The sequence below is a fragment of the Lutjanus erythropterus genome, chromosome 7, assembly GCF_056507025.1.
Source record: "Lutjanus erythropterus isolate fLutEry1 chromosome 7, fLutEry1.hap2, whole genome shotgun sequence".
In the NCBI taxonomy this organism is placed as follows: domain Eukaryota; kingdom Metazoa; phylum Chordata; class Actinopteri; order Lutjaniformes; family Lutjanidae; genus Lutjanus; species Lutjanus erythropterus.
In genome coordinates, this window is record NC_139323.1 from 9,763,867 (window position 1) to 9,867,485 (window position 103,619).

Below are 103,619 nucleotides of genomic sequence, written 5' to 3' on the forward strand. Positions count from 1 at the left end.
TGTCCTCCACCAATACCAACTCTTTTAATTTTGAGTCAGATGCAATCAGACTGGAAATCCACATTGAGCGTTGTTACTTTTGCCCCTTGATAAATCAAGCACTAAACAATCACCATAGTAATGACTGTTTTTGGCATATAATGCTCATGAATGCTCCATTTAGTCCTCCAAGCAGATCAAGTCACTCTCTAGCCAATTTATCATGTTAAATTGTATGAAATTGGTCAAATGCCCTAAATTCACCTCAGTGCATAATCACCTCTTTCAGACTGTCCTTCAGATAAAACAGTCTGGCAAGCTCTGACATGGGCTACACATCTGGACCGATGAAACCTCTGTTGGACTTCCTCACCCTAATCCTGGGCATTTCCAGCAAATATAATGATCAAAAAAATACATCTTTATCAAGAGCAGGACAAAAGTAACACCATGTTACCATATCATCCCTCCCATGTCAATGGCAACTTGACTTTGGCCACACACAGGCTAGCATGATAAACTGAACCATGATACTTAGGCAACTAATAGATCTAACTCATTATATACATTTACAGCCTTCAACAAATAAAGATAAAAAAACAGAAAACATTTGTATTTTTCATACTTTCCAAATGGAAAATCAGTTTTTCTACTTATTTTCAGCTGATTATTGTGTGTACTTCTTGGTATGTTCTTGACTTCCATGTTACAAGAGAACATATCTTTATCAGGGTCTGTACAGGATATCCATTATGTAAACTATTTTTGATGATACAGACCACATGAAAGTGTGTTCATAGTTCAAATATTTATTTAAAATTCAGTCAAGTTTTTCCTAATTTTCTCCTTAATGAAAACCAGTAACAGAGACCTGAACTGAGCTCCACATTTTTCTGTTTCAATCTGTTTCCCCACAAACTACCTGAAACTTTTAGTACCAGAAACAACTTTTCAAGGAACTAAAAGGTTCCTTCAACTCTGCATTTCCACCGCAGTGAAAAGACGCATGAAGATTTTTGTCCGCTGACATTTGAAAAAGCAACAGCAGTTTTCATACGTCATTTTTAACTATACAACAACAATGCCATATAAAGCGACAGTCAGGTATCATTAATCACTTTTTTGTCAGCCCATCTATAGTTTGGTTCTACAAAGGTTAGGAAATGTATTCTGCTGACATATGAAAAAGTAATGGTTGTTTTTACATTCTATTTTTGTGCACAACTATACAACGACAATAACTACTGGTACATGTGTTGTATGTTGTCTACTGTAACTCTCTGTCCATGTGTCAAACCACAATGATCAAAAAACAAACTAGTCTGCAGCTGCAGATTTTTAAAAATGATGACTCACTTACATTACTGCCAGTATGTAACCAATCAGAGAAGTTCAGCGCTCCAAACCCCACCCACAAAGTTTCTGTACTTTTGGAAAGTGCTACCCCTTGAGCAGGGACTTTTTGGAGTATAAAATAATGTATCCAGAACTCAATTTAGACCCCGGTCTCTGCAGTGGAAACACACTGAGTTCTTCTAAGGTTCCTTGATCCTGGGGAGAGTTCCTGTGGTGGAAACGTGGCTCATTGATGTGTCTAACTGCAATCAACAACTGTTTTGCAGTTGCACATTTTTTGAAAATAGCAACTGAAATAAAATGTTGTGAGTAATCAACCAATCAGAAATGTAAAATAACGGCCCCAGAACTTACTTTAGATTAGATTTAAACTGATTCCTGCAGTGGAAACACACTGAGTTCGTCCAGAGGTTCCTAATTACTGGGGAAAGTTTCTGCAATGGAAACGCTGCTTTTGTTTGGACCATGAAGAACTAATGTTAACATTATTTTTCTTATATTACGTAATTTCATACAAAAGCTATGTGGTAGAAAATTACAGGTGAAGACACAACAACTTCTCACTTTGTCTGACATTTGAAGTTACACAAAGACCGGTAAACAAGGGTCTCTTTTAAAAAATGGCATTACATTTGGTGAAGAGCAAATTATGACTTGTTTAGGACTTGAAACTCAAAGCCTAAGACTTGTAAATTGTCTTGGGACTTGCGTACAAAAACAATGACTTGCTTCAAGCTCTGGTAATGTGTATGTGGGGTCCCTTTGGAAAGTGATTCAAGTCTGTAGTATGCGACGGACACACGGCAGCCCAGCAGTCCTGATCCAGGAGCGCTGGGCTAATCCTCTCCAGGTTTTACCGCCGCCTCTTTTTTTAAAAACCACCTCTACTTTGGAGCAGGGAAAAACACACCAGCATTAGGGGCAGCAGATGACCCGGCGCAGCAGCCAGGAGCACAACAGTCCTCTCTAACAGATGAAAGGATGGGGGGCATCAGCAGCAGCAGCAGCTGAATTCAAACTGGATCAGGGGCCGAGGGGAGAGAACCGCTTTCTGCTCACTCTTGGGTCACTTTTGTTGGATTTATTCCCCGGTGGTCCACACCAACATGCCATTTGCCAAACGAGTCGTGGAACCCCAGTTGCTGTGCAGGTATCAAGTCCCAAACGAGGAGGGTCTGCTTTTCGAGGACCTGGTCTCCATCAGTAATGTGGCTCTGTCTCGGAGCTTGCGGCAGCTGTCGGACCTGGCCCGACATGCCTGCTCCATATTCCAGGAGCTGGAAAACGACCTTACATCCACCAACCAGCGGGTCAGGGGGCTGCAGAGTAAGATTAACATACTCCAGCAGACCTGCTCCGAGCTGGACCCCAAACAGGAGGCAGTGCGTGAGTAACCTTAACTTTACTCTCACTTATTATAGGTGTTAAACAGGCTGGTATCTGTTACTTCACTCTCAGTTTTATATCGGTTTTATTCTGGAGGCGCACACGTCCCGCGCTACCCTCAGAGAAAGCACACGAGGAGGAGGAGGCATCCTTTCCGCTGTTCATCTTTGACTGCGGGCTAAATTTATACGAAAATATTAATGGCGTAGATAAAAATAATGTTGGCTAAGATGGAGGCTAAGTTTGTCATGTTAAGTCGTCGCAAAAATGAGACCAAACTCGCATAAAAACTGTCTGAAAGTGCGATAAAGTCGCAGTAAAAGTCATAGTTGTGCGCCACCGGCGAGTTTATAAAGTCGGACATCTATTTCTGGACAATTTCAAGTTAATTTTAGTGAGATATTTCCTGTGTCGTTTTGTGGACTTGAGTCTGTCGGTTCGTATTAGCAGGCTGCTGTTTTCATCTCTTCCCACGCTGAGGGGTGTGTGTGTGTGTGTGTGTGTGTGTGTGTGTGTGTGACAGGCTTCATGCTAGCAGTCACTGAGTTATTACATTAGTAAAAAACAGGCTGTAGACTAACAGACTGGTATGCTGGTTAAAGTTATGACTTCATGTATTTACAATTAAGTCAGAGATAACTTTGTTTATGACGCACATTGGCTGCGGTGAGAAGCAGTTTACCTGCGTGTCTGTTTCCCTCTACTTTCGTCAAAATGTTGATTTTTTTTTTTTTTTTAGCTTTAGTGTCAGTGTCCTGTGTTCATAGTTGACAAAGTATTATCAGTTATAATCTTCGAGGTCTGCTAGACTCTGACATGTATTGAGCTAAATTCTTGGTGCCACTGTGGTGTTTTAAAAGTTAAAGGTACAGTTCACACCAAAACCAAAATGACATATTTTTCTTCTTCCCTGTAGTACTGTTTATCCATCTAGATAATTTTGGTGTGAGTTGCCTAGTTTTAGAGATATCGGCTCTCTAGTATAATGGGACTAAATGGCAGAAGTCCTGTGCAGCATCTCTTTCCAAAGATCATGACCCAGTTACTCAGATAATTCTAATAGTTCTGGAAGATCCTTCTGCAGAAAGACTGTAGTTGCTACAAGAAACTGCTCACAAAAATCTGGATTGTTTTGAGAAAATGGATCATGATTTTTGGAAAGAGATACTTGTTTAGAGTTTTTCAAATGTATGTTATTTGTGCTCGGAGCAGCGGCCAATGCCTCCAAAAGTAGGCAACTTACACCAAAACAGTATAGATGAATAGCTAGCACAACAGACCAGAGGAAAAATATGTATTTTTGGTTTTGGTACGAACTGTCCCTTTAATGTCAGGGCTTGTCTCCCCACGTTCAAAAGTTCCACCAAAACAAGTTCCTGCTGTCACTATTCTGCATGAGCACCATTGCTGCATCCTGGGCTTGGCACTGCCCAAGACGACTGTGATTGGTTTATTGAAATACAAACAAGCAAGAGTGTTTTTTCCCCCACCTTTAGAAAAAGTGATAATGTGTGCAGCCAGCGCTATTTACCTTCTACTGAACTACACCTGCCAACTACATCACAGTGCTTGCTAGCTCGGTGGTGGTTATACTACAGCTCAGCCGGGGAATTGGCCACGTCATGTCACAAACAGAAGTCTCTCTTCCATGAGTAGATGCACTGGGTCATGATTTCTGGAAAGAGACATTGATGTTTGAGTTTTTTGGCCTAGTGACAATGTATTTGAGAGAACAGTTAATATCTCCAAAACTCTGCAACTCACAGCAAAATATTCTAGATATATAACACCACATATGAGAGGCAAAATATGTTATTTTGGGCTGAGCTGTCCCTTTAAATTAAACATGATGCCCTGCTGTCCTCATGGTTGTCCTGCTGTGTGTGTTGAACTTTGCCAGTAAGAATTCATTACCCTGATAACACAGCATGTGGCCATCGCCCGGCCCTTTAGTGTGCCCCCCGCCCCCCCTGCGTTAAGGGGGGGGGGGGGGTGATGTGATATTGGTATGTGTGTGTTTGTGTATAAACCTACTCTCTAGGAAGCACTTAAGAAACCTGTGCACCCCCGTCTCTACCCTCAGAATTGTTCAGCCCGGAACAGTTCCTTCAGCGTGGACATACCCCAGTGGATTTACCCTGCTTTAGTTTAGGTTCAGCAAGTCCTTGCATGTTCCCCAGACCTTGCTTCCTGTGGTCTGTGAATGGGTTAGTTTGCCTAAAGGTATTTCTCCGCTGTCTGCCACCAGACCCCTCTTAAACCCGATGTCTGCAGAGATTTTTTTTTTTTTCACCAGCGATTGTAACTCTTGGGTCAAAATTTGCTCATTGTTTTTGCTGGCATCTTAAACGTCATGCTAAGTGCAGTCACAATAAGCTGACCACTTGCAATAAAGCTCCCGAGTCATCTCGTTCATATAGATGCTGTAAACCAACTAGATCTGCTGCTTGGCCAGTTTGAGCCTAATCTAAAGAGGCTCCATCAGTTCATATTTGCAACAGCGCTCCTATCTGAGCTGGAATGTAACACACAGTATTAATGGATGCTTATAATTAACACAGGGTCTTGTTTCTTTTGAGTTTATCATGGTTTTTCTGTGACATTAGCTCTCCATATCTAACCAGAGTCCGTATAAATTAATTTGGGAAGCTACTTTAACAAAGCTAACTCTTAAAATCAGTTATTACAGCAGTGTTGGGATTAGAGTCATATTTTATGAATAAAGTGCTCGTAGCTCAGTTTGTGTTTAAAGTGCTGTAGAAAGTCGACACTAATCTGCAACATTAAAGCCAAATGATTTACTGTGATGATTCCTCCCACGTCTACAGCGCAGAGTAAATATATGGGAATGGAGTGATCTACATGTTGTTGTACAGGAGGTCTTGCCTGCTAGGTTACCAGATAACCCCCCCTCCCCATTTTTTTTTTTTGCCTGGAAAAGCCTAATTACTCTTAATTGTGCCTTTCATATTAATGGTGTCAGGGGCAGCCTTAAACAACAGAGCCCCCTCCTCATCTGAATGACAATTAGTGTAAATGGAGCAGTTGTGGCTCAGTAGGCGGGGGTGGGCTTTTATGATGTGGCTGCGACTTGTCCTCAGAAGAACACAGAAACAAACACTGACCCACTGGTAAGGTAACTCAGCTGCTGTCCCACGAAAGACCCTTTGCTCTTTGGAAAAAGCTTGATTGTTGGTCATCAGACACGCACCATTGTTGTGTATTATTGTAGCTGTTTTCCATTTCCCTCCGTGGTAATATTTGCATGCGGGCATATTTTTAAATGCTTGCTGGGATGCTGACACATTTAGGTCAAATGACTTGGTTTGCTGGAAGTGCAGTGTCTGTCTTTCACTTTTGCTTCGACTCATATCGAGCCTTTTACCGTCTATCAGCAACACCAGCTACAAGAGCCGTCCATATATGGACACTTAGGTGATGCTCCTACTGTCCATTAAGAGATACATTGCTATTTATAGTCACTTTTAGTGCCAACGTCATGACTACTAACTAGTTGTAGCTAAAGTAGGGAATTGGGGAATTAGGAAATTGTTTTGCTTCCACCCAAAAAATGTTTACCAATAGAAAAGTGGTCTAAACAGGAATCCAACTTAATAATACCAGAGGTCCTTTTTAACAAACAGCACAAACGTTTCTGTAAAGATGAAAAATGAGAAGAAGTTGTTTTTGTTTTGTAATCTATTTATCCAAATCCACGCAAAATACTCTTCCTTTTCCTCTCCTTCTTATCTTCTGTCTCACACACACTTAAACACACTCACACACTTCAACAACAACACACAATACACACCAGGAGCCTGGCATGCATCCCTCAGCCCTGTGTTTGGACAGCTCTCCTGTGACACCCCATCAATGTCTGCGTTTCAGAGCTCCTCAGCCAGACCGGGCTCTGTAGTGCAGTCCCGTGTCAGAGCACTCTGCTGGGTTTTAAGTTACACTCGGCTCAATGTGGAGGGGGAGCTGTAATACTTGTGGCGGCAAGTGGCCCTCTGGCTTTTCTGGTCTGAGAGCACATGGCTGGCAGTTCCCCACATTCCTCGTACAGACTGCAGCTGAGAGCGTCTTGCAATACCAAATAGAGGAAAGCACAGATCCACTGTGAGAAACAGAGGAAAACTTTAAACACTGTAGCACACAAGATAGCAATAATGCCATACATTTCTGATGCTGTGTCATGCTTTTTCTGCTCATTATGGACACAAGACCAGGATCTCGTTAAATCTATCATGTGCCAATGTTGCAAACTGTGTGCATAGTCTTACATGATAATCCGATGACTTTAAAGTAGTTGAAAGTGATAAGACATGTTATCGGTTGTAGTATTACAACATAAACTTTAAGTACAACTGTAATTCACTGACAAAATTCACTGAACAAAATGAAGCAAAGGCTGTATTTCACACCTGTACATTAGGATAATTGTGTGCAGAAAAATCTGAAGTGAACATAATGTACATGAGAAAAAGGGTTTTGCAAATGACCTCAAATGAAACAACAACCAGGATCTACATCTTATCTTTTAGATAAGCATGCTGCTTGTATATATTGCCACTAGTCGAGATTACTTTGACCAGGTGTGCAGAATTCACAGTCCCCTCATAAGTTTAGAGATTTTATTCTCCAAGTATTAATTATTTTACCAGCTGATTAAGTTTGTTTTAAGATTGTAGTAGTACATTTGTATCTGTGAAGTGCAGTCAGTTGAATTCAAAGACATCAGATTATACAACAGCTTGTTTGACACATACTACATGTGACATAACATTTATGATAAGACAGTGGCCTGCAGCAGTTACAATTTCTCACTTGCTTAAAGGTGCTTTGCTTTCCACTGTGCTACTTTTCTGCTTGCTTTAACAACAGCCCCTTCAGTAATATGGAGCGCCATGCATTTTTGCTCTGCAGTTACCATCCTTTCTGTCTCTGGATTTCACTCCGGAGCCGCTCCAGCACTGTGACGTTTGTGCAGCTCTGTGGAATGAAGGTTTCTGTGGACGGCAGTAGCAGCACATCATCTATGCTACTATGAACTCCACCAGAGCAGCTTAGACCAGGAAAACACATTAGCCTGCTGACAGTCCTACCCTTCTGCATTTCATTGACCCAGTCCAGCCATTACTGGGACTTTGATTTACTAAGTGAGGCCGCGACAACGAGTCAATGCACACTCCGTCCGAGGTCAATAGCAATCCATGTTGAGAGCACGATAGAGCTTCAGATAATGCAGGAATGAAAATATTTTATCAGTGAGTGAAATCAGATTTTATCAGTAGTGCTCTCTCTAGTGATTCTGTTTCTATTTACCAAATAAGTATAAATTGATCACTATAAGATCACTGTAAATAAAATACAGCTATTTCAAATGCTTTTCAAATTGCTGTGCAAATTACTGTACTGTTTATAATTTAAATATACCATAATACAGTATAGCAGTAGTGGTTTCAAACACACTACACTGCCATACAACCCTCAAGCTAATCTCTGCAACACCTGATTCTGTCTGAATGTGTTTCTACTGCACGGTAAAACAGGCTATGGGCAACAGTATCATCAGATAGGGAAGGCTGTGTTAAGTTGCATTAAGTTTCCTTTTAATGTTTTTATGTAAGTTTATGTCCGAGCCACGATAAATGTATTTTGGCCACCAAATTTAGGGGCATTGTGGCCTGTGAGGCCAGTGCAGGTTTAGATCATACTCCTCAGACCCAGCAGTTCCCACCACGAGCAAGCACTAAGGTGACGGTGGTGACTGAAAGCTTTCTTTTAACGTGCAGAAATCTTGAGTGGATCCAGACTGGCGTGATGGTGGGAAGCCGTCCGCAGTAGTTTTAAAAATTTTCTCCATGTGTTGTCATGCGTGGAAAGACCCAAAATGAACACTATAGCAGCCTACTTATTTACTATAAGCAAATTATTTAAACAGTATTTATGATTCTCCCGCTGTGTATGTAGTGGGAACAGATGTGGAAAGAAATGAATGCCGCCAGCCTCGATCTCTTTCCATAAAGTAAACACAGACTTTAAATCATTTGCACAAAGAAAAGAAGCACATCAATGAATCTTGGATCACTTTTTAGAAGATGGCCGAGAGCCTCTACATGTCTTTCTCTTTCATTATCAGAACGTCAGCATATTTCTACAGGTCCAGGCAACCTGCCGTTGATATGGTACCCCTACTAATTATAGAGCAGATTTCAAAGACTTGCTCATTTATTCCTGCACCTTCCCCCCTCTTCCCAGACAGACACTGAGAAGGCCTAGACAGCCATGATACTGGTCCCTGTTGTTTTCATTCAACTTTATTTCAATAATTCTGCTTCCTCTCTGCTTATATTCAGCGCTCTGACTTGGCATTTTTGGGACCAGAGTATGAAAAACTATGAACAAACTGATGGCTTTGTTCAGTATTCTACAGAGAAACTTGATAACCTGGTATAAACACTTCATTGTCAGCAAATTATTTTTATACCAGAGTCATTTGACATTGAAATGAGAAGTGCGGTCTTTGGACCAAGTTGAACTTAAGGTTTCACCAGGATCCATTAACAATGTGTGTATCAACGCAGCACCTCAGCCCCCAGTGGACCGCTCGGTCTGCCATTGAAGTGGTTTCTGCTGAACCGTTCTGTCAAGTCAAGCATTCCAAAAAGCCAATGACCAGGAAACCACAGCGCTCGCCTGCATTTCTGGGACCTTGCACCCCACACGTGCTCCCGAAATTGGTCTGGATGGCTGGTGCGATTAGGACAGATGTGTGTGTGTTGGGGGGTGGGCTCGAGTTAAGGGTTGAGGCTGTGTTTGTTTATGAAAGGAGACGTTTTGTTAAAATTAAAGTGAAGGTTTTTCATCACTTTGCTTGAGGGAAATGTGTGAGTGATTACACTTTACATTCCTGCGGTGGGACCCTCCACGAGAGCAAGTGCTTCTGAGCGTTGGCGTCTACACACTCACCTCAAATCCCTCTGCTGGTCTTCTGTATATTTTCAGGTATATAGACCAACATTAGTGTTAAGTGTGTTTAGGGCCTCTGCACTGGAATGTATGTGTGTGAAAGAGTCCTGTTTTTGTTCCTTCAGAGGAAGTTAAGCTCCAGTTTGTTGTTGGTGACTGGATTGTTTTTTCTGCGGCAGGATTTGGGGACCACGATAAGCTATCTCTTCGCCCCGAGGTGTGTGTGTGCATGTCTCATATACACTTATTAAATAACATTCCCCAGCAGTCATTACTCTTTATGGAGTTGTGAGTGTGAGGCTGAGGGGCCGGCACAACAATTCAAGCTTGTCCTTCAGAGGAGGTGGTGGGGGGCCAAAGCCACCTACCCCGTGACCTCAAAAGCCTGCTGACCTCGAAGCCCTCCCCTCTACATACCCCCTTAAAAAACACAAAAGAACAAACACAGCCGCCCCCATCTTGCTTATCACTCAGCCTCTAAAGACTTGACCAGCCAATTAGAGTGGATTTAATGTTTGACATGATACTGAATAGCCACAGGTCAGCGGAGCGGCAAAACACAGTCCAGGGCCGGGGATTATTAAACTGTCAAAGTCAACTCAATAACTTAACCAAAGTCTTCCTTCCAGGTTGTCACTCATGGCTAAAGAAGAACTGAGCCATGAGCAGCTGCTTGGATTCTTCTGGATATTTTTATCCTTTACTTCCTCCAATTGCCAAAAAAAGCTCCCTTGGCTTTAAATTATGCGTTGAGTTATTCTTTTACTTTTAAGCACTGAACAGCAACTACACAACTTTAGCTGCATTTCCACCGCCAGAACTTTCCCCAAGGACAAAGAACCTTTGGAGGAACTCTGCAGGGCCCAGGTCTAAATTAAGTGGGGATGTTATCTTACTCCCAAAAAAGTCCTGGTTCAGGTGGTAGCACTTTCCAAAATTTTGGGATTTTGGGGGTGGGGCTGCAGTGCTTAACATTTCAGATTGGCTGAGGACTCGCTGCATATTATTTCAGCTATCATCTTTAAAACTGTAGCAGACATGAACATCAACATGGAGCAAAGCATACAACAAATGGACTGACAACAAAGTCCATGTATGTAGACTGTGGTGAAAACACAGAGAACAATGGGCTGAAGGAACCTTTTAGTTCTTTGAAAAGTAGTCTCTAGGGCTGAAACCTCTGGGTCCTTTGGGTGCAAACACAGCTTTTGCGTCACAATCAGTTCAGGTTGTCAAACATGTTGATGATTCAATACTTTGTCAATACTACATTTAAAACAATACAGTATCCATCATACTGTTTTAAGCAGCCATTGTTATAAGTGCTCATTGCAGACCTCAGTTCAGTTCAGTCTTTATTTACTGGACTTGAAATGTGGATTGTAGCAAAAGCAGACAGTGTATAGGTTTTTTTTTCTTTACCAGCACTGTGTGCAGGTTGTGGATTTTACAAAAGAAGAAATTGTATCCTATTTTGTGTGCTCAGCCATCTGTCCCAACCCACATGTAGTTGTTTTATTACTGTAGCTGACATGACAAGATTTTTCCCAAAGATTAAATAAATTCACGTCTGACTTCAAGTTAAACTAACTTTACTATAGCATGCAGTTTACAACACCACCCACATTCTTTTCCGTGGCAACTTGGAGAAATATTGACAGCTCAGAGGGCTATAAAACTATTGTCAGCTGGTCTTTGTCCTGCCACCACTAGCCAGAAGCATTTGAGGCCACCTGCGTGGGTTTCCTCTCCCAACTCAGACTGTCTTTAAATGATACGATCTCCCGCCCTGCTTTTGTGCTCCTCCACAGTCCCTCCGCCTAGGCCACCACCACCACCACCCTCAACAAAGACGGACTTAAATATTACGCAATGGAATTATTTTTACAGAAATGTTAAGACAAATCTCAGGATCTTTTCAGGAAGAGAAGATAAAAAATCTAGTAAAATTCTCATGAACTTGCTCCACATAAAGAGCTGGCTCGTTATCTGGTGAGAGAGATTAGTAGGAAGTGAAAGATAAAAGATCTGAGAGACATAGAGTGAGTCACAGGTGTATAAAAAGAACTTTATATTAGGTAAATCCTCCTCTGCTCCTTGAAAGACACTTCTTTTGCCAGTAAGAAGTTATATATTGAAGTGAATATAATGTATAATGATGATTGAATGTATGAGCACTTTAAAAAGACATATATATATATAAAGCTCTGACATTAAGACAAACCTAAGATGTAAAAGACCTGGGTGGTGGGGAAAATGTGAGTTAAAATTAACTTGGTATTTTAACAGGAAGGAAACATATGTGAATTTGTAGTCTTTGCCATGCAGGTGTTTAGACTGGGATTTAACTGGAATGTGAACTCCCCTCACCTCGCCTCTGTGTGCGAGCCAGTGGATCAGCCAGGTTGAGTCTTTAAAGTTGAAAGAGCCTTTTCATCAATCATCCCACCATCACACCAGTGATGCAAAAAAAAGTACCTGTGGATATGAGGATATGTGGGCGTTTGTAAATGGTGGACTCATCGGATTAGGCTAATCAATCCAAACTAAGTTGGAGTAGTGTGGATGCTAGATGTAGACTGAGCAAAAGCTCAGCCTTTCAAAAATTAAATTATTAGTCTCAATGTTGCCTAAGATAATCTGGCTAATGGCTGAAGCTTTGTCTGTAATGGACAGACATGAGAGTGGTATAAATGTTCTCGTTTTACTCTTTGCAAAACAGCCAATACAAATATTTCCCCAGATGTCAAACAGTTATTTTAAAGATCTGAGGTCATCTCTCTTCCTGTCTAATATGACTTGACTTGAATGGTAATTACACTCAAAAAGAAACTCTACCTCTATTCAAACACATGGCGCTATTGATGAAGCTTCAGTCAGAAAGCATCTTCTGCCATTTTATGTTTCCTGTCCTGTTTGTTGCAAATGGCTGTCTGATCTAATAAGCCACAGTCCTGCCGTCTCAGGCCACGGCCCTTCTTCATGGTCTTATCTGCTTCCTGCTGTGTTTGGACTGTCCTGTGGGCCCTCACTTGTCACACTGATTTACACTTTAGTGCAAGTGGTGGAAGGCACCCTGTAGCAGGCTGGTGGAGTGTTTGTGAACGAGCGTCGCTGACCTGGATACGGACATTTTGGGTGCCCTGCTTCTCATCACTTCAACACCTTTCCACTCAGGAACAGCGTCAGTTTTGACACCGAATGTTTCTTTTTCTAACTCTTATCTTCCCAAGGCCTGGTCTGCATTAGTGAAATTGCCAAATGCCACCTAGTTAAGTCATTTATTAGCTTGGTCCACTCTTAAATTTTTTCATAGTGAAGATTTCATGTGCTAGATGTGCACCATTTTAATGCTCCACATAGCGCTAGTTGTAGCACTGAGAATGACCTGAGGCCTCCACACAGGCTTTCCTGGACAGGTCAGTGTGATAGGACGACTCTCGTCCACCCAGCTCATTGTGCTTTGAAGCACACGCAAGTTCGCCCTCCTGCACTGGCTTTTGTTCCTCCCTCCTTTATAGCCTCCTCCTCTGGGATATTTCCTCGCCATCCGGATTCATCTTTTATCCTTGCCAGTAATTTCTGTGCCTGCCCGTTCCCTCAGGCATTTTGTATACTTTGTTCTCCTCCTCTGACTGCTTTCTCTGAGCTTCTGGGTCTCTCTCTCGCTCTCACTCATCTCCGTATCCCAGTTTCTTATTTTGAGATTCAGCCAGACCCGCTCCCAGCAGCCCCACTGGGGAGACACCATCCTGCTATAGCAGCAAAAAAGTGCTTTGCCATAAAAATGGATGACCAGCTCTCCATTATGTCCTGCTTTGCAGTTCCCTGAATTAAATGTTTATTGACCACCAATCAACCTAAAACCAATGCCTCGTACTCTGGGTACTTTTGTATGGGTTAATATTTGATACAGTGTCTAAGCGTTGATGTATAAATCACTGCACAGTAAGTTCCAGTAAATGGCAGTGCTTCATTTGTAAATCAGAGACTGATCTCACTGCTCGCTGGGTTTGTTGAGCTTAACTGCAGTCAAATTAGTAATCAAATATCCCTCAGCTCAGTCTGAAAAAGAGTTCGCTTCATTTCCAAGTAAACCCTTTCAGGTTTTATAGTTGCTGTTGTTACTGATCTCATGACACATCCAACTTCCACAGAGTCTGCTGCACACAGCTCTTACCATTAGATATTAACTTAGGAGAAAACAGGAAATTCTAGCTTACCATCAATCCGTCCCACATGTTCACTGAAAATGGATTCTATGAAGAAAGATCCAGTTACCAATCTAAAGGTTGCACCCTCAGAGCTCACTGGGGAGTCGTGACTTGGAGGGAACTTCCAGTGACATCTGAGTACCAACAACATGTATTGAATGAGATGTTTCTTTGTTGCTTTTCCACAATGAATGCACAGGAATGGTTAAATCCTCCGACTCCACCTGTTTAGATTCTAACATACCGTGGCATTGTGTCTCTCCAAAACCGTCTGGAGCTGTCTTACTGTGAAACAAAGGTGTAATTCTACCTAAACAATCTACAGCCATGTTTACTGTACATTTGAGAAGCCACGAAATAGTACAGTTCATAGACAATCATTTGGAGGGTGTGTATTAGTGTGCACACTCAACAGCGTCAGTGGGTGATCAGTACGCCCATCCTCCCATAACACTGAAATTATTAGGAGAGAGAAAAAAAATGAAATACTATTTGGGACAAACCCAGTTTTATATCCTCCATCATAGCTGCTGTTGGGTTTTTGTGATGATTTGCCCAGTCCTTTCTTGGCAACCACTCTATGTCAGGCAGCAAGCCATCACGGAGCAACTTACTGCAGAGTTTCTGCTTCATTTTTAGTTATACAATGCTAAATAAATCAAATTAGCCTTTTCTTTGGTTTTCCACTCTTGCTAAAAGAGGCAGCAGTAATATCGAGAAAATAACTGGCATGCTTTAAAAAAATGCTGATTGCTTTGTGTGCTGCAAAGGACAAACTGATTGTACAGAAGGGACTGCACTTCAGAGCAGAGCGATAAACAGGATCTACAGTATGGGATGGGAAGAAAATTGCCTGGAAAGCCTCTCAGCTGCCTCAGTTATTTTGGTAAAGTTATGAATGCTGTGGGCGAAAGTAAAAGCCAGGAATCAACAGCAAATACCAAAGTCTAAATGCAGCCAAAAGGAACAAATGGGACTTCAAACAGGAGTCACTATTTGAATAATCCTTTGAAGCCACCGCACAAGGTGTATAACAGTGATGCCAAAGGTCATTACAGCTGGCACAGCTTTCAGCTTTGTTTTGATATGAAACACGGCCTTGTTGAAAGTGGAGACATTTGCTAATTTCGCTTTTGCAGTCTAGGTTTCCTATGTGCATTTGAGAGAGTCACTATTATGCACACACAACATTTTGGCAAGGACTTGTACAAGGTCAGACTAAAGTTGTCCAATCAGCAGGGCATTTGGCTGCTTTGAAGAAAATCATCCAAACTTTTATGACTTTTGATACACATGCCTCCATTGGACACAGAGATGGTGAGGCCCAGAGCTGTAAAAAAACAAAACAAAACTGAAGCCCTGTGCGACTTCATGTGACACTGTAGCATCCAAATTTGACGTTGTTGTCACTGTGTGAGGGCTTTGGGGGGAATATTTTGAAATTGTGGAAATGATCAATGATGAATGTCATGACCAGCGGGATCCCAGACGAACTCCCAGTTAGTCATAGCTGGCTCAGAAACCATGACAAAAAATGTGAGGCAACACAAGGAGTCTTCTACCACCAAAAACATCAAAACATTGTGAGATGTGACAGTCAGTAAATCAGTAGTGCTGGCATGTGTGCATGCATGATAATTTTTTTTAGGATGGAAAATGTGGAGCATAGAAGCAGAGTTTCCCCTCTCTCATCCTGTTAAAGTGTCAGTGCTCTTAAGGTACTGGGAACACTGGGCCCAGGTATTCCCAGTACCTGACAAGCTGACCACACCTACAAAGACACGAACAGTCAGCTCAGCAGCCAAAAGGGCCAGGATCGTCACACTGTGAATAACGTTCTCCACAATATACAGTTTGTCACTTGTTTGCATCACATTGTACAATATTGCCTAATATTTTGCTATCACAAAAACTTATCTTAACTAGCTAGTTAGAGTAGTAGTAGTAGCTAAGTCTGTCTCAGTCTCAGTCCACCGTAGTGAAGTTTCATATTGGTATTTGCGTGAAACTGTCAAACATTTTATCTAACTACTTTCTTATTGCTACTGATGACATGCGCATTGCCCATAAATATCGCTATTGTTTTATCGCCCAGGCCAGGCTTAGAGAAACAGCCCCTCAAAATGTCTATGCACGTCCGTGTATTTTGGTTGTCTTAAACAAGATTTGCACTTTTAGTGACTACACTTGTGGTTTTGACTTGTTCTCGCTGTCAGACCCTGGAGAAATAGTTCCTGGAAATAGCTTTTTATGACGAATCATTTATGGGAAATGCGAGGGCTGTTTGGCCTCTGTTGCATCACAGAACTAATGGAGGGTCAGCCCGCTGTCGAGTGTTCACATCAGTTTGTCTGAAAAGAGTACTCAATCCGTCGTGCTCCATCTGAAATGGTAGCTGGACATGGTGCATGGGGGGAAAGTACCTAAAGGTGCTGCTGTGTTGTTACCAGCTGATAAGCCCCATCTGTTGGCCGTCAGCTCCTGAGCCCACAGCGCTGTGGAAGGTGTCTTTCATTAGAGGCACGGACTTTCATTTTGACTATCTCCTCCTGCAGGAATACTCCCAGGAATACTGCTAAACTCTAACCAGACATCAGGATTTGTTTGTGTGTTTCAGTGTGTGTGTAACTTTTCCCTTGTGTGGGAAACAGAGATATTTTGTGGAGTTCGTTTTCTTTCCAACTCCCTAACATCCCAAAAATAATTCCATACAGTGTGAAGCATGTGTTTTACAAGACCATTTTTATACATCTTATAATAAAAGTTTTGATTAGCAAATCCTGCCTAACAAATAAAAGCATTGCTGTGGTTTGACTGAACCCTGCATGATTCTGAGGGGCAAGTAAAGTTTGAACCTGATTTGTAGGACGCTGGTGCTTATTTTTCTACTTCAGAACATTCGATTAAGTAGTCAAATGTCAGTCGTATTAGTCTTATTAGTCTCTTCTCTGACTGTTTGGTACCTTGGCTCAGGTACAAGCTTCGAAACCTTTTTTGAGCTTTGGCACAGGCAAATCTACCACATCCATCAATGTTTGAGAAGCATTTCCTGCTGCTCAAGGACAGATTTATTTATCATTATACAACAGGGTTGTAGCTCAAGATGTAGATGTTGTTCCCTCTTTGCTGTTAAAAAAAACCCAACATTTAAAATTAGATACAGTACATAGTGGAGTGCTGAGGAGTCTCACAGTCTGAGGAAGGAAGCTGCTCTGTAGTCTGGTGGTACAACAGTGGATGCTTCTGTATCTTTTTCCAGATGGCAGCAGGATGAACAGGCTGTGGCTAGATATTGTCTTTAAGTTTTTTTTGTTTTTTTTTCTGTGCAGGCACCTCACCTCCCTGCTAGCACTGATGCTCATTATATGGGTACCAGTGATGTTTTGGCTCATTTTAATCACACGCCGTAGGGTTTTTCCTTTCGTAAGTTTGCTTAAGAAATGCAGCTTTCTTCCTGAGCTTTCTTTACCGGGGTGGAGGTGTGTGATGTCCAGGATAGATGTGATGTGTGATGTTTATTTCCAGGAACCTAAAACTGTTCACCAGCTCCACCTATCATCCATCAACTGTACTGATGTAGATATGGGAGTGTGTCTTTGCTGAATTAACAATCACGCTATAAATTTTACTAGATAGTCTTACAAAGCAGTCAGGGATGTGTTTACATTCAAACTATACTACATATCTGATCAAATATTTCTCTGACTGCCTTCAAATGCAGTTTGACCAGTCTGACCAGTCGTACCAGTACAGTCACACTTGACTTATTTGAACTCCCAAGGTTGATTATAGGTCAAAACGTCAATGGGACGGGCTAGATCAATAGCCCAACCCACTCTCCAGGGTCTCCACCAGCCTGTAAATGAGAAAGTGGAGGTGCGTCAGACGATCCCTCTAGAAAAGAGAAACACACACACACAGACACAACTGAGATCCAGACATAAAAGCACTTGTGCAAATGAAATGGAAAGCGGGGCTTGAACGGCTGCCATGCTGAAACAGACCGGCGTTGGGGCGAAGGCCTACCCTCGCAGATCTCTTTGTGCAGGCGAGCTGCATGCCAGCTGGCTGGCTGCTGGGAAGTTTTGTGTGACTCATTACCTCTCCATTGAGGGACACAAAGCCAGGCCGCGCTCACCCATCGGAGCTTGGAGTCTCCCAGCCTCCCGTTTGCACCTTAACGTGAGGTCAAGGTCACAGCTCCCATGCTGGGATAACGCCCAGCAGCTTCAGCGCCCAGCAGCCAATCAGCAACAGAGATCTGTGCCACGGGACCTGTTTGAATGAGGCTGTCAGTAGGACGTCTCTCTATTCACTTAGTGTCTGGACAGTTACCTCGGCAGCACTTTGTCTAAAGGAAGAAATGTTGCAGTTGAACCCACTTGGCAGGGAACATTGACGGCCATTGATTTGAATTCTTTCACTACATGTGTCCTTAAAGTGTGGCCCTGTTTTACTGCCGCTGTGTTTGTTCACTCTCAAACTAAATGCCACAGTGGCACCAGCTTGCGACAGCAAATGCCTCATTCATCACCTTGATGATGTCTATTCATTCCTGTCATAAAGGCGTTGTTTTTTTTTGTCCAGCCAATGAACCCTCTTGTTAGTTTGAGCATGGAGGATCCTGAGGTGTACTAAACAGCGTTTTGCTTTGAATGTGTGTTTTCAGAGGTGCTGTGTTTAAGGGAGTGCATGTAGGTGGATCAAAGACGACTTCACTCTGACAGATGAGAATAACACATTGTAATCAAAAGCACATGCAACTTGTTTTAGGAGATCCAGGGTGTAGACGGAGAGCGGTGATGTAGGTGTAGATACGGTGTGAAAAAAAACTGCTGTGTTATTCTGGACTTAAAAACATAATAAACTGCATACCGAGGCTTATGGATTGTGATGAGTTATCAAAAGAAGCAACAGCTTCTCTGCTTTTCTTTGCTCTCGGTCTCTGAGAGTATATGGATTTTTCTTTTTTGTAAAGCCAACTCATATCAGGTTAACCCTGTATCTAAATGTGGGAACCTGTGAGACATTGCCGGCACCATCTGTGACTCTGCAGATGGCCCTGCTTGTTAAAGTGGGCCATGATAGGACCCTGTCGTCTACCCAGGACGGGACAATGGAGATTACGGGTGTCTGATCTCTTGGTTTAAACACAGTCTGAGGACTGCAGGACACGGGGAGGGGCACACTGCCCTGATCTTTGCATCGCACCACTGTTGCTTTATCCACATCAAAGAATTACAAGACGCACAGGCTTTGCCAGGCTTGGGCAAAGTCATTTACCCCATCACACTGAGAGTGACAGAGATTACAGCACACCAGTTTATGAGGCCAAGTTGCAGTCAAATCTCAATTGTTTGTAGACCATTTGTCCTTCAATGACACTCGTGCTGCCTTTTGTTGTGTCTCTTTACGGCAGCTTTTTGTTGGAAGTCAGGCTTTCAGAAGAGTGTATTCAAGAAAGTGGTAATCATTTACAGAGGTCAAGAAATGTCGGTTCTTTTACTTCTTTTAATTTTATGTGAAGCATTGCTCTGGTCCATATGAAGCACACTTTCCCACACCCTATTTGGTGTTCCTTGTTTCTTGGTTGTTGTTGATGTTGGTGCTCTGCCAAAGAATGATCTGTCTGCTCAACCTGTAGGGCTGCCAGAGTGAAACGTAGTACTCTGGCAGATGGGGGAGTTCACAGGAGATGCAGTGCTCTATAGGCATGGGAAGGAAGGAATTAACTTTCTTTAGCCTTGATTTATGTGGGTGGCCTAACTGAGAATACACACTCCATGTAGTGGCACATTCACACCTAGAAAATACAACTTCTGGGCAATGAACAGGTGCATCATGACAGTAGATCACATCAAACTCCAGGCATGTAGGCTGAATCTGGCCCAGCACCTCATATGCACCATTCTACTTTTTTTCAGTTCCGATCCTATTTCAATACCTGAATTTGGTTGCCTGGATTATTAATATGTGTAAGATTACATGAGGCTGAAACTAAACATAAGTTTAGAGATGAAAAGTTCAGTGTCAGTTAATTGTGATTCACGTTCAGTCAGTTTTTACCATCTGGAAAGCTCTATTAGTTTGTGGAATGTACCTTGGGGCACTGTAGTATTTTAGCCTGTGACATTCAAATGTGCGGCACATAGAGCTGAGAGATGGCCCTCATTTCCCATCAAGCTAGCATCTTCTTTGTCTTATATGTAATTTTTTATAGTATAATAGTTGTACACTTGAAAGTCTGCTTACCATTATCTTTCCTAGACTTCTGCTTTCAGAGCTATGTAGTCACTATTAAATTATTATTAAAGCCAATAATAATCAAATTCAGAGACAGTTATGTAATATGATAAGTAGATACATTTATATTGTTTTACGTTTATAACCAGCCCACTGAGGGCAACCATAACACTGATATGGCCCAGGTTTAAATTGGGTTTGACACCCCTGCACTAGAAATTTAGGGCATCTTTCTTGTAAGTAGTTCAGGGATTTAAACCAAATATCTGTTTATGACATATGTGCATGTGAGCATATGGGCTTATGTTTTAACTTCACCTCCTGTTCTTACTCCCCAGGGAGTCTACAAGTTAAAGGAGCACTGATCCTGATCTTATTAAGGACATGTTGGTGAGCTAGTGAGAGTAAAAGTAACAGGCTGAGTCAGACTCACTTGGCTGGCTTATGTAGTGTGCACAGCTCACGTGCTGGGCTTCAACTTTGGTTATTTATCAGGGTGGGAAGAAAAAATTATAATAAGTCTCTGAGATTAATCTCCCCTTCAATGTGATCATAGAGTTCAGATGCTGTTCTGTAAGTGTGTTTTGGCCTTAGTTTGAAGAATGAGTTATTGTGCAACAATCACTTGACTGGTTCCTCTTCCCACAGCTTTTGTTTTCATGACCTCTGCCACGAGAATATTTTAGAAATCTGAGATGTTGGGAATGATCCGAGACTAAGGTATTCACGAGTGATTTACCTCTCTGGTCAAGCCCTCCTCATCCGTGAAGCACCTTATAATTTATGACCTCATGTGAGGGAGTGGAGCAGTCTCAGAAAATAGTGACTTTTGAATCTAAGCGATAGAGGCTACATTACGTTGTATGGATTTAAATCACTGATTCATTCTGTTGTCAATCTTGATCTATGATTTTGTCCGTAGAACAAAATATTAATAATAACAGCCAGCGGCATGAGGCTTAACTGTAAAATATGGTCAGAGAAAATGTCTTCAACATGTTGCGAGGTAGCTTAAACGCTTGACTGAAGTTTTTAATGCCTTTTGATCATATCACGTAGCACCACATGCAAAGCCAAACCAGATTTCATGCCAAACAGTTCTAACAATGAAAAACCACGTCTGTAAAGCCATTAAGATTTCAGAGTTAATTCAGGGTTTAGTCCCTCATTCTCTCCTCCAACCCCACTCAACCCATCTCAGTGCTTCTATTATGTTATAGACTTCAGGCATCAAAATCCTCACAAGAGACAACAATGCATCTCTAATAGCTATACGCAGGGATACATGCCTTTCTGATGATGTCATGTGCAGCCAGTCATGGCATAAGTAAGAACTATGCTGAGCATCTTCTTTGAAAGGCACTGGGCAGCTGCTTCCTCGTTCTCCATCTGTGAAATGTATACGTTCAGCACGGGCCTTTGTTGCTCGGCGGCGATGGCACTGACCCAGGGTCAGGGGTTCGAATTCCACCGTGGCAACCCATTGTGAAAATATGCACACTCATTGTATTTTAATGCAATTTAATTTGGACCAGGTGTCATCCCGACGGCTTCGTGAAAGAAGCTGCGATTTTAGAGGGGGTTCAAGTGGAAACGGAGGATGAGGATGCAAGCGGAAGGGTAAGAAGTGGCATCAACAAAGCAATCTGTCTATTTCAAGTGTGGGCAGAGGGAGTGTTAGGCATGCAATCTGTGTTTTCATACTGCCTATCATTCTCTTTCACAAGAGTATGCTGTTATTTTTCCACTGATGAAGCGATGGCTCATAAACATCAGCCTCTCAGTTGTTGGTGCAGCCTGTGACACAGATTATGGTTATTTGTTTAGTAAAAATTACTTTTTGCTGCTGGAACTTTGCTTGAGTTTGAGCATGTTGGAAAATTATCTTGCTAATCACCGGGTTACAGTTAACTACGTAGACAGATTACAGTTACTAACCCGAACCCTAACATTTAGGTGTCAAGCAAGTCTGAGTTCCTGTGATGAGAGTCATGAAAGCCAAGTCAAAGTCAAGTTGGGTCTTTTATCAAAGTTAGTCAAGCAAGTCTCAAGCTCAAAAACTTGCTTAAGTCTGACTCGTGTCAATTCATGTGACTCGAGTCCCCCACCTCTGGTGAAACAACACTATGACTCACTGGTGATTTGTAAATACAGCATTTAACCAAATGTCATAACAACATGGAGACAGCAGGTGATCTTAACTCATCAGTTTGTCTCAGCAAATGTTCAAGGTGCTTTCATGTGCCATGTTTCAGCCTCCTTCACTAGTTTTACACGTAAGTTCAAAAGCGGAGGTCGGTCTGAGCTGATCAGAGGTGTGTTGGCTCGCTCTTGACATGGCAGTGGTAGATTCTGTAAAACTCAATATAACTCGAATGCTTGCATCATGGATGGATTATGGATGGTGGTCACACATAAGGTGACTCAAGTCCAGATTTATTTGGGCGTTAAATTGCTTTTTGGCTGAATTTGTGATGGTAAAGGGTTTACAGCAGGTTTTTACAGCCTCATTTGCTGCATCACAATGTGGAGAAACCCACCCTTTTTTAAGATCGGATAAAAATTGGAGTGTTTGGCAGCTGTGGAATGAATCATGCTGTCAAAGTTAACTTTGTTTCCAAACTTTTCCATTTATTGACTCACATTTGCTGACGTCTGTTGATGGGCGCGTAAGTGGAGCAAACTGAACATGACTTACAGTTGTTGGTGTTGCATTAGCTACGGCGTTTCAGTGGATTTAATTTATAAGTGGTGACAGTGTGGATTGCTGGTGGCTGGTGTTGTAATCGTGTTGCTTATGTTGACAGGGCAGGATGTCTGTGGGAGGGGCGCTGATCACTGACACAAAGAAGCTTTTCACCAGCGGGGACGTTTATGATAAGATGTCAGAAAGGAGGTCAGGGCTCCGTCACTGGAATTTCACATTTAACTCAGGAAAATGTGAGGATGTTCCGATGTCTGTGTGGTGTGAATCCTCGTTTGAAAAATCTGATTTTTTTTTTCAGCTAGAGGTAACAAATGAGTCACTGTAATGAATTTGCATATTCCCTGATCCCCTGGATTATGATGTTTTATTTAATCTGTCTTTCATGACGCTGTGGGATTCATCCACGTATGTCACTAAGGCCTGTTTGTTTTTTCTGGGGTGTGTCATTGTCATCTAATCTCTAATCTAAAAGTTGTTTTTGTTGTCACTCACAGGCCTACGCTGTCCCTGTCTTACCACATGGCTTGTGTTGGTCACGGTCATCAGTGCAAGTCAAGAAAATCAGAACAGGGGAGTAGTCAGGAGAATAACCTTACTCTCCTGACATTCCCAAAGCCCAAAGGCAACAGAGGAGGCATTCCTCTGAGCACAGATGTGACCCATCCATCTGGACTTTTACTTTCTGTTAGGTCACAGAGCTGATAGTGTAGCAGAGGAAACTGGAGGTGTGATTCTGTCATTTTGCTCATGTTTCTTGTCAGATATCACACCACAAAATACACACACACCAAAGCCTAAACCACAATCCACTGAGACCTAATTTCCCTCCATAAACAAACTGCAGAGGAGCCTCCGGAGAGACCTGTCTAGACCATGATTACTCATTGTTCGTAAATACACTTCAAGTTCAGCACGCAAACAGACACACACATCAGATGAGGGCAAGTTAAAGGCCTTATGTCAGGAGTTACACAAGGTAAGCCAGAGTGGCAAACCTCTCTTTAACCTTAAAACTGCTTGCTGCTACATGTCATCGGAGAATGATCCCAACAGGCTCCACTTCAGAGGGATCATGTGGTGATTAGGTCAGGTTGGACCTCGGGATGGGAATTGATAAGATTTTATTGATATCAATGCCATTATTGCAGATACTTGCTCGGATTCTTTTTTTTTTTTTTTTTGATTCTCCTGATGAATTTCAGTCACGCTGGCTGCAGCCTGAGAGCTAGTTGTAGCAACAGTCTTTCTGTCATCATGTAAAATTTTCATTTGAGTTTTTATTGGCCAAAGAAAAAGCCTGCCCGCACTGCCCGAATGTTATTATAACAAGATATTTACCTACAGTAACGGATGTGCTGCTCAGATGGGAAGCAGTGGTATTCATTCATAGAATGTCAAATACATGGCATTCCTGGAATTTAAGCATGTTGCGTAGAAAAATGTTTCGGTATAATTGCTGGTGTTCCCACCATCACTTGAAATGATCTTTACACACACATCTCAACTAGCACTGTTTTCTTCTGTTTTTCGCTTTGGACCGTCTCGTCCTCTCTGCCATGCACAAACGAGTCTGAGGTCAGACAGTTAGATAAACATACTGGCATTGATAAAAGGAAATGATAAGCTCTGAGGCATACAATTCTGATGGTTCGGACAATTTAGAACTGGCTCCCAGTGGTTCTGGTTCTCATTTCCCATCCCAAGTTTCTGCTGTTCAGTCAGGACAGTCATTGCCTGCATACAGTATATTAAATCTGGTACCTTGTGCTTTTAATCAGTAGCATTAGGTTAGGAAAGGACAGGCTGTGACACTCTTTACTTACTTTTTTATGACATTTATGCAAAACAGATGAGAGCATGTAGTAGCATGCTGCCAGCAGCCTTACATCTAACCTCAGCTGTACAGATGCCTGATGCTCTGCATGTCACTTACTTCCATCCTGTTGCTCGTCTGGATTTTGGGCTCAGAGCCAGAGGTATGTCTTATTGCAGGAGGTGCTGGCCTCTGATTCCACTGCAGTGTCATCATCAGTTCTCACCGCTCTTTACTTTCTGTGTCTGTTCTCTTTAAGCAGTAGATTTCTTCAAACTTGTGCTCAAAACCAGCTCTTGTAACAATGAGGTTATTTTTCAATTTTATTAAAAAGAAATATATTTATATTTTGAGCTGCAACGATTAATCGAATAATCTTTATTATTATTATTAAATTATATGTCAGCTATTTTCATAATTGATTGATCAGTTTGAGGTCTTTCCTTTTTCAACTGATAAGATTGCCACAGGATTAAGTGATCAATTAATCAAGAAAATTAACAGATTAATAAAAAAAAAAGATGATCTTTAGTTGCAGCTCTATTTACATTAACATTGAGGTACAGTGTGTAGTATTCATTTCCTTGTGTATTAATTTAGGTGAACATGTTGGACAACAAGGACTTGAACTCTCTTTTAATTTGCATCCTCCTGTTTACCCCCCTCTTCCTGTAACAATTTCATAAAAACACTAACCTGCTGCAACACTTTGACATGCAATATGCTGTTTCTGTAAATGGTATATATTATGGGGTACGTACCTGACCTCAGACTGATCTCTTTAATCACTGGTCGCCCCTAATCTCCTGGTTGAAGGGGATCTTGTGTTAGGTGACACACTTCTGTCCCTGTGAAGTTTGGTGTCACTGCTGGTGACCCTTATTGGGGCAAAGACAAAGCATGTGGAAAAGCCCTCTTTCTTTTCATTAATATTCATTCTCAATCACAAGTCCCTCCCACACAGGCGCTATGACATCTGGTGCATTGTGGGCTGTGTTGCATGACCCAAGCCGACTTTTAATCACATATGTTTTTATTCAAATATCTGCCTCACTTGCTCACAGAAACAGGCCTGTTCTTACCTCGTTTCATTTCATTCATTTCTTATGACTCATTTAAATATTCTTTCCACTTTTTTTTTTAGCATTTTTTAGCAGTGTTCCAAATAAGCAGAATTGCTTAAAGGAGTAGTTTGACATTTTGGGAAATATCCTTATTTGCTTCCTGGCAGAAAGTTAGATGAGAAAATATGTAAGAAGCATCCAGTAGCTAGAGGCCTAACTGTGCTGGAAACAGAGGGAAACAGCTACCTGGCTCTGTTCAAAGTAACACAATACACCTACCAACACCTGTAAAGCTCACTAATTACTATATCTCATAACTTCCTGCAATCTCTGCTGGTTGCTTGGCAACCTCACAGTGTGTCAACCAAACCAAAATATACACACACGTATCTCCATAAAACTACAATGTGTTACTTTTACACTTTTTCTGCACGTATTTAATAAATTAGATATAATGTGGACGTGATAATTAATGATAATTAGCCAGGCTAGCTCTTTCCCAGACGCTCCAGGCTGGAGCTCTGTATGTAGTGTTTAGACATGATAGTGGAATTAATTTTCTCATCTAAAGCCTGGACCACTATCAGAGGTTAAGAAATGACTGTTGTTATTCTTTCAGGATAGTCTGGGACAAAATTCTGACAGTTTTTTTTAGACCATATTGTGATTTCAATAAAATTTAGATTAATCGTTCAGTCCTACAAGATGACCTCTTTTCCCTCGCCGTGAAGGTGTCATCATTCTCCTCCTCCTTTTCTTTGGATTTTTTTTTCCATACGCAGAACTATCAGTATTCCAAGAACTTGGCTCTTGCTTAGCTCCATTATTTCCCTCTATAGCAGCAGATGGATGACACACGCTGATGACATTTTCTTGTGTATTGTTATAGTCTGTGATTCAGTAGTTGTGATCATCATACAGTCTACAGACATCAAACTTTATGTTGTACCCAAGTTTAGCAGACCCATGTTGCGCATTATGGCTTACAGTCAACTTAAAAGTTTACTGAAATCTCGCCACATGTAGGCGGGTTAATGCTCAGTAAGAAAGTGAATGTGTCTTTGCCAAAATGGAACTATTCCTTTAGTATTAAAGATCAGTTCTTAAGTTTATGAATATACTGTATGACATCAACCTGACTTACTGTAGCTTTAGTTCTTAATAACCTGGATGCCGTCAGCAGTGATGTTATGATCCATGAGCTCTGAGCGGACTGCTGTTTAACGCCTTCAGCGTATTACTTGATATCTCACAATCCTCTTGTTCATGATTAGAGGGTGTGTGGAGCTGCAGTGAAGCCTTGGACCCACACACTCGCTCGTTACTAGTGGATTTCCATTGGGGCCTGCCAGGGCGGGATAAACTCGCAGCTCATAGTGATGTCACTCTGCCTCGGCTACAAAGTTGATGTGATTACCATCTTAGAAATCACTGTCAGACTGTGGAGACCAAATTAGCGTACATGTTCCCTCGGCTTCTCCCTCCCTCTCTCTCTCTCTCCATCTCTGTGTCTTCCTCGCCTCTCTGCGAGTGTTCCTGTTGAGCCAGGTTCACCCCGCTGTGATATCATGCCCAGTGGAGCCAGACTAATCACAGTCACTTCCCAGGATCATTCCCACACACTGGCCATTCATTTTCTAGACATGGGATTGTCTTTACTGCTTAGCCAGAAACGTGGAAAAAAGATATTGTACTTCTAGCTGAACGTCTGAGTCAGTATAGTCCATCCTTTCTGTTTCTATTCTTCCCCTCACTGAGGGCTTGACCCAGCCCTCTAAAGTGACTGTGGGACCCGTGGCAATTAAAATCTCTTATCTTATTGTGCCTCTTCTTCAAAGGGAGATTATTGTGCACACACAGAGCCACAGGAACTACACAAGTGGCTTGTGTACAAGATTTCGGTGGCTCTAAAAGCATTGTTGGCTTTCCTCTCCGCTCGCATTCCTGCAGCTCTCTTGAGCAGCCTCCTGACCACACAAGAAGGCTAACGTAGAGCAGCCGAGGAGCCGAGTGAGGGGAGACGGAGGAGTTTGCCAGTTATCAAATATTTGCCGTTTGCACAGTCATTCTTGTGTTTGCGCGCTGGCAGAGTGTGAAGATCCGAGACATCAGGAAGCAGATTAATGAACGCCTGACAATCTGTTGGCTCTCGGAAGACGAGGAATTAGAGTTTAATTTACAGTCGCTGATTAGTGAAGTTAAGAGCTCATGGATATTGTTTGGGGGTTTGAAGAGGGAACTAACCACACAAACAAACCGATGAGTCCTTTCACAAGATAAAAGCTCATTTAATGGGAGGGGCTGGTGGTCACGCATAACTGAGTGGTGGCTGCTGAGTCTGGGGTCTTTCACATGTGGAGAAAGGACATCTTTTACCCCCATCCCCATCTCATCCCCATCCCCACCCCCATACACACACACACACACTAAAATACACACACACACACACACACACACACACACACACACACACACACACACACACACACACACACTCACACTCACACCATATACACATTTCTCCCTCTACAACTTCTGAAAGAAGCCTAATCCTTGGGTTTGGTAGATCCTTTCTTAAATCAAACTTTCCCCAGAGTCTGCAGCGAGTATCTGCACTGTAGCTGCCACTTCTTTAAACCAAGACATCAGTTACAGATTGAATGGAAAATTTGAAGTCATTTGGCCTCATTTTGCCCACACAAAACCACTTTGTGGCAAAAAGAAAGTGTTTTACATTCTACGATACTATGAGTATACATGCAAATATATGACCAGTATTAGTGTTTGCAAGATGTTGAATCTCTGCTGAATAAATTCAGCAGTTGCTTAAATTTTGGCTGCAACTAAGAACTTTTTTCTTCTGGATTAATCTAAAAGTGTGTGGAGCACAGAACAGGGGTGTCACAAATTCATTTCAAAGCCAAAAATTGATTGAAATGAGCTTAATCGAAAAATGGATCAAAATGAAAGCAGGATCACCAGTTGTCCCTCACAAGAACCCCCACCATCTTGCATGTGCAGCTGGCGTCTGAAGACAAAAAACAATACACTTTCAGGACAACAAAGCGTAGCTAACCAGTAGCCTGCAGCTGTACTTGATGGACGCTGATGGACTCGGAGATGTGTCCGGTTCTTTGATTGACCTTCGCTGCACACTGTTGCTACAATTATCTAGCAGCTAGCTCAGTGTTTCTGCTGGTAACATTTACCCGTGGTATGTAGCATTTCACATAACTGCACATAACTCTGAATAACTCTACACTGTGGTAACATTGCAGAAAAAAGGCGGTTAAAACACACTTGACACAAATCTAGACTTGATATGGCTGAAAGTTTCCCAAAGTGTCCAAAGTAAAGTCTTCATATGTCTTGTCTTGTTCGACCAGCAGTTACCCAAACATTGTGAAAAGCAGCAAATCCTCACTTTGGGGAAGATGATATTTTGGAAATTTTGGCATTTTTGCTTGGCAAAAATAGAAAAGTGAAAAGTGTTCTGAGATAGATGAATAAAACCAACTTGACTTTTGATCAGTCATTTGTCACTCAACTGTTGTTTAGTCAACCAATCATTTCAGCTCAATGATTAATCAATTAATCATTTCAATCGTTTTTCAAGCAAATATATCAAACAGTTGCTGGTTCCAGTTTCTTAAATGTGAGGATTTGCGGCTTTGCTTTGTCATTTATGATAATGAATGAAGAGGCTTTGGGTTTTGGACTGTTGATTGGACAACAGAAGCAATGTGAAGACGTGACTTTAAGTACTAGGAAATTGTGATGAGCACTTTTAGCATTTTTTGACATTTTGCAGACTATAATCGTTAATTGTGAAAATAATCAGTGACTGAATTAGGATTGCAACTAAGGACCTTTTTCTGGATTAATCAAGAACTGTTTGGACTATTAAACATTTTGTTGTTATGACATTTTTGATTGTCCGTCATGGTTTCCCATAGTTTAATGTAACGCATTGAAATATGAAAACACGAATATGATCATAGAAAACAGCTAAAAGCGGCAAATCCTCACTTTGGAGATGCTGTTTTTTTACACTTCTGCTTGAACAATTACTTTTTGATCCATGCTTTATCAAAATATTTGGCATTTATTTTTCTGTCAGTTAAGTATTTGTTTAATCCTTTCAGCTCTAGTCTCAATGTCTTGCATTTGGAAGTCATCAGGCAAAAGTATGCTTATATTATCTATATATCTTCCAGATTTAGAGTTTGTATAGCTGTCAGTCATCCATTAATACAGTTTAAAGGTTTACATTGGTCAGTGGATCATATTTCATAGGTGGATTGAGATATTCCTGTTGCATGTGATCAAGTTGGTCATAAATAAGTTTCAGAGTATGATTTGAACAGAAGGGCGTGGAACACATTGCAGAGAAACTAGGACAAAAACTGTAATGCGATACATCCAGATGAGTTTAAACACTAGATTTTTCAGTGGATAAACACTCAATAGGATCCAAGCAGACGTTAGCAATCATATCGAGCTGGAAGGTCAGTCAAAATTACAGCTGTCCGTTAAAAAACACTCATTTTGAAATGAAGGTGGGTGTAATTGTACCCAGATTGCCCTAGCCGCTACTTTAGAGAACCTGCTGCTGCCTTTAGTTTAGTCTATAAGGTTGCTCTCTCACACAAGTTGCAGGAGATTTCATGAGGAAGAGGAGAGAAGGAAACTCTGGTCAGGACACACGTGATGTCTGGACCGGAGCATGAAAATCCTCAGAGCTGTGTTGCCAGGCAAGTTGAGCTAAAGCTGCCCGCTTGTATTTATACTGGCCCAGTATTTGTGCTGAGAGAAGCAGTTAGTGATTCTGTTCCTACAGATAAGGTCTTTACTGGACAGAGAAATGTGAGGAAAATGTGCTGATTCACTGTGTTTTTATTTTAGATATGATCCGTTTGCTCTTTGTATATGTGTCCTTAAGTACAGTTGGACTCAAGGGAGTCAGTTTAGGAGTGAGAGTGCTCACGTGAAGTGCTGGTGTAGAGGCTGTTTACTTAACAAATTACATCCCTAAATGGGGAAGGGCAATGAAAGGAGAAGACAATGAAATCATCTTGCTTGGTTGGCTTCAGTATTGAGGTCGGCTGCTCTGTTTTGAAATCCCCCGCCCCCCTAGCCCCCCCCCACACACACACACACACCCCACAGCAGAGGGACCGGGAGCACTGAACACACACACAGTAACAATGTAGAGCAGCGCCATTGGCTAACAGACCACGCACTTCTGGCCAATAGCAGCGCATGGATATTATACTGTATTTGTGCCCTGGAGAGCGTGATTACCTATTCAGTGTGTTTTATTTGAACTTGTGTAAAGCAGGACTCATGCAGCCTTTGAGTCCTCAGCAGACATGTGTGGGGCTGCAGTTTTGTGTTGGTTTTGCTGGTTTCAAATATAATGAGTGTGGTCTTGTTGAAACAAACCAATCAAACCCTGTTTTTGCTTTTTCTGTCAGTAAAATGGGCTTTTAAGTGCAGGAAAAGTAATCTCAGACGATTAATCTGTTGCAGGCGATCAATCAGCTGTCAGCTTGTTATAGATAAGACGAGCCGAGTGTCATTTGGATGTTTAAACTCCGCTGCACATCCGGGCTGATGTCATGTGAGTTTTACTCCGGCTCTCGGTTACATAACATGAGCGTGTCAGGCAGGGCAGGGCCCGCGATGACTTCATAGTCTCTTGGCAGAGCGTGTCCACTTCTGAGGTGTTTTCTGGGAAGTTAAATGTGTGTTTGAAACATGAGAGCCTCTGAGAACGACCAGCACGAGCTTGTTCAGAAAATATCCCCTAATTGATGAACATAACCCCTAATCCGTTTCTTTAGTAACCTCATAGTGTTGAAGAATTCTCGTAATCCTTTATGACCCAGAAATAGAGCAAGCCGAGGTGCAGCGCTTAAAGGCACAGCAGAGTTTACTTTAGCCTGAGGGGAATTCAAATGTGTGTACCTTCAATGTGTGACGTTCTAAAGTTCACGTGAAAATGATCAAATGCTGGCCAAAGTCAAGCTCTGCTCTCCTCAGCAGCAGCCAAGTAAGATTTTAGCAAATAAAATATGTTAAAACAGCTGGGATCAATATATAGTCTGTGGAAAAAGAAGGTTTCCATTGCCTTTGGAATAACAATGTAATGCAGTTTTTTTCTGTTACTATGTCTAGGACTGTTGCAGTGACAGAATATCCCCTTGAGTTGTCTCAATAGTGTGGTATGAAGTAGTAGTGATAAGCTTATTGTTTGTTTTTGCAAATAACTTAATTTTGCAGTTTGACCATTTCTTGTTCACATGTAGCTGTATGGTTACCTTCAGGTCTATCAAGTAAATTTGCATACAGCAACACACACAGCAGCAACATGGATCACAAAGCAGGTTGTTCCAGTGTAAAAGTGACATGCTAGTCTTGTTATTTAGTTTCCTTATTTATTTAGGCTTCAAATGAGGCTCAGTACACAGTTTTTCTTGACTGTCCCTCAATATTTCAACATTAGTTCAACATAGCCTCAGTTTGTGGTAGTAGCAAAATTAGCCTTGCATGCTAATGTTTAGTTTAACAGGTTAGCCTGCAAAATTAACACTCAAACAACATAAAACATGATGAAACTTAAAGCATTCAAGTTTTAAGGTGGGTCATGGACGACTGGTATGGATCCATCATTGAGTTTGAACCTTTACTGGCTCTCATATTACTTTAAAATTTATTTGAAGTATTATGTGATTAATTTACATTGAAGTCATGAAAAAAAGAAAAAACATGAACATTGCCGTTGCTTGCCATCCTCTGTGGTTGTCCTCTCAGTAGTGCAGTTTTTGAAAATTGATACGATATATATCATTCTGGTTGCTGTATTGGGTGATCTTCCCCCCTTAAGGTCAACTTGAATGCGTCGCTGTAGTCTGATTTTGAGATAGAGCCTCCATCCTGCCTGTGTGATAAAACCACCTGCTGAACTGCCTGCATAGATTTTGTTGACATATTTTGGACTCCTCGACGTTAACACAACATTGAACAATATTTTACCACCCAGATGGACTGTAAAGTCATGATTCTTAGCATAAAAAGCAATTGGAAAAAACCTTTAGGCGAAACGTTGAAACACGATAACAGTACTTCAAAGTCTGACAGCACTAATGAGGTTTGGAGAGGGCGACTTTTCTGCAATATTCTTCAGTATGTGAACACACAGGTGCACTCAGGCACATAATCACAGGGAGGATAAAAATTCTGCAGGTGTTATTCCCCAAAACTGGAGCATGTGGGAAATAACAGGATCTTCATTCCCAGCATTTTAAACCATATACATACCAGCCGTGGTGGATTGCGTCATAACTGTGCATACAGTTGCCCACAGGCTAGTATATTAAGTTACCTTCCCTCCCATTATGGGGTCACTCTATAAGGGCCCATTTTTATGGACCTTGTTCAAGTCTTTGTGCAGCTCTTTCACACATTCTTTTGGAGAACTAGACCACGAAGCAGCTTGTACTCCAGTGAGGGAAATATTAGAGGAAACATGCACTTTGGATGTTCTCAGACTTTTAACAAGCATTTTCCTATGTGGTTGTCACTAGACCTTAAATGGCTCTGGGTGGAAGAATTTCATGCCGCTAGTTCAGATGTTGGACTTTCCCATCATCTGAACTAGCTGCATTGAATTCTTCCTTGTGTGTCTGGAGAACACAGATCCATGTCTGTCTTCATTGTCTGTGTGCATTTTTTAATGTGGCCATTTTGGGGATTTTGTTATTGATTATTAAAGGGATACTTCACCCCAGAATCCAAAATACATATCTTTCCTCTGGTCTGTAGTGCTGTTTGTCCATCTAGATTGTTTTGGTGTGAGTTGCCAGGTTTTAGAGATATCAACTGTAGAGCTGTCTGCCTTCTCTCAGCCAAAAAAAAAAACAAAAAACATTTGAACATGCAGTTTGTACATTTCTGACAGACCGTGAAAGAAAATAGTTCCCGCATAAAACTGCTCACATCAAGCTCTGTCTCTATCTTGAGTGACCAGGTTATGATTTCCAGAAAGAGACGCTGTTACGGGGTGTCAGTCAGCCAAAATTATCAGCTGGATATTGGCCTAGCACAGCTATGTTTGTCTATATCGGTATTAATGTATATGCTCAATAATTTTCTCAATAATCATGAAGAACCTAATGCTGATTATTTATTTATTTATTTTTAGCCTTTTTTAGGCAGCATTTTAGGTATTTTTATTTGGAAACATTATTAAAAACAGTGACAGTTTATGGTTTCAGTGCCATGATATCATTTACGGTTTATACATATATGAATAAATAATACTGGCTGATAAATCAATATCAGACATTTTATAGCCCATAATATCGGGTTTGGCATCTGCCCCAAAATTCCAGTATCAATCGGGTCCATTGTGTTCAGGTGAAGGCAGATATCTCTATGGCTGGTTTATCCAAAACTCTGCAACTCAGACCAAAACTATTGAGATGGACATATAGCAGTACAAGTAAAAAACATTTATTTTTGATTTTGGGGTGGACTGTCCCTTTAATATTAGTGTCGTAGCTGGATTGTGAGACTGCGCAGATGACACGATGGGGGCCTGTGTTGACATGTGGATTTGTTTTGAAGGTCCATGATGCAACAGGACACAGTGATTGTGTGATTTGTGTTGGTTCCTGGCTGCAGCACTGTCCCACTGTTGTCTCTGTTCCAGTAACAACTGGAATAGTCTGTGATCAAAGAGATCAACGGGAAGAGGTCAGAACTTTGTTTCCCTGGCCGGACATGGAACCAGTGTGGATAAAACAGAAACCATCTGGGGAAGAGGCTTACATCAACACGGTCCAACCTGAACCACAGCCCACTCGGAGGGTAAACTTTGCTCATCCCTGCCTCGGAGGGAGACCATTTGCTGCGTTGCGGTCTCTGTTGTTTATAGAACTGCCTGAACATCTTGAGCGATGTCGAAAGTGAGAATAGCTCAGTGTTGTGACATGGCTTCTAGAGGCCTTGTGGCCTCCTTTCAGTCAGGGTTTTGCCCTTTGGCTGGGCTCATACTGCACAAATCTGTGGTTAGACTGCTGCTGAGCGGTGCAGGCTCTGCCCAGTTGGCGTTAAATTGCGAGCCAAGGAATTCATTATAACACAGTGTGTGTTTTACGAGAATTCAGCTGTTTGTCAACAAAATGCTGTGCGGTTGAGAGATGTAAATTTACAGTGGCCTAAGTGGTGGTTTACACATTTGAGTTAATGTGTGAACGATACACAGAGCCACCACATATTCAGCCACGAGGGTCAGACGAGTGTTTGAGCACAAAGATAATGTAGAGCAGATCTTAAGAAGTTGGAGAAAGTAATGAAGAAATTCCACTCTCCCTGCTGATCCCTCCAGCCCTCTGTCTTTTGTAGATGCCCTCCTCCCCCTTTTACTGGCCCCCTGTGCCTAGTTTATCCTAATGCCCGTGTTATGGGAAGGGACAGGCTTGCAGTACTACAGGGAACGTCCTCCAAACCCCAGCTCATGTGAAGTCGTGCTCTGAGTGGACCGCAGTGTTTTCTATATAAGGTAAAAGAAAAAAAAGCCTTGGATCATAGAGAGAGATACGGAGCAACTGATCGGCAGATGAAACAAAAATGAAACATAAACATGAGTCCTGACGCCAACCTTTGATGTGCTCGTCCACAGATCCTTTCCTGCCCGCTGTCTTCACTGTGCATGAAGGATCAGGCATTGGCTGACCTCTGGAGCCGAATAACGACAAAACCACTTTTCTTAGCCCCGTTATACACAGCTAGGGACAGTAGGGACATTTGTCCTCTTTATTGGTCCCTTTCAAATCTGGTTGTCCAATGAAATTTGGGTGAATGAGTCAGCTCTCAGATAACAACAGTCGTCTCCATGGTGATGAGTTAACATGTCGAGGCACACTGTCTTTTTATTTCCTGTTAACTTCAGATTAGTTTCACTGTAATGCACTTCTGGCTCTGGGTAGATGGAGTTCGCTTTAAAGAATCTCATCTCATTGTTTTGGTTGTGTGAACGCAGCTTTGCTGTTTTGTTCACTCCCGTAAGCGTAATTTCCAGACACCGCAGGCAGCTGAGTGAAAAACCCCAGATAGACCCACTGTATGCTGTCTGCCCAGCACCAAACAGCAGGCGGGCAAAGTATGTGAAAATGGTGGAGCATTTATCCACTAAAGACTCAGATTTTTTTTTCAGAAGGTGGTGGAGACCAACAGAGCTAGAAGGAGAGTCAGTACTGGACTCAGATTTGTGAGTGTGACCACAAACACAACTTTAAAGGAATGCTAATACGACTGCATGCCTGCTTGATATGTAAATAGTAGGCCTGCATGATATGAGGAAAATCAGTGAGGTGCGATAACATTGCGATGATGATGTGACTTGTGATAAATAAATAATTGAAAATGTATGCAAATGTTGTATGACTTTAGGATTTAATTATTAAAAATGCAGCAGTTAAAGAAGCTGAGAAAAATATGGTTGACTTTGCTGATAACAATTTAAAGCAATTTTTCATATAGAATTTTTTAAATCTGCCTATGTAGAAGTGAAGGCAACATTGTTCTGATTTTATTATCCAATTATTAAAAATACTGTTCTGCAAGAACAAGAAAGTAATGACAGATACAAATCCATATACTTAAAAAATGGATAATAGGGGAAAAATAGAAACTTTCCCATTTTAAACAACCATCACAGGTATTCAAGTAGATATTTTAATTTCAGACCTGGTAAAAAAAAATGATTGCTCTCATTTTCTTGTTCATCATGTCTTTTGCAATCTGTTTATCGTGGTAACATGTTAACCATTTTAACTTTAAATTATATTATGTCAGCTTTGTGTTAGGGTTGGTCTTCTGCCCTGAAGTGTCCAAAAAAATTAGTCAGTCCTTCTTTAAATCAGCTAATGGCTTTACTCGAATACCACCTAATCTACAATCATCTTGTTTATTTGAAGGTAATGAGGCATAAAGAAGATGGAGTCCGTAAGCGGATGAGAAAGGACTTTCCACTGCAACTGACAGATTTACAGTAGATGTAATTGATGCTGCCCGTCATTAAGCTTGCTTGGCCTGTACTGTGATCAGTACATGCTAAAGGAAATGTCCTTCCCATTCAAGAAGGCAGACGTGTCCATCAGACATACATCTGATTAGCTGGAGCTCAGCTTGCCAGAACCGTAAACAAAGGGCACGGAAACATCTATCTCCAAATGAAACACTAGCCCAGTGGGAATAACCACCTCTGGAAACTCTATATGCTCTGTCTATAAAATACAATGCAGCTGCTCAGATTGGGTTCACTTGTATTGGAGGATTTGACTCTCAGCCTTCTGGGTGACTTTTGATATTTGGGCAGGCAGCCAGAGCGGCCAGGATGCCGGGGGCCATGATAGAAGGATACCCGGTTGTTTGTGTGTGTGTGTGTGGGGAGGGATTCAGTTTCCTGTCCTGACAGCATCACTGTCAAACACTCAAGGCCCTATAAAGGATCCGAAGTCGCTGCCTCAGCAGCTTCGTAGAAATGCCTCCAGCTGAAACATGTAATGGCAGCAGAGTGTTGGGTGCTCAGTAACGGGATTGTCCCCTCTGATATGATTTGTAGATTTGATGGCAGTCAAAGTGTGAAGCATTTCTGGCTCTACGCCTTAGTGTGATACATATGAGATATAGCACAGCATGGAGCTGGCAGTCAGCCCTTCACACGTTTCTCGAGGGCAGACGTAACATGTCATTCACCTTTTTGATTTCAATTTATCATCAGCCATTAATCAACGTGACCCAAGTGGTATCCATGTCATTCATAAACAAACAGTAGTTCAGTTGTTCAGTTTTTGTTGGCATGTGTTCCTTGGGAAGATGACTCAAATGACTCATCATCTTAAATGTAGTTTTCATTCAGATTAATTACTGTTTTGTTGTTTATATCGAAACATCATTTAGCTTGGCCCCAAATACTGTTTGATTTGATTTGATCTTTGATTTGTTGTTGTTTTACATCAGTGATGGGGTAACATATTCCCACAGGGTTGTGGTTTACCAGGACTGCCCAAATAATTATTTTTTATTGGATTTTATTGAAGGATACTGTCACAAGACTAGCGCAACTCCTTTAAGGAATAGGGTGGTGTGTAATGTGTGTGTGTTGTGCAAGTGAGGCACAGCGAGCAGCAGACTGAGAGTGACGGTGATGGTAACGCAGCAGAGGGAAAGGTTCACAATAAGTTGTCAGTCTGGCAGTAAATGTACACTTCAGGTTACAATGTGTAAGTTCATAAACGCTGCAGTTTCTCAAGAAAAGTCTCGTCTGTTGTTTCCCAACTGCTGGAAGAGTGAAGGGGATCAACCTTTGTGCCTACGTCAGCTCTGGTATGTTCATAACCACCCAGAAGCTTTGAAACCCATCCTTGAACTCCATGACATGGTCAGATGAATCCAGATTGATAAATCCAACACTGAATATCTTCTGTAGAGGCTGTGTTCCTGACTTGTCTTGTGTTAACCTTGCTGATTTCAGATGCATTACATAATGAGATAACATGAGATTGACCCTACAAAATAAAATTAACGGTAATGACGGTGATGAGCTCAACCCTGCGGTAGACATCACATGTATTGCAGTAATGCAGTTAGCGTCACAGCCAGTGAATTTCATGAAAACTAGAACTGATCCTACTATTGAAGGATACCACAGACAAAACTTAGATGTTACCAAAACATTTTAAATACTACTCTTTTTATTTGTTGATTTTTTTTTTCTCAATCCACTTTGTTTGAGAACCTTAACTTTTCATTAAAAATGACACAAGTGAATGACACATCATGACTACATTCATAATTGCTACATTCCTAAACATTCATTAAGCCGTACACACACCCCTTCAAATAAAGTGTAACCAGTAATTCAGTTTATAAGTTGACCACCTGTACATGTCCTCAGTGTCCAAAATGGAAGCTCTGGACCTGAATATTAGGTCTGCAACTAACGATTAGTTTTATTGTCGATTACTCTGTTGATCACTTTCTCTATTAATCAGTCAGTTGTTTGGTCCAGATAATACTGAAAATTGTTGGTCTGTGTTTCCCAGAGTCCCGGATGACTTCTTGTTTTGTCCACAACTGTAAAATATTCAGTTTACTGTCAGAGAGGAGCAAAGAAACCAGAAAATATTCACATTTAAACAGTGGAAAGACAATTCTTTCTCAAAAAATACTTACACCCATAAACTGGTTATCAAAATAGTTGACAGTTCATTTAATAATCGATCAATCAATTGATCGTTGCAGCTCTAATGAGAATATTTACTGTTCTCACTGAGAAATGAGAATCCAGTGAATTAGATGCAGTATAACAATACGTGTATCACAGTGTGTCATATTTGTGTGTAACCAGTGATGCTGGTTTGCTGCAGTGCAGAAGGTCAGGTTGAGGCTCACCTCTACACACACACACATACAAACACACTACTCCCTTTCTGTCAGACACACCCTCCCAAACCGCTATATGCTGCAAGAGCTGTTTGTTCAGCTGGTGACGGGATCCTCCTCTTCTTTCAGCAGAGGAGTGGAGAAGTTAAATTCCATAGTTTCACTCACAGAAATCTCTGAGGGGTCCGGGGCATTGATAGCAACAACATCCAGCAAACAGATGTTGTATTTTTCAGCCCTGATTTGCTCTTCGTGGGTTGGGACCTCGGGAGCGATGCAGAGCAGATTTAAGGGCTTGTGTGTTTTTATTACTTGGCTGCAGCTCCCACAGGTGCTTTAGGGGAAAGAGCCCAACTTGCTTGTTATGATTATGGTCCTATTCTTCCTGAAAATGAGCCTGTTTTCTTTTTTCTCCTTTTTTTTTTTGTTTTTTTGTGTTTCTGGTGAAGCTGAGACCGTGCGTAAAATTACAGGAAATATACCGTGTGTTTCCACTGGGAGCCCTGATAGACTCCAGAATCAGTGATAACAGCTCTGCCACACTCAGGGTCATTTATTATCTTTAGTGCACACACTCTGCTTCACAGCTTGGTTTTAGTTTGAATTTCTGGAAAATGTAATTGTATAGCTCAGCGTTGGTGCTGACTCTGCAGCGCTGTGAGTGGACGTGAGTTGTTTAGAAAGTGAAGTTGAAATTTGTCCTCGGTCTGATGTTGGGATTTGTGAAGGGGAGTTTAGCCCCGGTCTGACTCGTCGTGTGGTCTGCTCCTGACTGCAATCTGTTGAGAAAAGCCATCTGGTGGAATTGGGACACCATTAAAAACAGCTTGACTGGATGAAGATAACTTTTCCCTTCACCGCTTCTGCTGTGCGCCGGTGGTCTCACGTCTGCAACTACCCAAACTAAGTGGAGAGCACACACCCAAAACTCTGAGCAGGAAAGGAAAACAGTCTTCAATCTACATCTTAGATCTAGAAAAAACACATCCATAAATAAAGACATGACCATTTACTCTTTGTCATATGAATTTATGGTTATATTAGCTTTTTAAAGATCGGTTAAAACATGGTGTGAGATTCTTTGTAAAGTGGTTTGTAATTTGCCACTGGCCTCAGGGCCGGATGATTTATGTATGTGTGCATGTGCAGCGTATTAAATTTCCTCTGGTGATGCTGTCAGGTGAGCAGCATGTAGGTTTTATAAAGTGCTTTTGAATTATGTTTGCCTGCTTCTTTATGTTTGCTTTGGTAAGCCGTCTGTTTTCTTATGTCACTCAAGTCGACATTTACACTGATCTGTAGGCATTTTCATTCACATCAATCTTTTAATGTTTATTTCTTAAAGAACAGTCCACATTGAAACACTGTTGTAAATTTCCTCTGTTGGATGATTTCTGCTAAAGCCTCTGGCATGTGTATTTGGGGGTCTGGGGTTTGAAGGAGAACATGCTTTTGGCCATGTGTGTCCCAAACAGCAAATGTCCAAATTGTAGTTTAGCAGCTGTAACTTGGCACAGCAGAGCTGTCAGGATTTAGATTTGTCCACATGTTGAAGCGGCGTCCATGGGGCTTTAGTAAGGGGCTATTCTTGTTTTGTTATGGGGATTTTTGGCCCTTACAAAATGAAAAACACAAGAGCAAAAGTGGTTCTGAGTCATCACTGTCCTAAAGTAAGCTGTAATTATTGGCATGTTCTAGCTCACAACTTAGAAATAGTAACAAAACATTGCTTCTAAAGCACGGGAGTATCATTAACTAACTGAAGGCCGTCGTACAAAGGAATCACACCAACTGTGACACCTGTCAACATGAAGTTCTGACCTATGAGTTGTCTGTAGTCATTACTACATTATTACACGGGTACTCATGGGTAGGACCACGGCCCATCTTAAAATTCTGCCTACATTTTAATCCCAACTACACACCTGTAAAGTTGCGTCTTGCACATGTGTGATGTTGACAAAATCTGCCCACACACAGACAGACAGAACTGCCAGAGTACTCAAAACCACTTCTGTGGTAGTTCCCACTACACTTGAACACATTTTGTCACAATGACACACACTAAGACTCACAAGGTCAAATTTTACCTGATATCTTGCACTGCATGGGAATGATTGAAAATGGGGTGATCTACACAAACAAATGTAGGCTTGGAAAAAACACATTTCTTGCAAAATGTTGAAAAACCTCTAGAAAACCTTTGTTCAACCTATATCTACTGCTTACTCCTCACTCCTCGACCAGCCAGTAGGGACTGCAAGTCATCAACAACTTCTAAGCTAAAACAAGGCTTACCTACTAGTAGTGTCAAGGATTAACAAATTTTACAAAGGGGTTACATCTGAATGTTCTTTTCGGGTTGCCTGATGACTGAGTGCACTCTTCTTGTTTACTACTTTTTTATTCTGGAGATGTCCTTCTGTGTCAGGAAAAGAAAGAAGACTGGCCTACATTCTGGGCTCTGACTTGCGTAAAACTGTCACCACATTCTCAACCGAGTGTGTCAAGGATGCCATGTCATTGGCTGCACCCACTAATTTTACATCATGACACAACAACAGGACCCATCATTACCAAAATGCTGCTACTGCAGTTTAGTGGTGGGCACAGTCGAGCACAGAATCAGGACATAAACAGCATACGGAAGTGACAGCTGGTAGATCTAAGCGAAAAGACAAAAAGCTCTGACCAAATACCAAATCTAGAGGGCATAGCTGCTCTTTAGTTATAGTTTCATAGCCACAAAGAATATTTGCTCTTTCAGCTTGACAGCATCTGTCCCTCGTAGCATTGTAACCAGCGACCATCATGATTTCAATGTTTATTGGCATCCAGTCCTCAGGCCGGCCATTCATGAAGCACTTACATGACTGAGGCCTCCAGGGGCATCAGGCTCTTGACAAGTCAGGTTCGCTTTCTTTCCTGAGCCTTTACCCAGGACCGTTCCTTTATTTTTCTCAGGAAACTCCCTCGGGATAGAGCCGCATTCAGAGCGAGGCCGCCGACACGTGAGCTGTGGCCCGTCAGAGGCCTGAGCCTGGCATCTGTAAAGCCGTGTGTCAAAGAGAAACACTCCAGGGGAACACACGTGTAGAGAGATAAGACTGAGGTGAAGATGTTTGGTTCCTGTTCGGGACAGTCTCACAACATATGGTGAAGATAAGATTTTCTCTGAGGAGCAGTTAGGCAAAATTGTTCCTAATGTCATGAAAAACAACTCTGCTACTTTCCAGCTAGTGTACTCTCTAGAGATTCATCTGAGCTGAAAAAAACCCACAGTATTAGATTATAACAAGATGTTTTTCTGATATCCTACTGCAATCAACTAATAATGTGTTTACTTTCTTTCTTTTTCATGTCCCCCTTGACTTCCTGTTCATTTCTTCTCATGATCAATAGGTAAGTACCATTTTAATTTATATTTGCACATCTGGAACCAATCTATGTCTGCAAATTTAAAGAAATTAGTGCATTTAATTTATTTTTGTACATTTGGTAGTTGGTTTTCTCAGTGTTGTTCAGACAAAAATCTGCAGAGGACTCATGGTTCACTGCGGGGCCATACTCGAGTTTTCTTTCCACAGCTGAGGTATGGTGAGCTGTGAAAGAGCACACCCTCTCCTGAGCACATGTCTCCATGCATATGTGCCCATTTCCATGGAGACACCAAGTTTAAAAAATACTACACACAATGGCGTCTTTTTTTGTCGCACGAGTTGTTACAGGGAGTCAGCGTGATGCTAACAGCCCAGCCGTGATTTGCTGAGTTTATACACTCCAGCTTATTGACGCTTTCTACACTGCTGTGCTAAAGAGTAAACACACATACCTCTGTGGTATGTCTTTCAGGCTCATTCAGTGGACAGACTAGTTCACACGCACACACACTGGCAGTTTAACAGCAGGTCACCACTTAGGCAGAATCATCTCCAACAGTGTGTGTTTGTATAGTTGTATTCCAGTGTTGTGCTGACTCAGAGGCTAACAATAGAAAGATACATGTGTTATAATCCCAGTGTGTCCTGTAAGGAAGGAGAGGTGGTCACCCTGATTTTGAGCAGGTTTGCTTGTGTCCCCACAGCAGTATATATGCTCCTCCTCAACATTTTTGTAAAAGTATGTAACTCAGTTGTGTTCAAAAATAGGTTCAGATTCAAAATATTGGAGCGAGTTGTTTTTCCCCCTGCATCCTCCTCCCCAGACTCAAAGCTCAGACAGGTTGTCTGCAGGTTGCAGGGACACTGACCTCCAAGTGGACTCCAGAAAATAATATAACAGATCTATGTCAGACAGGGGTTTTGCAGGTCCTTAAAATGCCAAAATGACTTGACTGGTCTTAAAAATTGATTAAACTATGAAGTTAGCATTACTTTTGTATGCTTAGATTGAACTTAAGTCTCGCATTTAAATGTGGTTTGGGAAAAACTTGTATTGATCACATCTGCAAAATGAAACCAACATAGAACCAGTAACCACTAATGCAAACTATGCATCTACTTTGTTGCCAGTTTGAATGTGAACTTTGTCTTAAATTGCATTCATGATGGTCTTAAAAGGTCTTTTGTCTTAAATTGTTGAAACCTGCAGAAACCTTGTAATAGGCATCCGTGGTGTTTGCAGCTTTCTGTATATTTGCCTGTATGGGAGTACGATCAAGCCCTGAACTTACACAAGCGCAAAAGATGACACATCATACATCGACAATGACGAGCGATAACAAGTCTCATACTGTGAGTTGATCAGCTATTTACTGACTCTTAACGTAAAGCTACGCACTCTGGAGTTGAGGTTCAGTGAGTGACAGTGTCCGTCTCACTGCCTGCCAGACTCCATTAACATGTCGCCCAATTTAACCGTTATAAACATCTGCTTCTTCTAAAAGATTAGTAATGATTTATTATTATTCATTAATGGGCTCCGTGGAAAGTAAATAAACATGAAACTGGTAAGCAGAAACAGACATTGTAGACCAGAATGGAAATTTCAAAGGAGAACATGCTGGCTGTAGAATTGCTGTCGGAGTAGCCAGTATTTCAGCGTAACATGTTTCCGTAATCTTTGCTGACATATCATGGTCATTTTATGACTTAGTGCAGTAAATATATTACATGTTTCTCCTTTTCTTTTTTTGGTGGCATATTTTCTCCCTAACTGTTGCCAACTATAAAACCTCATGGACAGTTTGTGTGTTCGGGGGCTAAATTTTGGGTGTGGTGTTGGAAGCCACCAGGAACTGGTATGTCCTGATCCTCTCCATTGTTTTCAGTGAAAGCTGCTGGGTTAGCTCCCTGCATATCCATCCTTCCTGCCAGCTATTGGTTTGTGTTGAAGCAGCCAGGCCGTCGGTTTATTCTCTCTCTGAGCCGAGTCCCATCAGGCAGAGATGTGTGAGTGATGGCCAAGGCTCGGCTCAGCTGGGCCCTGCCAGCTCAGCCTAATGCCACTCCCTCCTAATGACTTTCCCACAGACACAAGCAGGTCACTGGCCTACGAAGCTGACCTCAGTCTGACCATATTTGTCTGCTAAAGAGAGGTTTCCATTGCAATCGTCCAGCGCAAATTCTGCCCTCGTTGTCTCTTTCCAAACCACACCTTCCCCCATGTCTGCATTCTGGGTTTCCTTTTTCCCCTCGTTGTGTTTCTCTGCCTTGAGTCTGTCTGTTCTGCTTATTGTGCTCCATGTGAGCGTTGACTGATGCCAGTAAACTGGTGAAACCAGAGTCTGAGGCTCACACAGCCCAGTGTTTACACAGGAAACTGTGTGCAGAAAACCTTCTGTGATTAAGCTGCTCAGACACTTATATAACAGTCTGCATATTCCCGTGTACCTTGAGCCAGGTTGCAAAGCCATTGTAAAAATGTGAGAGGCTGTGTGCATACACCTGCACAGCCACATTTACACACGTTTACATGTATGTTCACAACAGCATCAGTTGGTTCACAGTTTCCATAACCTATGTGGCTGCGTTCGTGACCCGAGACTGGAGTGTCATACAGACATTTACCCTCTGACCCCTCAGCCCGCCACATGCTGAATAACAAGCTGATGAATGAGCGGCCGCACAAAAAAACACTGGAGGTGCTTCTGTTGTCGAGAGCTGCTTTTTGTTTATGAGGCTGATGATGGCGAGCACAATGCAGTGTGTGTAGGTCAGTCAGTCACAACGGGTCAGTCAGTCAGCGCTGCTTTGAATGATGTCTGGAAATGTGTTTGTACAGACAGGCTTTTTATTGATGTCTGTGTCCCCACACCACCCCCAAACTGTATGGCCAGAGCATATGCTCACAAGGCCACAGAATGATATGTGTAAAGAATGATAAACTGTTAAATAAATATTATTATGTAAGATTTCCTGTAGTGCTGCTCCTCTCCTGAGATCTAGAGCACCTCCACTAAGGCCTGCAAGAATATATGATAAAATAATCCTTTATTAATCCCACAATGGGGAAATCTGTAGTATCGCAGTAGCAATGGAGATAGCATGGTAGCATGAAACACATACATACATAATTAAATAAGTAACAAGGGAAGGTATAACTAAGAGGATGCAATATGTGATAAGATTAGTGGAAATGATCATTTTTGCACCACAATTTTCATTTTTACTGAGAATAAACACAGATTGTGATGATGTGACATTCGTTGTTTTTCCTTATGGAACTAATGGTTTTTCTTTCGTCTTGAGAAAAAAAAATTCAGCATCTCTGCAGCACTACAGTACTTCATTTTAATGCTGTTTTCTTTTAAAAAAAAAAAAAAAAAAGGGAATTGGTTCTGGTGTCTTTCTTTGTTTTTTGTCTTTGCAGAAATAAAAAGTTAAATTGTTTCTTTACTTATTGCATTTAGCTGCATTTGAGAATAAATTTAGTGAAGTGAGACCACAGCACACATTTGGTTCTGTCAGCAGTTTATGTAATGTTACATAAATACTGATAACAATATCATTTATCTAGGAGCTTATCAATATGGCAGCACTAATGAGTCAAGAGCCAGTTGCAATTCTTGATACCCATTTCTAGTTATAGTAGAAGAAGCACAAGTACACAATAACATTAATGATGGTGTAATTCCATTTAGCTGTTTCAGTGTTTGCTGGCTCACTATCACACTGTCATGTCTCACTGGGACACTCGAATAGTGCAGAGCCATCAATAATTTTGTGGTGCTTTTCCTACCATCATAGATCAAAACATCTGCTGTGAAAAAGGCATTTTGATTGATCACATTGTCTGTTCATTTTGTATTAGTTATTCAGTGCAGCACGTCACAGTGTTTGGGTTCAAAAGTTTACTGCCTCCTGTACTGTTCAGGCTGATCTGTGTATTTTTACTCATGTTGAAAATGCTGCTGTTGACAGTGACGACATGCCCAGATTTCCCTAGTTTGTGATCGTGACTTGCTAGTGCATTATTTGTTGTCTATTTGTTGTAAATTTCTTTATTTTCTACATGCATTTACGCAAAGTTACACTATTTTCTTTTTAGTTAGCATTTAAACTAGCTTGATTTTATATGTGATGAAAGTGATGAAATGAAATACATCTCCATATGTTATATTGCAGTGTGGTTCACATGGTGTTGTTGTTTTGAAGTTACATAACTTCTACAGTATAGAGTCAGTGTGATGCACACGTTATTATACGAGTGACATGCAGGAACAAAAAGCCCAGTGAAGCATGTTGGTTTGGCAGAGAAACAGGCTGATGAAAGATTCATCTCCTCTGCTGTTCTTTTCTTGTTTCTCTTGGCTTTGAACTCATGGAAAGGTAAATTCTCTCATCCTGTCTGGCCACAGAGAAAATACTTTTGTTTCACCTTTTTAAATGCAGCCATATTCCCGTAAGCACTCGGGCTCATGTTGACAGATCTGACCGTGTGGAGGCTGCTCGCGTTACTTTTTCCCTTGTTCTGACTTCAACGTTTTTCATTCTCCTCCACCTCGTGGTTAACACTACCCTTACTTCCAGTCAGGCCGGGTTCTCTTTCTCTTTTTTTTACACTCCTACTAGCAGTTCCCACCTTTCTCGAGGTGCCTGCGAGACGGGAGCGCAGGCTGAACAAAAGCAGGAGGTCAAAGGGCACACATTTTCATTTGTGAGACTAATAGGCCCAGGTGCTCCTCGAGGGTACGGAAACCCGGAGAGCTTTTTCAGCAGGGACCAGCCCAGACACACCCCTTCCTCCTGTGCTGAGGCTGGGCGTAAGTGTGTGCGAGCACTTCAAAGGTGTAGCGAAAGCAGGGACCCGGGCCAAGCTCAGCGGGAGAGCCATTACAGCCCAATAGGAGTCAGCTGTGACCTCAAAGACCGTTAAATGATGTGATATGAGAGGGTGTGCTGCAGCCCCCCAGAGGCCTCTGCAGCGAATCAGGAGGACAGAGCTGTAAAATGAACTCCGCACTGATTTAAAGGCTGAAGGAATTTTAAGTGTACTTAAGAGGATTGGCTGTTTCTTTTTTTTTTTCTTTCTTTCTCCTGTTTCCTTTATGCAATGCATTAACCAACCTAAAGAACTGCCTTTCTGGTTTATATCTTAAGTATTAGTTTAAGATAGGAAGAGCCTAAGATAGGACTTTTTCCAATTTGGTATTATACAAGCTAATCTTATCTTACTTCATCCTATCTCATCTCAAGTTAGGAAATACTAAATCTGATATCTTATCAACTTTTAGGTCTGTTACCTAATAATCAACACTACTTTTCTTATCTCGCCAAGCTAAACAACTTCGTAGCTGTTGGTTTTTCTCATTGAAAGATACAAAAACAGAGTAAAAACAACAGGTTTCATTCAAAAAACTGACTTATGATTAATTCTGATCTGCAGAAAACAACCTATAAGTATTTCTTTATAAATCCTTATTTTGTTGTGGAAATGATCTCATCTCTAATCTAGAACTGACGGAAGTGATTTTTCTGCTGGTTATGTCGGGGTATTGCAGTCTGGGATGCATATGCGTCCAAACTTTGCATTAGCTTTATGAACCATGTGATAGGAATTACATGTTCGGCCACCGAATTATATGTGTCCCCTGGCTTCAGTCTCCTCTACCAGTGCCGTGATCTCATCTTCCAAAAAGTTTGCCTTTATCTTTTGGTCCATGACTATTCTTGACTAAACCCTCATTTGTGCTAGCATTATATAATGGGACATTAAAGTTACTTTGGAGTTATTGATCACAGATGTGTGAGTTACAAATAGGCTTCTTAAAGCCTGCAAGCAAAGTTTTTCATGCTCAGTATCTTACATGAATTGAACTTAAGCACAGCACACACCAAAGTGACTAAATTGAAGTATAAATCTAAGAATATCTTTATAAATGAGGCCGCACTGTGGTTGCATTTTGGTTTTGGTAACACGTAGACTAATTGAAAGATGTTCTTTTGGGAACTCTCAACAGCTCTAACTTTGAAGATAAATGAAAGAGAGTGAGCTAAGAGAGCAGACACAGTCTCCACCATATCTGGTATCCATTGTGTAAAAGCAATAAAAAAAGTAGCTATACAGATTAAACAAGGTGACTAACACTACATGCTGGAAAACTCAAACTTGGGATGACTACACACATATTTTAAAAAGTATATTAGAGATTTTGGGAAGTTAGGATTATGGTGTAATGCACTCTTCCTGTCTTAAGTTATGATAGAAATATTGAGGAACTGTTCAACTGTAATTTTTGTCCCCTAAACCAGATACTAATAATAATGGATAATATACAGTTTAGATGTTATGCAGTTTCATTATTAATGGCAGGGAAGACATTAATAATGAAATTGATATAAAAAAAAAAAATGAGCAGAGGGGTTGTTTAGCATTTGAAAACCTGATGTCAGTAACATTTACTGTGGTAGAGAAGAGGGCAAGTAGAGTGAATGAGTGGCCAAAGAGCTGGTGATTTACTTCAGTGTTTACTGATGTGAGTGACCTCCCAGTCTGTGTGCAGACCTAATAATGAGGTGTCTGGAGGTCAAGAGGTAAAGTGTTGCTGAATGCAGGCCCTGACCCCTGCTGACCCCACTGAGTGTGCACATACAGGACAGAAAAATGAAATGAGCGTCTCTGTTAGCCGGGAGTTGCTCTCATTCACAGGTTTTGTCATGGCGTGGCTTTGTTTTTCATTGCTCAGCGAGCGTGAATCAAAGAGCGGCTGCTGGTAAACAAGAGGTCAGGTGGTACTGAGAGGACAACAAACATTTGCAGTACAGACAGGCAGACATGTATGACAGAGATGTAAGGGAGTAGGAATGACATTTTTCTGAAGATTTTAATCTGTGCAGATCTGTTTATAGTAAACTCCAGATGATTTCATCATTGTTTTCACACTGGCTGAATGGTGTAAATCAAGATTTAATTACAAAATAGTGGAAATTAAAGAGGAAACCGACACTTCTACTGTTCAAGCAGTTCAGCATGACTTACAGTATGATTAATTGCATTGCATAACTGCAAGAAGGACCTTTGTTCTCCCTGAATGTGTTGAGGCTGATCCTGACTGCTGTAGTTCTTCAGCAACACCCTACTGTGATTAATCAATTGGCAGAAAATTGATTGGCTACTGTTTTGACAATCAACTATTTGTTATTGTAGCAATCAGTCCTTCATTGTGATGGTTTGCTGCTTGTCTATGTCATCATCAGGGTCCAGAATTAACTTTTTGGTGTGCCAGTGGCTGGTAAACAGAAAAAAAATACTGTGTTAGTATTTTTTCAACCAGCCATAAAACTGCACAAAACACAATGTCATTAAAAGTTAAAAATGAGAATGAATAAATGGATGAAAATAAAGGTTGCAGGCTTCAATGAGAGGGTAGGCAAACACACACAGATAACGGTGTCTAGATACCCTGATGAAGACAACCTGTTGAAACACCGGTGATTAAAAGAACTTAAACGGAGCCGTGTGTGTGACGCACTGTTTCTTGTCTTTTCATGTTAAAGGTTGCATGCTGCCACCATTGTGCAGAGTCGATGCAAAACAAACAGGGTCAATCAACTTGTTTGTTGTAGTCATGAGAACCTGAAGTGGAGTCGTTCTATTTCAGCAACCAGCCAGTGGGGGCCGAGCTTTTTTATTTTATTTTACAACGTACATTTGAACTTGCATTATACCGAGTGGTGAGTGCTGCATCATTGTAAACTGAACATATTTTTATTTGAACTGTTGTTTAGTCAAAAGTGATTAGGCAGTAAACACGTCACCTTGGGCTTTGGTATTTGGTATTTTTTCCCAATTTTGGTAGCGTGCACTAGGTTTATCAGAGCACTTTCACTAAAAACCTCTCTCATGATGATAAGAGCAGTCGGTGAGAGCAGTGGGAGGGAATCATAACATATAAGTTTTATACTGTGAAACCAAAACAATGAACTGAAAGACACTAAAGTTCTGCATAGAGCTGCAGAGTCTGTGATGATTATTGATGGCTTCATCACTTCAAACAACTCCTTTAAAATTTTACATAAAAGTAATGATTAATGCAGTTTTGAATATGCTGTAGCTGTATGCTCTTAAGCCATTGCTTTCAAAATCTGTTTTCACTTTTTTGTGCCTCTGGTTCACCCTTTGCCTCCAGTCCTATTTAAAATACATACAAACTCTTGTCCTTTGCTCAGAAACATGACCAGATTTAATGTGACTGTCACATAAATGTGTTATGATGCTTTAACAAAATTGCCTGCTCATTACTCAGCTATAAAACCCACCACACACCCTTATGAACGTTCCCTCTGCTGTTAAATCTTTACAAAGGAAATGTTTCCGAGCATGTCAGACGTTTTAACCGTCGCTTAACACGTCCTCCTTCTTTCTAAAACCTCCAGAATCTGCCCCCGCTCTCTCTAGAGAGAGATCTTCTTGTTGGCATCGTGCCTACCCTGCAATATGTACCACTCTGGAGGTTTCAAAATGGAAAGTATTTCAAAGTCACCGCAGCCTGCTGTTGGACTTTGTAGTGGTAATATGAAGCAGCTGAGAAAACAGGCCTCAGTCGTGCACAACGCTCCTCTTCTGCAGCTTTGGTTGAACTTCAGTATCAGGAAATGTCGTGTGTGGATGCTCTCAGATATTATCCAATAGAGTCAGAGTTGTTCTAGCACCGTGTGTGTGTGTGTGTGTGTGTGTGTGTGTGTGTGTGTGTGTGTGTGTGTGTGTGTGTTTAGGAAATGGATAAACATTAGCGTGTGTGTGACATGAGGGAAACTTTGAGGTTCTGATTTAGTGATGTGGGTTTGAATTTTTGCCTTTTGTTGAAATAAATTTTCATCTATCCAGGCGATTTGTATGTGTTGGTACATTACCATGTTAGGTTTCAGATACTGTGCTGAATATCTATATTGTTACAAGCAGCCCATATATCTCATTATTTGACATCAGCAGAACATTTTGTTTATGGAGCGGTAAATGCATTTTTTTCATCTTTTATAATGGAAACTGTGATATCTGATGGGATTCCCCAGCTCCTTCCTCATTCCCACCCCTACTGCACCTCCCGGCGCAGACAGTTTGGCGGTCCAGGCTCTGATCCAAAATCTGAGCGTAAAGCAGCGTCTCCTGAAGCACGAGTATGATTTAATTTCACCACCAGACAGGTTTTCGTGTGTGGGCTTGCGGCAGTGCCAGCGCGTGCTGACGTTGTGACCTCAAGTCAGGAAATACGGGCAGACTTTAGAGCTCTGCAATTAAACAAGAGCAATTTCTCACACCTGCATTACTTTTCCTGCTGCGGTGATGTCATCCTCTCACAAAAGTTTCACTATGTGGAATTAGGGAATAAATTAAACAGAAAATGTCACACCGCGCCTCTCAACGAGGCTATAAATAGAGTTGTCTGTCATACTAGAGGGGCAATTTTTCATTTCTCAACCAGGTATTTAAATGACGGGTGTCGAGGGACAGTAAAGCACTTCAGGAAGCCGACCGGTGGTTTGATTACAGCTTTGCAGCCCTTTGCTGTGGTACCTGCAGGCAGCTGAGCACAGCGCTGGGCTGCAACAATGGCTCATTTAGCCCCCCTGTAGGCCTCCTGGTTCCCAGCATCACATTCCAAGCAGAGGTCACAGGGCCCACCTGCTCTCCCACATCAAAGCTCCAGGTGAGATGAGGGACAGACCATTTCAAAAGGCGTGGTGGTATAAACGTGCAGGGAGAAAAATAAGGAAGGGCTTCTAGTTTTTGCACTAAAATCATACCTATAATTAGTCATTCATGCTTTATTTGCATTTGTTTGAGAGGGCAGGTGTCTGAGTTTTCTTAAGCGATAATATGTAATATTTCTGCATTAAAATGTTTAAAAGACATATGATATATATTTTGTTGACTCAAAACAGAGATTACGGTGCCTCATTTGGGTGCCACATGCCTGAGCTGTGAATTGACATAGTTGCCCTCTGGTGTGGACATCACAGACACATCGCTAAATGTGCCCAGTTAACATCAAAGCAACAATCACTCTACATGGCTCTGTCAGCAGGAAGCCTTCCACTAGTCAGTCACCACGGTAAACGGTGTTAAAATGCCAAGCTAAACGGTCTAAAGTGCGTGTGTATTTCACTTGAAACTACTCCAACACCAGTCAGGATGTCCAAGGAAGATTTAAAAACAGTTGTGTTTAAACAGGAGAAGCATCTGGCAATACATAAGATGAGATTGTCTTTCCTAGGTTGGCCCAGTCATCAAGCAGAGCTTATTCCCTCAAGTCTGAAGTGTATCATTTACAATATGTCATGACACATTTTACCTTTATAAAAAAAAATTGCAGGTCCTTTGATTTGGATTTTGCACTTTTGCACATTACAGGTTTTTTTTTGTGAACAAATCTTTATTGGAACCGGTGCAAGAGTGACCGATACAAAACAAAGAAAAATTAGAACCCACCCTAGGGTCTCCCATGGACTGCTCAACCACAAATACTCGACAAACGCGCAAGAGACAGTGTTCCTCTGTTCTAGACTCGAGGAGCTCATTCTTTATTTGTATTGCTGCATCTGACCACATATCCAAAGTTGAGGATTTTGCTTTATTAATTCGGACAGTCAAGTAAAACGATGTCATGAAAATATGTCAGCCACTTCCTGGTACTGAGATCATGAGGTGGCAGCCATTTTTGGGCTAGAAATTATTTGGCAGCTGTAAGATCTCCTAGCAGCAACTTATGCTGTCTTTTGTTTAGTCCTGACTGAGAGTAATCGCTAAGGAGAAGTAGAGATGGATTGTGTAAAATGGTCTTACCTATCAATTTGGACAAAACTTGGGGAACCCGGCCCCAGAAGTCTTGAACAGAGGGACACTCCCTAATAAATTAGCACGTTACAGTTTGGACTCTGTATTTGTCTCATGCGAAACCTGGTGACAGGTGTGTAGTAAACTCTGTGGCAAGACTTAAAATGGATATGTTGGTGATTGGCCATATTACAGTTTCGATAATATTTTGATAGATTTTTCAGCCCCGATATAAAAGTCAGGTCACCCTTCAAGAAGAGCACTATTCAGCCTGTGAAAACGTGTATACATGTTCAGTGTCCTCTGTGGTTCAGGAGTTAGCTTTCTAAGATTTTAAAACCCAAGCCAAGATATAACCCTCATGATGTCATCATCACATACACAAAAAAAACAAAACAAATGTACACGTGTTCTCGCTCATCAGTGCTAGCATTATCATTTATCATTTCAACAATTTCATCATTTCAAACAAAGTGGTTGCAGTTGTTCCTCTCAGGTTTTCCCTCCAGCAGAGCATCTCAGCAGGTTTGCAGGCTTTAGCCTCGTCTCTTCCCTGGACGTAAACAATCTTGCGCCCCACCTGCCGCAGCGGGTCATCAGCAGCGACATCAGCACCATCAGCTGGGTGGATGTGCGCTCAGAGCGGATTAGCAGGGAGACGGTATTATTGTGTGACTACCAGCTTTGGGACTCTGGGTCTTTGTTTTCCTAATCAGACCTCAGAGGGGACTTTCTCCAGCAGCTGACCACCAGCACTCTGCGGAGAAGCAGTATTGTTTTTCTGGGGTGGGGGCAGTTTCTTTTCTTTTTTTTCTTTTTTTTCAGTGACAGCAAATTTGAGCTTTAGATTTTTGGCAACAGGAAAGATCTGGATAATTCTCTCAACAATTTGATGAATATCTGTTTGCATGCTCCTTCTTGTCCAATTCAGGTGAGCAGCAGCTTTTATTTTTTTCATTTGTTCCACTGTACCCTGATGTTTACTGAAAAGCATCAAAGACATTTTGTTTTTAGATTTAGTCTGTTGAGTGTTTTATTTGCTAGGTCTTTAATCTTCTTTGATATGCAGCGCAATACTGGATTGGAACAGTTCGATCAATGAGTAATCATTCATTTATTCAAAAACTGAATGACAATAACACACTGGTACATGTACTTGATAGCTGATAATGTCTGATGGATGCATTCAAGTATCCACCGTCCTCTTCCTCATCTTTTGACATTCCTGTACACCCTCCATGATCGTCCGTTGTGGGCTGAGCGGTCAGTGTTGTTTCAGCGGTCTGGATTAACACTCCTGCTCTCCTGTAGCACACCATAAACAGATTAGTGGGTAGACCAAGTCAGGGCCTGGCTGGACCATCTGTACCCAGCGCTGGGGTTGGGAAGGGGAACATGGGGGAGGAGTGTGTGAGCAGATGTTCCAGTGGAGCTGTGGGTCAGTGTGGCAGTAGAGCCGAGGGACGTCACTGTAAAGACATGAGGGACGCTGCTGGGTTTGTTTTGAGGTGACTGAGGAGAAGAAGAGACGCTGACTGATTTAATGTCTCGCTGAGTCGAAACCACACAGCTCTGTCATGGCTCTAGGATGCTGCCTTGCACTCACATCCCAAGGTACTGTATAATTTACTGGCGCTTTAATTGGGCTGCATATACCTCCCATTTCTTTTTGCTCTGCGTGCACAACTCGCTACCTCGACCACAGCGGTTACACAAACATGTCTGCACTTTGTCTGAGCATTGTCGTAAGATGTAAGAGATGATGAGATGAAAGTGTTCTTCTGCTCAACTTGTGTTGGAGGCATTGGGTTGTGTTGCTTGATTAGTTTAACCTGTGTTACAAAGTGTGAACTCAACTGAACAACCTGCAACTATAAGGTCATCAAATACAACACAAATACTTTGCATTTCTTGAAGAAGTCTTTAACGCTGCTACATATAACTGATTGTTGATTTAAAAAGTTTGGGTAGGAGTTTTCCTGGACTCAAACTGAGTTTGTTTGAGGTGCTCTTTGGGGAGGGATACATGTGTACTCAAAAATCACAAGAAACTCCAAGGCACTCTCTGTTAAAACAGTTAAAATACCTAATTGTCACAGCATGGTCATGTTGGACCTTAAAACAAACAAACTCTTGACGTGTTTTGGCATCAAGCCTTCATCAGGGAGTCAAAACCGACAAAGCTTGATGCCAAAAGCTTGATGGCACACTTGCTGGACTCAAATTCAGTTTCTGATGTGTTTTGGCATCAAGCTTTGTCAGTCTTGACTCCCTGACGAAAGTCTGAAGCCAAAAAGTGTCAGAGTTTGTTTGTTTTAAGGTCAAACATGACTATGCCATGACAATATAAGCATTTTAATTGTTTTAAAAGAAAGTGCCATGGTGTTTTTTGTGATTTTTGAGTAAATGGCTGCAGATGATTATCGAGTCTCATTCCAAGGTCATCAAGTACCAATGCTTTAGGCTGGTGATTCGACCAGACCCACCAACCCAGAGCTTACCACACTAAGTCATTTCAAGTGCACAGAGCTGACTGAGCACAGTCCACACTCACCTGTCTGCCAGTTCTGTGAAGTTCAGAAAAGTTTTTTGTTATATACGTGTGACCTAATGACGGACATCTGCGGCTGTGTTTTCCCAGGCCGCTGGCAAATTGTAGGTGTGTGAGAGTGTGAGTGTGGGTGTAAGGGGCTTGGCTTGGCTCCTGTCTGGGCCAATGCAGAGTAAATTACAAGGCAGAGGCAGTCTGAGGATGCAGGCTTTCATCCCCCCTTCTCCTGGCCTGCAGGCCTGCTGGCAGGGCTGATAGCGGTGAGGTTATTGGGGGATGATCCCTCTGCAGATGAAGTGGAGGAGGAAGAGGAGAAGAGATTGATAGGCTGTCAGGATGCTGATAATATAGTGCCTGATGTCACCTTTCCGGAAAAGTTCACAGGATGATTCTTAGTGAAAATAAGTAAGGTAGAAGATTGAGAGTGTTGCTTTTTAAAAAAAAGTTTCACAGTGAAAGTCAAGTATCAGGCTGAGCTGCACTAACAAGGACTACTTTTTTACCCCATTAAATGATTGTTTAAATTATGTTGCACGAAAATTTTAAATTAGCTGAAAAGGAAGAGATATTAACTTTAAACTTCTTTAAACCTCAGTTTAATTTTAGCTATATACCTGGGTAAAAATTAATTCTGTTGCACAAAAACTTTAAACTCTAATTTAAAATTTGACTGTGTATTAACTTAAATCTTACACTTGAGGAGGTTTCACTTTAAAAATGTCTGCCTTTTTTTAATGGATTGAGTAAAACAGTCAAGTTCCCCAAAGAAAGTTAAAGTGTCTTGCTTTGATTCCAGCTGATAATTCAGCCTACAAGTTTGTTTTTTTTTTCAAGAGAAAAACTGCCGAGCCATAATGAGTAGGCTAACAAACTTTTCAGCTAGCCTAGCTAGCAAACAACATAAGGTTTAGTTACATTTTTAGCTAGCCAGCAAACAGTATAACATGTATTTGTTTTACCTCTGAGAATGTATTTTCTTAACTTTGTAGTTAGCTAGCAAACAATTTAATGTTTCGTTAACTTTTTGGCTAGCTAGCAAACATTAAGGAAGTCAGAACAGCTGACTGTTAACGGTGTCCCCCTCCTTTATGCTAGGTCCTGAGAGCACAGTGTTTATTTATTTATTTATTGATTGATTTATTTTAATTTGGGTAAGCAAGCGTTTCCATGTTAATTGAATTTACATCAATAAAATTGGATTTACTCAAAAGAGGTTAGTCTTCGACTGTGCAACAGATCTCTGCTTAATTTTAAATCTTTAACTAATTTTTTTTAGGTAGATAAAATAAATCTTTGCTGGTGCAACCCAGTCTTACATGCTACAAGTTTTGTTTTTCTTCTCACCTGAGGCTGTGTGTCTCATTTGGCTCAGTGTGGCCATGTTGAAGATCACTAAGCCTGGATGTGAAAGCAAGAGAAAGCTGCCAAGAGGTCAATGAGATGACTGAAGGCTGATGTGTTTTCTTTGGCCTCATTTGGGGTAACAGCTGACCACAGCTCTCCCATTAAAGGGTTTCCCCATATGGACCTCTTGTCTTCATGAAAACCAATTCAAAGGCCTCCCATGCTTTGTTGTACTGTAAATGTTCCACTGAGCCAAAAGTCATAGATTTCACAGAGCAATGTGAGAGGAAGTGCTGACGTGTTTTAAAACCAGAGGAAGACGAAAACAGGGAAAGTTAAATGGAGTCGGACGCAGAGAGCGCAGTCTGTGTCCTAGTTGTTGTTATTGTTGTCAAATGGGTTTTTAGTTTGCTGGAGACGTTGTGGGTGTCACAGCAGGGCCAACAGTTCATATCTCAGCAGGGAGGCAGGGAGGGGAGAGGCTGACAAACAAAAGTGTCTGAGGCCTCGTATCTGCCAACACATCGCTGGTTACTCACTTATCTCACCACAGCTCACCGCGGAAATGCATCACAGTTTCCTGTGCTGTTAAGAAATATTGTGGGCTTGTGTTGCATATGCAATATGTGTGTTAACCGCCACAAACATATTGCATCCATGATGATGGGTGACAAATCAAAGGAAACACAAGGAGAAATGAAATTAATGGCAGATGCTTCTATAGCAGACATGAGGGCTCGCTGAGGTTTGTGAATCACATGCTATAGCTTTCTTCAGAATCTGTGCTAAGGAGCATCAGGCTGGGTCGTATGATTGGACTCAAAAGCACAATATTAATAGAATAGTTTGACATTTTGCCGCAATTTCATGCCAAGAGTTTGATAAGGGGATTAACACCACTCTCATTTCTCATGTATCAGGGGGGAAACCGCTAGCCTGGCTCTCTCCAGAGTTCAGAAATACACCAACCAGCACATCAAAAGCTCATCAGTCAACACGTTTTATCTTGTTCTCACAATGTTTTGGTTTGAGGGAGAGTTACATGCTGGAACAACAAGTTTCTGAGGTGTTGGCAGGCATATTTCTGTACTCTGGACAGAGCCAGGCTAGCCGTTTCCCCCTGCTTCCCCACCCCGAAGTTCAGCTCAACTTCTCCTGGCTCCATAATCAGTAGAGCTGCATCAGTTGTAATTTTCTTGGCCAATTCTTCAAAATGGGCATTTTCAGCAGAGTGATGTTGCTTTAAGTTTCAAGTTTGTTGTTCAGAACATTTTTGAGGTTGTGCATATTTTGGCCTTACAGGCATTACAAATTGCCAGTAGAGAATGGGATAGATCAGCCTCAGTCTGAGACTGATCGACCAGTCATGGACAGTCAAGCTGAAAATGATGTGATTCCAGTCACCACCAGATCAGTCCAGCAAAAAATCAAACAAGCATATTTCTCAAAATGTTGAACTCTTTTTGTTGTTGTTGTTGTTGTTTTCTGACAAATCTCTTTATTGATTTTCATGACAGGAGCAAAGAGCAAAAATACAATACATGTAATAAACATCAGAATTTAATTTGCTTTCTCGCCCCAAATTCCTTCTTCAGCCTCTGGCCCCTGAGCTCCAAAGAAAAGAGAGCAAAGAAAAAGTCGACAGACAATGTATGTGAGAAAAGAAGGATAAATAAATGAACGTAAGACATCTATAAATAAATGAATAAATACATAAAGGGGAAGAAAAAGAGTAGCCCACAGAGGTCAAAGCACTTATGGCAGTAGATACACTGAATTTGAGATTGAAATAGATACCACCAACGGGATGGAAAAGGAAATATTATAGTAAAAAGAGCCACAGACGAAAAAAGAAAGAAAGGAAAGGAAATTCAATAAATAAACACTGTAAAGGTTATCTCAAGGCTGACATATTTCTGAGAAATAATATAAACACTACAGACTTTCATGAGCGACTCATCGGGTCTCAAAAAAATGAAATGAGACCAGAAAGGTTCCCAAGTTTGAACAAACTTTTCTGTGTCATTCCTCCAGTTTTGCAGAATAAGATGCCTAGCTTGACCCGTTGAGAAGGCGAGAGCCTTACCTAGTTTTGAAAGACTTGAAGAGCAGTCAGGCTTTATACCAAAAAGTGCTAAAAATGTTGAACTGTTTTACACAAATGTGTTCCTAAATAAACTAATTTTGTCAGCTGTTAATTACAATCTGATCTTAGACGGTCGGCTCGGTTCAACAAAGACTGGAAGCAGGAGAACCTATTGATATCACCCTCATATGGAGAGAGCCAGACTAGCTGTCTGGTATCAGTCTTTTTATCTTTTCAACTAATTTGTTGGCCTTAATTATAATTTACTTCAAATCATCAACATGATATGATCATATAATCACTGAAACTCGATTAACGTGAACATGAATTGTTGCTCAGCCTGTTTTACGACACGTGAACAAAGTAAAATATTGTCATTGTGAAGCTCCACATACGTTTATCTGTTTTATGTGTTCACCTCCATCATCTCGAGCTGAGCAGGAGACACAACGCAGAGCTTGTTTTCAGGTCAACAGGGTCACCACAGAGGGCTTTCACATCACTCCGCGGTGTTTTATGGAAAACGTCAAGTTGTCTCTGGGTAACAGATAAACACGCTGCCTCTCCTGGGGAGTGCATGCATGGCACCATGTTTCTGGAAAGTACCCGTCAGAGAACTCAGTCATCATGCTGGCAGAAAGTCACTTTTCACATGGAGCAGTTTGATCAGCAGCAGGCTGAGCGTCAGTGTGTCTCTCTGACCTCTGGTTGCTGCAATCAGCAGTTGAGCTATGTCTTTTTTGAGTGAAACAGACTGAACTTAGCTCCTGGCTGAACTACAAAGCAAAGTTGGAGCGTGCTCAACCAAAGCTGCCTTCTAGCAGACAGGGGGGGTCAGACAGAGTGTGTTTCAGTAAAGCTGCCAGGTCAAGGACAAGCCCAGAAATGTCCACCAGGTAGGGGAACACCGACAGATGCGTTTGGCTGCTAAAGCAAAGGCTTAGAGAGTTAATCCTCCAGATTTTTCTTGGATTCTCCTACAGATGTGTAAGATGTTATCTCACATGTCTCATATTATGCCGTTTCTTATCTGGCAATACTGTTATTTTTATTCTGTCATTTCATTTCATAAGTGACTCTGTGTTCCAGCAAAGATTCTGACTTTAGTCTGCCCTTGTAGGAGAAATATGTAATATATTTACTTTACTGAATCATAAAATTACCATGACATGTCAAAAGAGATTAAAGAAACATGATCAGTTGAAATATTGGCTTCTCCAACAACACTACAGCCAACACATTCTCCACTGAAATTTCCATTCTGGGCAGGAAGAACTGTTTTTTTTTGCCTGTTTCACATAAGTACACATAAGTAAGTGTCTCTTAATGAGTCATAAGTAATCATTAATAATCTTTTAGAAGGAGTAGATGTTTACAATGGTAAAACTGTGCATGTTGTTAATGGAGTCTGGCAGGTAGTCACTGAACTCAACTCTGAGGGTGAGAGAAAAAAAATATATCATGATTTTTTACGATTCCTGAACAGATTTTTAATATACATTTAATATACCGTTTATGGCTCCAACTTGCATACATACTTACTTACATATTGGTCCTTTAAGTTTTTAGAGACAGGAAAACAGCACAAAGAGATTGTTATTGTGCCTGTGTGTGTGAGAGAGACAAAGGAAGAGAGATTTGTGTCTTTGTGGGGAGGAGGAGGTGTTTCATTTGTCAACTGGAACATGATTATTGATCATCAGGTGTTTATCCTATTTTTTGCACATACATACCGATTACTGGTTAAATGAGTTGTACTTATATCTTAAGTAGTCAACATCCAAACAAAAAAAATAGCGTGAATATTGAACGACTTCTTTTAAACTCAGACTTTTCCTCCTCGTCCAGCCTCTCCATGCATTCGGTGTAATCTGAGAGTTGAGCGTCTCCTCTCTGTAACCTGAGGAGGTGTGAGGGGGAGCAGTAAGATGAGTCCAGGTACTGGTCAAGGTTTAAAGGATGAAAGTCACTGCATCAGGTTGCATTAAAGCCTTTTGTTTGGCTTCAGGTAATAGCACTGCATTAGTAAACAGGCTATTGTCCCGCTGCTAACACTGGCTCTGATTATCCTGCTTTTCTTTCTCAGGCTCTCAGATGAGACTGGTATTTCATCTCAAAACATTTTTAAAGCTCAGCTGCTCCCGTGGCACCACATTGTCGCTGTAATGGAAAGCTCATTAGTTACGTTTGTCTGAGACTGCGGAGCTCACCTTAACGGTCTTAACCAGTGTTTCACCACAAAAATGCCAGAGTGGAAATTTAAAGGCCTCCTCACCAGTCAGTACCCGAGGAGCTCAGCAGGCTGCCGCTTGTGATGAAAGCAAGTTGCTTTTCCAGTACAGCTGTTGGCGTACACAGTATTAACAGTTGATTCAATGACTTGTGCTGTTCCTAATTTATCAAGAATGATAGAAATAAAAACTGTGACTGCCTCCCCTGTGGAACAGTAGCTGGCTGATTGCATTATAATGCCAACAAGCTTAAAGGGATAGTTCAGATTATTTGAAGCGGGGTTGTATAAAGTACTAATCGATAGTCAGTGTAGTACCCACAGTAGGTGCCAGTCAAAAAATCAATATCAGTTTAAGTGTGCACTATCTTTAGTATTTTTTCACGGCTTTACCTCGCCATCAGACAAGCTTTTCTGATGGAAAACTACAATTATGAAGCCAAATATCGCTCTCTCCAAACCAACCAAACTCCACAGGCGAAATCACTAATTTTAGCTCGCAGAACACATACAGAACACACGAAGTCACATCATATCACAGATAAACTAACCAATTGAGGCAGTGGTAGATCAGCAACTCCTGTGTTCTGTGAGATAAAAATGATGATTTCACCTGTGAAATCTGGTGGGTTTGGAGAAAGTGGTATTTGGCAGTGGTTTACCGTCTAATGTCAAAGTAAAATGCTTTACACAGTACCTGAGGAGAAATATATGGGTTAAATAAAACCGTAAAATATGTTTTTAGCAGTCAAAAGTTGTTACAGAGGGAGTTATAAGATCTACAAAATAATTCAAGGCTCCAGAACCTAAAGTGACGTCTTCAAATTGCTTGTTTTGTCCAACCAATAGTCCAAAATCCAAAGATTCTTAATTTACTATCTATTTATCATAAATGATAAAAAAAAAAAACATCAAATGTTTGGTGTTTTTTCTTGAAAATGGCTAAAATGATTAAGGTTTTTAGTCAACTAATCAATTAAATGACTAATCATTGTAGCTTAAGCTCCATGTAAAAACTCTCCTGGAATGTTGAAGACTTAATATTGCAGCAACACTTTGTATGTTTTACTGTTTTCTTGTTGTTTGACACCAGTAACTTTGTCTATTTGCACACATTTTGTTTGTTGTTTGACCTGCTCCGTCTCTCTGTCTCTTGACAGCGGTGTCTAACCTGGATGTGGAGAGTAAGCTGACAGGACATTACCAAGCTCCCTGGCACCAGCAGAGGAACGTTTTCCACCCCGCCACACGGCCAGCATGTGTGGAAGAGCTCCACAGGCAAGCCAACCTCAGCCTGTGGGCCCTGCACCGAGGTGAGGCCCCTCAGTCACCCTCAGTGTGACCACAACACCCAAGTAAAGCCAAACAGCTGCTACAAATTTTGGCTGTCATTCCCTCTCTGCCTCTCCCAGTTAATCCACTCTCATTTTTTAATTTGACATGACATTTGAAAACATTTTCTTTTTTGTGTGTGTGCCACCTACTTTATTTAAAAAGTCACCTTTGGGGTACAGAATTCCCACCATGTGTTGTTAGTACGCGTCATTCTGGGGTTGTGCTGCCCTCTAGTGGACACATCTTGTAACTAGATCCTGATTGTTAGATCAGTGGAGGATAGAGGATAAACCATTAGATGACATAATCTGAAAAATGTTCTTTTACAGGAGCGAACTCAGTAAAACAAAGAAAGTGCAGATTAATCAGCGATGTTCTTGTGAAGCTCATAATGTTCGTATTTATTTTGTGTCCTGTAATAGTTCTTTAATCTCTGGTAAGTGTTCAGGTGATAGTTTGTGTGACTGGTGTTGATTGCATTGTACGAAAGTTAAATTACCAGGAACACTTAATGCTAGGGTTTGGCGATGAAATAAAGCAATATGTATCAACCATAGACACTTTATCGTTAGCAATAAGAAAATTGTTCAAGAAAATGTTCAGTAGTTTCACTTAAAAAAAATGGTTAAATGCAAACCGCCATGAAAGCACAGAACAAATTTGCCCTGGTTCATAATAAGCCTGTTTTATCCCATGAATAAATAAAGTGGTTAAATTCATAGTAAGGCAGTTAAATTCAAAATGAGGTTGTTAAATTCAGCCTTTTTTCTCCTGAAAATTATTAATAATATAAAATATGACATGAAACATTTTATTGTGATAAATCTTATAGCTATATTGCCCAGCACTGCTTAAAGCACCCCAGTTCAACACTAAATACACTGACAACCAGACCTTCACCGAGGCCAAAATAACTATTTTACAATATGAACAAAAGTGACAGATAACTCGTGTATCCACTCCCTGATCTGTTCCAAAGGTTAACGAGTTCTTACTTGGCCTCTGTTCCTCTCTCCATCAAGTTTCTTATTTTTTCTGTAATCCTGCTGACCAACAAACAAATAGCTCTGAAAACGTAACCTTGTTGATGGAGGTAATTCAGTTGAATCATCATCTCTTTGACTCAATGACAGGTCATTATAAGCTTCACAAAGGCAATATTTATTTCAGCCTATTGCTTTGTTTTCCCACTGTGTCCAGCCTGTTTATTTCTGTGCCGCATTTCCTTGTTCCTTTAATCTGTAAGTAAAGGATCATTTCATATTTTCTCTAGTCTGTCTTAAAACAGTACCCACATAAGGGCCCATATATACATTATAAGAGTTTTATCATTACTTGATGAAATGTGAATCTATCCTTAAGTGGCCCTTAAAATCAGATTTTGTGTTTGTGTGTGTTTGAGGGGTGTAATGTATCATTAATGGTCTGTACAGGTCACCACCCACGGTTCAGCCTGCATGTGATCCACAGACTAAATGAAATATAGTGTGAAATCTAGTTTTGCTGTGCTTTTTAAAGTAATAATTCTCTAAATCTGTGCAGAGTTGCAGTGAAAAGATGAGGCAGACGCTGCTGTGTTTTATTCTGAAGTGCTCTGTGATTATTCTGATTATATTTATCTTTACATCAGTGTGGTAACAGCTACAGAGGCTGCTGCATCAAAGCCGTTTGATCACCAAAGCCAAAGTGCATTTTTAGAATAATTTAGTGCGGTCTGAACCGTGAGTTCTGTGATCCGCTGCACCCTGTGTGTGTGTGTGTGTGTGTGTGTGTGTGTGTGTGTGTGTGTGTGTGTGTGTGTCTGTGTGTCTGTGTGTCTGTGTGTGAGAGTATGTTACACTCAAACTGTCTTCAATGTTCTACATGATTCTTGCCGCAGATCACCAGCAGAGACGATCAGGCAGCAGGGAGCGAAGAGTAACCATCTCAATCTCTGCATTGCCCCCGATGCCCATGTACCCCAACACCCCCTCCCCAACCCAGAGGCAAAAGAAGAAGGGCATAAGTCTGACAACGGTGAGATGACTAACATTATCCTTCTAGTGAGCAGAAAAATATAAAGAAAGATAAAAGGTAGTACAAGTCAACAAGTCCAAATACAAATTAGATTACTGACAATACAATATGGAGAAATGTTGTTAAAAATATGAGCCACATGAAACATCAGAGGAAACTGTTTAGATAAGAGATTTTCAGGCTAGGAGGAAGGCCTCCCCAGGGAAGCTCTAACCAGTTTCAGTGGAGGATCAGTGAATTAGTTATTCTGTTAGTTTAAAAGGAGATCACAGAACAGAGTAAATCTGTGTGATTTTGTTAACAGGATAGTTCAGTGACACAGTTTTGGGGGATTTGACTGTTTTTCACACTTTCCAGTCAGAAACTAACAAATGCCTTTGAACAGACCCTATTTTTATATTTGGTTTGTCAATCAGATTTTGTTTTGTCACTTACTAAGTGGAGTCAACAGTCAGTTCCTAAATAAAACTTTTATTTTTGAACATATTAAATCATAATTATAATTGATCAAGTTATTACAATATTTCACACATTTCTTCCTTTGATTATGTCTTTATTTTTGCTTATAGATATGTTATATACTACTTTTATTGTATTTCTAAATTGATATGAGTGCATTTTTAATTTTCAGTTGTTATTTTGTTTTGTATTTTTGATGGAGATGAATTACGTTCTTGCTGTGCACAGACGTTTCCTGTACTTCTAAAGTGAAGTGTATATTTTTCCCTTCAAGCAGCCAGAGAGGCTTGTTAGAGATGCAACAACTCAGTTAGCACAAACACAGGTAAAGAGGGAGGAAGCTGGATGTGATTGTAATGTGTTTCATGTGGTCAGTGCAGAGCATGGTTGTTTAAATTTCATTTGACATCCCTGAATTTCCAAAAAAGTTGGGAAACTGTGTAAAAAGTAAATAAAAACAGAATTCAATGATTTGCAGATCCTTTCAACTTAGTATTGAATTCAGTACAAAGACAAGACGATTAATGTTCAAACTGATAAACTTTATTGTTTTGTGTAAATATACACTGAATTTGACTGAATTCTGTTTGTATTTGCACAGCATCCCAACTCTGTTAGAATCATGGTTGTATATTTATGTTTTATCACCTTGAGAATAAATGTTGCAGGATGTTTATTTTTTCCCTCAGCTCATCGACCTGCCCTGAGTCAAATATAATTTGAACTCCACGTTCCTCCTCATCAAGTTTGCCCCAGTATCGTTGTCTTTTTTTGTCCACGTGTATGTTCATGTTGAATATCTCCATGTTCATTTCTGTCATTTGGTTTTTCTTTTTTTGTCCCTTTTTTTGTTTTTTGTCCTGTAATTCAGTTTGAATCCAACCGCTCCTCCTCCCCCACCGAATGTTGCCGCTTCTCTCCCTGGAGCAGAAAGGTAGTGGTCCCTCCCTCTGTCCATCCCTCCCTCTGTCCCTCCCTCCTGACTCCTGTGTGCTCCTTCTAACACTTTATTTCACAACTCCTCACCTGTTCTGTTTGTTTGACTCTCTCTGATTTACATAATGAATCTCTTTTGAAATGCATGCCCTCTTAATGCAGCTCGGTCGCGTCCTGCTCCGATGTGTTTGTTGTGAAACTGAAGGAGAGCACGGCTGTAAAGTTTCATCGTCAGACAGTTGTAGTTGGAGTTCACGTGAAGGGCCGCCCTTCGAGCGTGCAGTATGTGAGGAATGTGTGTGTGTGAGGGCCACGGTCACAGCCGCCCAGCAGCCGGAGTTTCTCTAATGATAGGGTTGACTCCTGGAAGCTCGCGCCTGTGATTACCCATGATCCCTCTGTGCTGCGGTTTCCTCCATCCCTGAGAGAGCTGACATCCTCATGTTCCTCTCTCTGTGCTGTTTTTTCACCAAATATATCGTGCCCGATGCCTGCCATGAGAAAGAAACAAGCCAGAGGGCAGGGGCAAAAAACACCAAGCGCTGCCACTCCTTTTTTTTTTTTCCTCTCATCCTGTCCACTCTCCTTCCTTTTCTTTCACTCTTTCGTCTCGCTCATCCTTCCTCTCAGACGCTCCTAAAACTGCCTTTCTGTTCTCAAAACAAATCAGCTGTAAATGCTCTGCTTTGGATTTTTTTTTTTTCCCCGACTAGTTGGGAAGAAGTTTCCAAGGAAACGGGTTTCTTTTGTGGCTGGGGGTTTTTGTCAGGGTCTCATTGGTCTGCTGGGAACAGAGAGCACAAAGGCTCGAGAGCTGCCTTTAAATGGGGGGTGGGAGGTTGTCCGGTAGTGTTGAACCAGTTCAGCCTGAGAATCACTCCCAGTTTCACATGTCCCTCTCTGTAGGAATCTCAAGGTAAGAACTTTACTCATCTAGCATGGAGGTGAAAGTAACAGGAGATCTACAGTGTTAAAAGTTTGACAGTCTGAGGACGCCTGTGGAAAAGAGATGCGGCGTTCTGGCGACGTCACAGGGGAGCTCTGTGCGGTGATTGATACTGAAGCTGCCGCTCAGAGGAATGCTGCCGTCAAGTATTTCCGGAGTCTCATTATTATGCAGGAGAGTCACTCTAGGTGCCACAGATTGTCGGAGCATGAGCTAAGAGTTTCCAAACCGGCGTGTTTTGACTAGAAATGACTGTTTACGGTGTCTGTCACATTTCTGTCCTGTGCGGTAGCTGTCGAGTGCAGGAGACGTCTAAATTAGTATTTATCACGACATGTGCTGCACAGTGTGAGCCAGACGTTTAATTGGTCTGACAGTTTTGCAAGCCTGGATACAGTCAGGTTGTCAAATCTACTTTTTAGCAGATATTTGTTGACTTTAGCATGTTTTAAATTAGCATTTGGTATTATACTGATGATATATTGTTATGATTAGTTATCATCTTAGATTTTTTTATGTTCTTATATTGTGATTTGGCATAATAAGTGTTGTCTTCCTGGTTTTTGAGGCTGCATTACAGTAAAATTATGTTATTTTCTGAACTTTCCGGCTGATGAGGTGTTCTATTGTTGCCTTTACTCACCTAGTCATTATATCCACATACATTATTAATTTTTTTTTATCAAAAATCTAATAGTCATTCCCATAATACTGTTGCTGGGGATAAAACGATAATCAGTTTCACATTAAATTCCTGATGATTAGTTTGGAAGTAATTTTGATTATTCTGATAATCATGTTTGATTACCATACTTTTTAAAACTCACAGCAAATACTGTAAAGCATCAGAGTTAGCAAGAAAAATAGCATATGCAGGCGCAGCAGCAGCGTGGGTTTGTTTTGTATCAGTGAAAACAGTGACATCGAGAAGGACGTGATGCCGTTTCAAATCATTGAGAGATTTTTAATCTGTACTTTTTGAACATTTTCAGCACATTTTAATAATAAACGTGATAACTGTGATAATTCTGGTCAATATAATCACAAGATGAAATCTCTAATCATTGCATTTGGTTAAAATATTGTGATATATGACTTTGTCCATATTGCCCAGTTCAAACATAAAAGCCATTTAGAGAAAATGTGTATTAGGGTTGTTCTGACACTGATACCAGTATCTGAAAATGCCTCAGACACTGCAGTATCAGGTTAATAGTATACAACTGTTTTTTTTAGCACAATTGCATCAGATCAGTGCTCAATAATGCAAAGTTCAGGTATCAGAATCAGTACTGGAAAGGGAAAAAATGGCATTTGAACATCTCTTGCGTCTACATGTATATATCTATATTGTATATCACAGAGTAGCCTCAAAATATTGAGGTATTATTTACTTAGGTAAGCCATGCTTCCCAGACCTGTTTTATTTCTAAATCTCTCCTTTGTGCACTTCATTTTTTTGCATGATAAGATTCTTTGGATGTTTCTTGTGCTTTCCATTCTCTGTCTCTGAAGCATGCTTTTTATTTCCATCACTTATTGGATTCTTTGCACACCAACATGAAACTCAGCTCCTGGAAGGGTATGTGTATTGATTTACCTCTGCTGGGACTCTAAGCAGTCTTCAGTCCGCTACACTTTAATAAGACATTAATCTGCACACCTAAGCCTTCAGTTCTTTCCCACATAAACACTTTGACAACACCAGTGTAATCCCTGACTTTAATCACTGTACTCTACACGTTCCCCTTTCTGAAGCTGAGTTTGATCACTCTTAACTCTGCCGTTACCATTTCTCATGTAAAGCCACCTAACCGTAACAACCTAACCATGCAAATATCCATCTGTTGCAGGCTGCGCCCTCTGACCCCGACACTGACGGGGTGGCTCTAGGTCACCGGTCTAAGTTTCCCATCCCTAACATCCCCTCCACCCTGGACAAGCAGACTAACTGGTCTAAAGCCCTGCCGCTGCCCACCCCAGAGGAAAGAATGAAAAGCAGCTCCCAAGTCATCAACTCATGTGTCATTCCCATTAATGTGACTGGTAAATGTAAAGCACTCACTGTTTCACCTCTCAATCTGTTTGTTGTGACGGGACTGAGCTGTGCTGCAGACACTCTGTCCTTCAGCAATGCTAGCTTTCTTTAGCTCTTCTTTAGCTTTTCTGAGGCTGGGTTGCACCAACAAAGATTCTTTTTTAATCTAGATTAAATCATGTCTTAACTTTAAATTATGTTTCACTAACCTCTCTTTGAACCTCAGTTTAGTTTTTTTTTCTCTAAACCTAGATTAAATTTAATGTCTGTTTCACCACAACTGTAAACTCCAACTTAAAATGTGATCCAATATTAACTTTAAACTTTGAGAAAAATAATCAAGTTCCTTAAAGAAAGTTACGGCACAGATTCAACACCATTTTCTTCTTTCATTTGCTGCAGTTGATCTGTTAATACTGTCATCGATTTTTTTTAATCTTATGTTATTCATCCATATTGATCCATTAATTTGGCCAAAAAGTTTTTCGCAAAGGAGGAGAAAACAGAGCTTCTCTGCCATCATGAGTAGGGTAACTAACTTTTTAGCGAGCTAGCAAACAGTGTAACATTTTGTTAACTTTTAAGCTGGCTAAGAAACAATAAATACAGAGCAGCTGAAAGGTATCTGGTTCCCTCACTTTTATACTTACTTGGTCCTGACAAGCATCTCCATATGGATTAAATTTTATTTAATTTCGGTTATCAAAAAATGTAGTAAATGGAGATTAGCTCAGATTAGTTTCTGCTTAACTTTAAATCTGGATTTACTCATTTTAAACCCAGTTTTGTTAAACTCTGATTAGAACGTATCCTACATTAAATGAATCCTTGTTGGTGCAGCCCGGCCTTAAAGGAGTAGTTTGACATTTTGAGAAATGTTTTCACATCTCCATTCTTGCTTACAGTTAGATGAGAAGATTAATATCACTTCTTATATTTGTCTGATAAATATAATGCTATAGCTAGGAGACAGTTAGGTTAACATACAGCAGCTTAGCTTAGCTTAGCTTAGCTTAGCATGAAGACTGGAAGCAGCAGCCTGAAGTGTAAAAACAGCAGTCTGTGATTTTCAAGATGCTAGGGATGCTGTTTCCAGTCTTTATGCTAAGCTAAACGAACTGTCACCTGTCATATTTAGTGCACAGTCATGACAGTGGTATTGATCTAATCTGACCCAGCATTCTGCAACAAAGTAAATAAGTTTATTTCCCAAAATGTCAAAGTGTTCTGAAACATTTACTGCTTCTGACATTTACGTGCACACACGCTGCTCTCATTGCTGAGTTTTGGCACTCCTCATTAACACTGTAGAGTTCTGTAGAGTTTACTCTCCCCAACATTACAAGAAATTTAACATTTGCAAGAAATTTGGAATTTCTGCATTTACTTTTAAAAACCTCTTCATTGTCAGCGACATTAAATGTTGCCACAGGGAATCATTCTCAATGTGCAAGTCATGCTTTGTGTGCCCTGTTAACTTTCTTTCTCATGCCTCAACGCTTTGTGCATGTGATTGCAAGGCGAGATGCTGTGAGATGAATGCTAATTAGTTCTGTCCAAATTGTTGAAAAGGCCTGCCCGATGTTATTTACTCTCGCTCTCATTGACTCAAAAGAGGAGTTGCACGCCAACACTGTCTGAGTCAGAGACAGTTAAGGGGAAAAATGCACATTGTAAGCAAACTCCAGTGATTGCTATGGTGCTGAAAGGCCTGACCTGCTATCACATGATAGTCATAACGTACACTGAGAGGGAGGCAGGAAAACAAGGAGGAAACACAACAAAACTGAAGCAGAAAACAGCAGTTTTCCTTTGGTTTGGTTTCATTTTTTTTACGTTTTGGTTAACTGCCAAACGGCAAGACCATATTTTATTAATCTAACAGCTCAGACATCAAATTAAGTAGTAAATGTCTCCACATTCTCACTGCAGGCACACAGTTTGTCTTATATCAGATAACTGTCCTCTACTCCTGATGGCTATTTTTGTAGAATATCTAATTTAGCTCAGCCGAGTGTTACAGTGTGTTTTTTTTTTTTCTTTACGAGACAGCGTGAGAGTTAAAGAAGGAATGGCTGCAGTTGCAACTAAACAAAGATTCCTCAGATGTTCCCGTCTCCGTTGCAGGGGTTGGCTTTGACAGAGATGCTAGTGTGCGCTGCTCGCTCGTTCACTCGCAGTCTGTGCTTCAGAGGAGGAGGAAACTGAGGAGACGGAGGACTGTCGCCGGCGTTCCCAGACAGGTGCAGCAAGATTTAGGTATGTAACTGCTTGTGACTTAATAGACTGAGATATCTGAAATTTAATTCACACTGCTGCTTGTTTTTCTTTTCATTGTGCAACCCTGTGTTGTATCATGATAAATAAATTACCTTGATAAAGTTATAATGTTTATGTTACGTGCCATTGTGTTTTACACATGATGTCTCAAAAAGAGTTTGGTGTTCAGTGTCTAAATCACATGTTATGATGTTTTCCCGCAGTAGAGACATTGGGCCTCATGCAACATTATCTTATTCTTATTTTCTTATCTTTTTCTTGCTTTGTTTTGTATGATGTGCCACATCAGATTCAGCAAACACTCTTAACTTCAGTGTAAATGATCCACCAGTGCATATCTGAGTGCACATTTATGAGCCCCTTATGTCAGGAGGTGTTCATTCATGAAAATTGCATCAAAGAGTAAAAATAAGAAACTTTACGAGTTCAGAGATTGAAGTCCTGATTTCATCGAGCCGTAAAGAAAAGTCTCTCACTTTAACACCATCATCAGAACCTGCTGACGCCTGGAAATGGGACAAAAATAACAAGTGCTGTTAATGACGTGTCGTACTGTTACTGAAATAAAGAAGAACTGGTTTGAGGGTGATGGATGAATGCGACAGGAAAACTAATTTCAAAACGCAGAGTCAAGCAAGATAATGTCAACATAATTATGATATGAAGTATAATTTGTATGTGATTTTCAAACACAAATATACAGTCATTAGTGAAAAACTTTGTTCTGGACAATAGCAGCATGACAGGTCTGGTCCATGTCATCGCTGTCAGGCACAAACCTTGTATCTCCATATTTTGACATTTTTATTTTTTTCATAAATCAATGTTATTGGTCACCCTTTATGTCTGCTTGTGGGTTTTATCAAACAAACAGCTGTTTAAAAAAGTATTAAAAAAGACTACTAACTTTGACAAAACAGCATTCAATCAATTTAAAAACACTGAGAGGTAACAGTTTTGGATATACAAGATTTCTGTCCAACAGTGATGATATGTGAATTGTGTTTGTACTTAAGAGAAAATTTAAAATACTGGAAAATTAATGAATATCGCAAGTTCCTTAATCACTTAAGAACGAATCTGATCATACGAGTGATTCTCACATGAGGCCCAATGTTGCTAATAGTAATACAGAGCGCTTCAGTGCATTACATATCTTTATGTGTTAAAATCCACATCAGTACGCTGCAGAAGAAAAGCTGTAAGATCAGGTTTATAATATGAATATAAAAGGAGACATATTTTCGGTGTTGCTTTGCTCCATTTTTAAGATATTTCTGGGGCATTTCATGCTTTTATTAGCCAGACATCAGCAGAGAGATGAGTGGAGATAAAAGTTCCCAGATGGACTTGAACCAACTGAAAAACTGTCTTTTATATGTCTGTATTATTATGCCAAAGACACTGAAATACAGACATATACATTTGTGTATCGTGAGTTTGTCGTGTATCTTATGGTCCTTCTGGTCCTTTCTTCTCACAGACTCTGATGACTCTCCTGGCTCCAGAGAGCGGACAGTGATCGTTCATGCCAGTCTTGATATCACTCCTTCCAACGAGGAGCTGGCCAGTCATCTCAACACCAGAGACTCAGGTTGCCAGACAGAAGACTTTTTGATCTCAGGAGCGCCGTCTCGGAGGAGGATCAGGGCCCAGAGAGGCCAGGGGGTCTCTCTTTCCCTCTCCCACTCTGCAGGCAACATCTCGTGTCTGCAGGACAGTGCCGACGCCATGTTTACCACCGCTGTGGGCGTACGCCTGCGCTCCCGTAGTCTGCCCCGAGACGGGAACCGGATGATCGACAATGGGCATCAGGACAGCGACGATGAGGAGGAGCTGTCCCCTTTCCATGCTGAGGACTTCCTGCCTGGACCCGGGGAGCTGATTCTGAAGGACGGAGAGGAGAGCACAGACGAGCAGGCCATGTCTCAGCACCACCTCAAGTACCAGTCAGAGAGTCCGGAGCGTGGCTGGATGGAGAGGACCCGATCCCAGCTGCCCAGGAAGGTCGACATGGGCAGCTGTGAGATCTCGTCCAGCTCGGACACCTTCAGCAGCCCCATCCACTCTGTCTCGGCAGCAGGGGTGCTGGGTGGACAGATGGACCACAAGGACGACCACCAGTCCTCGAGTGGGAACTGGAGTGGGAGCAGCTCCACCTGCCCCTCACAGACATCAGAAACAATCCCCCCAGCAGCCTCCCCGCCGCTGACGGGCTCCTCACACTGTGACTCTGAGCTCTCGCTGAACACGGCCCCTCACGCCAACGATGACCACACCGGCTTCATGCTGGACCACTACCCCGGCCTCCGAACGCAGCGGGCGGGCTCCTTCTCCTCCACAGCTATGGACATATTAGAGGAAGTAGGGGGTAACTCCACTCCCATCGAGGGGGAGTGGAGTTACTCCCACCCGGAGCCTCCACGCTCACAGGACTTCAGCCCGGAGCCGAGCAGAGAGGCTGAGAGCAGCCTGGGCTGCCCCAGCTTCACCAGCATGGCAACGTGTGAGAGCAGCTACTCCGACAAACCAGTGTCGGAAAAAGCCGACACCGTGTCACACTACTCCGTCGACACTGAAGGCTACTACACCTCCATGCACTTTGACTGTGGTCTGAAAGGCAGCAAAAGCTTCACTTATAGCAGCTATGCAGCACCCGGCTCTGACTGTGGTCTGTCTGACTTGAGTGGTCACATGACTCTGGGGAGACGCTGCCTCTCTTTAAGAAAACCAAAGGTGAAGCCATGTCCGCCTAAGAGGAGTTCATCCTTAAGAAAAATATGCAGTGAGGGAAACATCCCCGACAAGAAAGAACCAAAGATTTCCTGCGGGCAGCAGCTTCCACTGTCTTCCAAGGAGAGGAAACTGCAGCTGGCGTTGTCCAGTTCTCCGGCTCAGTTAGAAAACTCTTCACTCGTCAGAGAGCCGCTTGTGGTGTGGGGGGTCGAGGGCTCGGCCGATCTACCTGACTTAGGCGTGTTTAGCTCCACTGATGCTCATTCTTTTAAAGATGAGGGGGTTGTACAGTCGGACTATGCTGATCTGTGGCTCCTGAATGATTTAAAATCCAGCGACCCTTACCGATCTTTGTCCAACTCCAGCACAGCAACGGGGACAACTGTCATCGAGTGCATCAAGTCACAGGAGAGCTCCGAGTCTCAGACGTCCCAGTCCGGCTCCAGAGCCACAACCCCCTCGCTTCCATCGGTGGAGGGAGACTTCAAACTGACGTCTCCGGAGAAGCTGGCGGGCCTGGCCAGTCCATCCAGCGGCTACTCCAGCCAGTCGGAAACCCCCACCTCCTCCTTCCCCTCCGCCTTCTTCCCCGGACCGCTGTCGCCGTCCAGCGGCAAGAGGAAGCCCAAAGTCCCGGAGAGAAAGTCGTCTCTCTCGTCGCTCTCCTCCTCGAAGACAGACCTGGAGCTGCCGATCATCCCTCCCCCCCACCTTGACTTAAGTGCCCTTCACAGTGTCAACAACAAGGCTTCAGCTTACAGGACGCAGATTCAAATCCTTCACCAAAACAAACAAAAAGCTGCAGCGTCGGTCAAACCTGTAGCGCCCCCTAGCTCTGAGGTGTTTAACACCCATGTCATGTCCATCACACCCACAGTGCTGCACTCAGTCCAGCTCAGATCCATCAGTAAGGGTCACGAAGGACGTCATGATGAGGACAAAACAACTTCCAGCCTCAACTGTCCCACTGTGAACTCACTTTCCTGTAGTAAATCCTTCGAGCTGAAGAGTCCGCCGTTATTCGACTCGAATCAACACCACATATCCTCAAGGGGATCTTGTGAATCAATGTTTACCTCAAATGAAGAGCTTGAAGATGGACAAGCAGCGTGTCAGAGCGAGACAAGCAAGAAGCAGGACAACGAGGCTCCGTCAGAGGGTTTGACTGCATACTCAGAGCTGTTGTTAGACCTCCCTGAGGGGAGTCATGAAGGAGTAACATGCAGAGAGTTGGTAGAAACACCTGTCTGCTGTGGAGAGTCTGAGCCCTTACAACAGCAAAGATCTGAGCCGTGTGAAGAAGAAGAAGAAGAAGAAGAAGCAGGTCCTCCTCTCTCAGTTCAGCACAGTTCACACAGCAGTCTGGATAAAGTGCCTGCTTCTGACGGCCAATCAGAGACACTGCAAGACACTACAGTCAGTAATGAAGGAAGCACTGAAGTGGAGTCGGAGTCATCAGGTGTTTCTGCCCAAAGTGCCTCTCAGGACGGCAAGGAGGAGTCGACAGCCGAGACGGAGGATTACTGCAGTAAAGGTAGACGATCACTGTCTCTGTCAGGTTTTGTGTGACAATCAGTCCCCTATTAGATTGTCAATTTTGTTATTAAAAAAGAGCATTTTGTAAATTGTGTGGATCAAACTGGGGTGTGCTTGGGTCACATTAAAGGGATAGTTCACCCAAAAATGAAAATTCAGTCATTATCTACTCACCATCACGCTGATTGAAAGTCAGTTTTCGTTCTTTTGTGCACAAAACACTGCTGGAGTTTCACAGGAAAACAGCACTACAACTTCAGTGATGGAGGCCAGTTTTCAAAACAGAAAAAACAAGCAAAAAGAAACATAAAATGCCTCCACACTGCTCATCTGTCATAATCCAAGTCTCCTAAAGCCCTGACATGCCAGTCACTTGTGCATGTACACTGTCACACATGTTGTTTTTGGTTGTTTTTTCCATTTGAAAACTGGTCACCATTCACTTAGATTGTTTGGGAGATTATGCAGCTCTGTTTTCCTGTGAAACTCCAGCAGTGTTTTGTGGACTAAAACAATCTAAACTCAACCTTCAGTCATCATGAGGATTAGTAGATAATGACTGAATTTTCATTTTTGGGTGAAATATCCCTTTAAATATCTGAGGAAATCACAAGATGATTAATTTGATAGAAAAAACAAAGACAAATTTCTGCAGCAGAAAAGGGCATATTTTTTCTGATCTTTTCTTTGTTTCAACTGATTTACTCAGTCGACAGAAAACAAATCAACAGGTCTGATAATAGATCTTTTTCACAGCAGCCATTTTGACATGAAATAACAGCATAAACACAGGTGTTATCAGTGATACTGATACTAATTTAAGTCCAGTTCTATTTAGATCAGAGTCATTAGTCATTCACTTGTACATGTTGGCTCACTGGAAAAGCTCTGCTACACTGAATGGGACCTGCCCCGTGTTTACCCTCCTGTTTCATGTCAAAATGGAGCTTATTTCTCTATATTAGCAAATCTCAATGGCTAAATAACCAACTATCAAACAGAAAACAATCAGACAAATCACTTCAAGCCATCTCAGCCTATAAGGCGAATGATATTCTGTCTGTGCTCCAACTCTTTGTTTGCTCTTTTTTTACCTTTAACTAAAAAAAACTCTCTAAAAACCAACAGATCTGCTTTATAAGGACGATGTGGCTGGATCAGATTTGATCAATAATGAGAATAATAATTAGTTCAAACTGTAGATCCAAAACTGATGAGTGCTTGGTGCTGGACAGTAGAGCAGGTACAAGAATCAAACAATAGGTCCACACACCAGAAACTGCTCCTTAAGATTTTTTTAATATGTGTATCACATTTGGTGATACTATTAAAAAAATCTTAAGGAGCAGTTTCTGGTGTGCGGACCTATTGTTTGATTAATAATTAGTTCATCGTTAGTTCTTTTTTAGGGTTGACATACAAGAACCCTGCAGTTTGTTCAGATGTTGACTGATTTGTGTTAACAGACTCTACACCCAGTGATAACACTGTGTCCCCTCTGAGTGATGAGTCAAAGCCGGAGGATGACAGCGTGTTTCTGTCACCCACAAAAGCTCGGACCACTGAGGATCTGTTTGCTATGATTCACAGGTAAGCACTGTGGACAGCAGCATCTTCGTCTTCGCTCTGCGTTTACAGAGATTCTTAACTTTTTTTTTATTTGCTCAGGTCTAAAAGGAAAGTGCTGGGCAGGAAGGACTCCACTGAGCTTGGTGTGAGGAACCGCCTCAGCGCTGCGTCGGGGAACTCACCGCCCAGCAACGCTGTCAGCTCCCCAGTCTCTCTGGTGTCCCCCTCCTCCGCCGTGACCCCACCGGGCCTGCAGAGAGCCACCGGTCCCATCTACAGGAACGCAAAGAAGTCCAGCACCTCCAACGAGGAGTTCAAACTGCTGCTGCTCAAAAAGGGCAGCCGCTCGGACTCAAGCTACCGCATGTCGGCCACAGAGATCCTCAAGAGCCCCATCGCTCCTAAATCTCCCGGAGACTCCCTGACAGAGTCGACCAAGCAACCTGAAGAGCCCGCCTCCCCGCTGCAACAGCATCTATCAGGACCAGATCAGCTCTCCAGCCCCTACCCTAAAGCCAACGCTGAGGGCTTCTCCCCGAAATCTTTCCCCACGTCCGCTGCTTCCAGGCAGGGTCGCTCCAGAATCCCCCCGCCCGCCAACAGCAGCCGCTACGGCATGCGCAGCAGACTGTACTCTGCGCCCATGCAGGCGATCTCTGAGGGCGAGACGGAGAACTCAGACGGAAGTCCTCACGACGACCGCTCGTCACAGGGCTCCACGTAGAAAACATGTGGGAACGTGTGAAGTTATTTTGTTAGTTTACAGTAAAAACAAAAGGACAAGAATGAGTTATAATATATATGAGCTGTGATGAGGGCAGGATAATGTGCTATATAGAACATTAGAGAGTTTGTTAATAATCATAAATTTACTAAATGTGGATTAGTTTCATAGCTGTTTCCTTTTGGTTATTGTTAAAATTTTATCTGTGTTCAAAAATGTTTTATACATACAGTATGTCTCAAAAAAGACCCTTCTGATATGAACACTAGCATTAGAAACAGGGAACCAGATTATTTATCATCAGAAATTCTGTAGAAAACTATGATTGATCAAAAGAAAAACAGAAAAAAAAAAAAGGCGCACGTGGTCCACAAGTCCATGTTATTTGGTTAATTTATGGCACATTACCCAAAGCCATGTACAACACCCAAGAGGTTGCCTTCTGCAGAATATTCATGTTAAATTTTAACTGTTCTACGTCAGATTTATCTTCAGAATTAAAAAGAAATCTCAGTTTGATTCATTTTTTATCAGTATCTTGTAAAAAATAGAGATATATTGGATTAACTATGTATTCTGTGAATACCTATGCAATTAGATACAGTTTTTAACAGTTGTTGAAGCCAGTTTTACAGATTATTTTGAAACCCCTCAGCTGAACAACAGGACTAACGCTGTGTGAAAAACAGCAGTGGAAAAAAAAATGTGAAGCCTCAATGCATTGATTCATATTGATGTATTTGTATATTCTACTCAGTCCTTTTAAAAGCATATTGTAAATTATGTCAAAGATATCTTACTATGACGACATTATAAAAATTCTCATGCAATAAGAAGAGTGACTCGAGGCGTCAAAGCCAAGCACTAACTCGACAATCTTAGGAGACAAGACGGGAGAAGGTGAAAACATGGGAGAAGAAAAAGTGATCAAAAAGTTGGAGGTGGTGAAACAGGAGAGCGGTAAAAGAAAAAGGAGGTCATGTGTTTTTTGTTTTTTTTTAAGTAAATAATGGTCATTTCTGGTTTGCTGACTTGGTGTGTTTATGAATTGTTGAAAAGAGGCAAGCGGAAAGTGTTCAGGAGGATCGACTATGCCTTATTTTACTCAGCTCAACAGGAGACAGTAAGTGACGAAGCAGCTCGGGCCTCAGCAAGTTGAGTGTTTTTGTGAGATTTCTGGGTTTCGGTGGAGGATGAAGGGTTAAATTTGGAGCCAGGTCATCATCTGTGATGAGAAGAACAAGTTCTGGATTTAGGGATGTGGCATTTGCTGCTATTTTGTACCAAATGCTCCTCTATTTTATTCCCCAGCAGAATCTAAGCTGCCACGGTTTCATGTTTTCTGTGTCGCAACAATCTAAATATATTTATTTTTATAACTGACACAGAAAAATCTCTGTATGCTCCCTGATGTGGTTTGTATGGAAGCTTACTGCTGCCACGCCGTAAAAAGAAAGTCAACATGAACAATTTAATTTTATAACAAAATGTTTTTAATGCTATAAAAATAATTTTTCATGTTCTAAATATTTAACGCTATAACAAGAAAATGTCATGTTATAACAGATATTTTTACATTATAACAAGACATTTTTTCACTTGATACTTTCACATATGACAAGAAACTAGTTCTTATAACAGTATACCTTTTATCTAAATTGTTAAAATATAATAAATTATCACCATATAACAATAAAAGTTTACACATAACATGAAATATTTCATGTTATAATAAGCTAAATAGTATACTGTTTTAGCGAGAAGAGTTTCTTTTTTTAAACGTGGTAAGTTTGTATGTTGTAATAATGAGAAAATATCTTGTTATAACAACAAACTTTAACATTATAACGTGATACTGATCCGTTTTCTTTTCCTGACGTGGCAGCAATACGTTTCTGTAGTTTACACCTTTAGATAACCTAAAACTGAAATCTTAAAATGCAATGAATTGCTGGTATTATTAATAACATATTTTATTCAGATAGTTATTTTGTTTACAAGAGACAAATTTTAAAACTTATTTCAGACACTGGTTGCAGAGACAAATAAAAAAAAGAGCAACTCATTGATGCCATTAAAGGATGGCATGAACAGTCATAAGCTACACGTGAGGTTTCAGCTGTAACCCTGGCTCTCTGAGTCCCACATATTCACAGTGATGTTAGACGCATGTGGTGTTTACTGCAGTGATGGTACTCAACCATGATGCAAAAAAGGACAGTCTATGTAGCCATATTGTCCTGTGGAAGACTCTTCTTCCCTCTAGGTACACTGTAAATACCAACTTCATTTTGGCCTTAATGATACTCCATAACTAATGCAATGTCATAGAGCAGGACACACGGTGGGTTATGTCTGTGAACCTTCATTCCAACCTTTTTATTTTTGGATTCTTTTGTTTTTTTGCACTGATACAGTGATGTTTGTGAAGTTTCATTTGTCTCTTGCTGTACCTGGAGATATTTATAGACCTTTACGTGGAGCTGTTTGACTTTCCTTGAATAATCTTCACACTCTGAGTACGCTTTAGGAGTGGACTAGATGCTTCTGCCAAAGGCTAGAACGTGCACACGTTAGTGGCATCCAATTGTTTCTCTCTTCTCGTTACTTGACTGAAACGTTCTTGAAACCGATACTAAAGAAGAATTACAGCGTAACTTATGGTACTAGATGCATTTCATTTAACTCCAGATCATCCTCTGTATACTGTAGGTATCTGCTTCGTATTTCTTTTTTTTCTTTTTTTTGTACAAACTTGTAAATACAATGACTTTTGGAATCGTCTCAAAGGTTGTTGAATTGTTTCTTATGTAAAAAACAAAAATGTTTTCAAAGTTTACATTAATTTCAAACCTTTGTATATTTTTGAGCTGTGGAACACTTTGTCTTGTATTTATTTTTTAGTAAGCATTGTGAAAATCCCATAGTAAAAGTAAATCCTATCAAAGCCAAGTGCTAGCACAACAGGCTGCTTAGCAAATGTGTATAAAAATACAAATAAATGTGACTGCTTTGAAAATGACTCTTTGGATCAGTGGTGCTGTTAATTGTACTTATTTTAAGGCCACTACATTCCTCTGTGGGGTTTTTCAGTGGTGTAGTTGGAGCTTCTTGTAATTTACTTGAGCATTTCCATTTCATGCCACTTAATGCTTTGATTCCACTACAAGATAATTACTATTATTACTATTTATTTGGCAGCTGGAGTTACTTTACCTACTAAAACTTTTACATTAAAAAAATGATAAAATGTGATTTTTAAACTGTACTATTGATTAAACTGTCCAACAGTTTGTTAAATAGTTCAGATTGTCTCTATCTTTACCAACTACAACAAATATTATCTACATCCCAATATATAAAATATAAAAAATATTGTAGTGGTATATTTTCCATCAGGATATTCACCATGTAGTGAAGTACTGGACATCCTCTTCACTATCATATTTTCCTATTTGACTGACCAAGCGGCACACCACAAATCAACTGCTAGAGGAAATTAGTTGGGAATATTTTTAAAAAAACATGCGAGTAAAACCATACAAACTTAAGGGAAGTAGATTTTTTGCTGTGCTGAGAATTACGGGAAGACAAAAATCAGGGACAAGTGATACACGGGTATGTTTGGATGTGAGCTGAAACGTCAAAGAGGGAGGAGCCTCCAAATAGTATAAAATAGCCTGCATCGAGTCCATTTCTTCAGTCGAACCCCAGGTTTGACTCACGTTTGTTGATTTTTCTATATCAGAGAGATCAATAAACTTTGTATGGCAGAACTTGTTGCTCCTCCAGTGATTCTTTCTCTGATGACGGTCTGAACTTTGAAATAAGGCTGATAACTGGATATTTTTTAACAAGGTTAATAAGGTGTTGTGGCATTAAGCCCAGACCTTACTGGTTCATCTTCTGAGACTTTTGGTGGAGGAAGTAATATCATTCTCATCACATCACATCACATCACATCATGTCGTAATTAGAATTTAAAAAGTCAAAAATTATTATTGTATTATGACGTTTTATCTCATATTTTTGACTCTTTTTTTATCTCTTAAATATGACTTTCCACAGGGATATTTTTGTCTCTCGCTGGTGAAAATGGTCTTCCAAAACCTCAAAATTATTTACAATAAATAAATAAATAAATGATTGAGATGATTAAAAGGAAAAGCAGGAAATCCTCACATTTGAGAAGCTGTAACCATGAAACGTTTTTGAATGAAAACTGGCTGCAAAGATTAAGCTAAAGGTAAAGTAAGACAAGGTATGGTATACTTTATTGTCCCTCAGGGGAATTTGTTTTTTTTGATTCCACGCTGCTGTAACACACACACACCATACTACAAACATATAAACATAGATCACACACACATACTCATGTGTACACAGGCTTCAATTCACATGTAAAATGTAGAGTGAGCAACAGTCTTTTCTTGAATAAAACCAGAAATTCAAACAGTTTCAAAATATCATCAGAATAGTTTTCAGTGAATGTTCTGTCATTCAAATGACAAATAATTGACTAACCGTTCCAGCTCCATTTGATCATTTTCATTTTTTGTTTGCAATAATCTTAATTTGTAAAATAACTTGTAACTAAAGCTGTCAGATAAATAACAGTGGAGATAAAAGTACAATATTTCCATCTCAGCTGTAGAGGAGGAGACGTGTAAAGTTATTCAAGTTAAGTACCTAAAATATTCTTACAGTGTGGTCTTTTACCTTCACTTAAGTAAAATGAACTGTTCTCACAAGTTAAATGTAGTATTCATGTGGCAGCATGTTTACTTGACGCGCTCTGTTGTTTCTTCAACAGAAATATGAATTTACAGGTAATATTCTGAATCATAAACAGTGGTTTGAGATGATGACCACTAGAGGGCGCTCTTCAGCTGAATCCTCAGGATAATTCTCTGGGTAATTTCATGCAAATAGGGTGTAAATTTAAAAGAGGCCTCTTTGTGTGCTGGGCAGAGAAATAACACAGCTGGGATCTGTTGTTTTCTTTATCTTACATCTGAGCAGGTTCCTCTCTACTTAACCAACTCAAAGCTTAACTGTAGTCAGTAACGTGTCTTTTCTGCATGTGTTATATTACTGACTATGTTTACATTCACACAATATTCTCTTTTTGTTTTTTGTTTTTTTGCATTAATTCTAAAAAAGACAATATTCCTTCTAAACTGTTTACACGGCTAATGGAAATAATATTCATCTAATATTCCTGTTTGCATGCAGCCATGCATACTTTTGGACAGTTTTCCGCTGGTGGCAGACTTGTCTGACTGTGTAAACACAGCCTTCCTCTTTCATTCATTTAATCGCCTTCCTGAAAAGGTCAGCACTGCAATATGCAGATCCAAAAACCTGTTGATACCAAATGTTTAAAATAATGTTTAAAAGTAGGTCTGTTTCTCCTTTTGACCAAATATTTGGTGTTTTTTGAGCACGCGTCTCCATCTCAGCTTTGCAATCTCTTGGCTTGTTGATTTGTTTACACCTCTGAGCTGACTGTAAACAAGCTAGAGGCCATGTGTCGCAAACTGCAGTAATAAAACTGAACTGAGATGCATATTCTGAATTCACATGTCCAAAAAAATCCTCTAAAAACCTGAACAATACCAGCGTATCCCACACATTTGAATCAGACCTCATTCAGATTATTCACAGGAATACATGTTTACATGACCTGTATCAAATTCAGAATACTGCCACACTAACAGTGGATTGAAACGTCGCCACCGTCATGGTCTCCAGCTCCAGAGTCAGTGTGAATTCTCTTTGTTGCTCTGGCTAATGTCAAACAGGCCTGTGACAGACAAAAACTCCTTGTTCTCAGTTGGTTCTTGTCAACTGAGCTGAGATTGTAAGTGAAGAAAAAAAAAAGGTAAACAAAGCCTGGGACTGTTTGGCATCTCCGTACCCATCAAAGGGCACGCTGACCGTGAACCCTGACCTTGATTACCATTGGAGACAAGGTGGCTCGCCATGACTGGTAGGTGGTGTACAAATCAACTATTTTCATTCTCAAGAGAAATATACTATATGACAGTGTTTCCCAGACTTTTTATCTGGGGACCTGCTTTTTAAAAAAGACAACACATCACAACTCAGTTCACAACAGAACTTATCAATAAATCTTGGGAAGAATTCATTTGTTCATAAATGAACATTCCTGACCATTTTTACTGACATTTCTCCATCAGCATGTTAAATACTATATAAATAAGAAAATAAATGCAGTTAGGCTGAATTATCTAATAGATTTGATGGCTTACTCTTTCAGTTCTTTAGTTTTGAAATAAATTAAGAAAAGTTTTGCCAACCTATAGTCTTTAGTTGACATAATTTTCTTGTCTTCTTTAGATAAACTTGAATCTTGAGGTTTAGAAACTCAAATATACATTATATATAATATAATATACATTAAATATTATCTCATATAGTTAGTTGGTAAAACTTTGAAGACTGAAGAGTTTGAGTTCAGCTCAAAAAAAAAAAAATCTCTTTAAGTAAGTTGCTTTAAAACTTGATTTTTCTCAACTTTTCAGTTTTCCAGTAAAGGACATTTTGGCCAACTTCATAATGAGAGAAAATAAATGCATTTAGGCTGAATCAACATGCTCATTATCATCAGTAAAGCAACAGACACATTTTAAATGCTTTATTAAAGGTGTACTGCACATATAAATCTAAAATAAATTAAAAAAAGTTTTTTATTTATTTGGTGACCCAAATAAAATCTCCCATGACTCACCTGTTAGTCATGAATGAATGACTGATGTATGGGATGTACTAATATGTTAATTAACATGAACTAAGAGTGACTTAATGTATGAATTAATGCATTAGTTAACATGAACCAATGAATGTGCCCACATGGAGGATACAATGGAAATATGCTGATTGAAGGTCAGCTCTACAGCACCTAACCATGAGAACCTGTCCTCCAAGCTTTGATGGTGTTTGACTACAGAGATGTCTTTCTTTCTTTCTTTCAGTGTTTGTCTGTCTTTCTCTCAGTGTCTTTGGGTTGCAGCAGACTCTGTGTCATCATTTGTCCTCCGGCTCTAAAGACACCACAGCAGATATTGTATAGACAGCCCAACATGACTTTTGTCATTGTCTTATTATGAAGGACATGGACAAAGGACAAGAAAAGACCTTCAAAAGAACACACACAGCTTGTCAGCGCTCACTCAGGACAGTAAGGGACTGTAAGAAAATTATCAGGTGGATAGAGGAGCTGGAGCCAGAAAAGAGAGCGGTAATTTTTATTTATTTATTTTTTTTGGAAGGGGGGGGATTTTAATTTATTACCCTGTATTTATATTTTAATTGGCTTCCCCTTTTGATGTTTATTATATTAAATAAAAGAGAGATCATAGAGTTCCTACAACAGTGACAACAAGGCTTTCATGTCTGCCCTTGTGCATAAATGTGTTTTTCTATTTGCAGGTTAACTCACCTGTTTCTGTTAAGGTCTGTTCAGACAGAAACCAAACAGAAATTGTGTTTATTGTCCTCAAACAGCCACTAAGCTGCGACAGTCACACAACTGTGTCTGTAGTAGTGTACCTGTGTGTGTTCTTCTATTCTTTATGATATTTCCCTTCAGTATCTCTCCTTTTTTGTCTTATCTACATCTTCAGACACCACAGAGTGTAGTACTGCTGTTTATACTGCTTTCTGAAGTCTGCTTCGAGGACGCATTCCACACATGTTTAGACAGTACTCTGTAGTTTTTTGTAGTGTCATGGCCTGACAGACAAACCACCGACAAGTCTGCGTGGTCATAACAAATCGAGTACGTCAGTGTCCACACAGAGACAACACCTAACCAGCAAATGAGCTGTTTATATCCAAACAAGCTCATCCCCAACTCACTGGATACCAGTGTTTTTTCACCACCTCTTGGTGACTCATGCACAGGTTTAAGGTAATAGATTACATGTAACAGGATTATATAATTAGAATACAAAAAAGTAATTTTATTCCTTTACAGTTACAGATTTAAAAAAAAATGTAATCAGATTAAAGATACATTCAATAAAAATAGGGATTATTTAACAGGATTACAATTTTAAAATGCATTTTAAAATAAACAACAATATGCGACCACATGCAGTGCGCAAAATACTTTACTGGGCAGAAATTTAACATTATTTTGTCTTTAAATAAACAACATCAAAGAACAGTGAGTTCTGTCTTCAGCTGTGAAAACAGTCATCATCCAAGAACTCAACATCTAATTTAGAGAAAAATCTACAGGTAAGACCAAACGTTAACGTTCACTATACAGGCCAACTGCTAACGTTAGCTACACAAACCAACTGCTAACGTTAGCTGCACAAACCGACTGTTAATGTTAGCTACACAAACCAACTGCTAACGTTAGCTACACAAACCAACTGCTAATGTTAGCTACACAGACCAACTGAATGTTAGCTACACAAACCAACAGCTACTGTCAGCTACACAGACCAACTGCTAACGTCAGCTACACAGACCAACAGCTAACGTCAGCTACACAAACCAACTGCTAACGTTAGCTACACAGACCAACAGCTAATGTCAGCTACACAAACCAACTGCTAATGTCGGCTACACAAACCAACTGCTAACGTTAGCTACACAGACCAACAGCTAACGTCAGCTACACAAACCAACTGCTAACATTAGCTACACAGACCAACTGCTAATGTTAGCTTCAAAGAACAACTGATAAGGTTAGCTACACAGAAATACAGTTAGCTAGTTATCCTTTAAATACCACTTCTGTGACTGAAACATGTTTTGGGACTGTAATTGGTGACGCTGGTAACCAGGATGGTGTGTGGGTAAAAAATGAAGCCACAGGCCTGAATATGTTTAAAAAAGTGTGATTAGCTACTTACCAAAGTACATATTAATCTACACATGCATTCCCACATAACAAAGGAAGGAACAGCTTGACAAACAATAAATAAATCTAATGAACATAAAATATTATATGAGGCTAAATAATGTTACTATATTTGGTACTGAAAGTTATAAGGTACATAACATTATGTGTGTCACATGACTTTCACACTGCAAGTCACTCCAATGATGTCACATTATGTGATGTATGTTAGAAATTTACTGTTACTCCCAACATGGTCTTAAGCCTAAACCTAAACATGGATGGTGCTTCCACTGAGGCCGCCATGTTGAACTACCAGTGGCCCAGAGTGGACAAACTAAATATTTCACGGACACTCTAGTTTCTCCAACATGCTCGGAAGGGGAAGGTGAGGCAAGCAGTATTCATCTGCTTGCACCGGGCTGGTGCTCCACTTCAGACATTTTCATACTGTCCCTGAAGACAAAGAGCCATTAAAGGATTTTCACAGGACTTATTTATATGTAAAAAAAAAAAAAAAAAAAAAAAAAAAGTAAATATGTAGTAATTAAGATTGTGTAGGGGCTAGTGGGTAACACTGAGGATCATTTAGCCTGCATATTTAAATCTGTAATATCTATTGGCACATTTTTCCATCATGTGCAACATAAAAGCAGCACTAACAGTTCTGATCTGATTCTATATTGATTGCGTTGTGGTCCATCACAAGAACAACACATCCAGCCCTGATCTGAGCTGTACCTCCTCCCGTGTGAGTAATACCGGCTGGGGTTGGTGATGGGGGTAGGAACACCGAGGAGGTAACCACACCAAAGTCACCACCAGGCCACCAGGGTGTATTGTGAGGCTCATTATAGTGCATTAAACAGCCTCCCTACGGAACAATGAGAGGCCTCGGGGCCCAGAGGCAGAGCCCGAGGCTGGTTGGGACTGATATGGAGACCCAGGGGATCCTGCTCACCCAGGCCTGTCACTACCAGACTTTTATCCACAGCTGCCAAACTCCATTTTCCTCCGCCTCTGTCATCAGCCTCTTAGCAGGCTCATACTGTCTGCTGTTTACAATGAAAGCATAAGTCCTGTCTGAGAGCCTACTATTCCTATACTGCTGATAAATGTGGGATATTCATGCCCTTATCATACTTAAGAGGTATTTTACTTGTGCTATTTATACAATCTTATTTTCATTACAATATATGGAAGGTCTCTGATTAAGTCAGCCTGATTAAGTTTTGATGTTTTTGTTGATTAGGATCAGAATTAGCTGTGTTGAATGATTTTGTTAGAGGGAGAATATGCAGGATTTGTTAGTTGTTGTTTATAATCGCACCAGACAGATAGCTGATCATTGAGTCTCATTTCCATGGTGCCATTGTGGGTTTGTGTTCAGAGCACAGCAAAATAATATGAAAATACAAAGGTATGGTCAGTGGGCGGAGTCTCTGCAGACACAGGCGGGGCCATATATATATGCCTGATGGGTTGTGGGTGATGATTGAGAGGGATGATTTTTCTACTGTTTGAGTCTATGCATTGTTTTTGGAAAAATCCTGCATTGTTTGCCTTTGATGTTCATGTGAGGTTGATTTATGCCAAGTTACAGTCATCATATTGTTCATACATACATTATAATCAATTAAATGATGTCATTACAGTTCACATAGTACACACCACACTTTAAAATATGATAATTAGTTTCTTAATGGGAAATAAGGATGTCCTCCAAAGAAAATCTATCTAAATTTTAACCCAAACAAATATAAATTAATTATTAATTCATTCACCTTTATTCTCCATATATAGTAAGTTGATCACATACTTGCCTTTAGAAAAATGTCACATTTAGCATAAAATTATCCAGTTATTTAGAAGAAAAAAAGAAAAGATCTAAAGGAAATTTTTGTGTCATATAAATAGGTGTTTATCTGATTTCCTGTTCTTATTGGCCTACTAATAAAATGATGATCTTCTGATAAACAATGTAAACATCCATGTACTTAGAGTGTTAGCAGATTATTTGAACACATGATATATTTTAATATTTATATATGATCAAATGGCCAGACTTGAGTCACTAAAGCGTTGAATTTAACTGAACAGACCTGCGCCACAGACTTCATTTGCATGACCTTATGGGGGTCTCAGCCCTCAGACTGTTGACCAGGTCACTATTAAATCAATTCATTTGACTAATTGCAAGTGAACCAATTAAATACTGAATTCATTTTCCTTTAGGAAGTACCACTATGTATTTGTGTTCATGAAACTTTGTGGAATGTTTTTTTGAAAATGCCAGAGGTCTGTTTCATCTGGTTGCATCTTTTTTTGTCTTGTTAAGTGTTTTATGACTTTTTTTCATCTTGTGGTGTTTTTTACATTGTTTTTCATCTTGTTATTTTCTTTGTTGTCTTGTAATGTTGTTGATCGTCTTGTTACTTCTTTTTTGTCTTGTCATGCCTTTTTCTCTTGTGTTGTTTTTCATGTTGTTTCGCCTTTCTTCTCTTGCTACTTATTTTTTGTCTTATAACGTCTCTTTTGTTTTATTATGTTGGTTTTCATCTTGTTACGTTTTTTTTTTTTGTCTTGTTACATTGTTTTTTGTTTTGTTACGTCTTTTTCGTCTTGTTACATCTTTTACTTTGTTTTTCATCCTGTTACATATTTTTGTCTCATTACAGTGTTTATAGTCTTGTTATGTTTGTTTTATCTTCTTGCAGCATTTTTAGTCTTGTTATATTTTTCTGTCTTGTTATGTTGTTTCTCCTCTTCATATGTCTTTTCCATCTTGTTGTCAGACACTGTGATGGATACACCAAAGAATCATCTTTCCTGTGTTACTGTCTGATCCATTTAGGTTGAAATCAGTCTTGATGTTTGGAGGGCAGGACGCAAAATAATATTAAAAAAGGAAAAATTACACTCAAATGCATAAAAAAAACTAAGTAACAAGCCTGTTTTGAAAATGTAAGGAGTAGAAAGTACAATTATTTGCGTTTAAATGTCGAGTAAAGTACAGCTATCTGAAAAAGCTACTTAAGTACTGTAACTAAGTATTTGTACTTAATTACTTCCCACCTCTGGAAAAGGCAGTCCTATAAAATAAAGCCTTTGCACAGACATCTTTGATATGACCACACCATGTTTTGCTCAGTATGGATGATTAATTTATTTTTAAGTTAATATATTCATGTTTCTTTTTTGAGATATACTGACGCCGTGAATGTTATTTATGTATTTTTTTCTTTATATGTTTTAAATATGTCCCCGCTGTGTGTAGAGGAGGAGGAGAGGAGGAGGAGGAGGAGGAGAGGAGGAGGAGGAGGAGGGAGGACCCGCTGACGATGCTGCGTGCGCAGCTTCAGTCTGGAGTCGCTACGACTGGACCGCAATGAGATAAATAGAAGCCTTATCTATTAATGTTAAAGTATTACGGTTCTCATTGAGTGATAATTGAGAGAAGGCAGCGGGTCTGGAGAGCTGCTGATGTGCTCGTCTGCTTGAGAGGTGAGTAAATGTTGGTGTTTGTAGCATAAACTGGAATTTAATAGAGGAATTACATTAAAGGAGAGGAGATGAAACAGGGTGAGCCGAGGATTTTCTCATGTGTACGTCGCTGAAACATTAATTCGTTTCAACATTAGCACGTAGATTAAGTGGGAATTATTTAGCTAGCAGCTCGGGCTCGGTTTTAAATCTTATTAAAGCCTTTTTTCCAATTTCAGAGACGGTTTACGCAGCTAGCTTTTTATCATGAAACGCGTAGTGTTTGTTCTCGTGCTGTCTTTTTTTTTTTTTTTAAATACGTCAGTTGAAGCGTAACTTTAAAAATAAAAGCAGGTTTGATTTAGCACCAGGAGCACTCTTTCTGCCACATATTCCTGTGTTTATGGCAGCGGAGCGTCCTTCATGTTGCCGCCGTGTTTGATGTGTGGAGACGTGCGCACACACGACGCACAGCCTCCTGCTTTTCATGGCGAACCGTCGGCTCTGTGACGGACCAGAGCCATCAGTGACCAGCACATAATGCTGTAATATGTGTCTGTGAGAACAGCGGGACTGTCTGTGGAGATTATAAATGTCCCCGGTGGAGAAATAACGTGAATATCCTCAGATGAACCCGGCAGTGTCACACTCAGGGCCTGGTACAACAGCCTGGGCTTTAACAGCCTGTTCGTTTGCTTATACTGGTGTCCTGTCACATGTGCTGTGACAGGACTGCCAGAGGAAAACAGCGAATTTTAGCTCCAGCAATAAAACCCCTAAACTACTGCTGAAACCTGCTCATGTGGATGTGTAATAATGGGCTTAATCACATAGGAAAACATCACATTCCTTTTTATTCCTAATGTTTCTGTTATATTTCTCATTTTTAATAATCAGTTTGTACTAAGGGAGATTTTAGACTTCTTAGTGTAATCACTAAATACAAGACATGTATTAAGCGTTTCTCGTCCAACTATCTGTTTGCTAGTAAGCAGGGATGTAATAAACCAAAAAAAAATATCAGTGTGATAATATCAACATAAAAGAGATCAGTGTGATATTTATATAGACATATATAATATTAATTTAATATTAAATACAAAGAAAAGTAAGGACTTGAAAAAATGTCCTTTATAAAAGCCATCATATGTAACATTTCCACATTAAGATGTAAAAAACAAAAAAGCCAGACACATGTTGTATATTTTCTTGAATGTGCACTTACATTATCCCGAATGTTTCCAGCAGTTTTCAAAGAGAGAAGAGAGAAATCAAGAATTTTTCAAAATAACGGTGTGACTCATGCTAGCCATCGCTAGCGAGATAACTTCCAGGAAAACACAGGAGATGTCAGACATGTCAGAGTGTGAGGAAGAAAGCCAGCAAACGTGACTAAATCTAATGTGAATAAAATTATCTCCTCCGTGAACATGATTTCTTCCTGAGTCATGTTGGGTAGATTTCATCAGCTAAGGTGGTTGCTTAAAAGTGAAGACAGCTCCCATGATCTCATGCCACTTCACACCATCAAACTACTTTTCATATTGTTTTAATATGAGAGAGAGCCCATAGCAGCAGAATTTACATATTGTGTTTAAATTATAAATCTGATGTCTGCAGCAGTTTTTGTTTGTATAAAATCTGTTTTTCCTTTTAACTTAAAGTGCTTCTGCTTTCCTTTTTTAAAATATGATATAATAAGAGTAGCCAGTCATGACATTAGCCTGTGCAAAAACTGGCATGCATTTCTTTAAAATAAAATAACAATAATAATAATAATAATAATAATAATAATAATAATAGAATAATTGACCATGCAATATCATGGTAGATATCGTCACAGTCTGATATGGTATCAAGACATTTTTGTATTGTACTTACCCTCTGGTGTAAGCCTTGATATAGATTTATTTGAACATGCTCAAATGGTTAAATATTCCCACTGTGTCACCATCTGAACAGAATAAAACAGTGACTTATTCTTACACAATGATGACTAAACCAGTTGTATTAATTAGAACTGTTAAATTATTCATCAAATTTGACTATTACTGTGGGATTTGGGAGATCAGCTGGAGGGACAACCAGCTGAATAAAAGAAAATCTGCCCTGATGTGAGAGCAGCCCGCATCAGTCTTAAGGATGTGAAACTCATGAATGAGGCTCCATGTGTCTCGCTAATGAGATGTAATTGGCTATTGGAGCGGAGGGGTGTTGAGGGCGATGACCTTTAGATCATCAGCCATGCTCCATCCATCCATCCCTGGTGCTTTGTTCCCTCTGGACTCTAAATCAAACCCAAAACAAGGAAATATGAGCAAAGAAAGGGAGTTGTTCTTGTATTTGTACTGCAGTGAGCATTAATGCACTTGAAGTGAAGGCGTTGTTGTTTTCTCCCTGCTATTGACTTTGTAAAGCATACATTCCATCAATGAGGCGAGGAGAAAAAAAAGGAAATGTGGAAATCATTAGAGTAACGGGGACAGGGGAGGGATTTCATTTGGCTCTCTGTTAGGTCTCTTCTTGCCTATTTACTCAATTAGCTGTTACTGGCTAGTGAACACAAACCTCTTACAGATGATGTGGGAGTTGCGAACAGCACTAAATGTGTTGCTGTTCTTATCAAACGCTGTGCATTCATTCAAGATTGCAGGTTTGTTTGTGTTGCATGTTTCTTACATTAGCTCATGTTAAATGAAAACTGCATTACACTGGTGCTATTTTTAACACTAAATCTAATCTGCAAACTGCATCATCATGTGGAAATGGGAAAGTCTAACTGTGTTAGCAAGCTACATTTAGGAAGATTAATGAGTTTAACCTAAAGCTATTTATGGAGATAAGGTTGTGTTTCATTTTCTGACAATTCACAGACCGTATTCTTAGACTGTATATTCTGAAGTTGTACAGCTTTACACTGGTCTGACTGGGCTGTTTAAGAGGTGTTAGATTTAGCCAGAGGAGATGGCAGCAGTCCATGTTTGGCCACACAGACCTATATGCATATATTCATCCATACGTGTGTGTGTGTGTGTGTGTGTGTGTGTGTGTGTGTGTGTGTGTGTGTGTGTGTGTGTGTGTGTAATTTTATTATATATATTATTTTATTCATGTATATTTACTGTATCAACACAAATCAAAGCCTTGTTTATTGATCATGTGACCTCTTTCTTTGTCCTCTCTGTGATAACACAGAGACGAAGTAAAGTCACAAACAGGAAAGAAACACAGATGGACAGCAATATATATATATATTATTTTTACTTTTTATGTAACTTTATATTAGTTGACTTTTGGCACATTAGCAGGAATCAAAGCGTTATTTGTTGATCATGTGACCTCTTTTTTTGGCCTTCCCTCTCTGTGATAATGTGTCTTGGCATCGTGTTGCTGAAATAATCAGGGACGTCTCTGAAGAAGACGTCATCTGGATGGCAGCATATGTTGCTCCAGAACTTTTCAGCATCAGTGGGGCCTTCACAGATTTGACAGTTTGTCATACCATGGGCACTAACACCCCCATACCATCAGAGATGCTGGCTGTTAAAGTTAGCACTGCTCACAATCTGGACGGTTCTTTTCCTCTTTAACCTGGAGGTCACAACGTCCACGATTTCCAAAAATGAAATGAAATGTGGACTCGTCAGGCCACACAACACTTTTCCACTTTGCCTCAGTCCATCTCAGATGAGTTCAGGCCCAGAGATGTCAGCAACGTTTCTGCTTGTTGAAATGTCTTTCTTTCTTTACATGTGGCAGAGAAATGGAAAAGTCAAAGTCTGTCGGGAAGTTGAATTCAGGAGGAGATTAACCTTAAAGCTATTTATAGAAATAAGGTTGTGTTTCATTTTCTGACAATACTCAGACTGTATTCTTAGACCATATATTCTGAATGTGTACAGCTTTACACTGGTCTGACCGAGCTGTTTAAGAGGTGTTAGATTCAGCCAGAGGAGATGGCAGCAGTACATCTTTGGCCACACAGACCTGAGTTAAAGAGGAACAACTAAAGACATAGATCTAGCTGACTTTTGGCACATCAGCAAGAACCGGAGCGTTGTTTATTGATCATGTGACCTCTTGCTTTGGCCTTCCCTCTCTGTGACAACACAGAGACAAAGCAAAGTCACAAAGTCAGATAATGTAGCAGGAAAAAAACACAGATGAACATACTCTCTGTGTACTTTGGCTCGCTCTGGTCTTTGCTGCTGGCTAAACTTCCTTCTTCTGCAGCTCGTCTGCAGAGTTTGACATTGTGCTCACATGATTCAAGTGAAGAGAGGTCGGAGCAGTGAGCTGTGAACCGCTGAGTTTGCTGGAGAGGGAGAGACCAACACCATGTCACCCTGTGGTGATTACTGCTTAGCATCAGGTCAGCTGATCTGCAGGCTCAGAGTAATGTTCACTAACACTTTTTTTATTTCTTCTCATAAAGCACAAGTCTGAAGCATAAAAAGTTATTTCACCCTGACATCTAAATTAAGAGGGACCATTAAAACCACTTTATTATGTGGGTTATTTTCCTCACGTTGTGCACAATTGGGCCAAACCATTAGAGTCTGTGACAGTAGGGGAGGCCTAACCAAGAAAGACTCCTTTCATATTGGTCAGTGAGGCTTTATCGTGTCACAGACCTCATGACCGTCTTATCAAGCAGGAAATATCTTGCCACAAACTTCCTGGAATGCAAGTGAGACTGCAACATCAGAATAGTGGAAAAATAGAATAGATCCTAATTTCTTATTCAAGCTTAATTTAGAACATTAAATCAAATTTTCCGTGTTTTCTTTTCTTGTAGTAAGATGAATTAGTGAGGTACTAAGGATATTAAGAAAAAATCTGTCTTGCTTATGCTTGCATGCAGTAGAGTATATGTGTGTATGATGGATATCTGCTCATGTCTGTGCCTGGATTCTTGAGTCAAGAAGTTGTCCAAGTCCTTTTTCTCTGGTCTGTGATCCCATAAGGTGCAGGATGAGTATTGAGGACAAGCAGTGTGTGTGGTACATAAGTCAGAATCACATACTAACATACTGTTCATACTATTCATACTAAATATGAGGTTAAATTGAGCATGGAGTGCATTCAAACTGTATTGTATGTGGATTATGTGTATGCCTGGATGTATGTTAGGTTAGCAAGAATTTCTAGGGATGCACCCTGAGCTTAGTGAACAAACTCAGCTCCCCCAAAATGCATTGTGTGGCAGACTGTGAGGTAACTGGTTCTAGCACCACACTGTGGCTGGTAAGAGGTATGGTTGGATAAAATATAATGATGGCGAGTGAATGTCAAGCAGGACAGAGGATGTTAAGATACAGTTTAGAGGAAAAATCTGGGAGCTGCTGTACTGTATTATAAAAATAATTAACACTGAAATAGTAAAGCCCTGACTTTAAAAAAACTGTTACAGTTATTAAGTTGACAATGATTTTTTAAGTGTCCAATTGTTGACTTTTCTCCATCGAGAAATGAGCTTTCAAGAAAGCATTGCCATGCTAGGAATTTATTTTTTCTCCAGCCCATAGACTGAGTTGGGAACAGACAAGGGAACAAGCACGGAAGCCTCAAGCTATAAATGCACAAAAGCTTTATTGGGTTCTTATGGGGCATGTTTGAGCGTGTTTTCATATTCCCAAGGTGCACGCACTTCCCAGGCCTTTCCCATGTGTGAACAGTGACAAGGTTATCGGCCGACCGTCTGGCTGTAGAATCCCCCGTGTAATCCATCAGAGCCATATTACAATGTCTCATCTATGCTACAGAACAATATAAAACCAGCCTGAGGGGATAGAGAGCTCCTCCTCACTGCTCATTGAAGCAACCCAACACCACATGAAGGCTGTTCAGGAAAAAAAAAAAAGTGTCATGCTTTTACAAAATTGGAACTGTATGTGTACATTTAATTGAGTTTTTCACTTAAAAGGTACGGCAGGCTTAGTTGTTTCATTTCAGGTTGCTTAAAGCGTTCCCTGAACATGTTATCCTTTCTGCTCCCATCAGTATGAATAATTGACAGTGCTGACATTGGATGCATTGTATCTCCAGGCACCCAAGGGATGGTTTATCACTACAGATGGATGAAGGCTGACAGCCAGTGCAGGCGGGACATGTGTTGTGTGGAAGTGTCATGTAGTGAAGAGGAAAGCCGACACACAGTAGGCTTATGAAAGTGTGATACCCACTGTGGTGCTGTCCTGGGATGATAGATAGACACATGGATGGATAGTTGATCAATTATAAACTGGGTAATTTATTCCAGTGTAAGCTTTTCTATTTAGATGTTGTAGCCTCTTGCATATGAAACGCTTCTGTCCCCTCAGCTGGATACTGCTTTTCACCCCAGGCTGAACCTCTTCAACTGAAGAGCTAAACCAGGAGAGATGAGAGGAGGAGGGGAAGAATGGAAAGATGGGCAAATGAAAAAATGTAAAGCCTCTACAGTATGCCGTAATCAGGAAAACATGAGCAGCATAACAGAGTGAGGAATGTGTTACTAAGACCTCTTGTGTTAGATGTTGAGTTCATGAAGCAGATTATCTGTTTTTGTGCTTTGGGTGTCAAAGTTAAGGCAGAAAACTTTTTTTTTGTTTGTTTTTAAATTCCATTTGTTTATTTAAGGCTGCAACTAATGACTTTCATTATCAATTCATGTGTAGGTTAATTTTTTTGATTAATTGATTAATCATTTGGGTGACAAAATGAAAACAAAAAAAAAATCCCAAAAATGTCCATCATGATTTCCCAGAGCCCAAGGTGACATCTTCAAATGAGTTGTCAGAGACAGAGACATTTAGTGTTTGGCTTTTTGCTTGAAAAAAACTTAAATGATAATTAAGGAGATCTATTTAAGACCCTAGTGTGCAAAAATGAGCACTGCAGTCCAAATAGCCTGTTGGAGACACACTATAGTATATTAAATAGGCTGAATTTCTATTTTTATATGTGATCTATGGTTAAAACGAGTCGTTTCACACGACCCCTCCTCCCCAGACTTGAAGCTCAGACAGGCTGCCTGCAGATTGCAGGAAGAGAACCTACACGAGTGAAACGTTATACTTTGACAATGACAAGCGGTGACGAGTCCTACACTGTAAGTTGATCTGTTTATATCTGTCAGTGGTCTGTTGTGCATTAAGCCCTTTATCCAGAAAACAAAAGAAAAGACACACTCAGTAGCTGCCTGTCTCACTTCCTGCCACACTCCATTAACATTTTGCATTTTTAAATATGAAACACACAAACAAAAATAGACTTTAATCTATTTAGATATGACATATTTTCCCTTTAATAAAAATATCAAAACAGTTGCCTTTTCATTTTTTTGTGAATAAATTGATTATTGACCAAAAGTGATGTTTTGATTGAAATCAAGTTTTTGCTTAGTTTTTGCTTTTTTTTTCTTAAATTTGTTTATTAGATTTTCAGGAACTCACAGATGTCAAGTATCAGTGTTGTGTTCAGTATAGCATGCATTGAGAAAAACAGAACAAAGAAAGAAAGACAGTATAAAGAAATCCAGGATAAATACTTAAACAATGTGTTAAAAAAAAGAAGAGATAACTAACATAAATATAAAACAAAAGTAAACACAGAACTTGCACACTGGCCACCTAATACTAATGAAAGTCAAGTATAAAAATCACATAATAGAAACAAAATAAGTAGATCACTTTTCAAACCCACCATAAGTACGTGAGTAAGCAAAACAAATGTAGCTATAAACGTTCAGTTAGAGCTGTTTCTCCAGGACAACTCCTCAGCATGTGCAAAAAGAGGTCCCCAAGTTTTATTAAACTTGGCAAGTTAACCATTTATAGTACACTTCATCATTTCCACTTGTCCTTGATCCATGAGGATCACACGTCTATAGTGGACTCAAGTGGGGTATGTGGGGATGGATTCCTTAACTGGCAGCTGGTGGTTAGCTTAGCTAACAGGAATATTGACCTTTCCTTTTAATGTTAGTTAGTTAATTAGCATGCTATATATAGTTGGTGTTATCCATTCAAAAGCTAACCTGTGAAAGTATGTTTTTTCAGGCCTGCCCCTCAGACAACCTGAGTCTGCCGCTACATCTGGCTATTATAACAAATGCTACAAAGTCTGCCTTATATTTTGGAAGCAGCAGAGTTGAAGAGTTCTCTGTTTAGTTCAAATACAGTCGTAACACAAACTGAAACTGAGTTAAAGAGTTCCAGCCAACAGGTGCGTAATGAAGGGCATAGTTGAAATGGTCAAGCCCAGCTGGCAACCTCTCCGTCTGTTTCCTGTCTGCCTCTTCACTGCCTCTATCTCAGGGGTCTGAAATTCAAATTGGCTTGTGGCCACTGCTGATATTGTCATCTCATAGGGGTAGCGTTCAAGTGCTACAAGGAAGTGCTTATACTTCTGCAGAGATGGGAAGTAACTAAGTACAAATACTCTGTTACTAAAAGTAGATTTATTAGGTATCTGTACTTTTTTCTGTACATTTTTTGACATCTTCTTATTTTATTCTTCTTATTTATTCCCTAACATTTTAACACAAACATCTGTATTTTCTACTTACATTTTCAAAACAGGCTTGTTACTTTAGTTTTAATGCAAGACAAAAACAACATAAAAAGATATAACAAAATCACGTAACAAGATGAAAAACAACATAACACAATGAAAACAACTAAAAGACTTGACAATACATAATGTAACAATACATAACAAGACTAAAATTATGTAAAAGACATAACAAGACAAATATGATGCGTCAAGACAAAAACTACACAAAAGACGTAGCAAGACATAACAAAAAAAAGACATTAAAAAAGACGTAACAACAAAAACAACATAAAAGATGTAACAAGACGAAAACTTGCATGAAGCAGTGCTTGATGAAGACAGTGTTTTTCTACTGACATTATCTCAGAAAGAAATATTAGGTTTACAAATATTCCTAATATCTGTTTCGGGCAAGTCAGGTATATTTGTGTAACACCTAAACTAGGCAATTAAAAGTGCCTTACATGAGACAACAACCACACTGTCATGACGTCCATGTTGGACCCATCTTTGTTTACTTTTTCATTTTCTATTACAGTAACAGCTGGGGAAATTAGGCTCCGGGATATTCAACAGACAGTCCCAATCTCAATTTCCTGTGTTACATAATAGTGGCTCTGCTCAAACATGGTTACTTGTGATGAAATATAATGAACTGTAAACTGTAATCATTTGTTTGGGATGAGTTGGGATGTGCTCTATAATGCTTCTTAATTATATATTTTATTTTTCCCACAGTGGGAGACAAGCTACAGAGTTCATGTTTTCCAAGGCAGACAGGTGTCACCAATGATACTAATTAAGATCCCGTTCCATTTAGTGTAGCAGAGCCTTTCCAGTGAGTCAGGATTCACAACAGAAGCACCCTGAATGTCTCCTCTGGAGGAGCTTTACCGAGACAGGATGAGCTCAATGATGTCACCGTGGTGTCATCAGGGTTGTCGGGAACTGGGCTCAGAGATGACACATTTCATAACAGAAAGCCTGTGTTACAGACTGGAGGTGTGGAGTTTCAAAGATGTGGGTGGGAGTTGCATTATGGGAAATGAAGGAAGGATTTTTCTCTCATCTGCTTCTCACAAGTCCCCAAGTTGGTGGAGGTGCAATACAAGATCACTGGAGTGCACTTTTATTACTTTTTAATTATGAAATTATTATTATATAATTTTCCCAGGCCGAGCATGAAAATGATAAACAGATTCATATTAAGTAAATTATTAGAAAAAAGAAGAAAAACATATGAGAAAAATATGTGAATCACAAACACACATTAGCCATAGAGGATTTTATGCACCTTACACACCACTGCTTATATACAAATCTTTCACAAAGTGACTGTAGAAGCACTTGTGGAGCTCTTCAGTTCATTATGTCACTTCCACTTTATATTAAAGATGATTGGACGGGTGAGTTATCAGTGGCTGTCATACACTTATGAAGCTCCTCTCATTTCATTTTATTCTGGCACTGAATCTTTCCATGGGAAGTACTCTGAGGATTTCTCTATACTGCTGTGTTACAGATGGGTTTTTTCCTGGAATCCAGTTGAACAGTATTTATTTTCTAGCTTGGAAAAGACATTTATGTAACAACTTAGATTTTTTTTTTTGCTGAATAGTAGCATCCTTTTCCTAATTAATCTGAATCTGAATTTTATGGAATCCTTTGCTGTAATAGTTGAAGCCTGTGTTATATAAATAACTGAGCTGTATTAGACACAACATGTCCTTCAAACGGCTCAGAGGACAAATTCCAGTGAATTCAACAACTGTCCACAGTCTCGGGTACATATGAAGTTTTTACACATTATAACACATTTTTGAGCCTACTGCTCATCATTGTTTCCTGTGTTTCAGGGCTGCTTATAAGAATAATGGATGAGACCCGCCACTAGCACTTGATGAAGATTTGGATTGACTCTTCAAACTGAACTATGGAGGGTAGCGATGATGTGTCCGTCACTGTGGCACAGTCCCAGACTGATGTGTGCAGCGCTGAGGCGGGAGGAGGAGAAATCCCCAGTAAAGTGGAGGATGGAGTAAACCCAACACTTCCTGCTGATTCCTGTGGCAGTAGTGCAACAGGACTGAGCAAAGGAGGGCTGTCCAACCTGGTAGAGCCTCCTGCTCCATCAGGGGTGAGTCCCACCGCCGAATCTCCAGGAGGCGTGTCGCTCAAAGTCGCCACAACTGTCCTACATCCAGTGTGTCTTGGAGAGAGCCCACTGATGTTGCCCATTCACCTCCAGATGGCCGGAGCAGCCGGGCCTCAGCTCGGCCAGATGGGGGCAGCACCGTATTTGATAACAAGCCAAAGCCCAGTTTCACTTCCACTGGTCTTGGATCAGCAGGTCATCCAGCACATGAATCCCTCTGTGATTCCTCAGAACACGAACTGCCCTCAGCTACCGCTCCAGAACAACGTCCTGTGTCAGAACCCACTGACATTTGGTTTACCTCCAGCTGTTGACCAGAAATCAGCGGGACCAATGCCGGACACTAACCTGCTTTCTCTCCTGCAGAATCCAGCATTTGCAGCCATCCTGCAGGATCTCTTCCCTTCACAGGCAGGTTCATCAACCTGTCAGTCACCAGGCTCTACCTTCTTCCCACTTCCTCCACTCACGCCTCCATACTCCTCCCCTCTGGCCCCATTAGTCCCTCCTGCTACCCTTCTAGTTCCTTACCCTGTCATCATCCCCCTGCCAGTGCCTCTGCCTGTCCCTCTTCCCATCCCCATTCCTGTCCCTCAGACCGAGGACTCCAAGGGGAACATGCCAAAACCAGTTTGCACTGTGAGCAAAAGCACTCAGACTTCTCCAAAAGATACTACCTCTCCTTCGTTGTCTTCAAACAGATGCGTACCATCGTTCCAGCCTCAAAACGCGTCTCCAACCTCGCTTCCTCTAGATGAAGGACAGGCTCTGGACCTTTCTGTTAGAGCATGTCCAGTCGAACTAAAACAGGAATACCCGAGTCCACAGCAAGACAGTGTGCTCGACCTGTCAGTGCCTGGTGTGAGGAAAAAATGTGTTCAGTCAGACAGAGAAGTAGCGTTCCTTTCTGGTCAAGATACTAGCGGTACTTCTTTGTCGCTGGGGGTTGAATGCACTCAGAGTTTAGATTCCAAACTCCTGGGCAGTCTGGCTTCACTTGAGTTCAGCCGGCAGCACAAGTGGGTGGTTGACAGCAGCGCTGGTGGGTCTAGTTCCCGGAATCAGGAGGCATCTCTTAGCGGAGCTGGAAACCTCGAGATAGTCAGCACCTCGCAGACGGCCAAGGTCATCGTCTCAGTGAAGGACGCCATCCCTGCCATCCTCTGCGGAAAGATAAAAGGCCTATCAGGGGTCTCCACCAAGAACTTTTCCATCAAACGGGACGGCAGCCAGGGGGCGTCTCTGCAGCAGCTCTACGCGGTGCCGTCGGCGTCCCAGGGGGAGCAGCATGACCCCAACAACTCGCTCAAAAAGGTCCCCAAGAACAGAGCTATCAAACTGAAGAAGGTCAGCTCACAGGAGATCCACTTCCTTCCCATGAAGAAGCAGAGACTTGCAGCGCTGCTACCCAGGAAGTGAAAGTGCTCAGCAGAGGCAGATTAAAGGGATAGTTAAGATTATTTAAAGTGGAGTTACATGAGGTACTCATCAATAGTTACTGTGTTAGCTACAGTAGATGCTGGTCAGTAACGTCACAGTTTGGAGAAGCGGAGAGTAGTACAAGCACGGAAGTTAAGCAATGTACTGTTGTGGACAGGGTCAGCAACAAATGAATTTTAGCCACTTAACAAAAGGGCCACCTAAAAAAAAATATCCTTATCAGCTTAAAACTATTACAAGAAACTTTAATATTTTGTTGATTTTGAACTATTTAGAAACAGCTGATCTTCTCACTGATGATCTGTTTAGCCTATGTACGGTAGGTCATGTAGAGGGATCAGTAATAAATTAAGATAGTTTAGTAACCAGTTAAAAACTCCTTGTAGTAGCTTTATTCAGAATATTTTCACTTCCTTACTTTGCCATCAGACAGCCTTTTCTGATGGGAAACTGCCATTTTATAAAGCCAGATATTGCTCTCTCCAAACCAACCAAAATCAAAAGGCAAAAACAGTCATTTTACCTCGCAGAACATGGGAGTTGCTTTTCTATTGAAAGGTGGAAGGATACTTGGGTTTCACTGAAATCACACAATAACATAAACACATTTAGGCAGCAGTAGACCAGCAACTTCTATGTTCTGCGATTACAGATTTCACCTATGAGTTTGTTTGGTTTGGTTCCTATAACAGCTATTTCTGACAGCAAAGTAAAGCAGTGAAAATATTCTAAATATAGCATACACTTAAACAGATATCGATTTTTTTAAGGTGGTTTTTTAAATGGCTTACATACTTTTTGTCGTTGACCCTGTCCATGGTAGTACATTGCTAAGCCTCCATGCTGGTACACTTCTCTGCTTCCCCTAATTGAGGATGTGTCGACGGGTATATACTCTCAGTAATACACTGACTATCAACAAGTACCTCATAC

The 103,619-nt window shown here is 40.7% G+C and overlaps 2 protein-coding genes across 2 annotated transcripts; both read left to right on the forward strand.

Moving 5' to 3' along the window:
* Window positions 1-2,251: 2,251 nt before the first annotated feature.
* On the forward strand, window positions 2,252-79,214 carry nhsa (Nance-Horan syndrome a (congenital cataracts and dental anomalies)). Its single transcript, XM_084722578.1, has 9 exons — window positions 2,252-2,721; window positions 62,775-62,927; window positions 64,829-64,965; window positions 66,296-66,358; window positions 69,160-69,352; window positions 71,472-71,603; window positions 73,108-75,894; window positions 77,363-77,486; window positions 77,565-79,214. The coding sequence occupies exons 1-9, from the start codon at window positions 2,442-2,444 to the stop codon at window positions 78,187-78,189; spliced, it is 4,494 nt and encodes a 1,497-aa protein (XP_084578704.1). The 5' UTR covers window positions 2,252-2,441; the 3' UTR covers window positions 78,190-79,214.
* A 21,632-nt stretch (window positions 79,215-100,846) lies between these two features.
* rai2 (retinoic acid induced 2) lies at window positions 100,847-102,839 on the forward strand. Its single transcript, XM_084722579.1, has one exon. It carries the CDS (start codon window positions 101,025-101,027, stop codon window positions 102,663-102,665), a length of 1,641 nt encoding a protein of 546 aa, XP_084578705.1. The 5' UTR covers window positions 100,847-101,024; the 3' UTR covers window positions 102,666-102,839.
* The last annotated feature ends 780 nt before the right edge of the window (window positions 102,840-103,619 follow it).

Bases quoted from the DNA above. Each gene is read 5' to 3' on its own strand.
- nhsa (XM_084722578.1), top strand. From the start codon at position 2,442: ATGCCATTTGCCAAACGAGTCGTGGAACCCCAGTTGCTGTGCAGGTAT. The intron at 2,722-62,774 runs GTGAGTAACCTT...GTCTCTTGACAG, and splicing joins CCCCAAACAGGAGGCAGTGC to CGGTGTCTAACCTGGATGTG. The intron at 69,353-71,471 runs GTAAATGTAAAG...TCTCCGTTGCAG, and splicing joins CATTCCCATTAATGTGACTG to GGGTTGGCTTTGACAGAGAT.
- rai2 (XM_084722579.1), top strand. From the start codon at position 101,025: ATGGAGGGTAGCGATGATGTGTCCGTCACTGTGGCACAGTCCCAGACT.